The sequence below is a fragment of the Aplidium turbinatum genome, chromosome 4, assembly GCF_918807975.1.
Source record: "Aplidium turbinatum chromosome 4, kaAplTurb1.1, whole genome shotgun sequence".
Lineage (NCBI taxonomy): Eukaryota > Metazoa > Chordata > Ascidiacea > Aplousobranchia > Polyclinidae > Aplidium > Aplidium turbinatum.
In genome coordinates, this window is record NC_137475.1 from 37,602,102 (window position 1) to 37,735,443 (window position 133,342).

Sequence of the window (133,342 nt, forward strand, 5' to 3'; positions counted from 1 at the left end):
ATCGATTTTTTACTGATTTTAGAATCTGGCAACTCTGATGTGAAATTGCACATTGCACTTGCACGGTAACAACTAGAACATCACACGCCCAGGGCGAAAGAGAAAATTGAATTGAGTCCTGTCTTTCAGTTCAGTTCAGTTGTTTTTTTATTTCTGACCATCATATCAAAACAATACACATCAACATAGCAAAGGTCAAGAAAAAGGTAGAAGCGACAAAACGCGAACGTTAAAACGTGCTTGTGATCGAAGTAAGTTATTGAGTTGAAAAAAATTTGGCACGGTCGCAACACCTTCAGAAAAATTTAAGATATAAAGGGAAAATAAAAAATGTTACAAAACAAATAAACATATAGCCTATAGGCTATAACTTTATTAGCCTACATAACTTTAGCTGATATATTGAAGATTTGTATGGACAGTTGCTATGAAGATCGGCCATGGTGCGTTATCAAGAGTGCTGATGGTCGTAAGGGGAACACGTCTTGATGCGTTTAGCTCATAGCAAAGAGCAAGGCAGGCAAAGAAAACCCCACAAAGAAATCCTACCACGGACAAAGCCATTTCAAGCGCAACGCACCAGGCCTTGCACGACTCACAAAATAGATAGGCTATAACTTGACGACATGAAACAATGACAAAAACAAATAAAACAAACTAGCAAAAAAACAACATCATCATCTTGCGGAAATTCAATTATATATATATACCCAGGTAAGTTATGTTTTGGAAGATATCAAGCGTGCTTTGATAAAAGTTGCGTTGATAAAGCGATAATTTTAGACCCCTGTCAGCTAAACTCGCCACTTCCACACCGATCCAACGTTGGCTAACGTTGAATTAATGCAAAAATGACAGTTATCGCCAGCTGGGATGTAGTAGTGGTATGTCCCAGTAATATGATAAATTTGGGTTACCGTATGTTTTACACGTTAAACCATATTAAAGTGACAAAAAATATCCAATTTGGCATATTACGTTAAAAAAAATAGATAAACAATCAGACAATAGCATGACGATCCAGTCCAAGATATTGAAATAAAACAACTGGTTGGAGCACATGGCCACCGCTTCACCGAAAGATGGAGATTGGTCAAAAAGGATGGAAAATCTTCTGCAGACTCTGTAGAACTTCTGTGGACAAAAAACACAAGAACCAGAAGGCCAGTAGGAGTACTTACAATCTTACTATTTTGCTAATAAATCTACACACATTGGCTAATCATTGCTGGGCAATAAAAAAAAAAAAATATATATATATTAGTATGTTTGGTGCATGATGTAATACTTAGATGGGATTATTTCAAGGAAGATTTAGCTTGTTTATTTTTGATTTAAAGCCTTTTACAGTTTTACATTCATTTCTTATAGTAGTTGGAAGCTTGTTCCAAACTGTTGGCCCCATGTACCGTATTGATTGTTTGCAAGTGTTAATTCTGCAATATATCGGAATATAAGGAGAATTACTTCTTGTTGTTAGGCTACTTGATTGTTTACACATAAGTATATCATTGAATGTTGTGGGAAGCAGCTTTTTTGAATATTTAAACATGAAAGTTGCAATCTCTGTAGTTTTCATGTGGTTAATTGACTTTAAATTATTGAGTTCCATTACACCTTTTATGCTTTCTCTGCGGTCAATGTCAAATACAGTACGAAGAAAGTTATTGCATGTACGTTGTAGCTTTTGCAATGTAGTTTTGTTTTCATGACACCACGTTGAGATACAATATAATATCTGACTCTCAACTAGAGAATGGTAAATGGAGAGAAGTGCTTGTTTGTTTAGGAAAGGCTTAATTTTTTTTGTCACGCAGAGTGTTGATCTTAGTTTTTGAAGCAAGATTTCCATATGAGATTTCCATGACAAATGCTCGTTTTATTGAGGCAACTTGTTCTATGTTGCTTTTTCGAATATTCAAGGGTGGGTGGTATGATAGTGTCTTGCTTCCTTGACTTGAAAATAATATATGTTTGGTTTTGGTGACATTTAGAGACAATCGATTTGTTGATAGCCATTGATCTATGCATGCATAGATCAATTCCATTCCATTGATCTATGCATGCTTTGTCATGAGTTACCATGGGGGGGTGGGGGACAGGTTATACCTGGGACTGGTATGAGGCATTCCATTATAATTCAACAAATTTTAGAAAGAAATGTAACCACTAGGTTTCAGAAAATGTTGGTTTTGATATATTTTGTTGTTTTAAAAATTTGAACTTGGGCAAAAAAAAATTTTGAAAATCGGACAAGCGGTTTTTGAGATATCGCGTTTTGAAATTTTGTTGTCACTAGGTGGCGCTGTTGATGTTCCCAGTGTTTTTTGATTTTAGGGCTATATTTAGGGTAGAAAGTTGGTTGAAGTGTCTATTCCACCATTTTTCATGATGCAGAATTCAAAAATGGTCTCAATTTTAGTCTAAAAGCATTAGCTAAAGAGTTATCGGGCATTTTAAAAAATTTGGGGGACCAAATGCCAACCCTCAAATTGTCATGTGGGCAACGAGATATCCCAAAAAAAATTTCTGTTCTTCAAAGTTTCTTGCATATACTTCATGATAGTATAATATTTTTTTATGAGACTTTTGTCCTTTTTGGACAATGCAACCTTATATCAAAGATCTATTAATGCAATATTTGAATGATGCTTGCTTATGATGTCACAATAACAAATTACAGATTTCCCGAAAATTGCCCGGGAAAACAAAATTTGACTGCAATTTTGAAACAAGGGCTGGTTTTTCCGGGCAATTTTCACAACGTTGACTCGAAAAAAGTTTTTTGGGAAAATCTGTAATTTGTTATTGTGACATCATAAGTACGCATCATTCAAATATTGCATTAATAGATCATATAACTTCTCATGCAAGTCTTTGATAAAAGGTTGCATTGTGAAAAAAGGACAAAAGTCTCATAAATAAACAGTATATTATCATGAAGTATACGCAAGAAACTTTAAAGAACAAAAAATTTTTTTGGGATATCTTGTTGCCCACATGGAAATTTGGGGGTTGGCATTTGGTCCCCCAATTTTTTTTAAATGCCACACAACTCCTTAGCTAATTCTTGTAGACTAAAATTGACATCATTTTTGAATTCTACATCATGAAAAATGGTGGAATAGACACTTCAACCAACTAGCTACCTCAAATATAACCCTAAAATCAAAAAACATTGGGCACATCAACAGCGCCACCTAGTGACAGTCACAAAACTTTAGAACGCGATATCTCGAAAACCGCTTGTCCAATTTTCAAAATTTTTTTTTTGCTGAGATGCATTTTTCACATACTTTAACATATGCTTTAGTCATAAAAATTGAAGAGTTAGTGGTTATTTGGATTTGTTGAATTATAATGGAATGCCTCGTATATAAGTCCCCCCACCCCCCTTGGTAACTCATGACAAAGACAGGACTCAATTCAATTTTCTCTTTTGCCCTGGGCGTGTGATGTTCTAGGCTTTTCACTCTTTTCCCACTTGCACAGCGGTGGCCGGTGAGTCGGAATTTGGAAAGTTCACGTTCAGTTCTCTGCCAAATTTGAAAAATCTGATAGTTTTTTATTTTGAATTGCTCGCTGGTCAATTTAATTTGGTTTATATTTCTGACCATTATAACATGCAGCGATATACACCAATTGACAAATATAGCAGATGTCTAGAAAAAGGTAGAAGCAATAAAACGCAGAAGTTATAAGGTGCATGATATGGTAGGCCTACCAAAACAGGACAATCAGTTTAAAATATGGCATGTCGCAACACTTCAGTAGAATAAAGAAAATATAGCCGATCATGTCCTTTTTATTTTGCCTTGATTAGCAGGTGCAGGTAACATAGCGGAGATTTCAAAGCACTGTTAGGAAGTTTTTTTGCAGGCCTAGTATGATTTTGTGACAGCATGATTTTGGAAAAAAAGTTGTAAAAACCATGGCGAAACCAAGCAATGGTTTTTAGCAAGGCTATGCTATTCAAGATGTTTATGAATGGTATGGAGTTTTGATTTTTAAATTTACATATAAATATATGCATACTGTTTACCAAAATAGTCTCCAATCTAAATATATTTGAAGCACTGTTGGCTTTTTAATCCAAAAGGTGTTAAAAAAGGTGAAACCTAATTAGGAGCCTGGACAATTCGTACCCTCACGTTATACCCTGAAACGATCAAGAGAAAAAGTAGCACATAGCCGAAGTCGCTAATCTGGGTTTCCGCAACAATTTTAAAGTTAGAGTTAAGCAGAATCTCCTATATGTGTGCTATTTTGGCTTTCTTCAATTTTTTTCTCGATTTTTTCAGGGTACGAAATGAAAGTAAGAGTTAGGTTGTATCCGTTAGAAACCTAATCATAGCCTCTGAGGTCTCAGGTTGGAATTTGTCACTCGAAGAGTCATGCGCTCAAGCATATCATTGTGAAATGTAAGGTCTTGTATGTTTCATGAACACATGAACTGGACACCAATAAAAGGTGAACTAATGAAGTATACACTGATGTCCCTTAACCTCTCTTTTCCAGTTTCTTGATGATATTGGGAATTAAAAGGTACTTTATTTCAGATGCAACCATGTTTTTTACTAGCACATGAATGGTTTTCTTATTGCTGTAAAATGTTTTCTTGTTGATTCCAAAATTTGCTATATAATTAATATCTCCACAGATATGCAAAGCAACCTTGAAACCAAAATGTTCAAAAATCATTATTAGTCTACTGTCCATGAGAACTTTACTTTTAACTGAGTGGAAATTTAAGGTGTTAAGGAATGTGCAGTCGTGATTTTCACTTTGTACCACAAAAAATCATGTCAACACAACATTATTTTTTTTCTCATTAGGTTTTTTTTATTAATGTGACTTATTTACATCTTTAGGAGGAATTTGTATAATTTCCATTACTGTTTCTTGTACACTATATATGTATGACAATACTAAGTGATTTGTTAACATATACCATTGTCTTTGTGAAGCAAGAATGGCAAGAAAAAGATACAAGAAAAGAATTTCTTCGAAGTCTAAAGAACTTCTCAAGTCATTTGAATGCACTGAACCAGAAAAACCAACACTTCAGCAGAATCCTGGGGAAACTCAAGCCAAATATTTACGAAGGCTAAATGAACATGCAGCATATCTTATTGCACAAAGCAATACACAACCAATGGAAATGAAGACCATCTCAAAAGAGAAGAAAGCTCAAAGAAATAAAGAGATGAAGCTGAAGAAGATAGAAAAAAAGCAGGAAAGGAAAAGGGCTGTACAAGACAAAAAATTCGAAAAAGACATGTGGAAAGATAATGTATTGTTTGGAGAAGTTGTTCTTCGGCCCCCAGACTTAAGAAACATTAAACCTCGATTAAAAAAAGAGACTGAAAGTACTACGATAAAGAAAAATTCTATTTCCCAACTAAACTTCATGAAAAAGTTTAATACCCAAGGAAATCAACTTGTATTTAAAACAACGTAATTTTAAGGGTTTTTATTTTGTTCTGGTTTAGGTAATAGTGACTACGGTATGTTAGTATGAAATCTAGCTTCATTTGTGACGTTTTATTAAGGAAGATTGACTTTAAGGAGGGAGAGCATCTTTCATCTCCTTGAGAAGCTTTTAAGTCATAAGCACATGCTTTCACATAGCAGATGCAGTGTCAAAGTGGTGTCCACGTAAAGTTTTATTTTTGCTTCTTTGCGAGATCTGGTTATTATAAACTTGCGATCAGCTGCTTTTGCATTGCCATTTTATTTGCATTTTTAATAATGATTGAAAGTCAACTTAACCGTAAATTTAAGAGAGGATACGTTTTGGCGATTTTGAAAGTTATCGACATCACTTTCACCTGTCACTACTCACTGTGTGTATGTTTGCAAGAGCTGTCTTTATGAAATTCTGCCTTGTGTAGTATATTCAAATCCACTAAAGCTGCAGCAACCTAGAAAATCTCATGGCGATTTTGAGATCACTTCGTCTCAGCAAACCATGAACTGTTTTTAGTACGGTTAATTCAAGTATCGTATGACCCTATTTTTCTGCGCCTCCTATGACGAATATCATTAACCTATACAACGGTTGTGGCACCCATCTGTGCAGTATCTTTTTGATATATTTGAACAGCCTTGTATCACTAATTGTGTCGTGCTGTATATTTTTGCTGATGACACAACAGTCGAACTCTTCAAGCTTTAGCTCGCGGTTTCTAGAAAGGCTTGACTCGGGGCTGTGTTGCCAAACGATTATTATTGCTGTACCATGGAGGTGCATCGTTATTTTGCATTACAATAATTCTTCTGAATATGAGCATGTCATTTTGGAAACGTCTTTATATGGGTCGTTTGTCTATTGCGGGATTAAAAAGCATTCTAGAATCATTAACAAAAATGAAGGTGAAGTCACAACTGATCAATCTGTTGCAGAAGACACTTTCCTAAAATACAGTTGTGGCAGGGAACTAAACATAAGTGGGATGAGGCTTCATCGTAATTGCAACGTATAACTTATTGTGGAAAGCTTTATTTTCGGACCGAGGAAGCTTTTGAACCACTGACGCAGCCCGGTCACCGAAATTGACCATAAAATGTCCGATTATTGAAGTGATGCCTGTGAACTATTTCGTCCACTAGAAGCGGCTGAATGAAGAACAATCCTTAAAATTCCATGCTTAAGTGCACACCCCGTGAATTTTGTCGTTTGTAAACTCAAGCGCTCCAACTGAGCTATCAGATTGAACCAGAAGGTTGACAGGAAGACTTAATTTGTATAATTTCGACATTCACCAGGCATTCGCAATAATGTTGAAGTTTTAAAATTGATTTTAGCCTTTCCTCTCTTACAATCGTGCTATTGGGAGAAAGCGTGGATAAGCTGCACCTTTTAAACTTCCTTTACTTTTCAAGCACTAATAAAGAAAAAATACATCAACTGATTGTCAAACGAGCACAATGTATTAAAGAAGTCACACAAATGTAGAAAGGCTGTGTACACGGACACGAATATCGCAATACCATAAAAATTATCTACCGACCAAACATGAGTCATGATTTTAGTAATAAGCAATGACATCAATAATAAAACTAATCTTAACCAGTGAAAGGAACAGTATCTACCGCAATAACTACAGAATAAAAAATTGAATATTATTGTACAAGTCGTGCAGAAAAATAGATGTTTTCTTATTCTGAAAACTACAAAACGATTTAGCATCAGCTGCCGACAACAAAATTTAATCCACGGTTAGCTGATTAAAAAGTCAAAATTAAACCCCGCACGTGATGAAAGCTGAGCGACCCGCCCGCCTACCAGTACCATCCAATCATACCTTCCAATTTAAAAACGTAGTAATGTCCAGGTAACCAATTTAGCGAATGGGAAACTTACAGGGTATTGGGTATATCATCATAACAAATACTTTATTTTCACACCGTTTCAATATTAGGCTAACAAGGTGAAGAACCTTTGCCTTTTTTGTTTCGATTTAGTCGTAAAAGATTGGTAGAAAAATGTTCCTAAGAATCGACTATTTAAAGTCAAAACTGCGATAGCAGTTTTCGAAAAATTAAACAGTGTGAGGTGTAATGTTGCAGTCTGATATGATTATAAAAACGACCCTTTTGAACGAATGTGTTTTTCTTATTGATTTAGTTGCTCACTGAAAGGAAACAACGGTTCTGCAGAGTGTGGAGGCACAAAACGTAAAGATGCTACAACAAATTATGGCATTGTTATATGGTGCTTGTACCAAACCATGCAATGTACAAACCACATCAATAATAATAATTTATTCAATTGCACTAGGAAACACATAAACAGTAAGATTGTCAACGTAAGTCACGCTTTAGTGTCCACTTTGTCGTTCCATGTTCATTTGTCGAAGGTTCACACACTTGATGGAGCATTGCTTTGAATGTTGCGGCTTGGTTGAGTTGAACTGCGTCCTTGAACTCTGCCATCACTTCTGCTGTCGTGGCTTCACCCTGTCGAAATTTTGCTTCAAATTAGATATTAACGCATGTTTTATAACGTTTTGAGATCAACCGGTACACACAAACCGGGTCTTAAAAATAGAACAAACCGGTGGGATCAAAACAGCTCACTAAAGGCTATGCAGGGTGAATTTTCTTAACGTCACAAAACCGGCTTGAAAAATGTCAAGATTACTGTTTACAATACGATCATTACCTGCGCTTGGAAAGAAATAAAATCGACCAGTGACTGCAACAGCTTGTCCTCATCTGAAATCAGCTCACCTAAAAATCGTGTTCACATGATAATATACGGAGGAAGGGGGGAGATGAGAGTTGTAGTTTATTGGTGCTGTTGAAGTGATAGACTCATAAAAACTAACAATAAACCTAACAAATCAAAATGATCGTGAACAATGGCGCATTGCCTCCAACCCTCAATACAAGTAAGAAAAACGATGTTAATGTAATCAAATTAAAGATATAACGCGAGAACTAAGAAATTACAGCAGTGAAGATGTTTGAAAGTTTTAATGCAATTTTACCACTCGCTGCTTCGTCGTCGCTGCTTTCTTCTTGCGTTGCAACTTCGATGTGGTTCCGTTTCCGCATTTCCCTCAGCAAGGCCGATGACAATGTGGCTGTTGCAAAGATTGCGTTTAATTCATGTCGCAACAACGTTACTTTTGCACTGAGATCTCTCTGCAACTTTCCAGACAGTAAATTAGTCGCTTTTTATATCGATTCAACGTCCTGCAGACGTTGAATTTTGACAATGTTGTTTAATCAATGTAAAAAAGACTGATTTTTTCTGGGTTGTATCGACAATGTCGATTCGGCATGCATGCCTTACCAGTGTTGTGCTGACCGAATCTAGGCGAGTCGTCACTTTGGTCTTCACTACTTGAGTCATTGTCTTCCTGCAGCTGTTTCTTCGGGATCTTGTAGATTGCCTTGCCAAATCGTTTTCTAAAAGAGATAACCAACCTGTCGTTTGATACCACGGAAGTCGTGCAAAATTTGTTGCGTGAAATTAATTGCAGAGGTATTTAATCCCGGACTGGCGAGACATCAATTCAGACAGTTTGCATAGTTGCAAGAGTTTGAACTTACATTTGCCAGTATTTTATTTCATCCATGTAGCTTCCCTGAACGCAGATCCGCTTTGGAAATCAGTAGCTTAATTGCACATGCCGAGAATTTGCCAACTGTCGTTTAATTTCGAATTGCAAAGTTGGTTATTTACCAGCATTGAAACGCTAACAAAACACGACCTTGAAGACAAACCAATGAATATAAACATTGAACGATTCTTACGGTTTGGCTGAAGGCAGTTGCGGATATCTGTATTGTTGGCGGGACAAACGAACATTTCTCACAGCCTCCCTTGCCACGCGACTGGCTTCCGATTCAACAAGCGTATAATCAGGAGTCGAGCTGTCCATTATTGTGTTGTGCTTCATAGCACTGTGAACACCTGCGAATAGACATTTCTGCTAGAAATGGCCGCGTCAAGTGTGGGGAAAAGTATAAGCGGGCGCATTCTTTTTGAATTTGTTTGGCTGTGTGGCCGATTGTGAAAACGCATGCATGAAGTTGGTAAGGAAGTCGGTTGGAAACGCGACTGTGTCTTGACAAAACACTTAATATTCCAAAATAGGTGACTGGGTTACTGTACAGTAGGGAGGGCCGTCAATGCACTTTTTTTGTCAAATCACTTAGCAACTCGGCTCAGATAGGAGGCTTAGGTCACAAACAAATAATCTGTAAATATTTTTTAGATCGGGGCGCGGGAAGACGCCGCACAAAAAAGTCAATATTACTCAAAAAAGTAAAAAAAACATTTTTTTTCCAAAAAAAAATTAAATAATTACAAAATAGAAAATACGCAAAACGACGAAAACAATCACAGAACGTAATCTTTTTTTGACTCAAAACGTGAACGATGTGAGCGAGCAGCAGTTCGCGTCAGCAAGTTCATGTCTGTTGTCATGGCCGATGGCTTCATCGCTTACTTCGGTGACGAGTTTGATTTCGCGCTCAACTGCTTGTGTGCCGGACGGAAAACTGTCAATCGATGTAGGAACATCGGTCTCGACGAAAAGCTCTGTGAGCTGTTCCGTGCTGAAATCGTGTAGAATTTGTGGCTCAGTGAGTTTCCGCTCGTTCCACCGGAGCAACGAGTTTGTTGTCAAATCTGTGTACTCAAAGTTTAGTTTAGGAATTTTGTAGCGACGTACCCCACCCGTGTACTCGTTCCTTGCTTTCTGGATCCGATTTAGGCTACGCATTGGTTTAGAATCGTCAAGCAGAAGGGCCAACACTACATTCTCCGAATGCGCAGCGAAGGCGTTTGATTGTAGGCCACTGTCAACGACTTTTTTAATTGGCCTGTCAGATAGCGAGTCAGCTAAACTAACCGAAGGAAGGACCGAGCAGCAAAGTGACCTTCTTGGTTTGCTTGATAGTAAACCAGATGGGAGCGTAAACTTTAACGATGTACGTCGTCATTTCTATCAGCGCCTCTGTTGGTTCTGGCTCCGAGATATAAAGTCGGCATATCCTTGAAGCGAGAGTAAGCCATCGTGCATGACCCTGTTTTACTGGATCACGGAATCGAATGCTTTATGGAGGCAGACTTCCCTCGATGACCAACACATCGAGCAGATACTTTTGATCGCCACTAATTCCATCACCTCATCGACTTCTGTCAGATTGGATTTTATCTTCTCTAACTCGACGACTGCAAATTCTCCCATTTTGCACTTATCATTAACGACGACACGGTCGATAAATCCTTTGAAGGTTTGCGGTCCTGATGATTTCCCTTCCAGCTCGCCGAAGAGATGCCGAAGCAGGAGTTCATTGAGGTGAAACTGGCAAATCGATCATTGCACCGTACTTCCAATATGTTGCTCAATGGTGGTGATGGCTCCTGTGTGCATAGGCCTACCTGCATTGAGGGCAGTTCCGTCGCATCCAACGACCCGAATGCCTTTCACGTTAGTCCCTTGACGCAGCCAAGAGCAGCCAACATCGTTTTGGCAATGGTCTTCCCAGTTGAACACCCTTGAATGGAAACGTGGTCGATATATTCAGATCCTGGGTATTTCAGCATCTCGTTGCCTAGTGGGCTTCGATTTATTTTCGACGATAGCTAGTTATGCCATTCAGTTTAAGGGTTTTATCCTTTCTGTCGTCAAAGTAAAGGCTTTCAACTATTGTGTCGAGCGAACTGGAAGCGAAGTGACTCGTCTCAAAACGGAGCAGTTTTCGTGCACAAACGAGCTTGTTTTTGTCGACTATCATCGTCGGATTGAAATCATCTTTTGTGTCCAGTAATGTTGCGGTTGCGAGGGCAGCTGCTGCTCGACTTAGAATTCCATACCTTTCCACCTCACGCGCAACTGTACAAAGATCGAAAGTACATCACTCTTGCTCTTCTTCGAGTTCTTCTCTGCCGATCGAGCACTCTAAAAGGGAAGCGCCTTCTGGGAGTTTCTTCTGTATTGTAGTCATCCGAGTCGTGAGTAGGCCTACATTCTTCGCGTTCTTTCACTCGTTTTCTCGCGAAAGCAGTTGCTCCTTCCCTCGTCCCTCTTCTTTTCATATTTTGCGCCTCCCAATCGACGTTTCTAATGAAACCAATGCGTGTTCCATGTTGGTCGATAACGAAATCAACTTCGGGTGAGTACAGCAATTTGTCGTCAACGACGTCGAAAAGCGTGTGGAGGCAAAGACTGACATTCAATGAAGTTTTCCATTCAGCCTTCATTCTCGCCGTGGGGATTTTTTTCTTCATCTTAACCATGGCCCATTTCTTCAAGATCTTCTTGATCACTCCCTCATACGTAACAATCGCCTCTGTGGCGAAATCGTAGATACTTTTTTAGTCAACACTGCTTCCGCCAATTCGTGCAGCTCCATTTCCTTCTTTTAATCTCCGGTGTCCTCATTCTTCATGATTTTATTTTTTTCACTAGGGCGCTTTTGCGGAGAACGTCACCACTGGTGGGGGGTAATATCCATGAAATGGGGTGATTTACTGATTATTTGGACCGTGTTCTACACAAGCCCGGATTTAAGGGGGGAAGAGGGTGCATTTGCCCTGGACAACCTTTTGAACGGCCTCTCGACGTGGAAAATGTGATTTTGTGTTATTATCATTATTTTCTCTTAGCCTTTGAAGTTTCTGCAAAATGCCTCCTTTTTCAAGGTTAATTTTAGTCACAAGGTGGCGACTGAGCTTGGCGTAAAAGCATTAGCAACCGTGTGGGTGACTTTAAGTTATTTTGTAAAGTTTTTCGCGCCCTAGGCGCAAAATTGTTTTTGCACGGACCCCCCGGTCTAAGGGTGTCCCGAGCCCCTATCAGCTAAACTCGCCCCTGGTTGTGCGCCGTCTTCCTGGCGTTTAATTAAAAAATTGTTTTCGATTTCGCCATTTACTCGACGAACCTCCTAAGAAACTCGAGTTGCTAAGCAATCTGTTTCCGACGGCCCTCCCTACTGTACAGTATACCAGTCTTTGCGTGCTTCCTGTTCTCAGCTGTGTTGTGTATCCACATGGCTCAATGGACGCAAAGAAAAATGATATTATTATGCCTTACCTTTGTTAAATAGTTTTGAAAGGACATAATCGTCTGATTTGTTGAGGTTTTTAGACTTTTTCTCTTTCTTCTTCTTCTTGTACTTTGACTTTTTGACCACGTTTGGTACACATTCACCATCGACGTCTGGAATTAACCAAACATCGAACAGTCTGATATTTTTTATATCATAAACAGACGTAACTCAGCAACAACACTACATTTAACATTATAAAAACAAATAACAAAACAGCTGTGCTGTTACTGAGTTATGTCTGTTTAGTTTATGGTTTAAAAAAGTTACCTCTCTACCCAAATTGCAGTCTGATATTTAAATACTTCTTACCAATTAAACATAATTTCGCTGTTACGAAAACTTGCAGTGGCTTAATGATATTGAAAGAACTTCAGCAAATGCAAAACCATAAAAAAAAATGTGAAACACTGCATGGCTGGCAACACTCACCATTGCGATGCTTTCTATGCTTTTTGGATGCAGTGGTCGCTTCTTTCGACATCCTAAATTTCTGTAACGCGCGCTGGAACGACGATTTTAGCTTCGCTGATTTCAAATCCGATTTAGAGTTACTAGCTTCTAGATTAGAGAAAGAGGTGGTTGTTTTGTCCGATGAAACGTCAGCCACAATTTCCCTTCTGGTTTCAGCGTCATATCCGATTTGTCCCGAGATTGTGCTGGAAGTTGTAGGTTCGGTCGTACTTGTACTATCTGACGTGGCTTTGAAATCGAGAGGTAGAACTAAAGGCGGTATACTTGGGTGATCAGCAGCTTGCTTAGGTAGGTCTTTTGGAATCAGGGATGAAAGAGGTGAAACGTGATTAGTGTCGGTTTGTTTATGGCACATTGATGTAATTGCTGTTGAAGTGGAAAAAAAGCCAGAAGAAGATGTAAGTGTTGTTGAAGTACGTGGACTGGTATTGCACTCATTGTGTGGGGGAGTTGTATTAGTGTTTTTCAATTTGGAATGAAGAGGTTTGGTGCGCGCAAAACTTTTGGGATTTGACTTTTTTGCACGACGATCTGGTTGTTCCGCTATTTCCGTCAATCCGCGATTCTTGCTTCTTCTGTCGCTGACGGATTCGATCTTGACTTCTGATCCTGTTCCAGCAAAAATAGCCGCTGTTTCCGTCTGTTTCTTCTTGGGATCCGATTCCTGATGGCTGAGTGTGAACAGCTCGTGCATGTCATTTGCTTTGAAAAACCTTCGTTGCTTTGGATCCTTCAAGATTCGATTCGACACAAAGTGTTTGAAGATTTGCCTGAAAAATGCGCCAGAACAATTTATTAACAAAACTGTTTCCGTATTGGCAAAATCACGCATAGTTGGGTGATGATAGCGCCTGCACGACGATCGACGCCTGCACGACGCTCGAAAGGGTGTCGGCTTGACGCTCGAAAAGATGTCGGCACGACGCTCGAAAGAATGTCGGCACGACGCTCGAAAGGATGTCGGCTCGACGCTCGAAAGGATGTCGGCACGACGCTCGAAAAGATGTCGGTACGACGCTCGAAAGGATGTCGGCTCGACACCACTCAACAGCACAAAGCAGCTTTGGCGAGATAGTTTAGCTGTTTTTAATTCTAACCATCGCAAGGAAAAAAACAACACACGTCAACATAGCAGAGGTCAAGAAAATGGTAAAAGTGACAAAACGCAAACGTTAAAACGTGCTTGCAACCGACATACAGTAAGTTATCAAGTTAAAAAAATTGACAAGGTCACAAGACAGTTAAAGGTGTAGCAAAGTGAGAGCAGCTCACTACACAAATGTATTATCTTTTGCAGCTTCCACCTGTCTGTTATGTAGTAACATTATATTGTATCTATATAGACAGCACATAAAATGATTCGCAAAAACTAAATTCCAAACGAGGTTGCAATATACATTTTTCACCTGTGATAAATCTTTTCTTCAATAGTTCCGGTAGTGAGCAGCCTGTAGACGGTGACCTGCTTCTTTTGCCCAATCCGCCACGCTCGCTCTTGGGCCTGGGCGTCAGTGCTAGGGTTCCAATCCGGGTCGTAGATGACAACTCTTTGAGAAAAAGATATGTCAAGCGGTTCTTGCTGAGATCACGGCTTGCACAATGATGGCCTAATATCGGGTCTGCTACTATTCGGCTAGTCCGATTTGGCTGGTCCGATTCGGCTGGTCCGATTCGGCTGCAGTCTTTTTCGGCTGGTTTGTTGGATTTACTTAAGGATTTTGTTGGATTACAGAAGGATTATGGTTGGATTTTCAAAAATTTGCCGATTAGGGAACTAGCCGAGAAAGACTGTACCCGAATAGGGAACTAGCCGAATCGGACTAGCCGAAACGGGCCATTTCGCCTAATATCGGTAGCTGTGTTTTGTGAGATCCAATAATCTTTTTTTTACGCAAGACAATGTTTGGGTTGACTTTTTTCTTATGAGAAGTTGTAGTCGTTTTGATTTAAGATATTAATATTGCACAGCAACAGCAGCTCACGTGAAGAAACAGCACTCGCAATACATACAACTGGATACTTGTTGCTGTGTAGCAGCACCGCTAGTGAAAACAGACAAAAAAAAGATTACCGTACGTCGTGTTATAAAATTCAGGCCAACATATCCGCATGCATAACTCTTTCAGCACAGATTTTCTCACCTGTCAGCGCCAATTAAATTGATGCCAAGTCCACCGACTCGTGTCGTCAAAATAAACACAAAAATATCAGGGTCCTGGAAACCAACAAAGCCAGAGTCAATTTCACGAGTAGTATTATGGCCTAAAATGATATTTTATAATGTTTTTTGAAGGTTGCAGACAAAAAGCTTTAAATACGATAAATACAAAAACTTTTTCAAAAACATAACAGATTAAAACACAGCACCTCATTGAATTGCTTCACCATAGGCTGTCGGGAGCTGATAGACGTGCCTCCATGCATGCACAGGTAAGTGTACTTTTGTGATTTTACAAAGTCTTCGAGAACATTTAGCATCTTGAAACACAAATAACAGAAAGTTAAAGTTTAGGAGGAAAGCACCAAGGTCGGCTTGATCAGAGAGGACGCTTTAGACAGATTGATGTGGAGGCAGGGTGTGAAGGCGATTGCGACACTTGGAGATGGATCTATTGAGATTTGACATATGAGGGAATAGGCGAACTTAAAAGTGAACACAATTTCAGTTAACGAAACTACAAGTTGTAAAAAAGTGATCTGATAGAAATGCCACAAAATGAAGACATTGCTTCTACAAATTCGTAATGAATTAAATTTATAATTCTGACATTGCTATCTGAATCCTTAACAGCCTGTTTCACCTTTAACGGATCATCAGAAGGGCTTTTTCAAATAGAATTCTATTTGAATAATATTTGATTTCTATTTGAATAAGACCTATTTGAATGATTCGTAATAAGACCTATATTTCATGATTCTATTTGAATAAGACCCTTCTGATGATCCGTTAAAGGTGAAACAGGCTGTTAAGGATTCAGATAGTAATAACTATATTTGATTTAATTCGCTCTGCTTTGCTTTTTTGCTTAGCACTGAGCACTTTTTGTAGTATTAATAGTTTTTATTGTTTTTAAGTCTGACATTGAATAGAGGAAGGGCTTTAAGATCAGTACCAAGTACCAATTTGCTCTGAGTGAAGAGGAGAACTTTTTTGCCTTGCTTCTTCCAGATTCGCAACAGGGATTCTACTACAATCATCTTTCCTGATCGTCTCCAGAACCCGAATCTTCTTTCATCACCATACTCCGGGTCCTTTTCTCCCACCAGTATCTTGTGGCCACCCGTGTACAGATCGGGATGATTGCAAATCTTTCGAAGTTGGATCAAACCTACAAATACCTGAAAGAAAATGGAATCTGATTAGAGATCTAAAACAAGCATCTTGATTGCGAAACCGCATGCTTGTTCGTTGCTGCCAGTCATTTCCGTTTTATTGGTATTTCGTTTTGTTTGTTTTTGACTCGTATTCCAAAGGTTAATAAAGTCTCCCTCTCTGGAGGTCTGGGTGCGAATAGCGTACAAATTGAAGGAGATTAAAATACAGTATGATGGTGTTCAGCGGATGATGACGATTTTCGGTTCATGACGTACTTTTCACATTAATTCTGCACAACATTTGAACATCAGCAATGAAATCATTACTTTGCGAACAAGAGGAAGAGAAAGGCAGCATTAAATTATACGTTGCAATGCAAATAATTGTTGGTAACATTTTGTATGTGCTATTTTGTGGTGTATTGCTGTGGTAGTTAACATTAAACTTTATAAGTCTCATTTACCTTTAAATTTCGCGAAAGAATGGAGTTGACAGTATCAGAGTTGAGGTAGTTTTGATAGACTTCCACTTGGTGGTCTGTTAACGAACAGAATAGAACTTGGTCGCTCTTTTCTGGAAGTTTTATGTGGGATTGTACATCTTCCTTCATCCTTCGCAACAAATAAGGGGCTATGGTACTGCGTAGCATGCAAGCGCATTTGTACGCGGTTTGCACCTGTAAAAATTTAAGAAATTGAGCAAAAATTACGTCACATTTATTACAGCTATGCTATACTAAGAAAGTCGACAAAAGTTTTAAAGAGATAATTTGAACTAAAACAGACATGACACAAAAACAAGACCTATTCGTTTGGTGCACTACTTTACATGTAATAAATACGATAAGTTATGTCAGCAAAACAACTTGTTTTCAGTACATACCTCTACTTCTGATGCATTGGCGTATCCGCCTTGTATAATGGGAACAGAAAATTGTTCCATAAAAACTGGCAGGGTACCCAACTTTCCAGGGAAAACGAAATCGAACAAGGACCATAACTCACGCAAATGATTCTGTATCGGCGATCCGGAGAGGATGAGCCGGTGGGGTGTCGGAAACTGAAACGAAACGTGATTTCGATTCTGACGTATCTGTGAGCGTTCAATGAAAAGTAAAATCCAAAAAACTATGAATATTACAAGTGAACATGGCCGCTGAGAAGATAATTTGGGCCCGGTACCAACGAGATCCTCGGGCCTCAAATTAAGACACTTCTAAGAAAAACGCAATATATCCAACAAATAAGAGGTGGTTTTTTGAAGTTCTCGGACCCTTAAAATTACCGGGTCCAAAATACCCCCTGGACGCCCCTATCAACACTCCTGCAAGTCAAGGTGGATAACCCATGCAAAGACACTTTGTGCATGAAAGTTAAAGAACATCTTCTTGTGTGTCAGAGTTAGTTGAGCACTCTCTTCTTGTGTGTCTGTAGTTTTTCACCCAGATTGAATAAATAGGATCTTTCAGTGTACAGTACAAGTCTTTTGCAGAAGAACGTGCTAACTCGTGGACTATTGAAAAATTTAGAAGACTGAATAAAAGGTTTTTCCATGATAACAAAAGACAAACAAGAGTTAGGGGAACAGACGAAAAGTGCGGAAGCAGTTTTTCCTGCACTACTTACCATCTTCACTGCGTGCGTCACATCGGCTTCAGGGTTGCGTATTTTATGGCCTTCGTCCAAAATGACGTAATGCCAACCTCTGGCCAGTAACAGATCCAAGGCACGACGTACACGCTCGTATGACGTAATCAACACGCCGTGAGAAAGGACGATGTTGGTTATGAGATCTTTCTAGAATTATAATTTCATTTTAATGCAAGTTCCTTTCACTGGTCCAGTGCTACTCAAACTGTAGTACGCGTACTACTACGCAAAGTTGTAGTTTCAAAATCTGTAGAATAAACCCAGCTGTGTGTAAATGCTGCGCAAAGGTCATAGATTGATGCTACATTGCGTAATCAGATCTCTTGAAAAAAGCAGCAGAATAGTGGTCCATATCTAACCCACCTGCGACCCCGTATGAGAACCGGAACTGTGCAAGACAGCGGCTCGCAACATGGGCGCCCATTCGTGGAATTCCCGTACCCATTGATGCATGACCGTTGCAGGAGTGACTATCAAAACCGGACCAAGTCCATCGTAGCTGGAAAGTAGGCAAAAAATTAAAGCAATTAAAAAACAAAAAATTATAGAGATTATCTTAAAGCAGTTGATTACTCCATTATGTGAAACAACCCACACAACAAATCAACCGCTGTCTGCAGACATTGAGTCAATGTAAAAAACGGTTGATTTTCTGTCTGGGAATTGCATTTATGAGCAGCAAAAATTTGTTCAAATTCGGTGCATATCTCACCTGTACGACGAATCTCGGTCTCGAATTTTTGATTTGCTCAAAGCAGAAAGAAAAGCTATCACTTGTATGGTTTTTCCAAGACCCATTTCATCGCCTAGAATTCCTCCCGTTTGTTGGGTATGAAGCTCCCAGAGCCATTTTACGCCGGTTTGTTGATACCTGTGTAAGTGACACAAATGATAGACGGGACTCTTTTTTACATCTCAGCAGTTCTTTTGGACTTTTTCTTTATTACTTCAAGGATCGAGGGCACTGCTTTTCAGACACAATGTAACACCAAGAAGACGAAACCAAATTCCAAATTTTGGACTAATTTGAACCGCCAGAAATACAAAGTTTAAACCAAAACCGCTCACTTGTACAATCGATCCCATACTCTTCCCGGCACCCGCAAACCACCATCCAACAACTTATCATCAGGCGCCTCATATCCTTCAGCTTTGTCTCTGAGCAGTTTCGCTTTGTACTGATCAACTCTTCGTTTGTAATTCCGGGGATTAGCATCGTCGGCTGCTAAAACGCGTCTGGAAAAATGAACGGGATTTGTTCGATGTTTGGAAAATAACTTTATGAACAGGCCACATGTTGACGTATAATATGAATGGAAAAATTAAAGTTATACTTTTTCTTAAATGACCACTAGGACATCTACCAGATACAATAAAAATCAGTTTTTCATAGAATTGATTAAAATTTTCACTTTCAAAAGGTCAGTACTGAAATGAAAAAACGCCTCATCAATTTATAACTCTATTAAAAATTCTATTCAATGCAATCATCGTAGTAGTTCTTTATACCTTAGCTTCACATGGCTATTTATCTGTGAATCCTGTCTATGACCTACCTTGACGCTTTGGTGTGTGGCTTTAGAGTTTTAGGAGTCACTTCTTCATCTACAGATTAAATTAACACAGTCTTTAACATACTGTTAAACTGTGCTGCTTTAACATCTTTAAAAATAAATACGATGTAAAACTCAACATGTTTTTTATAATATTTAACAGTACACCATACACTATATCTTATTACTGCAAGTCAGCCTACAAAAAAAATACCGTAATGATCTTCCTCTGCAGAGAACAAAGGTACATATTCATCATGATCATCATTTTTTAACTTTTTCTTCCTTTTATCAATAGGATCAATGTCAGGTTTTCGTTTTTGAGTCTTTGTCGAAGAACTTTTGATTGTATTGTTTTCCTCTACATGATTATCAGAAGATTTGGTAACTTGTTCTATTGATGGGCACACCAAGGATTCACCAAAGCCGTTGTCTAACTTTAATGAAGGTGGGTTCTTTGTAAAAGAAAATGGAGTAGCTAAGCCTTGTCTGATCAAATTTTTTCTTTCTTCCAATGTTTTAGCAGTGGAAACTGCAAGTCGATCTACAAAAACAAAAAGTTATTTCCATTGCTGCACAATAAATGTTGAAATGCTACTCCACATATAAGTTCACAATAAGAAAATAAACGATTATATGTTTCATCATAACAAGTTATCAAGAATTTTCAAAATACAAAAAATTTTCCGAGCATTAAAACTAGGCTACTAAAAGTGATAGTGCTTATTCGCAACTTCAATTCATAGATAACTTTACCGTAACTTCCAGAAAAAGATGGAAGATCTTCAGTTTCCTTTGCAGTATCTTTTTCTGAACAAAACAACTTTACATTATTGATTGATGTTTTAGAACTGTAAGATGACACCATAAAATGAAAGGGAATCCAATTTATTTGCAGTTTTTGATATAACTTTATGTTAGATTAACCTAACCAAGACCACCAGCTGAATCAATAACCACATGCTGTCTAAGTAAGTAAATTGAATTGTTAGTTAAGGAATAAATTGCAATTGCAAACCTGCATGACATGTAGCAAGTTTTTGATCACGAACTCGTAGTGAAAACTGCAGTTTAATTAACTTATTTTCGTTGATTTTGAGCTGTTGTTGGTACTTTTCCTTTTGCGCTTTTAAAGACTTAAGCTTGAGCAGCGTGGCTTCTGTGAAACTTTTTTGTGATATTGCTGCATGGGCTTTTTCATTGAGTTCTATACAATCTTTAAGAATACTGAAAAAACAAAAAAAAACAATAGCAAAATTGTTTGATAGAAATTGGATGCTTAACAAAATTAAACACCATAAAAATATTCAAAAAATTGACAGCCTGCCAATTTTAAAATATTTAAAGTAGGCTTTTTTTAACAGTTTTGGTAAAATCAATTAAAAGTTCACAATCTTTTAGACTGGTACAACCAAAGTTGTCCATTAATGATATATTAGAAGCTATTGCACATTTGCACGTTAGACATACATACAAGTTACCAGAAGCAAAACATCTTAATGTCGTATTTACAAACTTTTTCACTCTTTATTCCTGTTACAAACCATATAAACAATGATACAATATAAGTAGTTATTAGGGTGGCTCATTTTCCTTGACGTTCTTTAAAATTTTTGTCAGTTTGGAATAATGTTCCATTTTGCTCACTGATATTTGTAAACTAAAATTTTTTGTTGGGTTATGACCTTTGACCCTGGCTTACCCAAGGAGAACTTCTGAATTTTTCTGAAAAATTAGTAAATTTCGAAGTGGTTTAGCAGTATCTGAAGAGAGGATTTCTCAAAATTTGACCACGTGATTTTGACGTCACTTCCTCTGTTAACTTCCACGTGGAACATCTTCACCCTACTCCAAGTCTGAGAGTCACTAATAGTGCATGCTTTTAGTGTCATTTTAGTTGATTTTACAGCCTTTTTGCAGTCAGTGAATCTATAACATAGACCAGGGTTGTCCAAAGCCTGGCCCGCGGGCCGCATGCCGCCCGCGACCTCCTTCAATGCGGCCCGCCGCCTCTTCTAGAAAACTTTTAAAAATTACCGTATATCCTCGCATATAAGCCGACCCTAGAAAAACAACCTTAAAATGGTAAATTTATAAAAATCCGCATATAAGTGACATAACAACCAAGTATGATACCCTGATTGAAGACTTCAACAAGCGATTTCAAGATTTCCGGCACCTTGAGAAAAAGTTCAATGTATTCAATGCTCCGCTGACTATAACTATATCAGAAGCCGATGACGATTTGCAGCTTGAATTGTGTGACTTGCAAAGTGACCAGGTTTTATTAAGCAAAGCTACACTGCCAATCACTCAATTTTGGCCTCTTCTTTCTGAAGAGCATTATCCTAATTTACGCCGTTTTGGATTGCACTTGCTGTCAATGTTTGGCAGTACCTACCTTTGTGAAGCAGCATTTTCCGCAATGAAGTCGATTAAATCCAAAGAGAGGAATCTACTTAAACAAACATCTCTCGAAGCCTGCCTTCGTTTAGCCTTAACCTCAGTTGACATTGACACAAAGGAGCTGGCTTCCAAAATACAGGCACACCCATCTCACTGAATTTTAAGTGAACTGTACCGTTTTACGTACTTCCTTAAATATTTTTTACGAATAAATTTATGGTTTATTCTTATTCATACTTGTCAGTTATTTTTAAGGTTTCCTGGTCTACTGACGTTGCTTAAAATTTCCAAAACTCTCTTATTCGTAGTATTCACATCTTAGCTTTTTTAATCTATTCCCCAATATGTTTTTATGATAAATATAAAGATTCATTTACACATGTACGTGTTTTACTTTACATCTGGTACGGTGAGACAGTGTATAAGAGGAAAAATGTCAACTGCGGCCCGCGATCTAATTTCCTTGCCGAATGCGTCCCGCGTCCCATAAAGTTTGGACAACCCTGACATAGACCAACAAAAAAATTTTGGCACAAAAGATGAGAGTCATTTTAGAGTATTTCAGTAGTTTTTTCGAATTGGCTCTAGTTTTCGAGATATTCGACAATGAAAATATTTTTGAAATCGTTTCTCAAAAGCTTTCAATTAGCAAATTACTTATTTTCAGCCCTGTTTACCACTATGATGTCATAATTGCACTTGTCTAGTTCAATTGGTTCATATAGCACAAAACGCAAGCAAAGGTTGAAATGAACTGTGTTTAACATAAGGGAGACATAAATACTCAATGAAAACAGTTGTGAATCAGTAGGCCTACATCACAAGAAAAGTATCCCGAAAGTCATGTGTTTATGAATGCAGCTTTATATTGAAAAGGTAGGCCTAATGAAATGGATACTTGTACAAATGAAGTTTTATGCTAAGCCTTTGCTAAGGCCAAGTCTTTGCTGCAAGAAGTTTTTTTCCGGTCTATTGGCTAAATAAATGGCATATAGGCTAATAAAATATGCCTTTGACAAGTAGGATGCTGTACAAACAACCCAGATATATTTTGCTGCATGAGGCAACGCAGAGGACCAACGCATTCTGCGATAGATACAGCGCTATGTAAAAACAAGCATTATTATTATTACTTTGACATGAAGCTGGGTGATCAAGATAAGTCCTGGGTTCCTCCTAAAGTATGCAAACATTGCACTCAAACCCGTTTCTGGGCTCAAGGCTAAGAAGTTCAGAGTGCCATGTCATAAAGAGAGCCGTGGAATCACCATGAAAATTGATACTTCTGCACGGTGAGGATGTTCGAAGGAAGTTGGAACATCATGTTTACATGGAGTGTGCAAGGCAGTCATTGCATGGACGTTGCTATTTCTGTTTTTTGTTTGCCCTCTCTAGTTTCAAGTGATTTGCTTGAAACAATAGGAAAACGGGCATGACTGAGAGTAACCTCAATACCTTCAGTATCAGTAATGTTTTGGAGCAAGGTCAAGTTTTTTTCTCAAAACCATTTCTACCACCTACTGTAATATTTAAAGATTTAGAGTTAGTTATCAAAAGTGGTAGCTGCAATCTTGGCTCCTCATCTTGATCAACATGGCATTCTTGACTCCAAGGCCAAGATTACATTCTTCCGCAGCAAAGATAAAATTCTAAGCAGCTACTTTACTGAAAAACATAACTTTGTATTCTGTAATTATATAAATGGCCTTCGTACCTTGATGGGTGTTGCTCAGTAGGCCAATCATAATAAAGAGTTGCGTTTGTTCATCGATAGCTTTGTTTTGCTTATTTGTCTAGTTTGTTAAGCAAAACAATGTATGCATTTTGTTTGTACTTAGTAGCTTACTTAGTAAGTCTGAGACTGTTGAAATCAACAAATACATTAATGCAAAACGCAAGTTATATATTCTACATCTTGTATCCTCAGGCTTACTTCACATCATATTTTGATTGTTACTAGGCCAGTAAACGTTAAATAGCTGTTTGTTTAGGTTGTAATCAACGTGATTGGTTCCAAATAGCGTTTATACAGCTCAGAAATGTGCCAGGGATGACTTCCAGTTTTGTCTATGTAGTAAACGACACGACGTTAAATCTATAGGGGCTCAAAATTGTGAAAAAAATATTTTTGCTGTAACTCAAAAACTAAAGCCAATTCGAGAAAACTTAGTGCATTTTCAGAATCAGGGGCCTCGAAATACCTTAAAATGACTCTCACATGTTCTGCCTTTATATAAAAAAAAGTATTGTTGGCATGTGAAAATCGATAAACATCGTCAAATAATTCAAGAAACTGAAAGCAGTAGATATTTACTACGTGAAGGGTGCACAAAGAAAATGATGTCTGAAATGTGATAGAATTCGACATTTTGAGAGTAATACATATATCAGTGTTCATGGAGTTGCTAATTAAACCACTTTGCTTGCTACAAGTTTGTGTTACTGCCTCTTATTGTGTCCATTAAGATGCTAGAGTGCATTAGAAGATAGCGGGTGAGCAGTTTCAGGGATAAGCAAAAATTTGATATTTTGAAAAAATTCAAACCAGGTGAACCAGGGTCAAACGTTAATATTTTTTTGTGAAATTTGGTGTAGGAGATACATTTACCAAAAGGAACAATATTCCAAACTGACGAAAAATTAAAAAGAAAATAATTTTTTTTTTGAGATTTTGCGCCAGCCTAGTAGTTATGTTTTCTTTAAAAGTTAAAGAAGTTATGAAGCAGAATTCTTTTTTTAATTTTAGTTGAAAAAATAGCTATTTGCAAAAAACAATGATATGCTAATAACTCAAGCTTAGAAGGGTTCCTGTAAATTTTTTTTCGATTTGATACAAAATCTTTATTTTGATGTATTTTAAATTCTCTTTTTTTGTAAAGCATCTTGTCTTGACTAAATGTAGTTTCAAATAATTATGTGTATAAAAATATCCAGTCACTGCTGCTGCATTAAAACCTATCACACTCTATCCATGCAAACTTACCGGATTTGTTTAAGAATATCATTGACTTTCTTTTTTTCGGCAGCAGCTTCTTTCTTTTTTATATCTTCATTTATCTTTTTGACAACCTCTGTTTAATAAAATGCATAAAGTATGTAAAACACTGGATAAAACACGGTATAAAATTATATATATATACATTTACATCTTTGAAAACATCGCTTTTGTACAAGTTCACCTACAAAACTATGAAAGCAGACATCAAAATCAGGTATATTGTGTCGCTATTCTGATTGGTTCCAAACGTATGAGCCTTGCTTCGGCATGAAACAATGTTTCATCTTGTAGCCTACCGTACATGTTTAAATTCTAAGCTACCGGTAGACTATATAATCAGTTGTGCTGGATGACAGCACACATGTTAATTGGTAGACAGAAGTTGTAGTTATCATAATGTCTTAAGCTGTGGTCACTGTACGTCACTTCAGCATGGCATGTTTGCATGATTCGTCTCAACCTGTGTACAACTGAGAGTTTATGGAATATTGCATGCAGTTGAAGTACAAGGGGCTATAAAAGCCTGATTTTCTGCATTGTTGAAGAATTTTTAAAAGGAGGCTTTATTATGAGGCCATGGGCACCATATATAATATCCACAACCATTGTGTAATTTATAGGCTAGGCCAGGGGTCACCAAACTACGGCCCGCGGGCCGGAACCGGCCCGCAAACTAATTTCATCCGGCCCGCCACGTGCTGCGGAAATAACAGCTGCACTACAACTGTTATGGAAAAAAGTTACCGAACTTTTTGTAAAGAACTGACGTTGCTGTTTATCATTAGGCGGCCACAAATGGGGACAGCCTAGGCCAAATTTGGAAAGATGTAATGTTTTTTCAAGAACACGATGTCCTGTAGTGTATCACAGCAGGGGATAACTTTTCCAGCAACCTTTCGGTTTTCATCACAACTTTGCTATGATTCCACCGCTGACTTTGTTATTTATTGTGCTCAATTCAAGTCAATGGAAATTCTAAATAGTTGTATATCTTTTCGCAATTTGCATTCGGCCCGCAGCTGTTAATATCGCAGCAATCCGGCCCGTAGAGAAAACAGTTTAGTGACCCCTGGGCTAGACTATAAAACATGTGAACTATGTACGGTAGCCTACTTTAGACATATATATATAGCCTAAACAAATAAATACCCAATATTACCATGTTTTAGTTGTGATGAGTCATATACATTTAATCCTTCGATGTTTCTTAAAGCTTCCTCTCTCAAATTTTCTGGAATGTTTTCAATACCATCCATGTTTTTTTGGTATTCACAGTCGTATCATAGTTTAATATCCTACCAAACCTTTTTTAAACTTTTCAAAGCGGTTATGAGTTTTAAAGTGAACTGAATCGGTATGTTGAGTGGAATAATTTCTCATTCACCAGTTATTTCGCCTCAGCAAAATTTCTCTGTAGAATGAAACGAAAATACCCACTGCATATGACACATACTTTTTTAAATGGCTGTGGCTATTCTTACAACATATTGTAAAAATAGCCTCAGAGGCTATTCTTACAAGCACCACTCAAGCATTACGTTTGACATCAATATGCGCTCATGCGTGATCTGGAACTGGTATACAAGTCGCGACCCTGGTTAAAAAGGCGATGACGTCACACAGGAGGAATCCACCATAAAATGGTGGAAAAGTGGGGTGAAATTAGTCAACCATGACAAAAAAAAGCGTGCAAGTGTCCGCTTTTACCTAATAGCTATGTAACACAAGCCCGAAAAACACCACATATCTCCTTAGAAAAGAATTAAACTTGACCAAGTTTAACTATTTATCCGAAGAATAGCCTACTTCTAAAGATACCAGCATTTAATCAATAATATATCTTTGTCGTTTCTGCTTCGATTTTTACAATTGAACCATTGCTGGAAAGCGCAAGCTATCGTTTATCCAAATGAAGGTCAGCCAGACTCTAAAAGTTAAAAATATTTCTTAGGTAAAGAGTTGAACTTGACCGACTTTAACCATTTATCCCAAAAATACTTGTAAAGATACCAGCATTTAATAAACGCTAATCTAAAGAACATATCTCTGTCTATTGACAAGCAAAAGTTGAGGTTGATAGCTTTTTCACAAAGCGAGCAACCGGGCTTCAAACACAAGCAAATAGCGCCCGATGACTCGTTGCATTTCCGAATCGAAGCAAGTATACAAGTCTCCCCGGTCTGCGATCATTATATGTCTTTATTAAATTAGTTGTAAGTTGCTTGTTTCTGCTTCGATTTTAACAATTGAACCATTGCTGGAAAGCACAAGCTATCGTCTATCCAAATTAAGGTCAGCCAGACTCTAAAAGTTAAAAATATTTCTTAGGTAAAGAGTTGAACTTGACCGACTTTAACCATTTATCCCACAAATATTTTTAAAGATAACAGCATTTAATAAACGCTAATCTAAACAACATATCTCTGTCTATTGACAAGCAAAAGTTGAGGTTGATAGCTTTTTCACAAAGCGAGCAACCGGGCTTCAAACACAAGCAAATAGCGCCAGATGACTCGTTGCATTTCCGAAAAGCTAGGCTATTTACAAAAAGTGAATACCGCACATGTTAAACAAAAACTGTACATATTTTGAGCACAGCACAGTAACTGTTAGGCCAGATCATCACCCATGTGTCCCTCCTCTCCTTGCCTAGATGAGACCTGCCATTTGTCCTCGCAACCCTTTTTGTTTCCCGACCAAACTGAGAAGTTTAGAGTTTCGTTATTTGTTGGATGCAAATAGACGCATGCTTACATTTTTGACCACCTTAAAACACTAAACCAGTTTCTGCTCGACATAGCCTACAGTGTTCAATTTTTGTCCCAGGAATCAACTCTTCAAGCAATACTTTCCCTACTTTGTGTGCACTAACATCCTAATTTATATGCCATTGTTAACAATTGCGATATTCGTGAATTCATTTGAGGCTTTGGGTACCGGAATTAATATACTTATTTGAACTAGCAAATTCAATCCACAACACTTTCCACTAGGCTGTTACTTAACACTAAGCACGCATATGCGCTGCGATTTGTGGCCGTGTTAGCAACTGAAAAAAAGCCTTGGTGTGAAGATCACTGAATTGTTCAAAATGTGAGCTCAGTAGCCTATTACTGTGCTTGCAACTGCATGGTGCTATCAACGTGCAAAACAACTCGGCTCCAGGTCCCCTGCGGTCACAGACACGCATATTATCCCTGAATAGGGGGGTATCGCGTTTGCCATTCGCTCATTGTCGCCTGGTTTGATTGCAAACAAGTCTGTTCTATGTAGTTGCTTTCCTCATTGCGTCTAGTATGTCAGCACAATTGCTTTATCATCGCGAACGCCATTGTCACTTTTCCTCATCCACCTTTCCCAGGCTTGTTCGCGATGAAAGGCACAGAGTAACACGTAGCAATCTGCGGAACAAGAAGTCGTGGGCACTGAGTGGTAAAGTACAGTAGCAACTTAACAGTGACGACACAAATGCATGAGCAATGGAGACAGCACACAAGCAACGAAAATGTTAATGCAATTCACTAACTTGAAAAAACGCTTTCGATGGCCTTGATTTCCGCCTCACATTTATCGGTCATGAAAAACGAAGGGTTCCAGTTTTCTGACCACCCTTTTACAACAGAAAGTGCTTCTGCTATGTCCGAAGCTTGTTCATTTTGGATAATAAACGTAGCAACAACCTGGTAACCAACATTCGTTCTGACGCAAAGAAAAAATAGAGGAAGGGAATACTTGGACGTCTTGTAAGTTGCATCCAAGAGGCAAATGCCTTGGCCGCAACGATGCAACAATCGTATTATCTTCATCTACGATGAGTTACAATCAACTAAATTTTCATCTTATGATAGTAGCCTACAGAAATAATATACGGTACTGTACGTAACATTGAAAACCACCAAGCCTACTACGTGAATATGGTAAAAAATAAATTGTCTCAAAAAGATTGGTTGTGACCCAAACCCTGCCTTTGGTTACCGCTGGACATGTCACTTGGTCCAATCAATAACACCACATAGGCGTATGGATTTGGCACACTAGATGGAAAAAATACAAAAGAGGTCAGTGAAGTAGGCTAGGCTACTTTGAATCAACAAAGCTTTTACACCTGAAAACTGAGTGTCTTTAAGAAACGAGATGAAAAGTTGATGAAACAGAACACATTTACATATGTTTATAGCATTTTTTGCAGTTAGTAAACCGTTTCCTCTTTTATGATGCCTAACCTCCACTTTGGTGAAAACACTGTGCTTTGCAGAAACCTTTTCAGAATCTTTGTCAACAAAGAAAAGGCTTATTATTGTAGTATGAATATCAACACTTAGTACACTAGTGAATTACAATGACAGGATGTTAAAAATCAACATTAACATGGCACCGTATGCTCGTTTCTGAACAACAACAAGCTTCGTTCCTGCTTTTGCTTCGTACTCTTCAATGGATCTCATGGCATCTTCAACTGAAGCCAACCACTTTCAACAATAAACAATTGATTTTTTACTGTTATAAACTTATGGATCTTCATCACCCATTTTTTGCCATAAGAAATCAAAGCATTTATGCCATAGCCTAAGATTACAGTGAAGAAATGTAAATACTACACACATGCAACAAATCTGGATTTAGCGAGTATAAGGTAGCTGATAGTTTGAAGCTCCAGTTTTTCTTCTTTCCTTCTACTATAAGTACTTCACCACATTTAGGTTTGTTTTATTCTGATGACAGCTCCTGATGAGTCAGTCAAAAAAAAAACTGCAGCTTCGAGCTACCTTTTACTTGCTATTTTCAAGTTCTGTACCACCATTTGCTATGAAAGAGTTCAACATACGTATACTAATTGTGTTAAGTTGGAAACAGTAAAATAGTTGAATATTAATGAACTGTTGAAGGTCTTGTTGGACCGTAGTATATTGCAGCAACTACATTACAAACCTGTACTAGTCCATGACTTTCAGCCAGCTCTCCCAAAGAATGTTAAATGTCCTAAATGCATCAGAACTTTTAATGCCAGGATTGGACTCATTAGTCATTCAAGAACACATCGTTAGCGTTTTATGTGAGGACCATTGAAGAAACGATTTTTATCAAATGTTACAAGTTTCAAGCATAACGCGTCAAGGCCAATAAGTCTTTTCGTAGTTCACGGTTTACATAACCTTGGTTTAATTGACAAAGCGAGATTGCAGTATCACCTGAACATTCAATGTCACTTCTCCATAAGGTTGCATTTCCTGCAGAACCAAGACTTCGTTTTTGGCGGCATTGTTCTACCAAGACATCTCAGATGGTGCCAATCCAGACACGAGTCGCACATGATGCTGTCGCCTGCATCAAGATCTAAATAACAGGAGATGCACAACCAGCGGCCTTTATTTCGCAAAGTGGTCAGTAGGTTCTCCATCAACGTCCAACCGTCAAAAGAAAAATGTCTTCGCACAGAAGCAATGGCAATGTTTTCATCTAAACACTTCATTGGAATTCTTTCGGGCAACGTTTCAATTTCATTTTCTTCGATCAGTCGATCGCTGAATGGACGCAAGACCTCTTCTACTACCTCAGAATCGACAAACCAACTGAGTATTGCTGAAAAATATGACCATGGGTGACTTTGTTTGATGTAGCCTACGTACGCTTTGACGTAGCCTATCGGCTAGGCAGACCCACAGAAGTCAAAGTGTAGTTTTTTAAACTAACGTAGGCTATAACAAAAATGAAGTCACACAAACATAAATGCAACAAACCTGCTTCTTTCTGAAAAGACGACTTCAGTCTGAATGGAATTGGTCCGCTCTTTTTTTGTCTCTTGCGTGGTAACCCAATGACTGTCAATCCAGCTCCTTTTGGCCTGCCACGTTTCATCATCTTCGGTGGAAATTTAATTGATCCTGCATCATCTGTTAATAAACACAACGAGAATCGAATATAGGCTACAACGTAGAAAACATCACTATTTCAACGTTTTTATTAAAAAATTAATAAACATAATGCATTATGCAATGCAAGAAAAAACAACTAATCAGAAATGAATGTTTCAGAAACAGCACATACTTGTAAAAGACTGAATAGAACTGGACGGTGTCTGCATTAGAGATGCAGCGAACCCAAAATTTTTATCCGCACACCGCACCGCAACTGACTCATCTATCCGCGCACCGCACCGCACACCGCAATTTATCTGGAACTTTGACACTGCACCGCACACCGCAAATTACAAAATTAAAAAAAAATATTTTAACGAGTTATTGTTTAGAAAGTCAATTGTAGGAAAAAGCATCCATGGCATATAACTGGTAACCTAGTACCAATACAGTTGTGCACTAATTGGCCAGGCTAACCAGATCATATTCTCTTATCAGCAATGCATCTAAGTTCTAAGACATAATACAAACTAAGACAAATAGAATGTTCCTGGATCCAGTATCAGGACTTTTGAACACTTTTTGTAAGCAATAATGCAATTATAATGCCAGTGGCTATATGAACTACACACACAAGAGTAAAACTTATAGCCTGAACTCACTGGGCTAACTGATATAGTAAATAATGCGGTAGTTGCGCTAGGCCTATAGCCTGGTAACTGAGCTTATCAGCTAGGCTACTAACCAAAAACATTCGTACAGCTTCCCTGACAAGCAAGCCCTAAAACCCTGTCAACTGCAAGCCATTTGCAATTTGCATTTGCATAGCTTTCCATCTTAGGGTTTCCGAAGGGAAAAATAACTGATCCGTGTTTCCAATTTAAATTTGAAGTTTCATAGCTGATTCTTGAAAAGTTGAAAGTTTACGTTTACGAAAGTTTAATTTCTTGAAAGTTTACGTTTACGAAAAATTAATTTCTTGAAAGTTTACGCGGCAAGCGGCGCGGCGCGGCTTTGTCATTTCAACCTTCCACGCGGCGCGGCGCGCGGCGAAAAAGTCAAAAGCGGCCGCGTACGCGGCGCGGCTTGCATCACTAGTCTGCATCATAATCGCACTGGTATCAACGGTCGACAAGACGTCACCGGGTGTGTGCTGTGAACTACTACTTGAGACTGTAGGAAGTGCAATTCCAGGATCATTGCTGGAAGATGTTGCAGCAGCACTTCCAGTATCAGTGCCTGAAAAGGATCACCTCTGAGCAATGAAGAAACAATAGAAGCGTCGCACGAGTCTTTACTGGACAATTATTGGATGTGTTGCACTGTTGCAATGGGGGCCAAACTGACGAGGTTACGGTCCTGGGCGGAACATAATGTCGTATAATCGTAAATACGTGCACTGGCAGTAGATATTGTGATATACCGTATTTTGAGTTGGAAGCGAGCACTTGAGGTGTCAACAAATCTACATTAACCTTTTGAAAACAAGATTTTGTTGCAGCCAAAACATGCTTCTGGCGTGGTTACCGAATGCCAACCAATCCAGTATCTATCAAAATCTGCTAGGTGTTTCTCGATGATTATTTGCACAATGCTGCATCACCTGCCAATAAACTCATTACTTATCAAATAATGCAGACCGTGCTATAATCTTAAGAAACATGAAACGTAGTGTAAGCGCAGCATGCAATGCAAGAAAAAAAAAACAACTAATCAGAAATGAAGCTTTCAGAAACAGCATACTTCTAAAAGACTGAACAGAACTGGACGGAGTCTGCATCATAATCGCGCTGGTATCAACGGTCGACAAGACGTCACAGGGTGTGTGCTGTAAAGTACTGTTTGAGACCGTAGGAAATACAATTCCAGGATCATTGCTGGAAGATGTTGCAGCAGCACTTCCAGTATCAGTGCCTGAAAAGGATCATGCAGTTGTTCACAAAAGCAGAATTACTGAGCATCTGCAACCTTGTATAATCGTAAATTAGTGCGCAACTGCGCATGCAGTACATATTAGCCCACATATTGGATAGCTCAACGCCATAAAAATCATTGCTCAAAAAAAAATTGACTGCAAAATCACGACGCAAGTTGCAGTAACTAACCCATATCTCTTCAGATATTTGAAAAAGTAGGCTAGTTTTTCTGATTTAGTAAATAGTGCTAGCATATAGGCCTACCTTTCTGAGTTTGACCCAAAAAGTTCACAACTTGGAATTTCTTTCCTTCCTGCAAGAACTCTGCAATTTGTCGTAAATTATCCAGGTTGTATTGGAATTCATCCATTCCTTGTTCAGATATCATTAACGCAATCTTCTGGGAAATATCTTGAACACGGCGATACTTTTGCTGTTCTGATAAAACACATCTTCTTTGAGGCTTGTTAAGAATCTCAACAGCTGGTAATGTGGATGCAGGACCGTTGTCCAGTGAGTTTCTTGTCAGGCGATGGGATTTAAGAAAATATTGCATTGTCCACCGTTCTGAACAAAGATTGGGATTGTACTCTGACATATGGAGCTGCCTTCTAACTGCCAAGACATGCCTACAAGGTAGCAGCATTGATGATGTGAATCCACAAGGACATGCTGTTGTTGTGACTGCCAATTCCCCATGGACACGAGATTTTACTATGGCAGAATCATTCAAAATCTCTGACATGACAACCTTTTCCGCTAACTTGAATTGTTGTTGCACATGAATATATGCAAATGGTGTCAGTAGCTGTTGGTATTGTCTCTCCGCCACACTTGAAATCGCATCAATTGGAACCTTAAGGAAAGCATTTGACGCTTTGTGGTCACGTTCGGTGGAAAGAGATTGGATACATGCCATCAGATCTTTAAAAAACATGGTCATTCCTGAGTATCTTGTTATGACACTTTTCAACTTTCCATTGATGGATTCCAGTCGATTATTAGTTCTGTTCAAAAAATTAGCTTTCAAGTTGCTCAGTTCATCCACCCATTGATGTCGAATAGCATGCCAGTTATCGTTATAATATGTTGTGACAGCAATTGGGACTGTGTCAACGAATTGGTTATACAGTAAATTATAAGCTGACTCATTTTTGGCATTTGCCAGTTTTCCTAAAATTTCCAGTGATACCTGCCTTTGGGCTGAAGAAATGCCTAATTTTTCCATGGAAACTTCTCTACGAAAAGTGCGAAGGGTATGAAAATAGCAAATTAAAATTTCTGCAGTAGGCAGCATTTTCATCATGGCATCCCGCTCTGTCATGTCTTTGTCAGCCATTACAACCTCCACTTTATCCCAAGCTGGATTGTGGAGTTTAAACTGAGTTAACAGCTTGCTGATGGTCAGTTTGTCTTCAGTGGCTACAAGCCACAGACACACAATTTCACTCTGACCTAAGCCATCAACATTCAGCATCACATATAATGGCATTCTCAAGTCATTAAGTTTGTAGGTTGCATCAATCAGCAGCATTTCGGGATATGCCGCAAAGGTTTCCCGCATGTCTTTCGTTTGAAAGTATATCGCCTGCAATTGTTTGTCATCATCTGCAAACACATCTACTGCAGCACCTAAAATGAAAATAAACTGAGGATTAGTATACCCTACAAAGCAAGAATCTTGACAATCCTGGGCCAGACTAAAATAGCGCAAAACAATTAGGCCTATTAGGCACTCCATCAGATTTAAAAGCAAAAACATCAACTTTTAGTGAAATTTGTTTTCTATTCTATGTTATTTTAATTATTGGCCAGAGGAAGGATGTTTAGGCCTTTGGTAATATTTACATCATATAATCAATGTTCCAACTGAGCGGTTGTATACCACTCTCACCCCATTCTCTAAAAGATGCCACATTGCAATGCTTAGGGTCCGTTAAAAGGATCCATTAGGAGTAAACTTTTACGTAGATTTCAAATTTAGCAATGTTTTCTATTTCTATCCACTCAAAGTAGAATTGTTTCAAGATATTGAAGACCTTTGATTGAATTCCTTGATCCCGCTTTCAATCTTACAATCCCCATAGCGCCTTATGTTGCAACAAAAATCTTTGGAGCATGAGTTTGGGAAAGTAGAATGAATTCTTATGAAGAAAATGAAGCAAAAAATACTCTCAATTGACCCTTTATAGCTCAATGTTGCAAATTTTCCACACGTTGTAGGGTACTGCTAATATTCTGTGTTGGTTATACTAGACAAACGTTTTCTGAATAGAAAAACGTCTGAAAATTAGATATTTTTCTTGTGTAGCCTACTATGATGTGCGTACTGGTAATCCGCAGTTTGCTGCAGTAGACAGAGTCTATTGACCGGTAAACCAGGCGGTCAACACTTTAAATTGAACTGGCAATGGTGAGATTGAACCCACGTCATCGAAATAATTCATCTGCAGTCTAAACCATTACGGCAAGAGGTCAATCGCGAATTGCTTAATTGACATTATATCTGAAATGGTTCAAGAAGAATGCTCACAATATCATGTGACACTCAATCTGCAGCAGCGACCTGTAGATTGCAAATACGCCTACGGTGTTGACCAATGTTACAGGCAACCTGGTAGCCTATTCTTGCATTGCTGCAGTACTACAATGATGCAAAAAATTAGATTTTTCCAAGGTCATGACCCTGACCACAGCTTGCACACACACATCCGGCTCTAGGCCGGAGTCACATCACCTCCAGTACGGAGCCAGAATTTGACCGGAACCGGAGCTCATTCTATCTCTACTTATCATACTGCACATAGAAATTAGAAAGTCATCTCTACTATTTAGCATGAACATATCTTGTACTGTATAACAGACAAAAAAGTTTTGTCTGTCGACTAACCTTTTTCTTTGTTCATTTCATTAATAAGTTCATCATAGGTGTTTTCATACAAAGGTCTCTGTTTTGCGGCAATATTATGCAGATCTTTAAGAATAACTGTTTTTCCTGTAGAAGCTGCAATGTGCTTTTGTACCAACTTTTTATTTGCTTTGGTGGCAAGCATTTCTCCGATCACACTGCTTTCTGTTTCATTTAATCTTCGTTGTTTAGGCATCAAATTAAATGCATTCTGAAAAATAATTTATATGCACATAGTCAAGAAAATGACATATCTTTTGACAGGTGTCCAACCCACAGAGATGGGCAAGATCACCAGGTTTGGTGAATCGGCGGCTTGAATATGACCAGTTTCGCACAAACTGGTCATATTCAGCATGTGCGTAGTCATGCGCGCAAAGTGAAATGACCACTTTACCGTGTCTTACGATGAAGTCAAGATCAGAAAAACTGTCTTGCAACATTCTTAACGTGTTTTAGTACAGTAGCAAACAATATTTGAACTTCAAGTGTCATAATCAAAATGCAATTATACACGAAAAGTAATTTTTTGGATAAAGGGGGTTTTGGACGGAAATTTCAATTTTTTTTACTAGTGGTCTTAGAATGTACTGTTGTATCCTAAAACCTGGGTTAAAATTGAATTTGAAAAAAAAGCCGATTAACCCCCCCCCCTAATGTTATTGCTCTTTTTTATCCTTCACATAATTTCTGATGAAAGCCTCCTTATCATATACAGGGCTAGTGTGACCATAGCTCAAAGGCTATGACTACTACAAAGGGTTATTTCCACTTACTTCATTGAAATCATGATTATGATCATTGACATTACTAATCTCAGTGATGCATAGCGCTTTTCCATCTGACGTTGCATTTACTTTGATTCCAAATGGACAACCTTTGATAAAAGTACTGAAAAACAACAAAGATGAGGTGACATAGGCCGTGTTGAATCACCCATAAGTACACCTAAATTAGCCATAACTCACGTTAAAGTAGCCTACCTGCAAGTCATGTCAAATTGCCCATAAGTTGCATCCAATTACCTATAAGCCCACCTGAATTACCCATAAAGTCACGTTGAATTACCACAAGTTCAGCCGAGCATTCTCATAAATCTAGTCGATTTACCCATAAGTGACGTCAAATTGCCAAAAAGCTGCGTTGAAGTACCCATAAGGCATGTCTTTATGGATAATTTCATGAGACTTACGGGTAATTCGACGAATTGTGCTGATGAGCAATTCGACGTAACATATGGGTAAATTGACAAAACTAATGGGTAATTCAATGCAACTTAGGAATAATTCTGGGCATGACAATTCAATGGAAATTACAATAGACAGCATGCGGGAATGGTTCAGCAGAATATATGCATTTTGCTAAGTTCTAAGCATTCATAAGGAATGTAGGCAATTTGCACTTATGCAAAACTCAATCTATTAGCAAAACTTATTACAATAGACAGCATGCGGGAATGGTTCAGCAGAATATATGCATTTTGCTAAGTTCTTAGCATTCATAAGGAATGTAGGCAATTTGCACTTATGCAAAACTCAATCTATTAGCAAAACTTATGCATATAGGCTACATGAGTAGCTCAACCTATGGGCACCAAGGACAAAACCATCATTACTTACCTTTGATTTGGTCTTTTTCCTTGACTACATGATTTGGGTGTTCTTCCTCCATGCACACAAGCATACTGTATTGTACGATACTTCAACTGTTCATTCCAGGTTTTTGTGGATGTAAGTGCTAGTAATAGCCGAAGAAAGTGTCTCAAAACTGTAATATAATGCTCCCTTCGTAATCATGATGACGATGGATTCATTGACGTGTAGTTTCGATCAGCAAAATCAGCAACTACCGCGGTTCACTCTACGATCAAGTGTGCAGCACAAGCCAATACGCATGCGCGCGAAATTACGTATGAGCGTCATCGGATGAAACGCCTGAGCGCATTAAGGTCTTGCTCGAGTAAACAACGTCTTGCTTGAGTGGTGCTTGTAAGAATAGCTTCAGAGGCTAGTTTTACAATATGTTGTAAGAATAGCCACTTCGTTTTTAAATACCATTACAGACAGGGTTGCCAACCTTTGAAAATGTTTCCAGCCTAAAATGATCACTGAACCAGCCTAAAACCAGCCCAATTTCCAATATGCATCAAACTTTTAAAATATTTTTGACAGACTCAATTCAATCATACATACTGATGTCTAACATATCTAAATCTTATAATTTAACGCTGAATTTAGCATGTACCTGTAAAAAAAGAACAATCAATGTGTAAAAATTGAGATAAGTACATTGCAACTAAAATAACAAATATGTAACTTTACTAAATACAGGTCTGCACAACAGGCACAGTATGTCCAATTTTGACCAATTACACATTACCTACACGTTTATGATCATACATATTCACGTCAACCTTATCTAACAATTTCAGAGATGGCCATATTTTGCCCACTTTCCCATGGTAAACAATGACTTGTTATGAACACAGCACCGTTAGGTAAAGCTTTGCAGGCCTACTGAACTTTTATGTAAACTTTCTTAAGGAAAATAGAAAAATAATAAAACATTAATTTATGCGTCTCACAAGCACAAAATAAACTTGCCTTCTTTATGAGATCAATCTAATGGTTGACATGACAGCACTATAGCAGCAACTTACAACTTACTTTCTATACAACCTAACTACAGTACATTTAAATCTCGAATAAATCCTCTCCTTTTTAACAAGTTTTAGCGATGTCATGTTGTTTTGAGACACATTACTCAAACCAGCCCAAAAAACCGCAACCTTCAAGAAAATCCCGCAACTGAAAACAAAAACCAGCCCAAGTGGGCGTGAAAACCGTAAGGTTGGCAACCCTGATTACAGCCTACAGTATTTCATTCTGAGTTGCAATCATGCAATCTTTATGGCCAAAGTTGCCAGGTGCTGCAGACAATATACGAAATTATGAATAAAGTGAAAGAGTTTAAACTCTTTCGATTGGAACAAATGCTGTTTATAAGAAGGTAGTAGACTAATTTAGAACAGAAAACTTTTAAAATTGCAAAATAATACAAAAATCAATGTCTGTTCCAAAGTTTTTTGTATAGCTAAACTATGCTCATAGGCTCACAAGCAGGGGACAGTTTCCACATCTTGTAAATTGTTAAGCTCAGTGTTCCAGCCAATTGTTCACCAAATCAAACGTCATATAAAACCGTTCAGGTCTACTGAATCTTAGCGTATTACGTCATGGAATTTTTCCTAAAAAATGAGCCAATATTGCACCATCGTTCGTAAGACCTGATGAAACATTGCATCATCACCTTTGAACACCTGTTTGAATTGCTTCACAATCCCTTTCATTATTGAGTCGCATAACTGCTTACGTGCGTTTGAGATATTGCCATGTATTCTGATCATTCGTAAAATTGTTGCTTGAAAGTTAGTCGCAAATTTAACTGTTTCGCTTAGTGCTGCTAGCTGGACAAAATTTCCGTCTTTTAACTAAGTAGTTTGGATTGCAGTGACTTAGTGGTGTACCGCGTTGCACCCTATTTTCGATAGCCGCGGGCTAATTTTACAGAAATACAATTCTCGAATAGACGTTTCAGAAGAGTGTTTCTCTTTCGGTCATTACATACAGACGAACGGATCCGGGAATTTTATGTTACAATTTTCCCACGAAGAGATTATGGTTTACCGCTGTGACCATAAATAATAAAAGACGAAGTTGTTGGTTGGTAGGCTACAGAAGCAAAGAAATAATAAAAGAAGATCTTGTTGGTTGGTAGTCTACAGAAGCAAAAGAAAATTAAAGACATTTCTTCTCAGTTGGTACTGAAGAATTTCAAGCTAAAAATTAAAGTCGTTTCTTTGTTGGTTTTGAAGAAAAAAGTATATTGACATTCATTGGCAAGATAAAAGATTAAAGACAATCGATCTGTGCTTGAAGATTCAAGTGGACAAATCCAAGCAAGTTTTGTGGAACTTTAGGACTTCATATACCCGTACAACTACGGTATTGTGCATTTAAATTCTTTTTGTATTTTTTATGGTCTTTGCAGTTAAGTTTTTTATAACTTAATATTTTGTGTGTTGGTGTAGCTTAATTTTCTTTAATTGGTTTGGTTTGGTTTGGTTTTGAATCTTTATCCTCGGACTGACAAAGCCTTGATAGGTTATTCCTGGTACTTGTTTGCATACTTGTAGAGGCTCTTGACGCAGGGCCGGTTACCGAGATTGGCAGAGTGAAGTTTTTCCGATTGTTGAAGTGTTGTTGCCGAGAAATTGTTAAATTTAGCCCCAACATTTAATATGTCTACACTCGGTGGCGACGAGGACTCGGCCGCCGTCAACTCGACTGAGTTTAAGCCCGATGATGTTCTTTGCGGTCGGGCAGGTCATTCTGGGGAGGGACCCAGTAACGATGAGGCTAAGTCAGTTCGAGAAGCCCGGCATCTTAGAAGGGATATTTTGACTCAAATTGAGAAACTTTCTGTAGCCCTAGGTTCTTTGGATGATAAGCAAGAATTGTTAATTTTTAGATCTAATTTTTCTACTTTAGAAGAGGAATTAAGGAATTTCCATGCTCTTTTGAGTAAAATTTTTAACTCTGCAATTTTGGCAGAACTTCGTGATAGGGTAGATCCCGAATTTAACTCGTTAAAAAATAACTTTGAACAAAAAGAAAGTGAGTTCTCAGATATGTTGGATGCTGACATACATCCTGAGGATAGCGCCTCAAATGTAAGCACTAGGATGTCTAGGACTTCGTCTCGGATAGTGGCACAAATTAACCTGCAGCTAAGACGAGAGGAGCTCCAGATACAAGCTGAGGCCGAAGCGAGAGCTGCTGAGGCTGCCGCGAGAGCTGAGGTCAAAGCGAGAGCTGCTGAGGCCTCCGCGAGAGCTGAGGCCATACGAACTGAGGCTGCCGCGAGAGCTGAGGCCATTCGAGCTGAGGCTGCCGCAAGAGCTGAGGCCGAAGCGAGAGCTGCTGAGGCCACCGCGAGAGCTGAAGCGAGAGCTGCTGAGTTCGCACTCAAAGACGCTCAGTTAAGGGCTGAACAACGTAAAGAGGTAGTTTTGGCTGAATATCGATCAGAGTTGGGCTCACGGCGTAGTTCTAAGAAGGGCTCTTCAAGCCATTCCAGAAGTGTACATCAATCGCGGTTAAATTTAGATAACCTTTCCCAGACGCCTGTTCAATCCGTAAGTGGACCTGTGCAATCCACACGTTTTCCAGCTGTTTCAGGAGGTCTCGGGGCCGCGGCTAAGGATCTTCCGAAGGCTCTAGAGCCGAGGCCTGCGAATTATAAGCGATCTTCTCCCCCAGAGCGTACAGGTCACGGGGCCGCCATTAGCAGTAATGCTTTGCCCTCTTCACAGTTTTCTGCGCCGCTAGGTTTTGATCGCCCAGCTACACGTAATTTGAGTGGTTGTGAGAGGCGTATCGTGTCTCATGATTTTAACGTGTTTGAGGATCGTGATCAGGCTGTGCATGTGACTGAGCCCACTCAGCCCCTTAAGGGATATAGCTTGTCTTCTCCCGCTAAATCGAGTTCTCAACAGCAGGATTGCTTTTTTGAATACCAAAATAGTAGGACGTTCTTCGATAAGGCGGCCTTGATTGGTTACGATGGTAATAATATGCCATTAATCTTCTTTAAAAATCGTGTTACGGCCTTAATGGCAGCTTCGCCCTTTAAAGGAACTCGTTTGACTTTGTTACAAGCAGCTTGTGTTAGGACAGCTGCGCAAACGATTGCTAATTTGGTTTCTGACACTCCTGGCTTGTCAGAGGAAGACAGGATAGAAATGTCGTTATCTCGCTTGTCCCAACGTTTTGGAGTTTGTGGAGGTCTTTTCGCAGAACCAGAAATTAGAAAGTATCGCTATGGTAGCAAATTAACTTCGATCTCTTCCAGTGATTTGAAAGAGTTTAAAGATGAATTGTTGCATTGTCTGCTTTACGCGCAAGCTTATGGTCAGCGTGACAAATTGGAAGGACGTTTTGTTTTGGATTTGGCTAAGCGACTCCCGTTTGACGCTAAGCAACGTTATCTTGACTTTTTAGGTGATCAGTGTGGTGGCACTGATGAGCCTACTTTTCAGAGTTTGTTTGAATTTGTTGTACGGGAGGAAACGCGTAAGTCGACTGATTTTAGCATTATGCTAATGGGCGATTCTGGTGAGTCGTAGCATTTTAAAAAGTCTGGCAAAGGAAAATTGCCTTCTTGTCCAGTTAGGCAGACGTCGGTAAAACCTTATGATAATGTGATTTCAGGGACTTCGCAGTACTCGACTGCTGTTGGCGCACCGCGCGGTGGTGTGGCCAGACGTAGAGACATGCCGGCATGTTTTTATTGTTCGTCACGTGGTCAAGTTGAATATCATTTTTTGTCTAATTGTAAAGATTTTTTGCACTTGACACCTAAAGATCATAGAGATGTTATTGTGAAAGCTGGAAAATGTTTGAATTGTTTGCGCCAGCATATGGTTAGTGACTGTAATCATGCAAACAACTGTCGTCAATGTGGGCCTAACAACGATAGGAAACACTATTTTCTTCTGCATGATTTTTATGTGACGTCACGTGATTCTCTGGATTCGGTCGGTAAAGATGATGCTGGAGCCAGAGTTCCTGTGCGTAATGTTAAGATTGGAAATGTTAAAGCAGCCTTTAACCGCATTACTGCTGCTCGTGTTTTGAATCCAATGACTGGCAAATCGAAATTAGTGTATTGTCAGCATGATCCTGATTCGCAGTTGACGTTTGTTTCGAGTGATTTGGTGTGCGAACTTGGCCTTAAACGGTAACCGTACGACAAAGCGTCGTTTAAGATGGATACCCTGGTTGGTCAGAAAGCTACTTGTGCTAACCTTGTTAAACTCAACATCCAGTTGTTAGAGACGGATGAACTGTTTTGTGATATAACTTCGGTGGTTAACCCAGCTTGGGCTGACGATGTTAAAACTTTACCGCATAAGCAGGATTTAAGTGGTTTCCGTCATTTTTATGACGTGAATATGTTTCATTTGAATGATTGTAGTACTGTGGATGTACTGATTGGCAACGACAACGCTTATTTGATGTGGGCTAAAGAAGAGCGTGTTGGTGAGAATCGTAGTGAATCGCATGCTTTATTCACTCCTCTCGGCTGGTTGGCTTGTGGTGGTAAGTCACCCTTAGATGAAAGCGTTGCTAACGTGTGCAGAGTGCAGACGTCTTCAGAGTCGGATGTCATCTCTGGCTTTCAGCGTAAAATTGAGTCTCGTGACATGGAAATAGCAGACTTGAATAAAGTCATTCAGGAGTTGACCTTGCAAAATGAAACCTGTGAACTGTCTCGCAATGACATTTTGGCTAGAGAACTTGTTGAACCGAATATTGAGTTGAAAGATGGTCGATTTAAGATACCTGTAGGCTACCGTTGAAGGAAGATATTGATTTAATTAACAATTTTGTGTTGGCGTCAGATGGAGCTGCTGCTTTAAGAAAGAATTAGGCTTTAAAACAACCCAAACTTCGTGATTTCCTTACTGACACCATGAAGGATCTTAAATCTAATGGCTATATTGAGCGTGCTGGTGAAGCAGAAAATGTAAAGGGATTTGAGTGGTATTTACCATACTTTGTGACGTCACAATTAAAAAAGTGCATTGTTTACGATGGCAAGTCTGAATTTCGAAGAACTTGTGTTACCGTTATTTGGGGTGAATAGGGACAATTGTAAAGGTTTTTGCTACACAGGCTTTTCCATGAACATAGTGTCGCTATTTTTAGTAGTTCCACTTATGTCCATATGTTAGACCTATGTTTATGTAATTTTGTATTTTTTATAAATCCTAAGAATTTTGAGATATTTAAAAAAAACTGACGTTTTATTTTTTCTAATTTTAAACCTTTTCGGTCTGTGCATGAGGTGAATAGGAACACCGTATCTGAAAGTTTGGCACTTGATGCTTTGAAGTAACGCAAAGGTTCGAACCTGTTGGTGCTTGGCATATGGCAAAAAGCTTTTTTATTAGAATAAAATGTCAAAAAATTAAATTTTTATTTAACAACATTTTTTTCCTCCCAGGATCATCATTGAGGTTAGTCTCAGGGGCACCGGAACGATTTTTAACTGGGGAGGCAAAATTACAAAAAAAAGGCACTTTTGTTTACTAAAAGGCCAATTTTTTGTCAAGTTTTAAGATAAGATATAGCGATAATGCTAATCTATCAGCTCACTATGTATTGAGTAATGATAGCCTACAAGTGTCCGGAAGCCTATACAAAGAAGGGCATCATGCTATGTTATATAATGATGTAACCTACTGTCAAGCCTTAAAGCAGCCTGCGGCCATGGCCGCTACGTAGTGCTTGAATGACCGCCGGTGCTACCTCCTCAATCGGCCAAGTTTGGCCGCCGGTCTCTTCTATCCAATTATTTAATTTCGCAATAGAATGATCGTGGATCAACTGTCGAAAATATGTAGTATCAAAGAGTGACGCAAAATTAGGTCAGCGCGTCATAATCGCCGCTGTTGCATTGTGCGGGAATATTTGTTATTGATGGAATATATCCATCTGCGATCACCAGCGCTGTAAGTCTTGTTTGTAATTCCCGACGTTTATTTTAACAAAGTCTTAATCCGAAGTGCCAGTTTACATCGGCTGGCAATATTGTCGTTTTTATGTCGATTCGATGTTGTTGGACATTGAATCGTTGTTAAAAAGGAGAACTAGGTTAGTTGACATCTGAGGGAAAAACATTTTTTGATCATATTTTGCAAATATTATGCTTCTTTTTGTAATGTCCTTCACATCATTGAAATAGTCATTTTATTACCTTGCCTTCATCGTCAACGCATGTCGAACATTGCTTTTCGTTGCTAAAAAGAATTCTAGGGGAGTGGCGAACTTCTTTAAAATCAGCCACATTGGTTGGAGACACTCGTGTGAGTGTCGTTAGATGGTCTCGCAGTACTGGATTACAATCCCGATAAAGCAGTTATTGTGTGGTGCAGCGATTCTATTGTAAGACGTCGTCCAGTCGCAGACTTCAACAACGCTAAGTGCTCATTTTAGCATTGCTGCAAGTTTAATTCTATTTACTTGTGCTATCGATATTTTTATTTTAGCCTCCAAGCACGCAGATTTGGCCGCCAAGAAGGAGCTCCCGGTAGGCCACGATGGCTGCCGAAAAAACAGCGAGTTTTAATGCCTGTATTGTGTTGCAAAATTTTGTGCCTTAAATATTATTTTGAGGCAAAAATGAAAGATTATAAATAGGCTAAAAGCGAATAGCAGAAGCTGTTATAGGCCTACTGCAAAATGTGCAGTAGCTTACATGACTTTAAAAGGGCACCATTGCCCCCCCTGCCTCTCCATCTGCAGAAAAATTGAGGGCAGGGGCATCCGCCCCCCCGCTTCCGGCGCCCCTGAGGTCACTATTGTTGCCTGTATTGCGATGCGTCTAACATTTAAATGTTTACTGAAACTGTTAATTGCAAGATATCTTTTGTGAAGCGAAGTGACAACACCACTCTTGCTTGGCGATGAATATTCTGATGAAACCGCTCGCCTCGCTATAAGTGCGCAAAACAAGTGGCCTCGTTTATTAAACATTCTTAAATCAGTCAAAAGTGTTCTAAAAGGAGCTTGGCCTGGCACTCTGGCAGTAGCGTTGTTCGATTAATTTTGTTGCTGCGGTATTCTAACATAAATATAAACAACATGTAACGCTGGATACTGGGTACGAAATGCGTTCTTTTCTAGCATAAGAGTCAACCCACCTAACATTTTATTAGTGCGGCCCGCCACAGCTCTCCTTAGTGCTAAAGTGGCCGGCAATGTAAAAAAGGTTGGTGACCCCTGGCCTAATCCATTTGAAGGGGCCTGTGACTGCGAGGCTTTACAAAAATTGAACTGAAACAAAACGTGGTGAAATTTATAACCTTTTATATTTTGGTAATGAACCAATCAGGGCCGGATTTAGCTGATGGGGGGCGCGGGGCACTTTTAGATCGGGGGCCCCCGCGCAAAAACCACCTCTACGTCTACAGTGGCATTAATCCAGCACTGCACTGCATTTTGCAGAAACTTCAAAGGCTGAAACAAACAAATAATAATAACATAAAATCACATTTTTTTTACGTAAAGGGGCCCAGGGCACCTGCACCCTCTGCCCCCCCCTAAATCAGGGCCTGGAACCAATCACGATTTTATACGAATGTCAAATGACAGAGAAGTTTGGAAGACAATGATCGCCAATGCCTGTATCAAATTAAGTGCTCAATCATCATTATCAATGCAGCGTAGGTTGGCTTATATTTTGTGCATAACTAGCAAGTAGGATAATAGGGTTGGTACATTTGAAATTAAAAAAATATCGGCTACGGTATGCCAAACATAAACAGCTAAAAGCAAGAAATGGGCTACAAGCTCCTCATTGTTACAGTAGTCCCGGAAGGACTAAATTTGATCAGAGAAGTATAGGCTGCTATTCTATTCTCGCAGTACAAAAATCTGCTTTAAAAGCCCAGGCTAGTTTGCTTTATAGGCCTAGTTTGAAGGTTTCAGTTTTAGATGGTTTTGATTTTCATAGGGTCTAGAAGTAGGCTACGAGATGTTCAACTACTTACCAAAAAGAGGGTGTGTTTTTAACGCATCCTTTTCTTGGCAGTTAATGTAGCCTTGTTAGAAATCCCATTCTTCTAAATCCCTGGATTTTCCATCTATTAAAAAGCCAATTCAACAAAATCTAAAACTGAAAAGGAAATGTAGAAACAAACGATTTTCTTCAATGAAATATTTATGTTTTTGCCATTGCAGTAGTTTTCTAAAGCCAATTTAATTCTCTTTGGACAGTTATTGAATTTAAGCGCTATAGATCGAGTACCGTAGTTCAAATTTAAATATGTATTTAGACTTTTAAACAACATACAGTTCATTGTTTAAGACAATGCTCGGCGCCCTGACTATGTCCGAACAAAAGTAAGCTTAAGCCTTGACAGGTTATTCCTGGTATAGTCCAGCCGCTGAACTTAAAAAAATGGTCAATTCCGGAAAAAAATAATACCAAGCTGAAACTTTGCCAGGTGGTTCGTTTGGTGATGTGGAGTCACAAAAAAAAAGCCCCATGATTTCCCCTTGGGAATAGTGAGTTTTGGCCATTTTTCCATAATGGCCACAGCTCCCATAGGCCAAAAATTTGAAATCGTCTAAAATTGAAGTTTTATACCTCATTCGAAAGATAATTTTATGCTGAATCACTTTTACAAAAGAACTGTGGTCCAAAAGTGCCCACTTTTGATGTTATGATTCATTGAAGTGTCATAAGTTAAGATTTTAATTTCTAATGAAAACGCATGACATGATAGTGTGCGCCACTTATGGGTTTGAGCCACAGTTCCATTGTGCACCATTCAATGCTGATGCTTTCCGCACTAGATGTAAAGTCAAGTGAACAGCACATAGATATGGGCAACTCCAGACGCAAGCGCGACTATGATGATTATGTAATGTTTAGAGATTGGCTTGAACAACGCAATCCGTTTACTTTTGCTGATGAGCATCTACATTCCTTGACATCCGGCTGGGTCTCTATATCTGGAGAAGATTTTGTTAATTGTGAGAGATCAGAGAAGATAGGAGCAATCATTCAAAAAGCATTGGATGGTCAAAATTTAGCAATTGCAACTATTCAACGCAAAACTTGGATTAAACCACTTGAGGTACTTGGAAATTTTGTAAAGATAGACAAGAAACACGTAAATGTCAATCCAATCATTCTTTTTTCAAGACTGACCGCTATTGCAGAACGTGAAGACCATGTTGAGAAGTACTTTTCATTCGAAATGACACCATATCCTCCTTCACTGTTCAAGGATAGACTCATGAGGAAAGCTGATAAAGCTGCTTTGAGAACAGCACTAATGAATGATACAGAAGCTGTTGATAAGGACCAGATTGATAAAAATTCATTGTATGTTGTTGATGGAGGTGCCCTACTTCACAGAGTCAGATGGTTGAAAGACTCAACATTCGCTGAATTGACTCAACTCTATGTATCTTATGTTAGAAGACACTAATGGTTCTGCTCATGTTATCTTTGATGGATATAAATACGCTTCTACAAAGTCAAATGAGCATATTCGACGAACTGCTAGTAAAAAGTGTCCAAATGTTGAAGTGGCGTCTATCAATTCTGTACCAGCTACACAAGATCGTTTTTCTTTCGAAGGAACACGACAAAGCTCAATTTATTGATCTGATTTCTGAGAATTTGAAGAAAGATGGACAGCAAGTAACTAACTGTGATGGTGATGCTGACACTGAAATTTTGGAAACAGCAATCAATCTTTCTGCAAGCAGACGAAATCCTATTGTTGTTGTAGCCGACGACACAGACATCATTGTTATGTTACTTTATCATTGAAGGGAATATTTTCAAGATGTTGTATTTTTTCAAGAAAGGGCTTAGAAGGGATGGAGCATGAAAATTGTTTCACCACCACTGGAAACAATCAGAGAACATCTTCTGTTTATTCATGCATGGTCCGGCTGTGATAGGCCTACTGTTTCAGCTCCATTTGAAAAAGGAAAAGTAAGCTTTTTCAAGCTTGTGAAAAAATCTCATAAACTGAAAGATTTATCCATAAAAATGAGCGATGTTTGGGTAGACCAAGCTAAAATTGCAATGTTAGCAGAACCAATCTTTGTAGCAATGTAGCCTATGGTGGAAAGAAATTTGAAACCTTAACGAAACTCAGGTTAGTTTTAAAAGTATTGGCTAAGTCAGTTATTGTATATACTATAGTGTATACATGTGTATTTCTCACTGAAGATCACTTTATATTAGGCCTACCCTAGTACAGAAAATTAACGAACCACATAACAAATCAGCATTTTAGCACGAATCTCAAAAGCATTGCATCTGTGAGTAAGAGTGTAACATTTTAACTAAATTAACGCAGAAGAGAGGCAATTTAAAATAATTTCCTTGATTTTTTAAACATCCCTGTAATAAGTTATTATTTCAAATACCTTCCATTATTAATTTTACTTTAGACATAGAAAGTATATGGAGATGGCAACCCAGGGTCAGTGATGTAAGCGCATACAAAAAATATTGACGCCATCAGCGTTAACGCAAACGTTCGAAAAACCATACGCCGTATGCGTCAACGCAACTTGTAAAAAAAGTTGGCGGCGTCAGCGCATACACTAGCGTAAACTAATTTTGTTTGCTAGGTGCCAAACATTCACACGGTATAAACCACTCGAAACAAACAAGTTTTATTTTGAATTTCCACAAAGAAACACAAGCATCTGAAAGTGTTCATCTGACATTTTGCTGTGTTTTGGTTCCAGTATGTCTTTGCCCATTGAAAACATTCTTTCAACTGCAGCGCTGGAAGGTATTGGCGTGTTGTAGTGAAAAAAATACATTAAAAAGTATGCGTTGACGCTATGCGTTAAAAAACCGCGAAAATTTTACGGCGTAGCCTCAAGCGCAAACTATCCAAAAAAATGTGGCCGCAAGCGTTAGCGTAAACAAAAAGTCTACGCCGCAAGTATGCGGCGTATACGTACATCTCTGCCCAGGGTGTGTTGGAATCAGAAAAAATGCCACCAACAAGCAGAGCAGCTTATTACCATGCTCTTCGTGCACATTATCAAGTAACCATATGGAAATTGTTGAGCAATAGGGAAATAGAGTCAAAGGAAGAGGAGTGGGGCTGGAAACTTGAAGACAACAATTATTTTCCAATAATGACGAACAATAAAGTTGCTCCAGAGTGTGTCCTGCAGGTTATAAGATGCAAATGCCAATCAACGAAGAATCAATGTGCTACAAAGAGATGTTCATGTAAGAAGCATGGCCTCAGTTGTGTAACAGCATGCAGTGATTTTCATGGTGAAGGATGTGAAAATAAAGAGGTAAACAGTTCTTCAGTTCAATGTTTTCTAATTTCTTGGACAATCAAGCTTTTAGTTAATTATGATGAAAATAAGTATAAAACGCCATAATTCATTACAACAGAAGCAAGTCATGTGACCATCATTTTAGTTGTATGGAGTGACTTTAACTATTTATATGTCAGGTGACATGCAGTCAGACCGGGTATTTCATATTTGAAGATCAATGCTATTAATTTTAGATGCCGTACTCGAAGTTTACGAATCAAGTGATGATGATAGCGACAATGACGATGGACGGAATATTTTTGATTTATTCTAATATAAAATATGGAAATGCCAGTACTTGGGCATTTTGGTTAAAGGTAAAGGGGGGTCCCATACTTGATTCAAGTGTCGGGTATGAGAAGATAAGGTTCTCATTGTACTAAGCCTTCGGCACTAAGGAGAGTAGGGTGGCCAGTTCCTTTCTCTCGGCCGCCTTTACTTCAGCAACTACGCCCACCCAATTTATTACACCCTGGGTAGAGGTGAGCGGTGTTTTCAACAACCAGCTGAAGCCGGGAGTCGAACCAGGTTTGCGTAATTGGAAAGCCAACGCCTTATCCGTTGCGCCATCCCACCGCACAGGTAAAGGGGGGTCCCATACTTGATTCAAGTGTCGGGTATGAGAAGATAAGGTTCTCATTGTACTAAGCATTCGGCACTAAGGAGAGTAGGGTGGCCAGTTCCTTTCTCTCGGCCGCCTTTACTTCAGCAACTACGCCCACCCAATTTATTACACCCTGGGTAGAGGTGAGCGGTGTTTTCAACAAGACAAGACTGGTTACAAGACTTAAAAAAATTTATGAACTGAAATTTGTTATAAGTGAAAAGTGATCCTTTACTATTTAGGTCCGTGTTTTTTTTTGTAGTGTCCAAAATTGAAAAATCTTGTATTTCACATTTTTTGACATAATTTCTACAATTTTTCTATTTACCGGTCAACATTTGTTCAGTGTGGTGTATTTTAATGTCAAAAATATGTCAAAATTGAAAAATCTTGAATTTCACATTTTTTGACATAATTTCTACAATTTTTCTATTTACCGGTCAACATTTGTTCAGTGTGGTGTATTTTAATGTCAAAAATATGTCAATATTGGTTTGGGAGTAATTCAGGATAAAATATTCCAAAAATTGTATTCAGCAACTTTTGAATTTCTACACTGTATACAATTGGTTTTAATTTTCCACTTTTATGGAGACTTGTTGTTTATCTATTGAGTTTTCCAAAATCAGTTTGAGGAGTAACTTCGGATGGGAAATTGTACACTTTTTCGTAAGCTCTGGTTTAACCACGGAGTAATTCATTGCTTGTCACTCCTCACAAAAATCCACCAGGCTAAAGCCTCATGGTGGATTCTGCCTTATAGTCCGCATTTAATGGCTAATAACTTCAAATGTGTGTATTTTTTGTCCATAGTTCTTTTGTGAAAGTGATTCAGTATGAAATTATCTTTCGAATGAGGTATAAAACATCAATTTTAGACGATTTCGAATTTTTGGCCTATGGGGGCTGCGGCCATTATGGAAAAATAGCCAAAACTCACTATTCCCAAGGGGAAATCATGGGGCTTTTTTTTTGGTGACTCCACATCACCAAACGAACCTCCTGACAAAGTTTCAGCTTGGTATTATTTTTTCCGGGTCAAATGATTCAGCGACTGGACTAGTAGTTTTCGCACACTTGTAGAAGCTTTTGACGCAGGGCCGGTTACCGAGATTGGCAGAGAGCATTTTTCCATTGTTTAAGTCATGGGCGGCTCGCTAGTACGTGCTGTGGTGCTGCAGCACTCCCACAAATTTTTCACGAAAAGTTTCTCAAATCTCTTAGCGTTTCTTCTTCTTCCTAAAATGTATTTTATGTTCTCTATTCGTAAATTGCTTACTGTTATAAGTGTAAATTATATTTGGAAACCCTGCGTGTGCAAGGAAATATTTTGCACAAAGTTATAATAAAAAGAAACACTCGATTGTGACGCCCAAGAGTCGCAAGTTTTCTTGCATTGCCAATACTAACGAATAGCAAAAGGTTGCTATCCCAAGTGAAACGCGAGTGTTAGCCTACATTGTAAAATTTAAGTGTTACAAAATAAACATATAGTCTTAGTGACAGAAGAACGCATATGGGGAATTACAAGAAAAACTGATACTTTTTAGAATAAGTCTACTTCCCATCCTTGAAAAAAACTGCTTGAATTTAATATGTCATGCAATAAATAACGAATCTACAATTACATCCAAAATGTGCAGTGACATAGGCCACGAAAGAATTTTGTTGAGTAGGTAATGAAGAAAAACAAGCGTTTTCTCTTTTACCATTTAGAACGTGTTATTCACATTTGTTTGTTGATCGTCCCTTTCAAAATATTACACATTCGCTAAAATCTTAAAAAAGCCAAGTTTTATATCAAATTTTATCACAATTTAGAGCTGAAAATACGCTCAGAATGCACCAAATCAAATGTAACTTTTTAAAATTTTCCCCGACTCCCGCTGTTGTATTCGCCTTTAACAAAGATCCAGCACCCCCATTTTTAGAACTCACCAGCCACCACTGGTTGAAGTTGTTGTTGAAGAGTTAAAACCAACCAAGAATAGATCGTTAATATGAATATTGTGAAGCAATCAACAATAGTTTCTATTAAGTTAAATATAAAGAAAACTCAACGAATGCCAGCGATAATTTTGTTTGACGACTCAACTCAATACATATCACAAAGCTTAGTCAAATGTGTCATATGCCGCACTGGGGTGGGGCTGAAACTTTGTTTATAGGTTGACGACATACGTCGCATGACAAGAGAAGTAAAAAATGCAAGAAAATGTCATATCTTACTTTGGAACCCAAAGTAATCGTTAGTCACTCTTTGGCGATATCAAACAAAACCTTTGAAAAAATACGACTATTTAGCAATAACAAAACTCGTGCAAATCAACTAAGGTCCATTGACAACGTGTATTAACAAAAATAACAAAGTGGAGACCAGAGGATCGTTGACCGTGAAGGAACGTCAAAGTCTATCACATGAAGACACTTGCCACGAACTGCTAATGTTGCAACGTCAGAGATTCACTGTTTCAAGAAAAAAAAATCACTTTTTCTTTTTGGAGCTTCTGGTTGCTTTTTTGTTCTTGGGCTTGCAGTATTTTGCCTCTAAATCGTGTAAAAAAGAATCCATTTGCTTCTGCCGCTTTTCTTGGCGTTGTAAAATTAACTGATTGAAATCGTCTTCTGTGGAGATATGATCTGTTGAAGTAATTGAAAGATTTTATGCTTGTGGGTAAAAAAACAAACATATAGTAAAATAGCCTACTAACTTTAACAATCACTGAATTATTTTTTTTATCCGTTTAACATCAGTGCTTTGCCTTTAGCTACCCTGGAAGAAAGTTAGAGCAGAAATTAAAAAAACGTTTTTGTTAATACTCATAATAAAACCCAATGCACGTCCATCCTAGTCTAATGCCAAGGTTTTCCATTTTTTACTGTTGTTTACGTTTTGCCAATTCTCTTAAGACAAATCTCCACTAATAATGTTTAAATCCGCTCTGTGCATGTCCAACTCTTTAATAACAATGTTACTTATAGTAAATCTACCCCAGTTGAAAACTCTCTAACCCCTTACAAAAGTATTTTTCAGCAGTTGGGTGCCATTGTAAGAGAGTGATCAATTAAGAGTTGAAAGAGAACAGTAAGATAACAAAACCAAAAGAACATAATGCATAGAACTAGACATATCAAAATTTAACAAGTTTATAGAAAAGGCATATGGATAAACACTGATAGTGCACTATTTTTACTACCCTGTGTCAGACTCAGATTTAAGTTAAAAATTATTAGAAAAGAATTTTCTACCTAAACCATGTTTTTTCCTTGCTTTTTCGGCTTCTTTAGCTTCGCCCTGGTATAGCTTGAGTCTTTTCTTACGTTTTGCTTTTGGTTCTTTTGAGAATATTTTAAAATCTTCAATTTCACCTTCATCAATAGCATGTTGCAAAATTTTTCTAAATGTTTATGATTTAATTATTATCATTAATCATCGTTATACAATTCAAAATAACTATATATTAAAAATCTAAAAACAATGAAGTGTTAAATGTGCAATACAAAAACAAACACATTTTTAATTACTATAAAAGCTTACAAAGCGTGTAGTTTTAAGCCACTGTATATATAATTTATATTTAGCATACATGGCACAGCAAAGAAGGCACTCGCTTTCTAATCATACAATCCTAGTTTGACTCCCGGCTTATGCTGGTTGTTGATAAACACCGCTCACCTCTACCCAGGGTGTAATAAATTGGGTGGGCATAGTTGCTGAAGTAAAGGCGGCTGAGACAAAAGAACTGGCCACCCTACTCTTGTTCGTGCCGAATGCTTGGTATAATCAGAACCTTATCTTCTCATACCCCGATGCTTGTATCAAGTGTGAGATTCACCTTTACTTTAATGTTTTTATATTTAGAATAAAACATTTACCTGTATCGGTCCTCATCTTCAATATATGAGCACAACTGTCTTTCAAATATCAAATCCATGTCACCTTTACATTCTTTGTATATTTCTTTTAGATCATCACTTTCTGCACTAGAAAAGCGATATGTTTCTTCAAATTTTTTCATGTCTTCAATATTGATCTAAAAAAGATAAATAATATAAAATTTGAAATACAAATTAAAAAAATAAGTTTTGTATTGGCATTGAATCAAGCGTATTCATAAGTTCTGTCAAATTTTTCCCTTCTGAGAAATATTGAGTATGGTCGTTATTAGTTAATAATAATAACATATGAGATGTTGTAAAGCAAAGTGCTTATTCATCTTTCAATTACATACAGTAAACAAACTAATGAAGACTATAACTATAATGAAGTTAACAGTTGGTATCCACAGTGATACACAGTACACACGCAAAAGTAAACAGCCAGGTAATATCAGTAAGGGTAAGTAAAAAGACACATAAAAACAAGACCAAAAATTATGTTATTGGATTAAAGAAATATTGGCAGGCCTATGCATCAAACAGGCAGTGATTGCTGGACGCTGGTATGGGCAATGGTAACAGTGTAATTGAACCCAAGTGTTGGTAGGCTACAGTAACAATACCAGTGGGTTACACAATAACAACAATAAATAGCACACTGTTAGTCAATGGCAACAACAAACAGTTTAAGTCACATGATTGGCGTGTGCACTTTGATGGACAGAAAAAAAATATACATACAATAGTTCAAAGCATGCAGCATTGTTAACTTTAAAATTTTTTAATGCACAACCAAAATAAGAAAAAAACTTTAAAGAGTGTATGTGTGATTGTGCGTTGGCTAGGCTACAGAATGAATGTTTTGATCACAGTGACACCCAATAATAAATAGCATTGAAAAATCAAAAACATTTACATTGAACAACGTCTTCCAATATTGAGACCAATCTTTAATGTCTTTTTCTCCACTGGCATCATCATCATCGACTTCACCTTCTGCGTCATAGATTGATCTTAAATCTTCATCAAGTAAGATGCGGCAAACTTTTGATAAAACCTTGTTATAAAGACATATTGAAATAAAAAAAAGAAATATCAAACAATTAAAAATAAAAGCATCTAACTTAATGACTGTAATAGTCTTTTGCTACTTCCGGCTTCCGCGTTGTGTAATCTAGTCTAAATATTGCTATAACATTAGAACAACAAACTATTCATACCATGTTGTAAGAGGTAATTTAAGAAGCACTGATTTTGAGACCTGCCAGATAGGAAGTTCATAAATAGCTTTCTTAGCAAATTGTATCAAAGCAGACTTATGGTAAGTATGGTACGGTAGTTAGCCATCTTTACTCGTCAACCGGGGTGACTTTGTTCACCAGGGTGACTTTGATCAGACTTTGTTTTAGCTTTGTAATCGCCAATTTGAGTAATTGCACTTCGCTCAAGTACTTCAGACCACATCCTTGGAATTTTAGCGAAGTCCAGTTACTCAAATTGGCGATTATAAAGCTAAAACAATGTCTGATCAAAGTCACCCTGGTGAACAAAGTCACCCCGGTTGACGGTAAAGCTTTAGATTATGTTACACTGAACCTGAAATTGTTTTGTAGCATTTTCTTTATTTTCTGTGGATGCCCGATCTGGATGCACCTTCAATGACATTCTCCTGTATGCTTGCTTTATGGAAGATTGTGTGGCATCTTTTTGCAAACACAGCAACTCATACAAATCAGACGTCCCGAACAAAGTTTGACATTCATGCAGCAACCCCATTGTAAAGTATGGTGGACTGTAGCTATATATAACAACTCACACTTAAGCCTAATTCAAAAAATGAAACATATCATAAGTACAGTGGCCAACATGTTTGACACAAACAAATTTGAAACTAGATTAAGAGTGAATCATAAAGTGCACATTGTGCTCATTTAATTTAAAAGCTTTGCAGCAAACTACTAAGCTCATGTAGTAACATAAAGCATTGAGAGGACACCGTGACTTAGATAACCGCATGGTCTGATGGTGAGTGGAGCAGAAGGAACAGTTGTTGAGAGCAAAGTAGATCCCTGTGGAATATGTGGCAAGAGAGTGATGAGAAATTCAATGCAATGCAAGGATTGTGGAAAGTGGGTACATGCAAGATATGCTAATGTCAAGAGAGCTGCAACAAGATTGGCAAAGTGTCTTGTTTGTGGGAAATGCAGTAAAGGAAGGAATGAAGTGGAAAGCCATGATGATGAGTTCTGCCATGGCATCAAAACAGTGACAGACTTCTGTTATCTGGGTGATCGGATAAATGGAAGTGGTGGATGTGAAGCAGCGGTGACAACAAGGGCAAGATTGGGCTGGGCAAAGTTCAGGGAATGTGGGGAAATGTTGTATGGCAGAAAATTTTCAATAAGGATGAAAGGGAAAGTATATCGGAGCTGTGTGCGGCCTGCAATGCTATATGGTAGCGAGACATGGATATTGAGAGAGAGTGAACTGGCAATCCTGAGAAGAACGGAAAGGTCAATGGTGAGAGCAATGTGTGGGGTGAAAACGAGAAGGGAAAAAAGGACTGAAGAATTGTTGGATACGCTAGAGATGAGAGAGACCATAGACCAACTGGCAAGGGCAAATGGAGTAAGATGGTATGGACATGTGATAAGGAGGGAGGAAGGAAGTTTTCTTAGAAAGGCACTAGATCTAAAGGTGGATGGGAAGAGGAAACGCGGTCGTCCAAGAAGAACGTGGAAACAACAAGTGAAGGATGAATTTAAAAAAGTCGGACTGAAGGAGGAAGATGCAAGGGACAGAGTGAAATGGAGAAAAGGGATTAAAACAATTGCTGCGCGGAAACAATCGGCCACCCCCACTAGTGGGGAACAAACCGACGATGGATTATGATGATGATGGTCTTTTAGTGCCTCTATATGGTATGATAGTTTTACATCAATAAAATTAAATAAATAATACATTATATTTTTCTGCTATTTGTACATTGAAATGAATCTGGAGCGATGCCAAAATAAACTTGATGGATTTATTAGCCTAAGTTCGCTTTGATTGTCAAATTCAACGTTTTGGTTAAAAGTTAAATTTGTAAATCAAGACAAAATGGAGCAGAGAAGTGCAACTCCCATGCTCGAGTCTAGCCTTGGCCCATAGACAAAGCAAGAAAACCAAACTGGGAATCTGAATTTTAAGAGCAGTGTTGTCACTTTTGTCAAATCTTTCCCTCACAACTGCTTCGCAAATTTACCTATTTTACTTGCAACTTTTGAGAAGTTCAAAATGATATACAGAAAACAGTACCGTATTTTTATTAAAATAAGGATTTTTCTTTCTGAGGCTATTGGGCTTCTTCTACAAGACTGGGTTCTCTCTACAACTTCTCACAGCCTTCAGATTTTCTCAATTTGAAACTTTTGCCAGAAAACCTTGAACACTTAAAATTTGAAAGCAAATGTTATTGATGTGGCAACACTGGCTAAAAAGAATTTAAATTTCCCACTTCCAAAGCAAGACCCAGCCTACAGCCAGTGTTGGGCGCGATAACTCATTTTTCAGTTAAGCGATAACGATAATAATCGATAAACGAAAAATGCCTAAAGCAATAACGATAAACAATAAATCAAAAAAAAGTTAAGCGATAACGATAAAATTATCGCCGATAATGTTCGATAACAATAGTTTTTTTTTTCTTGATTGGCGCTGCCCCATCCCATGCAGCACGAACTGTTTTCATCAACATGACGAAAAATCGAACATAAAATACTGTAAAGGGACAAAACTTTTTGTAAGTTGTGCATGAATAGAATTGCAACAGCGGCTGTGGCCTGTGGGTATCGAACCTTCAACCTCTTGATCCAGAATCAAACCACTGAGGTAACCGCCGTGCTTATAATTATACCTTCAGATACCAGTTGGATGCTTTTATCAATTGAGTTAGAGGGTTACATTGCCGCTTACGTGCAGTAGGCAAAATAATTAAATCAAATGAAAATACCATAAAAAATTCCAAACTTTGTGTTTTGCTTTCCGCTAGGGCTCTTTACAGCAAAGTCACCTGTGCGCTTTGTTCCAGACAATGGTTCACCTAATCAAACGTCATATAAAAACCGTTCAAGTCTACTGAATATTACGTCATGCAAGTTGCTAGAAAATGTGCCAAAATTGCACCATCGTTTATAAGATTTGTGTCAAACCTGTTTGGGCCTGTTTGGGCTTGTTTAAACAGGAAATATTACATCAGCTTTAAACACCTGTTGGAATGACTTCATAATTGTCTTTCATTATTGCGTCACAGTACTGCATACGTGAATTTGAGATATTGCTATCTATTCTGGTCATTCGTAAAATGATTGTTTGAAAGTTGGCCGCACATTTAACTGTTGGCTTAGTGCTTGCTAGCTGGACAAAAGTTCCGTCTTTTATCCAAGTAATCTGTTCTGTAGTGACAGTTTAAGTGGTGTACGGCGTTGCACCCCCTCGTTTTCGGTAGCCGCGGGCTAATTTTACAGAAATACACTGTTTGAAAAGAAGTTCAAGTGTGTGTTTCTTCGGTCATTATATACAGACGAACGGATTCGGGAACTTTATGTTACAATTTTCCCACGAAGAGATTATGGTTTACCGCTGTGACCACGCTTACATTTTAATTGTAAAATTCACTCGCGATTGCCGATTGCAGCAAAACAACAAGAGAATTGTTGCATGCATTTCATTGCATTGCAATTTGCAACTCTAAAAATTATTGTGTTGTCAGGGCCGTCGCTGCAGGGGGGCGTCTCCCTCCTCTGACAACGACCTGTGCACACACACTTCAGGTACTGAAGAAGAACTGGTTTCAATTTTAGTTTCGTTAACTAGGTGGCTAGTAAAAATATTACTTTTCATGGTCTTTCCACTTGTGTTATGATCCGAAAAAAATTTTATATCGGCGATAATCAAATATTGCCTTTGGCGATAACGATAAACGATAACTGAAAAAATAATTGAGCGATAACGATAGCCAATAAAAATTTATCGCCGATAAGTAATTATCGCCGATAATGCCCATTACTGCCTACAGCAGAATATTCCCAGACAATTTTTTCCGTTCAGTTGGTTTAATTCCCATGTTCATATCCTCATAAATGCAAAAGCTGAACATAAATGTGTAGCGCCTGTGACTTTTCTTATGTTATCTTGCGTCTCATTGGCATTGTGAAACTTGTGTTTGTTAGGAGTTTGAAACGCTGGATGGAATTTAGGCGTTTCTGTAAAAATTTATAGACCGTTTAGTAGGGTTTGATACACCTATACCGTACCAGGCTATACTTAGTTTAAGGTCGCTTTAGCGTTGTGCATCTGCCACATTGCTTGGAGCACTGAGCTTCCCTTAAATCAATGGTCTAGCGTGGAACAAAATCAGTACCTACTGGAGGCCAGAGATGTACGTATACGCCGCAAATTCTACGCCGCATAGGCTACTTGCGGCGTAGAATTTTTGTTTATGCTAACGCTTGCGGCCACATTTTTTGGATAGTTTGCGCTTGAGGCTACGCCGTAAAGTTTTCGCGGTTTTTTAGCGCATAGCGTCAACGCATACTTTTTAATGTCTTTTTTTCACTACAACACGCCAATACCTTCCAGCGCTGCAGTTGAAAGAATGTTTGCAATGGGTAAAGACATATTAGAACCAAAACACAGCAAAATGTCAGATGAACACTTTCAGATGCTTGTGTTTCTTTGTGGAAATTCAAAATAAAACTTGTTTGTTTCGAGTGATTTATACCGTGTTCCAGACAATTGTTCACCTAATCAAACGTCATATAAAAACCGTTCAAGTCTACTGAATATTACGTCATGGAAATTCCTAAAACATGAGCCAAAATTGCGCCATCGTTCGTAAGACTGTGTCAAACCGGTTTAAACCTGTTTCAGTTTGAAACCTGTTTGGACATGAAATGTTGCGTCGCGCTACTGCTGGCGTGCCTTTGAGTTATCACAAATTTTTCTGATTCATTCTTGAAGTTGTTTGTTGGAAGTCGGTCGCACATTTAACTGGTTTATTTGGTGCTTGCTAGCTGGACAAACTCTCCGTCTTTTATCCAAGTAATCTGTATCGTAGTGACAGTTTTAGAGGTGTACGGCTTTGCATCTCGATTTCGATAGCCGCGGGCTAATTTTACAGGAATACACTTATTGAATAGACGTTTCAAGGAGTGTTTCCTTTTCGGTCACTACATGCAGACAAACGGATTCGGGAACTTTATGTTACAATTTTCCCACGAAGAGATTATGGTTTACCGCTGTGACCATAAAAAATAAAAGACGAGTTCTTGTCAGTTGGTAGGTCAAGAAGAAATTAAAGCAAGAAAAATAAAAAACGAATTTGTTAGCTGGTAGGCCAAAAAGCACTTGAAGGCATAAAAATAAACGACGTGTTTGTTGTCAGCTAGTGCAGAAGAACTACTTAGAAGTACAAGAAATAATAAAAGAAGATTTGTTGGTTGGTAGTCTACACTCTTACAGAAGCAAAGAAAAGTAAAGACAATTCTTCTCAGTTTGGTACAGAAGAAAAATAACTTTGACATTCATTGGCAAGAAAGAAGATTAAAAGACAATCCATCTGTGCTTGTAGATTCAAGTGGAAGAATCCAAGCAAGTTTTGTGGACTTTAGGACTTCATACCCGTACAGCTACGGTATCGTGCATTTAAATTCTTTTTTGTATTTTTACGGTCTTTGCAGTTAAGTTTTTTATAACTACTGTAGCCTAATAATTTTGTGTGTTTGTGTAAATTAATTTTTTTAATTGTTAATTTAGCCCCAACATTTAATATGTCTACACTCGGTGGCGACGAGGACTCGACCGCCGTAGACTCGACTGAGTTTAAGCCTGATGATGTTCTTTGCGGTCGGGCAGGCCATTCTGGGGAGGGACCCATTAACGATGAGGCTAAGTCAGTTCGAGAAGCCCGGCATCTTAGACGGGATATTTTGACTCAAATTGGGAAACTTTCTGTAGCCCTAGGTTCTTTGAGTGATAAGCAGGAACTGTTAATTTTTCGATCTAAGTTATCTACTTTAGAAGAGGAATTACGGCATTTCCATGCTCTTTTGACTAAAATCTTTAACTCTGCAATCTTGGCAGAACTTCGTGATAGGGTAGATCCCGAATTTAACTCGTTAAAAAATAACTTTGAACAAAAAGAAAGTGAGTTCTCAGATATGTTGGATGCTGACATACATCCTGAGGATAGCGCCTCAAATGTAAGCACTAGGATGTCTAGGACTTCGTCTCGGATAGTGGCACAAATTAACCTGCAGCTAAGACGAGAGGAGCTCCAGATACAAGCTGAGGCCGAAGCGAGAGCTGCTGAGGCTGCCGCGAGAGCTGAGGCCATTCGAGCTGATGCTGCCGCGAGAGCTGAGGCCGAAGCGAGAGCTGCTGAGGCCGCCGCGAGAGCCGAAGCGAGAGCTGCTGAGTTCGCACTCAAAGACGCTCAGTTGAGGGCTGAACAACGTAAAGAGGTAGTTTTAGCTGAATATCGATCAGAGGTGGGCTCTCGGCGTAGCTCTAAGAAGGGCTCTTCTAGGCATTCCAGAAATGAACATCAATCGCAGTTTAATTTACATAACCTTTTCCAAACGCCCGTTCAACCTGTGAGTGGACCAGGGCAATCCACACGTTTGCCAGCTGTTTCAGGAGGTCTCGGGGCCGCGGCTAAGGGTCTTCCGAATGCTGTAGAGCCAAGGTCTGCGAATTACAACCGAACTCCTCCCCCAGAGCGTACAGGTCACGGGGCCGCCATTAGTAGTAATGCTTTGCCCTCTTCACAGTTTTCTGCGCCGCTAGGTTTTGATCGCCCAGCTACACGTAATTTGAGTGGTTGTGAGAGGCGTATCGCGTCTCCTGATTTTAACGTGTGTGAGGATCGTGATCGGGCTGTGCACGTGACTGAGCCCACTCAGCCCCTTAAGGGATATAGCTTGTCTTCTCCCGCTAAATCGAGTTCTCAACAGCAGGATTGCTTTTTTGAATACCAAAATAGTAGGACGTTTTTCGATAAGGCGGCCTTGATTGGTTACGATGGTAATAATATGCCATTTATCTTCTTTAAAAATCGTGTTACGGCCTTAATGGCAGCTTCGCCCTTTAAGGGGACTTGTTTGACTTTGCTACAAGCAGCTTGTGTTAGAACAGCTGCGCAAACGATTGCTAATTTGGTTTCTGACACCCCTGGCTTGTCAGAGGAAGACAGGATAGAAATGTTGTTAGCTCGCTTGTCCCAGCGTTTTGGGGTTCGTGGAGGTCTTTTCGCAGAACCAGAAATTAGAAAGTATCGCTATGGTAGCAAATTGACTTCTATCTCTTCCAGTGATCTGAAAGAGTTTAAAGATGAATTATCACAGCATTTGCTTTACGCGCAAGCTTATGGTCAGCGTGACAAATTGGAAGGACGTTTTGTCTTGGATTTGGCTAAGCGACTCCCGTTTGACGCTAAGCAGCGTTATCTTGACTTTTTAGGTGATCAGTATGGTAGTGGCACTAATGAGCCTACTTTTCAGAGTTTGTTTGATTTTGTTGTACGAGAGGAAACGCGTAAGTCGACTGATTTTAGCATTATGCTAATGGGCGATTCTGGTGAGTCGCAGCATTTTAAAAAGTTTGGCAAAGGAAAATTGCCTTCATGTCCGGTTAGGCAGACGTCCGTAAAACCCCACGATGATGTCAGGGAGTTCGCAGTACTCGACTGTTGTTGGCGCACCGCACGGTGGTGAAGCCAGACGTAAAAACCTACCGGCATGCATTTGTTGTTCGTCACGTGGTCAAGTTGAATATCATTTTTTGTCTAATTGTAAAGAATTTTTGCGCTTGACACCTAAAGATCGGAGAGATGTCATTGTGAAAGCTGGCAAATACTTGAATTGTTTGCGCCAGCATATGGTTAGGGATTGCGTTCATGCAAATAACTGTCGTAAGTGTGGGCCTAACAACGATAGGAAACACTATTTTCTTCTGCATGATTTTTATGTGACGTCACGTGATTCTCTGGCTTCGGTTGGGAAAGATGATGCTCGTGCCAGAGTTCCTGTGCGTAATGTTAAGATTGGAAATGTTAAAGCAGCCTTTAACCGCGTTACTGCTGCTCGTGTTTTGAATCCAATGACAGGCAAATCGAAGTTGGTGTATTGTCAGCATGATCCTGGTTCGCAGTTGACGTTTGTTTCGAGTGATTTGGTGTGTGAACTTGATCTTAAACCGTACGATAAAGCGTCGTTTAAAATGGATACCTCGGCTGGTCAGAAAGCTACTTGTGCTGACCTTGTCAAACTCAACATCCAGTCGTTAGAGACAGATGAACTGTTTCGTGATATAACTTCGGTGGTTAACCCAGCTTGGGCTGACGATGTTAAAACTTTACCGCATAAACAAGATTTAAATGGTTTCCGTCATTTTCATGACGTGAATATGTTTCATTTGAATGATTGTAGTACTGTAGATGTACTGATTGGCAACGACAACGCTTATTTGATGTGTGCAAAAAAAGAGCGTGTTGGTGAAAATCGTAGTGAACCACATGCTTTGCTCACTCCTCTCGGCTGGTTGGCTTGTGGTGGTAAGTCACCCTTAGATGAAAGCGTTGCTAAAGTGTGCAGAGTGCAGACGTCTTCAGAGTCGGATGTCATCTCTGGCTTTCAGCGTAAAATTGAGTCTCGTGATATGGAAATAGCAGACTTGAATAAAGTCATTCAGGATTTGACGTTGCAAAATGAAACCTGTGAATTGTCTCGCAATGATAAGTTGGCTAGAGAACTTGTTGAACCGAATATTGAGTTGAAAGATGGTCGATTTGAGATACCTGTTCCGTTGAAGGAAGATATTGATCTACCTAACAATTTTGTGTTGGCGTCAGATAGAGTTGCTGCTTTAAGAAAGAAGGCTTTAAAACAACCTGAACTTCGTGATTTCCTTACTGACACCATGAAAGATCTTAAATCAAATGGCTATATTGAGCGTACTGGTGAAGCAGGAAATGTCAAGGGATTTGAATGGTATTTACCATACTTTGTTACGTCACAATTAAAAAAGCGCATTGTTTACGATGGCAAGTCTGAATTTCGAGGAACTTGTGTTAATGATGTAATGTTTTCGGGTCCTGACTTGTTAAACCCTCTGGTAGATGTCTTGGCTAGATTTCGGCTTGGTAGATTTGGTCTCATGGCTGATGTGACTAAATGCTTCTTTCAAATAAAGTTACCTGAGTCGCAAAGGGATTTGTTTCGTATATTGTGGTTTGAAGATGATGACCTTGAAAATGGTAGGATGGTACCATTTCGTTTTTGTGTACACCCTTGGGGAATAAAGAGTAGCCCGTATATCGCTTGCTTGGCTATAAAGAAAATGATCGAGCAGAATCCCAGCAGTGCTGGTGAATTGACTCTCTGTAATATTGCAAATAATATGTACAATTGTACATGGATGATTTTATATTTTCGGCTAATAGCTTAGAGGAAGCTCAGCAAATCACTGATGAATCAATTGCTTTGTTTGATAGCCGTGGGTTTAAACTTGGTAAGTGGAGTGCTAACAAGGAGGCTATGATTGTCTTGTCAAATTTGGATAATGAGATGCTTTCACCTTTGATTCGTGACATTGACTTTCAGACTGAAAATATGACTTTGCCATCAGCGAAGACATTGGGTTGTGTGTGGCAAACCGAGTCTGACGAGATGCGTATCGCATGTTCCTTAAAGCCCTTAGCTAAACACACGCGCCGAAGTATGCTCAGTCAGCTTGGACAAAATTTTGATCCGCTAGGCTTTGGAGCGCCATTTTTTCTAAAAGCACGCCTTATACTTCAGCAATTGGCGATAGACAAGTTTGATTGGGACACCGAGGTCCCTGATAGCTTTGTTAAAAAGTGGGAGTCGTGGCTTCGCTCTTTGGACCTGCTTAAGGATTTTTCGTTACCGAGATGGTATTTTGCAAACTCTGGTGTGTGCAGTCCTGATGATATTGTTTCATATCAATTGCATGGGTTTAGTGATGCTTCGAATCAAGCTTTCTCTTCTGTTGTTTACTTACGTAGACTGGTTAACGGAGTACCGAGTGTGTCTTTCGTTCTGGGTAAATCTACCATTGTTGTAAAAAATCAGTTTTCTTGGCCGATAGCTAGGAAAGAGCTTGTTGCCGCTTTGAATACAGCAAGACTCGTGAAGCAGGCCTACGAGGCATTGAAGATGCCCGACTGCCTTAAGTATTTTTGGTGTGATTCTCGTACTGTGTTGCAGTGGGTTAAAAACCCTGATTTACGTTTGAATAAGTTTATTACGCGTCGAGTTGAGCATATTTTATTGTTGTCTGGAGCCCAGGATTGGCGTTTTTGCCCTACCGATATGAACCCAGCTGATGTTGGCACAAGGCCAAATCTTATTACAAAGAAAGAATTTCGAGAGTTGTGGTTAAATGGTTCTAGTCTTCTCTACCAGTGTGAGGAAATTCCATCTGTAGAAAATGCCACTCCAGTACCTGTCCATAGCCTATATCTTCGTGACGAAGAGGAGTCGTTTGACGTTGGACAGGGTGGTCTTCACAGATTGATCGAGGCCGCACCTTCTTTGTATGTTATGAAAAAGAGAATCGCTTATTTGGTTGCTTTTGTTGAATTTTTGTGCTGTAAAACGAGAAAGCGCAGCTTTGTGAAGCCAAAACTGGATGCATCTTATCTTAACAGTGCTTCAGAGTTGGCTGTGAAGTTTGTTCAGAAGAGCGTGTATGGCGATGTGGTACATTTAATGACCAAACGATCGCCGGATGCCCTTGAGGAAGTGATAAAGCGAGGTGTTCCCGACAATTTTCACCAAATCAAACGTCATATAAAAACCGTTCAAGTCTACTGAATATTACGTCATGGAAATTCCTAAAGCATGTGCCAAAATTGCACCAGCGTTCATAAGAATTGTGTCAAACCTGTTTGGGCCTGTTTGGGCCTGTTTAAACAGGAAATATTACATCAGCTTTAAACACCTGTTGGAATGACTTCATAATTGTCTTTCATTATTGCGTCACAGTACTGCATACGTGAATTTGAGATATTGCTATCTATTCTGGTCATTCGTAAAATGATTGTTTGAAAGTTGGCCGCACATTTAACTGTTGGCTTAGTGCTTGCTAGCTGGACAAAGGTTCCGTCTTTTATCCAAGTAATCTGTTCTGTAGTGACAGTTTTCAGTGGTGTACGCGTTGCACCCCCTCGTTTTCGGTAGCCGTGGGCTAATTTTTACAGAAATACACTTTTTGAAAAGAAGTTCAAGTGTGTGTTTCTTCGGTCATTATATGCAGACGAAAGGATCCGGGAACTTTAAGTTACAATTTTCCCACGAAGAAATTATGGTTTACCGCTGTGACCATAAAAAATAAAAGACGAAGTTAGTTAGTTGGTAGGCCAAGAAGCACTTAGAAGCAAAGAAATAATAAAAGAAGATCTTATTGGTTGGTAGTCTAAAGAAGTAAAGAAAAGTAAAGACATTTCTTCTCAGTTTGGTACAGAAGAAAAATAACTTTGACATTTATTGGCAAGAAAGAAGATTAAAGGCAATCCATCTGTGCTTGAAGATTCAAGTGGAAGAATCCAAGCAAGTTTTGTGGACGTTTGGACTTCACATACTCGTACAGCTACGGTATCGTGCATTTAAATTCTTTTTTGTATTTTTACGGTCTTTGCAGTTAAGTTTTTTATAACTACTGTAATTTGTGTGTTTGTGTAACTTAATTTTTTAATTGTTAAATTTAGCCCTAACATTTAATATGTCTACACTCGGTGGTGACAGGGACTCGACCGCCGTCGACTCGACTGAGTTTAAGCCTGATGATGTTCTTTGCGGTCGGGCAGGCCATTCTGGGGAGGGACCCATTAACGATGAGGCTAAGTCAGTTCGAGAGGCCCGGCATCTTAGACGGGATATTTTGACTCAAATTGGGAAACTTTCTGTGGCCCTAGGTTCTTTGAGTGATAAGCAGGAACTGTTAATTTTTCGATCTAACTTATCTACTTTAGAAGAGGAATTACGGCATTTCCATGCTCTTTTGAGTAAAATTGTTAACTCTGCAATCTTGGCAGAACTTCGTGATAGGGTAGATCCCGAATTTAACTCGTTAAAAAATAACTTCGAACAAAAAGAAAGTGAGTTGTCAGATAGCCAGGATGCTGACATACATCCTGAGGATAGCGCCTCAAATGTAAGCACTAGGATGTCTGAGAGCTCGTCACGGATAGTTGCACAAATTAACCTACAGTTAAGACGAGAGGAGCTCCAGATCCAAGCTGAGGCCGAAGCGAGAGCTGCTGAGGCCGCCGCGAGAGCTGAGGCCGAAGCAAGAGCTGCTGAGGCCGCCGCGAGAGCTGAGGCCATACGAGCTGAGGCCATACGAGCTGAGGCCATCGCGAGAGCTGAGGCCGAAGCGAGAGCTGCTAAGTTCGCACTCAAAGACGCTCAGTTGAGGGCTGAACAACGTAAAGAGGTAGTTTTAGCTGAATATCGTTCTGAGTTGGGCTCCCGGCGTAGCTCTAGGAAGGGCTCTTCTAGGCATTCCAGAAGTGAACATCAATCACAGTTTAATTTACCTAACCTTTTCCACACGCCTGTTCAATCCGTAAGTGGACCTGTACAATCCACATGTTTTCCAGCTGTTTCAGGAGGTCTCGGGGCCACGGCTAAGGGTCTTCCGAAGGCTGTAGAGCCAAGGTCTGCAAATTACAACCGAACTCCTCCCCCAGAGCGTACAGGTCACGGGGCCGCCATTAGCAGTAATGCTTTGCCCCCTTCACAGTTTTCAGCGCCGCTAGTTTTTGATCGCCCAGCTACACGTAATTTGGGTGGTTGTGAGAGGCGTATCGCGTCTCCTGATTTTAACGTGTGTGAGGATCGTGATCGGGCTGTGCATGTGACTGAGCCCACTCAGCCCCTTAAGGGATATAGCTTGTCTTCTCCCGCTAAATCGAGTTCTCAACAGCAGGATTGCTTTTTTGAATACCAAAATAGTAGGACGTTCTTCGATAAGGCGGCCTTGATTGGTTACGATGGTAATAATATGCCATTTGTCTTCTTTAAAAATCGTGTTATGGCCTTGATGGCAGCTTCGCCCTTTAAGGGAACTCGTTTGACTTTGTTGCAAGCAGCTTGTGTTAGAACAGCTGCACAAACGATTGCTAATTTGGTTTCCGACACTCCTGGCTTGTCAGAGGAAGACAGGATAGAAATGTCATTAGCTCGCTTGTCCCAACGTTTTGGAGTTCGTGGAGGTCTTTTCGCAGAACCAGAAATTAGAAAGTATCGCTATGGTAGCAAATTGACTTCTATCTCTTCCAGTGATTTGAAAGAGTTTAAAGATGAATTGTCGCAGTGTTTGCTTTACGCGAAAGCTTATGTTCAGCGTGATAAATTAGAAGGACGTTTTGTTTTGGATTTGGCTAAGCGACTCCCGTTTGACGCTAAGCAGCGTTATCTTGACTTTTTAGGTGATCAGTATGGTAGCACTGAGGAACCTACCTTTCAGAGTTTGTTTGAATTTGTAGTACGAGAGGAAACGCGCAAGTCGACTGATTTTAGCATTATGCTAATGGGCGATTCTGGTGAGTCGCAGCAATTTAAAAAGTTTGGCAAAGGAAAATTGCCTTCATGTCCGGTTAGGCAGACGTCGGTAAAACCCCATGATAATGTGATTTCAGGGAGTTCGCAGTACTCGACTGCTGTTGGCGCACCGCGCGGTGGTGTGGCCAGACGTAGTGACATACCGGCATGTTTTTGTTGTTCATCACGTGGTCAAGTTGAATATCATTTTTTGTCTAATTGTAAAGAATTTTTGCGCTTGACACCTAAAGGTCGGAGAGATGTCATTGTGAAAGCTGGAAAATGCTTGAACTGTTTGCGCCAGCATATGGTTAAGGACTGTAATCATGCAAACAACTGTCGTCAGTGTGGGCCTAACAACGATAGGAAACACTATTTTCTTCTGCATGATTTTTATGTGACGTCACGTGATTCTCTGGATTCGGTCGGTAAAGATGATGCTGATGCCAGAGTTCCTGTGCGTAATGTTAAGATTGGAAATGTTAAAGCAGCCTTTAACCGCGTTACTGCTGCTCGTGTTTTGAATCCAATGACTGGCAAATCGAAGTTGGTGTATTGTCAGCATGATCCTGGTTCGCAGTTGACCTTTGTTTCGAGTGACTTGGTGTGCGAACTTGGTCTTAAACCGTATGATAAAGCGTCGTTTAAAATGGATACTCTGGCTGGTCAGAAACCTACTTGTGCTGAACTTGTTAAACTCAACATTCAGTCGTTAGAGACGAATGAACTGTTTTGTGATATAACTTCGGTGGTTAACCCAGCTTGGGCTGACGATGTTAAGACTTTACCACATAAGCAGGATTTAAGTAGTTTCCGTCATTTTCATGACGTGAATATGTTTCATTTGAATGATTGTAGTACTGTAGATGTACTGATTGGAAACGACAACGCTTATTTGATGTGGGCAAAAGAAGAACGTGTTGGTGAAAATCGCAGTGAACCGCATGCTTTACTCACTCCTCTCGGTTGGTTGGCTTGTGGTGGTAAGTCACCCTTAGTTGAAAGCGTTGCTAAAGTGTGCAGAGTGCAGACGTCTTCAGAGTCGGATGTCATCTCTGGCTTTCAGCGTAAAATTGAGTCTTGTAATATGGAAATAGCAGACCTGAATAAAGTCATTCAGGATTTGACTTTGCAAAATGAAACCTGTGAATTGTCTCGCAATGATATTTTGGCTAGAGAACTTGTCGAACCGAATATTGAGTTGAAAGATGGTCGATTTGAGATACCTGTTCCGTTGAAGGAAGATATTGATCTACCTAACAATTTTGTGTTGGCGTCAGATAGAGCTGCTGCTTTAAGAAAGAAGGCTTTAAAACAACCTGAACTTCGTGATTTCCTTACTGACACCATGAAAGATCTTAAATCTAATGGCTATATTGAGCGTGCTGGTGAAGCAGGAAATGTCAAGGGATTTGAATGGTATTTACCATACTTTGTGACGTCACAATTAAAAAAGCGCATTGTTTACGATGGCAAGTCTGAATTTCGAGGAACTTGTGTTAATGATGTAATGTTTTCGGGTCCTGACTTGTTAAACCCTCTGGTAGATGTCTTGGCTAGATTTCGGCTTGGTAGATTTGGTCTCATGGCTGATGTGACTAAATGCTTCTTTCAAATAATGTTACCTGAGTCGCAAAGGGATTTGTTTCGTATATTGTGGTTTGAAGATGATGACCTTGAAAGTGGAAAGATTGTACCATTTCGTTTTTGTGTACACCCTTGGGGAATAAAGAGTAGCCCATATATCGCTTGCTTGGCTATAAAGAAAATGGTCGAGCAGAACCCCAGCGGTGCTGGTGAACTAACTCTCTGCAATATTGCAGATAATATGTACATGGATGATTTTATATTTTCGGCTGATAGCTTAGAGGAAGCTCAGCAAATCACTCATGAATCAATTGCTTTGTTTGATAGCCGTGGGTTTAAACTTGTTAAGTGGAGTGCTAACAAGGAGGCTATGATTGTCTTGTCAAATTTGGATAATGAGATGCTTTCACCTTTGATTCGTGACATTGACTTTCAGACTGAAAATATGACTTTGCCATCAGCGAAGACATTGGGTTGTGTGTGGCAAACCGAGTCTGACGAGATGCGTATCGCATGTTCCTTAAAGCCCTTAGCTAAACACACGCGCCGAAGTATGCTCAGTCAGCTTGGACAAAATTTTGATCCGCTAGGCTTTGGAGCGCCATTTTTTCTAAAAGCACGCCTTATACTTCAGCAATTGGCGATAGACAAGTTTGATTGGGACACCGAGGTCCCTGATAGCTTTGTTAAAGGGTGGGAGTCGTGGCTTCGCTCTTTGGACCTGCTTAAGGATTTTTCGTTACCGAGATGGTATTTTGCAAACTCTGGTGTGTGCAGTCCTGATGATATTGTTTCATATCAATTGCATGGGTTTAGTGATGCTTCGAATCAAGCTTTCTCTTCTGTTGTTTACTTACGTAGACTGGTTAACGGAGTTCCGAGTGTGTCTTTCGTTCTGGGTAAATCTACCATTGTTGTAAAAAATCAGTTTTCTTGGCCGATAGCTAGGAAAGAGCTTGTTGCCGCTTTAAATACAGCAAGACTCGTGAAGCAGGCCTACGAGGCATTGAAGCTGCCCGACTGCAGTAAGTATTTTTGGTGTGATTCTCGGACTGTGTTGCAGTGGGTAAAAAACCCTGATTTACGTTTGAATAAGTTTATTACGCGTCGAGTTGAGCATATTTTGTTGTTGTCTGGAGCCCAGGATTGGCGTTTTTGCCCTACCGATATGAACCCAGCTGATGTTGGCACAAGGCCAAATCTTATTACAAAGAAAGAGTTTCGAGAGTTGTGGTTAAATGGTTCTAGTCTTCTCTATCAGTGTGAAGAAATTCCATCTGTAGAAAACCCCACTCCAGTACCTGTCCATAGCCTATATCTTCGTGACGAAGAGGGGTCGCTTGACGTTGGACAGGGTGGCCTTCACAGATTGATCGAGGCCGCACCTTCTTTGTATGTTATGAAAAAGAGAATCGCTTATTTGGTTGCTTTTGTTGAATTTTTGTGCTGTAAAACGAAAAAGCGTAGCTTTATGAAGCCAAAATTGGACGCCTCTTATCTTAATAGAGCCTTAGACTTAACTGTGAAGTTTGTTCAGAAAAGCGTGTATGGCGATGTGTTACATTTAATGACTAAACGATCGCCGGATGCACTTGAGGAAGTGATAAAGCGGGGTAGTGTTGGCGCTTCGCAACGTGAGAAGGAACGCTTGAAAGGATTGCGTTCACTTAAAAAGTACAGACCTTGTGTAGATGATGCTGGTGTAATCCGCATTGAAGGGCGCTTAAGTAATTCTCCCGAGATTTCTCTAGAAGCAAAGCATCCGATTGTTTTGCCTTCGAAACACCCCTTCACTAGGCTTGTTGTACTGTCGCATCATAATCGAAATGCGCACTGTGGAGTACAGCACACTTTGTTGTCTACGCGACAGAAGTTTTGGATCGCTAATGGTAATGCTTCCGTGAAGAGGTATCTTAATGATTGTGGTGTATGTGCGATTGAGAAAGCTCGGCCTATAAGGCAGCTCATGTCTGATTTACCTTTGTCTCGCACAACTGCCCATAGGAAACCCTTTTTTGATTGCGGCTTGGACTATCTTGGACCACTGACCTTTGTTGAAGGTAGGAGTCACAAAAAAGCTTGGGGACTCTTATTCACATGTATGGCATCTCGCGCTATTCATGTTGAGCTGGTTACGTCATTGTCGCTGAGTGAATTTTTACTTGCCTTTACAAGGTTTACAGATTTACGTGGGCAGGTTAATGCTATCTATTCCGATAATGGAAGTACCTTTCAGGCAGCATCTAAGAAGTTACCCGAGTTGATAGAATCAGCTGAATTTCACAACGCCCTGAGACAGAGAGAGATAAACTGGGTATTTATACCTCCATATGCTCCGGCGCAAGGTGGCGCCTAGGAAGCAATGGTAAAACAATTTAAAATTGCATTTTTTCACATTTTGGACTCTTCAATACGTAAGCCCAGTTTTATTGAACTGCTTACGTACACCAGTAGTGCCGTTCGGATCGTGAACGAACGCCCTTTGGTACCTTTGAGTGACGACCCTAGGGATTTTACTGTCATCACCCCTGCCTCACTTTTGACCCCATACTTAGACCCATACTGTGCTGTTGGGCAACCACATGATCGTGACCAATTAAGAAGGGATTATCGGTTCAATTTGTCACTTTCTCAGCAGTTTTGGAGTAAATGGATCGATTTTTACTTGCCAGGTCTTCAGGGCCGGAAAAAATGGCTAAAAATGGCCGAGAATTTGGAGCCTGGTCAACTTGTAGTGGTAGGTTCTCTCCAAGACATTGGTAAACGTGGGAAGTATCAACTTGGGAGGGTGCATGAGGTAGTTCCACAAATTAGGAAAGGGAAGCCTGTGGTTCGTAGAGCCAAAGTTGCCGTCTGCAACTATGATGAGAGTACGGGGAAAGTGAAAGTAGCCTACGTGTTGAGGGATATTTCGTGCCTCGCCCCCGTAAAGAACACCTAAGTGTTATGGTTTGAGCCTGGTTTTGTCTGCGGTGGCCGACCCTTGTCTGAGCCCAGAACAGTCGGTTATTATCGCAACCATGGTATATAGCGTCATTTTTTGCGTGTACCTAATACCTATGGTACCAATTTCATGTATCATCGTGTTTATTCCGTATTGTTGTTCATTCTTTGCATGCCCTTTGTATTTACGTATTAACTTAAACGTGAGTGATTCAAACAATTTGTGTATCATGTGTTTTTATTCATTGGCTCACAATTGTCGTCAATTCTTTTTTAGTTATGCCATGTCAGACTGTCATAACTAGGGGCCGCTATGTTCCCGACAATTTTCACCAAATCAAAGGTCATATAAAAACCGTTCAAGTCTACTGAATATTACGTCATGGAAATTCCTAAAGCATGTGCCAAAATTGCACCAGCGTTCATAAGAATTGTGTCAAACCTGTTTGGGCCTGTTTGGGCCTGTTTAAACAGGAAATATTACATCAGCTTTAAACACCTGTTGGAATGACTTCATAATTGTCTTTCATTATTGCGTCACAGTACTGCATACGTGAATTTGAGATATTGCTATCTATTCTGGTCATTCGTAAAATGATTGTTTGAAAGTTGGCCGCACATTTAACTGTTGGCTTAGTGCTTGCTAGCTGGACAAAGGTTCCGTCTTTTATCCAAGTAATCTGTTCTGTAGTGACAGTTTTCAGTGGTGTACGCGTTGCACCCCCTCGTTTTCGGTAGCCGTGGGCTAATTTTTACAGAAATACACTTTTTGAAAAGAAGTTCAAGTGTGTGTTTCTTCGGTCATTATATGCAGACGAAAGGATCCGGGAACTTTAAGTTACAATTTTCCCACGAAGAAATTATGGTTTACCGCTGTGACCACGAGGTAGTGTTGGCGCTTCGCAACGTGAGAAGGAACGCTTGAAAGAATTACGTTCACTTAAAAAGTACAGACCTTGTGTAGATGACGCTGGTGTAATCCGCATTGAAGGGCGCTTAAGTAATTCTCCCGAGATCTCTCTTGAAGCAAAGCATCCGATTGTTTTGCCTTCGAAGCACCCCTTCACTAGTAGGGTGACCCAAAAAAAACTAAATTTTGATTTTTAAACTTTTTCTTGTTTAGACCTCTGCATTATGGTCCAAAATGACACCTTGCCAAGTTTTGTTGAGATTGGTCCACATTTGACGCCCTAGCAGTGGGCCGGTACCCGCGCCGGGTCAAAATCGGCCAATCTGGCTGTATCTCAGCAACCGGTAGGCCTAGAATGCTCAAATTTGGCTTTAAAGAAGCAGAATGCATGGTTTCCTATCTAACTTCCAGAGGGTTTTGGGGTCTAAACCATTTAGTTTATGAAAAAAATGCAAAAAACACATTTTTGACCAAATGTGGCCCCCATAAACGTGTAATATTCAACTTTTAGTTTAATATACAACACTAATTGACTAATAACACAAAATTTAAAATACAAGCAACTTTTGTTTAATCATAGACAAGCTTTATTGCTTTTGCACTTTGGTTTACCACTTAACTTTCAACCACTGACCACTGTAATTACCCATTAAATAATTCAAGACAGTTTTTTTTTCATTTATCGTATTAGTTTACCACTTAACATTTCTTAAAAATGATTTTGTGGTTGTGTCCAGCTTTTGGTGGACAATGACTTCTTGGCCATATCTCGAACTTTAAAACGGTAAGCATGAGTGACTTTGATTGCTTTGTCCAACTCTTTCTCACTATTTGGGGCAGAAGCCCTTTCCTTAACATCAGTGACCATGCCCAAAACTCTCTCAACAACATCATTTGTAGCAGGCATGTTCTGTAGCAGAGTTTTGAATGATGAAAACTCTTCCATATGGTGCCAAGATCTGGGACTTTCATGAGTCAGACATTCAAACTTGGGAAAAACTCTAATGAGTTCAAAAGAGTCTGGTGTCATTAAGTCCAGCAAGCAAGTGGAGTTTTGAATAGTATGCATTTGAACTAAGCCCTTTCCAATAACGGCTCTCTCAGAACTTGATCGAAATGTTTGCATCTTTTGCCACATTCGGACCTTGGTGGATATGCTCACACGATCACTTGCAAAAGCAAACACAACGTGGCGCTCAATGAGGTACCACAAGTGCAGGTTGAGTTTCGTGCGTGTAGTAACAGCCATTTCAAGGAAAAGGTCCAGGTAGCCTAAGTTGCTTCTTTTAGGAATGGCATTTGTGAGAGCATTCCACATTTCTTAGTCATTCACTTCAGCATTTATCAAACTTGGGGATGTAAACCAATATTTAACATAAAAAAGCGTTAACATACTGGAAAAAAGAAGCCAGTTCTTGCAGTAGTACTGAAATGTTTAAATAATGAGGCAGAAGTGTTGGTTGATGTGATAAACACGACGGACTCAAGTGGATCAAAGAATGAAACAAGAAACGTGATTGAAGCACTGAATGCTGTCAATTTCGACATAAAAATAGTCTTGGGTCTTGTTTTTAACACAACTGCAGTAAATAGTGGTTAGAAAAGTGGCGTTACCGTTCAATTTCAAAGCCATATGGGACATTATCCTTCAACTAGCCTGCAGGCATCATAGCATGGAGCTTGTTTGTGGTGGAGCAGCTTCAGTGGTCTACGGTGACACAGAATTACCATACGAAGCTGTATTTAAAAGCTTTGCAGGAGTTTGGGTGAACAATATAAATGTTTAAGTTTATGAAACTTTCCGAACGAACAACAGAAAATTGAATAGAATTAAAGAATCAGTTCTAGATTTCTTGTTCAGTTGGCTTCAAAATGGAATAAACATACGAGAAGATTTCAAAAAGTTGGCTAAATTGTCCATTCTTTTTCTTGGTGGTACTTTCCGGTGTGGATACAATATTGTACGGTCAATGTTCCAAGTGTGTTTAGCACATATAATGGCGAAGATCATTTATACCATTCAAGTTGCCTTGTTCAAGCAGCAGTTATCAGAAAATCCAGCTTTTACAAAAGATTGTGGCCTTGGGAATATATATTCACTGGCTGCTTTTTTAACACTTTTTTATGTTAAATATTGGTTCACATCCCCAAGTTTGACAAATGCTGCAGCGTATGACTTAGAAATGTGGAACACTCTCAAAAATGCCATTCAGCTCACCTCTAAAAGAGCAACTTAGGCTACCTGGACCTTTTCCTTGAAATGGCTGTTACTACACGCACGAAACTCAACCTGCACCTGTGGTACCTCATTGAGCGCCACGTTGTGTTTGCTTGTGCAAGTGATCGTGTGAGCATATCCACCAAGGTCCGAATGTGGCAAAAGATGCAAACATTTCGATCAAGTTCTGAGAGAGCCGTTATTGGTAAGGACTTGGTTCAAATGCATTTCTAAACTCCACTTGCTTGCTGGACTTGATCGGACCAGACTCTTCAGAACTCATTAGAGTTTTTCCCAAGTTTGAATGTCTGACTCATGAAAGTCCCAGATCTTGGCATCATATGGAAGAGTTTTCATCATTCAAAACTCTGCTACAGAACATGCCTGCTACAAATGATGTTGTTGAGAGAGTTTTGGGCATGGTCGCTGATGTTAAGGAAAGGGCTTCTGCCCCAAGTAGTGAGAAAGAGTTGGACAAAGCAATCAAAGTCACTCATGCTTACCATTCCCAAGTTCGAGATATGGCCAAGAAGTCATTGTCCACCAAAAAGCTGGACACAACCACAAAATCATTTTTAAGGAATGTTAAGTGGTAAACTAATACGATAAATGAAAAAAAAACTGTCTTGAATTATTTAATGGGTAATTACAGTGGTCAGTGGTTGAAAGTTAAGTGGTAAACCAAAGTGCAAAAGCAATAAAGCTTGTCTATGATTAAACAAAAGTTGCTTGTATTTTAAATTTTGTGTCATTAGTCAATTAGTGTTGTATATTAAACTAAAAGTTGAACATTACACGTTTATGGGGGCCACATTTGGTCAAAAATGTGTTTTTTGCATTTTTTTCATAAACTAAATGGTTTAGACCCCTAAACCCTCTGGAAGTTAGATAGGAAACCATGCATTCTGCTTCTTTAAAGCCAAATTTGAGCATTCTAGGCCTACCGGTTGCTGAGATACAGCCAGATTGGCCGATTTTGACCCGGCGCGGGTACCGGCCCACTGCTAGGGCGTCAAATGTGGACCAATCTCAACAAAACTTGGCAAGGTGTCATTTTGGACCATAATGCAGAGGTCTAAACAAGAAAAAGTTTAAAAATCAAAATTTAGTTTTTTTTGGGTCACCCTATTCACTAGGCTTGTTGTACTGTCGCATCATAATGGAAATGCGCACTGTGGAGTACAGCACACTTTGTTGTCTACGCGACAGAAGTTTTGGATCGCTAATGGTAATGCCTCCGTGAAGAGGTATCTTAATGATTGTGGTGTATGTGCGATTGAGAAAGCACGGCCTATAAGGCAGCTCATGTCTGATTTACCTTTGTCTCGCACAACTGCGCATAGGAAACCCTTTTTTGATTGCGGCTTAGACTATCTTGGACCTTTAACCTTTGTTGAAGGTAGAAGTCACAAAAAAGCTTGGGGACTCTTGTTCACATGTATGGCATCTCGCGCTATTCATGTTGAGCTGGTTACGTCTGTTCCAGACGGTTGTTCGCCTGGTCAAACGTCATGTAGAAACCGTTCGGGTCTACTGAATATTACGTCATGGAAATTCCTAAAACATGAGCCAAAATTGCACCATCGTCCGTAAGACTCGTGTCAAACCTGTTTAAACCTGTTTCAGTTGAGACCTGTTTGGACATGAAATATTGCGTCACGAACTGCTCTCGTGCCTTTGAATTATCACAAATTTTTCTGATTCATTCTCGAAGTTGTTTGTTGGAAGTCGGTCGCACATTTAACTGGTTTATTTGGTGCTTGCTAGCTGGACAAATTCTCCGTCTTTTATCCAAGTAATCTGTATCGTAGTGACAGTTTTTAGAGGTGCAAGGCGTTGCATTTCGATTTCGATAGCCGCGGGCTAATTTTACAGGAATACAATTTTGAAAAGACGTTTCGAAAGAGTGTTTATTTTTCGGTCACCTACATGCAGGCGAACGGATTCGGGAATCTTATGTTACAATTTTCCCACGAAGAGATTATGGTTTACCGCTGTGACCAACGTCATTGTCGCTGAGTGATTTTTTACTTGCCTTTACACGGTTTACAGATTTACGTGGGCAGGTTAATGCTATCTATTCCGACAATGGAAGTACCTTTCAGGCAGCATCTAAGAAGTTACCCGAGTTGATAGAATCAGCTGAATTTCACAACGCTCTGAGACAGAGAGAGATAAACTGGGAATTTATACCTCCGTATGCTCCGGCGCAAGGTGGCGCCTGGGAGGCAATGGTTAAACAATTTAAAATCGCATTTTTTCACATTTTGGACTCTTCAATTCGTAAGCCCAATTTTATTGAACTGCTTACGTACACAGGCAGTGCCGTTCGGATCGTGAACGAACGCCCTTTGGTACCTTTGAGTGACGACCCTAGGGATTTTACTGCCATCACCCCTGCCTCACTTTTGACCCCATACTTAGACCCATACTGTGCTGTTGGGCAACCACATGATCGTGACCAATTAAGAAGGGATTATCGGTTCAATTTGTCACTTTCTCAGCAGTTTTGGAGTAAATGGATCGATTTTTACTTGCCAGGTCTTCAGGGCCGGAAAAAATGGCTAAAAATGGCCGAGAATTTGGAGCCTGGTCAACTTGTAGTGGTAGGTTCTCTCCAGGACATTGGTAAACGTGGGAAGTATCAACTTGGGAGGGTGCATGAGGTAGTTCCACAAATTAGGAAAGGGAAGCCTGTGGTTCGTAGAGCTAAAGTTGCCGTCTGCAACTATGATGAGAGTACGGGGAAAGTGAAAGGAGACTATGTGTTGAGGGATATTTCGTGCCTCGCCCCCGTAAAGAACACCTAAGTGTTAGGGTTTGAGCCTGGTTTTGTCTGCGGTGGCCGACACTTGTCTGAGCCCAGAACAGTCGGTTATTATCGCAACCATTGTATATAGCGTCATTTTTTGCGTGTACCTAATACCTATGGTACCAATTTCATGTATCGTCGTGTTTATTCTTATTGCTGTTCATTCTTAGCATGCCCTTTGTATTTGCGTATTAACTTAAACGTGAGTGATTCAAACAATTTGTGTATCATGTGTTTTTATTCATTGGCTCACAATTGTCGTCAATTCTTTTTTAGTTATGCCATGTCAGACTGTCATAACTAGGGGCCGCTATGTTCCAGACAATTGTTCACCTAATCAAACGTCATATAAAAACCGTTCAAGTCTACTGAATATTACGTCATGGAAATTCCTAAAACATGAGCCAAAATTGCGCCATCGTTCGTAAGACTGTGTCAAACCGGTTTAAACCTGTTTCAGTTTGAAACCTGTTTGGACATGAAATATTGCGTCGCGCTACTGCTGGCGTGCCTTTGAGTTATCACAAATTTTTCTGATTCATTCTTGAAGTTGTTTGTTGGAAGTCGGTCGCACATTTAACTGGTTTATTTGGTGCTTGCTAGCTGGACAAACTCTCCGTCTTTTATCCAAGTAATGTGTATCGTAGTGACAGTTTTAGAGGTGTACGGCTTTGCATCTCGATTTCGATAGCCGCGGGCTAATTTTACAGGAATACACTTATTGAATAGACGTTTCAAGGAGTGTTTCCTTTTCGGTCACTACTTGCAGACAAACGGATCCGGGAACTTTATGTTACAATTTTCCCACGAAGAGATTAAGGTTTACCGCTGTGACCATACCGTGTGAATGTTTGGCACCTAGCAAACAAAATTAGTTTACGCTGGTGTATGCGCTGACGCTGACAACTTTTTTTACAAGTTGCGTTGAAGCATACGGTGTATGGTTTTTCGAACGTTTGCGTTAACGCTGACGGCGTCAATATTTTTTGTATGCGCGTACATCACAGCCGTAAGCCTATGGTTTTTCTCAGTCATTTGGTGCCTGGGTGGTGCGTTAATTTCAGTCAGTTCACCACGGATTCTTTTCTTGAAAGTCACGGTGTGTAGAATTTTGACGCGAATTCTATGTTAAACAATATCTTTCTCACTGGTGCCAAACAGTGGATTGGATTATTATATGCGTCGCTCAGTTAATACGGTTATGCGCCTACAACAGACAGAAAAACAAGCCAAGTAGATTGAATCTGAACGCGGTCTTGAGTTCTGTTAGTTTATTGTGGCAGATAGGTTGCAAGATTACAAGTCAGAAGATCACAAGGTCACAAGATCACAAGTTGCAGCTCGAAGGTCCAGCCACAAGGTTGCAGGTCGCAAGGTCGGCCACAAGGTTGCAGGTCGCAAGGTCATTTAACAAACTTAGTGGGCAGATATAGGCTACTTCAATTCTAGATAGAGCTGGTGATTATAGTTCAGACTCACCGAGACAGCAATCAGGGCTTGAAGTGATAATCCGTACAAATAATAATCCAAATAATAATAGTCGTAACAGTCATAGCCTACAGCAATTGATTCTACTAGTGCATCTTAATCAAATAGAATACAAAATTGGTCACAACGGTAAACCATAATTCTTCGTGGGAAAATTGTAACATAAAGTTCCCGGATCCGTTTGTCTGTACGTAATGACCGAAAAATAAACACACCTTCGAAACGTCTATTCAAAGTGTATTCCAGTAAAATTAGCCCGCGGCTATCGAAATGACTGGTGCAATGCCTTGCACCTCTAAAACTGTCACTACGATACGGATTACTTGGATAAAAGACGGAGAATTTGTCCAGCTAGCAAGCACCAAATAAACCAGTTAAATGTGCGACCGACTTCCAACAAACAACTTCGAGAATGAATCAGAAAAATTTGTGATAACTCAAAGGCACGAGAGCAGTTCGTGACGCAATATTTCATGTCCAAACAGGTCTCAAACTGAAACAGGTTTAAACCGGTCTGACACGAGTCTTACGGACGATGGTGCAATTTTGGCTCATGTTTTAGGAATTTCCATGACGTAATATTCAGTAGACCCGAACGGTTTCTACATGACGTTTGACCAGGCGAACAACCGTCTGTAACAAAAATGTACAATTAGTAAATGATCAAGAAATATTTCACATAAAGTTTCCCAATTTATGCTTAAGAGTTAAGATTTAAACATTTCGTTTTACCAAATGCAGCTAATACAAAACTCAACGGAATTTCTGGTCTATGCTCTCAAACGTTCGCTTTGCTAAGCCTTTTATGCTGATATTGCAAAACACAAAGAAGATGCGTTATATAAAGACAACGATAAGAAAAAATAGCTTCAGTAATATGCCTTGGTTGAAGCAAGCAAGCGGATAACAATCGTTCGCTAACGTTCATACAACATCTTTCAAGATGCGGCGAAAGCTTCGAAGAAATATTGTGCTACACCAAGTATTTACATTCACATACAGACAAACGACATTTAGACGTTGAATTACCGTTGGCCGTGCTATGCCAACGTTTAAATGGATGATGAAAAACAACGATTAATTTTCAGCCCACAAGATGACATAAATTGTTTTTTAGAGCAATAGAAGTTAAAAATAGCATTTTAAAACAACACACTACAGATATTCTGGTGCCGTTTCATGAGCCACAATCCTTGCAAGCTTCAGTTTCTCGTCTAAAAACTGACAGCAATTATTTAACTTGTTTTTCGGGAAGAATAAGGAATTGCTAAAAATGTAAATTGTTTTCGTACAAGTCGATAGATCACCAACTCCGTGGAAAGAGATATATGGATTTAAGTAAACACAAGCTTTATGTCTGTAAAAGTAACGTAATAATTCTATCAGCACGAAGACGCGATTGACGTCTCAGAGGTTTTCTTAAAACAACAAAGAATAGAGTGGCTGCTACTTGACATGTTATTCAAGTCGATTATAAAATTAACACGGTGTTCGGACCGATTTTGCTGTCTGGGACCTCACATCTGTTTTTTACAAGTGTAAATAAAATGACCTGTTTTATCCTGACGCTGTAGGCTCGCTGTGGTGTAACGGTTTGTTACTGAAAGCAAAATTCGATCTGTTACATAGCCTTACTCTAAAATCTGATTGAACAAGAAAGGAAGAAAACTTTTTATAGTCTTTACGTTGAATCAATGTAAAAATGACGGTTTTGGCTGTATGGAGGTGCTGCATTCGTTCAAATTTTAAACGGGTTTGGTTGGTTGATTTTTGAATCTTTATCCTCGAACTGGCAAAGTCTTTGATAGGTTATTCCCGGTAGTTTCGGATGCTTGTTGCTTGTTGGTAACTTTTGACGCAGTGCCGGTTGCCAAGATTGGCAGAGTGAAGTTTCTGATTGTTGAAGTGTTGTTGTTGTTGTCGTCAGGAAATTATTGCATCCACTAGAATCTGGATGCCGCTGAATGGAGAGCAGTCTTGAAATGCGTTGATCAATCGTACGCTACATCCAAAGAGCCGAACCAGCGCTGCGTGGTTTTGAGTAAGGCGCTTAACCATTGAGCTAACTTTGCGGACTGTTTCGGTATCAAGCACGAAGAACGTTCGTGTTTTGTCACATCCACTTTTATCTACACTTCTGCTATATTGAGCCAGGGTATTGAGCATATATTTTTTTCGTTGTGATGGTCAGAAACATAAACAAACTGAACAGCTCAGTTGGTTAGCGCGGGACTTCTGGAACGAAGAATTAAGCTTCAAGATCAAGCGACGTGCGGGTTCGACTCTAGGGGTGTGCGCTTAAGCAACGCACGTTTAGGACTGCTCTCCATTCAACGGCGTCTAATGATATATCCCTATGGCAACATGACTTCAACAATCGGAAACTTCACTCTGTCAACCTCGGTGACCGGGTCGCAAATTTTTTTTCCCACGAGATTTCTGTCTCATTTGCATATTTTGGTAAAAGTTTGTATTAAAACCGTGTGAATGCAACACCGATGCAACAGTTTCTCGTTGGCTCGGTTGGTTCAGTTGTTTCATCCTCTGTCTAGTATCCGTGAGAACGAAGGTTCGACGTCCGTCAAAGTCAAACTTTTTTTTTCTTTAAATTAAATTTTGCGCTGCACAAGAGCTTTTCAAAAAAAGTAAGGTTAGGGAAAGCTTATATTTTATTATCATTGCAGAATTTCATTGGCAAATAGTTATTTTGCAATCTGAATCAACCAATCTCTCAAAACACTTATCCATATTTCGGAAAATCTTACCTTTAGAGGACTAGAATCAATGAGACAGAAAGCTCGTGGGAAAAAAAATTTGCGACCGGGTCTGCATCACTGATTTAAAGCCTCTACAACTACAAGAATGCGAAACTGCCAGGATTAAGCTCTGCAAGAAACTTTCCTAGTCCGGGGATAAATATTCAATTAATCAATCAAACTGTGACTATCATTATTTTTTTTTTCGAGTAAATTCACAGGCATTTGATACGCCGGTTTAAAAAATACCTACAAAATACTAATATTTACATGTACTCTAAAAGGTCGTCGTTTATATTATAATTTTCACGTTTTTCTTAAATTTTTGATGCTTTTGTATCTGCTTTACGCGGATCCCCGATTGACTTTACGTTGATACGGGTTTAAAGTAATCGCCCCCTTTTTTTATATAATTAAAAAATACCTTTTTCATTTTTGTCTGTACTCCACCAGGTGGCGGACAAACCTTTCGGCGTCTGGCTTGTGAATTGCGATTGTGAGAAAAAGTAAAGTTCTGACTTGAAAACTCATAAAAAAGAAAATTTTTAGATATATGAAAGAGATTTTACAAGTGAAATAGACGGTAGACGCTCAAAACAAAATTCATGTCCAATAGTCCACAGACTCAAAACTTTTGGATTTAGTTTCTTAGGCAACTTGAAATTTTTGATTTGCATGATGATATTAATTATTTTTTGTTTCATACCGTATATGCTAAAGTCCAAACAGTTTTTATATAATAATAATAAATATGATATCAATATATATAGTTGGAAATTATATGCGCATAGTTTATGCATGTTGGATAATTTACCCATTGTTTCAAAGGAAAAACATGAAGCTAATTTGGATGCAACCTACCGTAATTCGTACCATGAACCATTTGTACCGTCAATTCGTACCTTGAAAAGATCGAGAGAAAAAAATAAAAAAGCCGAAGTCGCTGATCGCAGTTTCCGCAAACATTTTAAAATTTTCCGCAAACAAAAACTCTTAGGATCATTACCAGAAATTTTAAAATGTTTGCGTAAACTCCGATAAACCCTAACCCCTAACCCTTTTGAAATGTTTGCGGAAACTGCTATCAGCCACTCTGGCAAACCCATAGGATCATTACTGGAAATTTTAAAATGTTTGCGGAAAAACGGAGACTGCAATCAGCGACTTCGGCTTTGTTTTATTTTTTTCTGTCGATCTTTTCAGTTTGTTTGTTTGTGGAAACACCCTAACCCTTTTAAAATGTTTGCGGAAACTCCGATCAACCCTAACTCTTTTAAAATGTTTGCGGAAACTGCGATCAGCGACTTTGGCAAACTCTTAGGATCATTACCAGAAATTTTAAAATGTTTGTGGAAAAACGGAAACTGCGATCAGCGATGCTCTATTTTTTTCTCTCAATCTTTTCATTTTGTTTGCGGATACCGATACCTAACCGATAGTCCAATATGCTAACCCTAACTACCGATACTCCGAGACCCAAACCTTGTGGAAACTGCAATCAGCGACTTTGGCTTTTTTAGTTTTTTCTCTCGATCTTTTCAAGGTACGAACTGACGATACGAATTGTAATGGTACGAATTAGGTTGCACCCAGCTGATTTAGTTTACAAATCCGGGAGCTGGTATACAAGTCCCCCCCCCCCCCCTTGGTAACTCATGACAAAGAGAAATTGACCAAAACAAATGGATTGAAGTGTGTGAACAGTAAAGCAAAGGTAAAGTAGTTTCACCCGGATGCAACCTAGTTCGTACCCTGAACTGTTCGTACCCTGGAAAGATCAAAAAAAAAAATTTAAAAAGTGCCGATCGCAGTTTCCGCAAACAAACAAAAACTCTTAGGATCATTTCGGGAAATTTAAAAAATTTTGCGGAAACTGCGGAAAAACAGTTCTATTTTTTTATCTCGATCTTTTCAGTTTGTTTGTGGAAACTCCGATCAGCGACTTCGGGTTTTTTTAATTTTTTTCTCTTGATTGTTTCCTAACCCTAACCCCTTTTAAAATGTTTGCGGAAACTGCGATCAGCGACTTTGGCAAACTTTCAGGATCATTACCAGAAATTTTAAAATGTACGCGGAAACTGCAGAAAAACGGAAACTGCGATCAGCAACTTCGGCTTTGTTCTATTTTTTTCTCTTGATCTTTTCAGTTTGTTTGTTTGCGGAAACTCTGATCAGCGACTTCGGCTATTTTTAATTTTTTCTTTTCGATCTTTTCCTAACCTAAACCCTAACCCTTTTAAAATGTTTGCTGAAACTGCGATCAGCGACTTCGGCAAACTCTTAGGATCATTACCGGAAATTTTAAAATGTTTGCGGAAAAACGGAAACTGCGATCAGCGACTTCGGCTTTGTTCTATTTTTTTCTCTCAATCTTATCAGTTTGTTTGTTTTCGGAAACTGCGTTTTTCTGTCGATCTTTTCAGGGCGAAAATTTTAAAATGTTTGCGGAAACTGCAATCAGCGACTTTGGCTTTTTTAAATTTTTTCTCTCGATTTTTTCAGGGTACGAACTGAGGGTACGTACTGTTCAGGGTACGAACTAGGTTGCACTCGTTTCACCCCGGGTTTCACCCTATATGTTTTGGTCGAGTCCTGTCTTTGTCATGAGTTACCAAGAGGGAGGGGTGGACTTGTATACCAGCTCCCAATTCTGATAGCCATAATAATGTTTTATTTTTTTTCTTGCATACAGTGTTCATAGTTCTGTCGATAGAGCAATCGCAATCAGCCTCCCTGCTTAATTATATTACTGGATGATTTGATTGCATCAGTTGTGCTCAAGTACATCACTCTGCTATTACTGGAAAGAGAAGGATATATAGCAGAGTAGATGCTGAATAAAGTGGTGTTGATGCTGATCTTAAGCAGTCTTACAGTGTTTGAAAAATATCAAACCAATATCTTCCTTTGCCAAGTTGCAATTTGCAACACATTGTAAAAGTGAAGCAATCATTTTTGGGGTCCACGTCTTTTAGGCGCTGACAGTTAGGCGCTGGTCTAATAGGCGCGCACACTGTGGCGTCTGGATATTTAGGTGCAGAGCACTGTGGCGCCCGGTCATTTAGGTGCTATTCCTAGTAAAGTCTGTAGATTGTATCAGCTTGGCAGGTAGGGGCGTAGGGCAATGCTTTTCACACAAAATATTATATTGAACAGGAAAAAAAATTGTTTTGTTAATGCGTGTGCGTGGTTGGTCAATGGTCATGGCTTCAGTGAGTGAAGTTGCTGAGTAATGCTGAGTGGCAGCGCTGAGTAATAGTGTATTCAGGTAGACTATTTTTCAACATAAATGCTTTTCTTGACTAGGTCAATAGTAAACCAGTGCTTGTTTGTTAAATGACTTTCAAAATGTTTAAAAGAGCACAACTTTGATTAATTAATGCTATAGTGTGTACAAACTTGAGATGTCCAAAGCGGTTAAGCTATAGCCTGAAAAACTGTAGCCTACATTAAAAACTATTAGATAGATTTTCCTATTAGTTTACATGTAATGTTTTAGTTTACATGTAATAAAATTTTAACCACCCGCTTCAATATAGGCCACGGTATGATATTTTTTTTACTGATGTTTAGTGTAGTTATTATTTGACTCTTTCGCAACCACCAAGGTCAAGACGTTTAATCTAAATAGTACCAGACATTTTTCACACAAATCTGTTGTATTTACGCCGTAAAAACATCTCATGTGATCGACATAGACGCACAATCTTGACATCAAATGAAAGCATACATCTTCAGCTATCCGAAGATGCAAAGCTTTGCAATAAAATTTAAAACATTCAATGTACAACTAGCAACTTTCCACACGGTATTTTTTCTAATTTCTAAAAAAATTAAAAATTGGCAGAAAAGTGTAGCCTACTTCATTATAATCCTTACTACCCAAGCATGATACAATAATATGAAAATATATGTAGTTTAATCGAATGCCAAAACAATTCTGCACATGAGAAAATTTTTATCTGCCATCATTTACATTTTTTTTTGGTTGAAATAGGCTACCTTTCAACCTTGGACGTAGGGATACTTGGGGATACTTCCTTGGTCATCATGGCAAAAATCCCAAGACGTGTGTATACGTCTGTGGTCGCGAAAGAGTTAACTAAAAATGAACTCAATAATGTTCGGAAGCTTGAATGATTTATTGATAAAGCTTTCACCAACGCAAACCTGGACTAACAACAAATAAAACAGTAATAAATCAATAAAACAACAATATATTTTTCTGTTCAATATAACATTTTGTGTGAAAAGCATTGCCGGTTTAAGCAGCTTCACTCACTGAAGTCAGGATATAATTTTCTGGCAAGCTGATACAATCTACAGACTTTACTAGAAATAGCACCTAAATGACCGGGCGCCACAGTGCTCCGCACCTAAATATCCAGACGCCACAGTGTGCGCGCCTATTAGACCAGCGTCTAACTGTCAGCGCCTAAAAGACTTGCTCCCCATTTTTGTGTGTTCTCTGATCTGTAGCTTTCTCATTACGGTATTTTTTGGATTTCAACAACTTTACTATCAGTGCTTTATTGTTAATAAGCATTATAATTATTTTTAAGCACTGTGTTTAGTGTGTCGTGTGTAGCAAAAGCAGCAAAAGAATGGGAAAAATAGGTGTACCTACCTTGAACGTAATGTTAACTTTTTCGAGACAGTATGGATTTCTTCAAAAGTATGCAAAATCTGTAAATAACCACTGGCAAAAGGTGCTATCTTTGCATACAGCTGCCTGTGAAAATAAAATGTGGACATCTAAAAGATCAACTTTATATAGTCAGGTTTGTTGTTTTGATTTTAGGAATAGCATAAAATTACGCTTAACTTATACAGTACACCTTCTTGAGTTTTACTTTGATTTGTGATCAGTCGCAACCTGTTTAGAGACAAGTCATTGCTTTTGTTTTGTTGATCAAATCAAAATCAAAATTTTCAATTTCAAAAATTTCAAATCAATTTCAAAATCACTTTCTAAATAGGGAATGCAGAAGTTTTATTTTGTTTAACAATTTTGATAATAGGCTAATAATGAACTTACCGACAAACAGATATGGACATCTTTTACTATGAAAGTACGGTAGTGTTACACACTGCCAATCAATAAAGGTAGCGCGCTACCCTCTGCTTAGGCTAAAGTAGCTTGTGCTACCGCTACTTCTCCTGCTACTTTTGTCTTAAACTAACACAGAAAGACTTTGTTGTGACGTCAAATTAACCTTGAAAACAAATGATATCATTTGCTTGCACTGCCATTTTAACGTTGTAAGAGAAAACACGTTCTTGGTCAAATTTATTGTTATGCATCTTTTAAAAATACAAGCATTCAGAAATGCGAGTTGCTGAATCGTTCTGCTTTGGCTTCAGCATGTTTTTTCAAACAGAGAAAGGTCTTTCCATTGCAGCGCTGGAAGCAATGGAGAGTTTCATTTAATGAAGAGTTGTTTTCAATCGTCACTTGGAAAGCTTAAGAGCTTGCTTCTGTCTGAAAAAAGGCCTCCATAGTTGACTTGTCTTTCCTTACCAACATTTGATGCGATGGCCTCAATACACCAAAAATTCACCCTCAGAGTTGTGATTGGTGTTGGTCTAGGGACGGGCAATTTTAGAATTGTGGGACGTGGGTACGAATCGATTCGAATCCTAAACTATTTGAAGTAAAAAATAGAGTTTGGTATGTAGCGAGCCTCTGAGCTCTCGGGGACCAAAGTTGTTAAATGGCCTCAAAATTACCATGCTAGTGCCGGTAGGCCATTTTTGGCCGCTGGCTTCCACAACATTTCTCAACTTTAGTAGTTATTTCTAACTTTTCTCCCTACTTGCGTTTGTACGTGAAACTTTTTACTCTTAACTCGCATTTGCTACCTTCTGTAACAAACAAGACAAAGTATCCGCCTGCTGGCGAGAAGTATTGTCGATGAAAGTTTAGCAAAAAGTCTGAGCGTTGACCTATAAAAACTCAAAGACAAACTGTAACCTACACCTACTTGGGAAGTCGTGCATTCAAGTAGGCTAGAATGGCAAATATGTTCCATAATAGGCCTTATTTGTGTTGTTCTTACCCTACTGAATGCAAAGACACGATATTAATTAATTGGTTTTTAAAACACGAATTTTTAACTGATTTTAATTTTGGCTGTCATGCACGAGAATTTGGGCAGAAGCTCTGATAGCTTCCCCGCAGAAGTGTGATAATTTTATTTAGGATTTGCCCAGGATTTCGGCATTATGTGACTTGGAATTTCTTTCCTCAGCAATAATTTTGTTGTGTTTAATTGATGAAATTTTGCATTTTTGCTAAGTTTTTATATCAAAATTTTGAGAGTAGCTGACGATACGCTCAAAGAATGAACATTTACATTCTTTACCTTTAGTCCCTTGGAGATTAACATTTCATATATATACAGTAGGGTGGTTCTTAAAATTGAGTTTTTGAATTTTGCTTGGGACACCCTTTCAAATGGTGAGGTTGTCAGAAAAAATAACTCTTGCAAATTTTATTTTAATTTGAAGTTGATTTAGAGGTGGCCCTCCCCCCCTAAAGTTCTGTGCCCTCCCTCGAAATACCAAATCTGCGTATCTCAAAAACCACTTGAGCTAGAGATACAGTTTTTGTGTTAAAAGATGCAGAAAACATGGTTTTCTATCTGCTTTCTGAACATTGAGTGCATCTATCTTGAGTAGAAAAGCAGTTATTTAGAAAAAACGCATTTGACCAAATCTTGATTTTACAACCTTTTTTGTGACCACGAAACCGTCTACAAAATTTCGTTTTTTTGTCTTAATTTTTGCACCTTAGAGGGAACACTGGTAACGATATTCATTTCAAAATGTAATTCTGATCAGTACTGGATGAAGCGATATTATCGACAATATTTTACATATATTGTCTTGCGTATCGTGACAGGTTGTCTGCGACCTACACCATTGGACAATTTGCCTGTCCTTGCAGGCAACCAACCAGCTGAGTTTCGTCGCGAAGAAGCCATCCTGTCTCTTTCTCGCCGCACTACGAACCCCAACCACTTGCTCCATTCAAGTCTCTACGAGTCTGTGAGCGAGCAATCGAGCATCCTCGGCAACTGAAATCGAGACACCCATTTGTATGTGACGCACAACTCCTGATGAAAACCGCTGAAGACCAATCCATCAGCGTGGCTACCTGGGAGGACAACAAATGGAGCTCAGAGTGGAAGAAAAACTCCTCAAGACTCTAAAGTTGTATCTCTGACACCGGCCCCCATCCAACCGGAATGCATAATTTGCCAAGGAAGGCCTAGGTGCGGCTCAACCGCCTGCGTACTGGGCTAGCCTACTGGAGCCAGACTATTCCGCTCCAACATGCACAAATGGGGGATGGCTCCATCCGCAATCTGTGAGTGTGGCAAAGAGGAACAAACCACAGACCACACCATCTGTAACTGCGCCAAGTGGTGTACGTGGTCTGCTTGAACTGGATGATGAATCAATGGACAAATCAAAGGATTGCTGCTCGACACCTGCTCAAGCATCTAAACCGCATCGCCACTGCCCAAGAGTGGTAAAAGACAGAGCCCTTGACCACTGGAGTAACAAAGAAGGTTTAAACGAAGAAGAATCGACAATATTGTTCTTGTTGGAATTTGGAAACAGTTTCATGTGTTCAGTAACAACTTGCAAAAGAAACTGAAGTTGGTACTCATCTTCAGTTAAGATTTTGTTAAAATTCTGGATTAGACTTAGAGCAACTCCTCTCTCTGCTCTGTCATTGACTACTGAATAACTGAAAGTCCCTTAACCATGTGTAAAGCTTGAATAAATGCACCATCTTCAGTCCAATGAGCAGGATCCTTTGAAAGTATAATTATTGCTTCATCTTCACCCAACAGCTGAAGAAGCCATTTTGAATTAGAGGTGCAATACTGTTCTAGACCCTTATTGCTAAGAAACGTATCTACGTTGATGCTTGGTCTCTTTGGTGGACGTTCTCCTGTTTCATGTAACATGGTTGCCACCATTAGCTTTTTACTTTCCACAGACAATCGAGAGTCAAACAAGGCTATTCCAACCATTTCTTCGGACAGATACCATAAATGCAGACCAAGCTTTTTGCATAAATTGCCTTCGCCATCCAACAAGTGCGATGCATAGCACCTGAAGCTTGAAAGCGGATTCCACGCTCAGGAGTTTCTCCAAGGAATATGATAAAAAACGGGCATTTTAGCTATGCATGAATGCATAAAAGTTTAGGAATACTTATTTCGTTATTGCTTTACCAGTTTTACAGGTTAGTTTATGAACTTTGTTTATTGAATAGCTTGGGCCACAATACTTGTTTAGCACTGTTTTGTGCTAGAATACCGAAAACAGGTTTTTTCTAAATAACTGCTTTTCTGCTCAAGATAGACGCAATGACTGTTCAAAAAGCAGATAGGAAATCATGCTTTCTGCATCTTTTGACACAAAAACCGTATCTCCAACTCAAGCATATCTCCAAATCTGCATATCTCCAACTCAAGCAGTTTTTGAGATATGCAGATTTGGTATTTTGGAGGAGGGCGCAAAACTTTAGGGGGGGAGGGCCACCTCTAAATCAATTTCAAATTCAAAAATTTTTTGCAGGAGTTATTTTTTCTGGCAACCTCACCTTTTAAAAGAGTGTCCAACACAAAAATCAAAATTTTTTCATTTTTTGCCAAATAAGAGCCACCCTAATATACAGTATATAAATTGAAACAGTTTTTCTCAAATTAGATTTGAAAAAATTTGCGAAATGTAAAAAACAAATTAAAATTTATTTTTAAACGTATTTTTGAATCTCGGTGACTGAGCCTGCATCAGTGGTTCAAAGCATCTATTCTACAAGTATGCGAAATTTTCAGGATTAACTTCACAAAGACACTGTCTCATTCCGAGGATAACATTCAATCGATAATAATCAGGGGTGGTTTGATGATTTATGCAATAGCCTAATGGAGTGATTTCTGCTTTGATTTTTTTATGCATTGTTGTCATGAAAAATCTTCAAAAAGGAGTCATTTTTTTTTCATTTTGAATTGGAAAGTAGCAGGAATGCAACTGAAAAAAATGTATATAGTGCCTTTCCGTTGCTGCTACATTGAAAAAAAAATAGCGCCGCTACTATAACAAAAATGTAGTGGTACTACCTCTACTTCTACTAAAAAAGTAGTGGCGCTACAAAAGTAGTTCGTTATTGCCAACCTCTGCCGACAAATGCTCTAATATTTAGTAACAATACAAGAGATATAGAGTTTAGCTACAGTAGTTTTTTTACACCTAGATTTCACATTTTGTTAAGTTTTTCGAAAAACTAATATAAAGTGCTATTTTTTCTAATGCAAATATTGGAACTCTTTAATTATTTGATACCATCTTAACTTTTTTTGTGTAGTTTGCACATGTTAATTGTCATTGTACAATACTGTATTTGAACTTCTTTCAATAAAAAACCAACTGATTGTATCATAAACAGTGCATTGCATGTTGTTTTTTTCAGAATTGCTATTTTTTATACCCCATTCAAAACTATGGAACCAATTCCAATACGAAAGGTGACTGCTATTGTTGTTATGTGATTTTATTTGTGTTGCAGTTTTTAAGGATTGACTTCTGCATACTTTCGTAATTGGGTGTTTATATTTATTTTTCTATTTGGTTGATTACGTTGTGTAATGTGTAGGTCACTATATTATCTTACTATTAGTACTGTAATATTTACTACTACTGATCAATGACTATGTTGGTTGCACTTTTTACCATGGATTTTATAACCCTTCAATGCAAAATGAAAGTAAAATTAGTTTTATATTTTATCAGATGTTAGACTTGAATACCGCTCTGGGTTGCCTGTCATAAGTGTTCCTCTTCCATCTCGACAAGAACTTTGTAATTTTACTCTTCGTCCACTTTCTTCTACTGTTGGGAATTTCCTTGCAAGTTTAAAGAAGGAAGATAGAGGAATAGATCTTGCCTACATTCATTCATTAGGTTTGATGGCGATGCTTCTGGCACATTTACTAGTGAATCACTTTTAATAAAACGCTTTTGTTCTGATACATACAACTTTAGTGAGAGCAGTGTTTAATTTCTAAAATGTTTTGTCATTATATATATCTGATCAAAAATGCATACGCAGTATCATATAGAAAAAGATAGTTACTGTTTTATAAGGCTCATAATTCAGATTCATAAAATTGTTTTTGCACAACTTAGAATTTTTGTAAGAGGAATGACTTTTTCGATAACAGTACGGTACTTTGAGTGTGTGAGTGTGACATGTTTAATTCCACTATATATATAATGAATTAGAAGTCTAGGTGTGAAACAAAATATTTTGAATTGGTGGCCTATGCTTTTCCAATGCATTCATATTTGTGAGGTTTGCAGGAAAAATGTTTTTTTTGACACTGGGCAAAACGATTAAAACCACAAAACTGCAGCATTAGGTAGCTATTGTTTACATATTTTTACCCCATCTAATTATTTATTGCATTTCAACAGATGGCAGTCGTATTGCTTCAAGCACCTTGATTGCGCATCTATTAAATGAAAAGTTTGTTCTCACAATCAATACCAACTCATATAAAATCGACCCACCTCACATAGGCGAGTAATAAATAAAATTATGTACTTTTCTTGTTTGTCTGGCAAGCAACTTCAACTTAAGCAGCATCAGCTAAAATGGAATGATCTTGTTTGTATGTCAAAGTTTAAGAAAAACAAATTTAACCATGCGATTATCTTTTATCCAATGTTGCTGTATTACTCGCAAAATACCGACCGTATATTTAACTTTTTTAATATGCCACCAGCAAATCAGTCCGTTTTTACATTGATTCAACATCCGCAAACGTTAAATCAATGTAAAAGCGGACTAATTTACTAGCCTGCGGTTCCTCTCCAGATCAAGTGTCATCAGAGAGTTTAGAGCCAACCAACCAAGTTAAGACATTAATTTCGCACTTGTACAACCAATTGCACATTGACCAGCATCAGTTGCTGAAGGAGCGTGAACTACTAGAACGACTTGAACAATTGAACGTTGAAAAACAGCCGCTTGATGAAGTGAGTGAGAAAGTGTCGTCTTTAAAATAATTACCTTGCTCTTTGATTGCTTAATTTTATGTTGATCTCACATGTAAGCACTTTTCTTTTTTTTTTCATTTGCGGTATGTTTTGTTATTCAACTAAAGTCTATTCATGTCCGTCTGGCAAAATCGTTTTGATGAAGCCAACATACAAGACCTTGTGTAGAACATGAAAGCTACATGTATTTACATTTTGTTAATCGATACTACCGACCGTAACCGCGTTGCTGTAACACAGGTAAGAATTACATTTAAGAACAAATCACAGCTGATTTTAACTTTTTATATTAGTTTTATCTTATCCGGAAATTTCTATCAATAACTGTATGTGAGAGTAATAATTGATAGCGGTCAACGGGTCAACCCCGTTTAATTGGACGGAATGGGCCGTTTCGGTGAGTCCGAGTCGGTGAGTCCGATCCCTATTTGGTGATTTTTTCAATTTTTTTTTTTAAATTATCGGGTACCGTAGCCTAATTATCATTGCCGTTTTAGGGTTAGGGGTTAGGGTTAGAGGTTAGGAACTCACCGAATCGGACTCACCGAATAGTAGCAGACCCTAATTGGAAGCTTCTAATTCAAGCATCATCGTTGTATTAAACGCGATTCACTTACATATTCAATTCATCCTACCTACTGCCCTGTCCTTACTTCACGTCGCGTTGTCTTTCAGGTGAAGTCGAAAGTAGCAGAAACGGCATCGAAACGGACCCGAACATTGATGTGGATCGGAATGGCCGGAATGGCGACGCAGTTCGGTTTGCTTGCCCGGTTGACCTGGTGGGAATATTCGTGGGATATCATGGAACCTGTAACCTACTTTGTCACTTACGGAACCGCCATCTTGATGTATGGGTACTTTGTTCTCACTCAGCAGGTAATTATCAGAAGAGTTTTGTTCCAGAGTAAAAGTTTGTGAAGACATCAAGCCAAATTTACGCTCCAGTTTTGTAGATCACTGTATCAGCCAAAGCCAACTTGCTTAAGTTAATAGTTTTTTGCTTTTGGGCCTACGACTACGTCATATGTCCTGTGTGTAACTGTATGTCAAGAATCAAGATACAACAATGTGGTAAAGAAGTCACATAAGATAAATTTTATTTATCCTGGAAGAGTTAAATAAAAATTCTCCGCAAAGCTTATTTAAATTTTTTTTTTTGTTGAAAACGGTTCAGACGAATAATTATATTCCAAAATAAAACTTCGCTACTGGACTTTTCATTAAAATCTCTCTTTGAATAATTATTTAAAATTATATCAAATGGTATTTTGGTTTAATTTCAATTGCTATTAAATGATCCATTTTGATTGGCGATGTCTGATATCATATTATTCTCCAAGCTCACTTTCAAGTCGATGTCTATTCCCAAACGTAAAATCGTTCATGGCGAAAAAGTTATAACTATTCCACAATTTGCCTGTCTTCGACATTTTTGTGGTTATTTTATGTCTATTACAAACGCAGATGATTGAGTGCACCCTGGTTGGTTCAGCAACAATATTTATGAACATGTGTTGGAAATGGTCGTAGTATGTATCGATTTGTTGATGAAAGACCGGTTTATTTATCTTCAGTGGTGCGCCGTTGAATGATGTGATATTAATGCTGGCATCTCCAACATGTTTGGACGGAAAGGATCAATTTTTTACTCACTTTACTTCATTGACTCTTCAAACGAAAAAATCGAAGTTTGCCGTAAATGTTGTTAGTTAATTTCAGTCGGCATTTCGTGGGCGTTTTAAATAATTCTCAAGGGCCCAATTGCTGCTGAAAGCTCTATTAACTGCTTGGTTGTCCTCGCTTGAACAGCTGCATTTTTAATTAATTTGGTTGGCTCGGCCGGGCTTTTTGTAAAACGATTTAATGACCTTTCTTTTTATTCCTTTTTTAAAACTCCTTTGATTAAATATCGTTTACCATAAATCATTTCTCTCCAATCTGTAGCGAGTGTCCTGGCTTTTTGACTCCTGTTTATACCAGTAAGGAGTGTAAATATAACCCACAGCAAAAATACAAGTAAAATAAAGATTTCTATCGAAAGGAAAACAACTTAAAAAGTAACATATTTTGCACTGCGGTTTTAAGTTAACTACCAGGGCTGTAAAGTCGGAACAGTGCTTTAGGATGTTAAAGTAAGGACATGTCTTTAAGCAAGGAGTGGGCCGGGTATTTTGGCCCGATTTTACAGTTTTTCCAGCTACCACGGAGAAAGTTTACTCATGTGATCTTAACAAAATTAAGAAATGATTTATGTTTCCACCTGCCCCGATCGCTACCATGGACATGGCTGTTAATTGCTTTAACATTTTGAAGCAATGCACAAATCACACAGTGTTTCTGGTTTGGACCGGTGGACCGGAATTCACTCGAATTTTTCTAATGCATTTTGATTTTCACTTTCAATTCAACACGTGCTGTTATTTTTTTTAAATCTTGAGCGCCGATTTCCTGCGCATTTGGACAGAGGTATCAGTGTACCATGTTTTGGTTGAACTGTGACACTCATCCATAATTCAAGACGATGGCCGGATTTTAAATGCATTATGCGTATTTGTAGGAATATTTGTATCCGGACGCCAGGGACCGCCAGTACTTGAGATTTTTTCACCGAGCCGCTGACAAGACATCCTTTGATGTAAACAGGTAGGCATCTGATTTTTGGCAAATTATGAAACTCTTCATCAGGGCAACATTAAAAAAATGTCACAGCAATGCTATTTCTTAGTCTTCATGTATGTTTAAAGTAGTATTTTAATACTTGATGTAAATTTGTGGCTTACCAGACAACAAATTTTGTCAATTTTACGTTGACTCAACGTCTGGAGACGTTGAATCAATGTGAAAATGACGGATTTCTCTGTCTGGGTTCTTATCGATTTTTTGTCACCGTTTGTGGTGAGTGAACGTGTACAGTTCGTTTATGTAACAAACATGCATTTTTGCGGAAAATCGACAGCTAATTACTTCGAAGTGATGTAAAATCCTGAATTTTCTTCCGTCAAAACTCAAATTTTATGCGTTCAAAAATATGTTGCCATATTCCATTTAGATTCAAACGTGGACAGAATAATATTGCAAACTTTAGAACATGGAACGGAAATATAGTCACTCAAAAAATAGCAAACAGGCAAACTGGCAGCAGCGCAAAGAGCATGGAAAGAGATATTAAGTATCGACAGAAAAGACAAGATTAGAAATGAAACCATCACAACAAGTAAAGCAGGCAGGGTTTGCAACAAGGATGACGGGCTACATATGGGCCAAAATAACTACAGAATAAATACTAAGGGATGCGAAGAGAAATGGAACGAAACCAAAAAGAAGATGACCAGATGATGTTGAAGAAAAAGATTGGTATCGGCTGGATTATAACAGCGAAAGATTAAGTGGTGTGGCAGCATATGTCCAGACTTTCTGCTAGCAGTTCAATATAAAATATTCTCCATTTTAAACTAATTTTATATCATCATCTCATCAGTCGTTATCTCCGCCTGCGGCAGATTGCGCATCAACATGGCTTATTTGCTTCCAAGAGTGGCGATTTTGAGCCAACTCGCCCAGTGTCGTCAAGTGGAGTCCGGTCCATGATTGAATGTTGTCTTGCCATCGTTTTGGTTGTCTGCCACGTTTTCTTTTTCCTTCTACTTTGCCTTCTTTGACATATTATTCCATGTGATTTCACGAGCCGTACTGCTTCCATGCTGGCTCATGGCAGGTTGGAAGAGAGTGGTTTGATTTTGTGACACCATCACTAGGAGATAGTCTTACTGGACTAGAGGGCTCTCCTGCCCTGGTCGAGGGACTACGTTTTGTCTGGCCTCTACCTTTCGACCAACCTGGCATGGGTGACCCTCCCAGGAGCAGATGCTCCTGCCAGTACAGCTCTAGAGGTCATCGAGGCACTGAAACTCTCTCACCGCGTTAAGGTAGTAGTCCAAGCGAGAGTAATTTCATTTTATATCAGAAATAGATTAATTCCATTCGTTGAACACAAAAACGCAAATTTATAACATTGTCCATGTTCACCAATACAACAGCATTACTCCTTTTCATGTTCACATTTTTTTCATCATCGTCATCAATCATCATTATGTTCTTTCCTAGTGTTAAGGGTTGGATACAATGCACCGTTGTTCACGACAATGAGCTGTTCGTACTGCATTTTCATAACTTAATTTTGTCTACTTAGATTTTAGATATATTTGTCATCCACATTATTCTTGGTCTGCCTTTCTTTCTTTGTACTATTTATCTTCTCTTCTACTAATGATCTTTGCAAAGAGTTTTGCCCCTAATTGTGTGTCCAAAATATTTCAATTTTCTGAATTAAGCATTAAGTGTTTTAAGTATTGATTTAACCCAAAGGCAAAGATTTTAATTGAGCAAGATATTTTCTGCCGACAAAATGGTCCTTTTTACACCGATGCAACGTCTGCCGAGATAAAAAAAAAAGGACCAATTTTGCCTGATGTAAAATTACTTGTAAATTTAAACCAAATACTACCCGCTTACGTGAAACTGCCCAGCACTCATCCAATGCGAATTTACTTAATGTGTCTCCGAACTTTTAACACTTTGGATCATCATTTATCTAAGTTGTTTTCTTGGTTTAAATTTGCTGAAGAAACATGTAAGTTTACGATTTTTCAATTTGAAGGTATAACAAGCTATGCGACGAAATAGCCCGCGCCGAACAAGACTTAAAGAGGTTGCGAGATCCACTGCAATTGCAGCTTCCTGCTGAACCAATCAGAATCAAGGAAATGCGTGAAATCAATGAACCTTGAGGAATGAAATGACAATCTTAATTGTGTTTTTCGTTTTATAAATCTTTTTTATTTTCACAACGATTCGGGTGGAAATCAATTCAATCGATGTGAAAATATTAACATAGTTTAATTCGTGTAATTTTAAGCACTTAACGTGAAAAACAGAATTTCATTAATCAGAATGTATCCTTATGCTTTGTATGTGTGTTTGATCTAAGCATTTTTGCTGTTATCTTGGCCCTTACCAGGCGCTGAATGAATGAGAGATGAAATGTTTTTTCAAATTTTTCTGATTGCATTTATTAGAAAAATCTTCATGTCTTTCGTTTATTTTGCTTAGATCAGCGATTTTCTATTTTTTTCAAAAAAAAAAAAAAAAATTAATGGCTTTGATTTGAACTTTCAACCGTATGCTTTTTGCTTCAAATCTACTAATAATACTTTAATCGTTAAATATAGTTGCTTTTTTCGTATGAGAAGTTTTTTTTGCTATCTCACTATTAAAGCTTTGGGTTACTGTATGTTACAGGCAGCCAACAGATGGTATAATTGTACTCAACATAAATCGTGTAGTTTTTTTGTGATTTTTTAAACACGCCTTGTCCGCCAGATGACCACGCATGTGTGAGAATTGTGTGTATGTTTTCCAAAGACGGTGTGCTGTTTGAACAGCCTACGGGTAACGGTGTGAATACCGTCATTATTTAGTTTCTGTTCTGACATTGTTTACTTCTAATGTAGGCCGTAGGCTAACTCCATGATCATTAATCAGGGATAGAAGAACATGAAAAAACTTCGAATTAGTACTATACTTGGTATACTTGTAGTTTTGTAGCCTTTTATAGACGGTATTTTTTCTTGTTTTTTTGCAGACGGCTGTGTTGTCTGAAACGCTTTGAGAGCTTTTGTTACTTTGCCAATCACTCGGGGCATGAATGTAAATCGTACAAAAAAGAAATATGACCTGAACCTCGCCATTTCGCGTTCCCTTCGCCATTTCATAATCTTGGAGTTGTCCAAACATGCTCTTGGGAAGATTTTGTCTTCCTTCGATCGCTTTATATAGCTTAGATTGATAACAAACGCCAAAGAAGTGCAAGAAAATGGCGTTAAATGATGTTTGGACAGTTGCCTGCTACGAAAGTGCCCCACAAGGCTGGTCGCACCTCGTGATCGAGATTCACTCGTGGTTAGATGATCTTCTGTTTCAAGCTGATATATCTTTATCAAAGAATGCTTTGTTGTGTAGAAATACTTTACTTTCATAAGCAGGTGTATTAAAGGTCACACAGATGCTTAGAATGGGGTTATTTCCGATCATAGATTGTGAGCTTTTAGTTTTTTCGTTGACGAAAATAATACTTTCAAAATTTATGTTTCAGTGGGCTTTACTAGGCTAATTTATTATTTCACCTCAATGCTTTTTCTAGATTGTAATTTGATTTTCATATCTCTATACCCACATGTTACCTTGATAATCACGCGTTTTTTGTTCCAATGGTAAATAGGTATCACGACAATTCAAAGCCGATGATTCAACGACGAAATTTTAAGGCAGGGATCTCTGAAGAAAAAATCTCTGTTCTTCAGAGATTTCTGGGTTAAGGTTAGGGTTATTGTCTTTATGGTAAATAAATCATCGGTTTTGAATTGACTGCTTTGAATTTACCACTTTAAATTATCGGCTTTGAATTGACGCATAACCTGGTAAATGTGATCGGTTCAACATCATTGCATGCAGCAGTGCTTTTTTGCGCTGAACTGTCTTAAAATTAAATGTGTGCAGACGTTGAATCAATGTAAAAATGACGGATGTGTAAAACAAGTAATTTTGATATTTAGTAGTGTTTTTTTTTTTCTGTTTGTGCTCTTTCAAATCTTGTATCGTTTACACTTCTGCAACGTTAATTATCACATCATTGACGTGACACCTATTGTTTCATTATTTCATATTTCGGGAATTGTGTTTTATGATTTTAGCCACACCACCTTTTGACCACACTTGGAGTCATTTTTAGCACGGCCTGTTTGCTGTTTGTCTTCGGCAGTGGAGTAAATTATGACGCTACCTGGCATGGCGTTGGACACATGTTTCGATCTTTTGACTGGTCTCATTACTAACACACTAGTTTTATCGTACAAGTAGATTTTATTTTTACCTTTGTAGTTCGAGAATAGTCAAATGTAGTCAAGGATACACATTTTCCTGGGCAAGACCTGTGAGTGCTCACTGCTCATGCTGGTGCTAATTAGGCTACCTGAAAAAAAAACATCTCTGACATGTTTCTGTTACTTTGCATCAAAGCAGCTTTTTAATTGAGCCATGTATTGTATCCCTTACGGAGTTACCGATGTATCACGTGAATAAAAATACGATTTTTTTTCCGAAGCAAACCGTGTTGAATAATGTTTGTTAAGCTTTCATCAGACGTAGTCTACTGTCATCAACACCTGGCCAAAACCTATTATCTTTCCTACTCCTACGCTCAAGTTTTAGCGAGGTTGAAACGGGCTATAGCTAAAAACCTTTGGATAATTGTATCCAAAGTGCCATTCTTGAGCCAATTACGACTGCGTTGCGTATTCATATGACCCTTGTTTTTGCACAATGTGATATCATACCAATTCAACTTGCAGTTGTTTGGACTAATGATGGCAGCTCTTCCAAAATGTGCAGTCGGCATGGTAGCTTATATATTTTGGTACTAGGATGACAGCGAAAGACCACAGAATCAACGAAGTCAGTTGCCACACTCATACAAATAACAAAAAACTACGAAAAGAAGAGGCAATAACAACATTAAAACAGAATTTGAGTGATCAAACATTTAACGCAGCATAGCCTAACTTTTAACTTGTAGTTTGTCCGGGAAGGTTTCGTTAACTACTGTTTTATGATCTTTAGCTTAAGAGAACGAACTTTAAGCCTGTTCAAATGTTATGTTATCATTGTTGTTTGTTTTTACATGCCTCATGACGTTTGTCTTCAAGATAACAAACGGAATTGCGTTTTTAACACCACAGAGGATGTCACACCTGTCGTGCGATATTTGAACGACTCTGTCGACTTAATTTTAATCCTCAAGCTTTGGAATGCGAATTGATTAATTTCTGTATTGCACCTTTGTTGAGCGCCCTACTAATTTACTAAGTTAGGCCAGTTGATAGGCTAACTTAGGAGCGGGGAGCGGTAGTTATTTTTTTGTGCTGAATAACGTAACAAATGATCAGGTTAGCTTAGCCTACCTACATTTGATTTTAAGATGAGCAGTTTTCAGTTACGGCATCTCGCAAGAGTTTTTGCATAGATCACGTACACTTGTTCGTCCCGATGTAGCCTACGAAGAAACCGATAAAAAGGCGCTGGTTCGACTCTCAAGGTGTGCGGCTGAGCAACGCATTTAAGGATTGCTCTCCAGTTAATGAATGGACCAATTCAGAGACAACAACATTTCAAAGATAAGATATTTCAGTCTGTCAACCTTGGTAACCGGGCCTGCGTCAGCGGTTTAAAGCCTTTACAAGTAGGCTGTGCGAAAATACCAAAAATAGGCTACCTATCAGAACTTTTCTCATTCCCAAGATAAAAATGCAAATTAAATCAACTAATTAATTAATATTGGTTGCGCTCTACATCTCAGAGCAGTGATTGTCCACAATATAAAAATACTATTCGTAGTATAGCGGAAAACTTTTGATGTTAATTGTCTCCACAGACTGAACTTAGTATTCAATAAAAATATTGTTTATAGCCTACTGTAGATGTGACTGGTAGCCCACAATGCAGACATGCAGTGGCCCACCTGCCGTGCCAAAATTTTTTTATAAAGCAGTAGCCTACTGAGTGTGGGGTTTGAACCCACGCGGACATTTGTCCATTGGAACTTAAGTCCAACGCTTTAACCACTCGGCCAACTCGGCGAAATTCCATACATTATATTTATTGGATCTGTATATAAGTTAATTCTGGCCTTTTTACAAAAACTCGAGACACTAAGCAACAGAATTTCATTTAGGTCCAAGATAATCGGCCTACCAAAGGAATTACTGTATACTGCCATCGTTTTCGGCTATAGCCTACTTGAAGTTATCTTCGGGCATTCAAAAAAATGATTTTCTAAAATCAAAAATAAGGAATGGTGGAGAAAAATGACGTTACAAAGTAAATCAAGGCACATCACGTGATTATTAGATTTTAATTTGTCAATTTCGGTAACCGGCCCTGCGTCAAAAGCCTCTGCAAGTATGCTACACTACCAGGAATAACCTATCAAGGCTTTGTTAGTCCTAGGATAAAAATTCAAATAATCAAGTAAATGTCTTGAAATTGATAGTGTTTAAAAACAACCTTCCCATCTGCACCAACAACGGTAGGCTTAGGCTACTTGTAATCTGCAAGTCGGTGCAGCAGATGAGGTTTGTTAAGCAATGGGTAGTACCAAATTTAAGTCATAAGTAGAGTAGACAACCGGAAACAGACATTGCCGTCGGCTGCAGCGTGGGTCAGGTGTACGTCGGAAGGCGTACACCGATGTATAGCGCTCAAGTCTGCTTTCCCGCAATGCAGGATAAAGATAAACCAAACAAACAAAGATAAACCAAACAAACAAAAAACAATCAGAATGCAAGATTTAAATCAGTTGCTTTCAGTCATGCGACCCATACACGTTAGGAAGTATATTAATCGAACATATTGCCTTGGCCAAGATGGTTTAAACTTTAGGGCTAGGGAATTAGAGAGTAGTCATTGCAATGGCGTGGATTCGATTCCTCCCACTGCCATCTGGCTACTCTTTTTTCTTCTGTAATCCCAAGCAAAATTCAAAGCAAGAATCAACTCTCTGACTGAGTGATAGAAGGGTCACAATGACTGCAGTCCTGGTTCATAGGGAAAATTGTTCTAAACTTATGTTAAAGTGTATCTCTGTCAAAACACTTTGCTGCAGCGACCTATAGCCTATAGGCTACAGATTACAAATACGCCAACCGTAGCCACTTAAAAAGGGTTAATTCCCAGTAAGATCAATTATAGCAATGACACCGCCAATCAATCAGAAGCTATGCTGTTAGTGACTTTACCAAGGTTGCGTTTCCAGGAAGAACAAAGAAAAACGCAAACATTACTTAAATTAAGTCAACGTTTCATCTTCGGCTGAATGCAGTGTTGGTCATTTTGATGATTCGATGACAGCCACTTTAAACATATTCTGATTAGTTAGCACTGTCATTAATGTAATTCGGATCTTACTGAGAATTGACCTGTCAAAGGGCTACCCAGTACCCACCACAACTTTAGGACAGCTCCAATTATCGTCACCTGGCGGATGGAATAATTCACAGACAAGGACACTTGGGCAATTTAGGTAACCGGGCTTAAGGCTTCTGAAAGGATGCAAAACTGCTAATATAATCCTTATAAAACTTTCTCAGTCTGAAAATATAGATTTAAACCAACCAAAAAAATGTGATCAGCGTAGCGACGCTTCTGTCAATTCAAATTTTTTAAAGAAGTACTGAGTGTGGGGTTCGAACCCACGCGGACTTTTGTCCATTGGATCTTAAGTCCAACGCCTTAACCACTCGGCCAACTCAGTTGTGAAATATTGCACTTTATGGTGTCTAATTATTAGAATGACGAATCTTTAGTAAAGAGTGGACCCTCAACTAGGTCACAACCACAAGACATAAATGTAACTTATTATTTGTAGACCATAAATGAGTGAGGAATAGGGCCATTTTTATTTTGACCTAAAAAAATTTTTTTTTGATTTTATTTTTACCAAATTTTGACTTTATTTATATCTATAAAAATATAAGATTATCTATAAAAATATATACTGTAGCTTAGCCTATCAGGCTTAGCCTACATTGTCAAAAAGCTGATTGTAATATTTTGTTTCTTGGTCGGAACAAACACATTGCCACACATGTGACTGCTTCAAATACTTTGCAGGATTGTAAATATCAACACAGCTTTTGAAAAAAAAAGCTACTGAGTGTGGGGTTCGAACCCACGCGGACATCTGTCCATTGGAACTTAAGTCCAACGCCTTAACCACTCGGCCAACTCAGTGATGAAGTTTGAAATTATGGTGTTTAAACCTCTTTAAATTGCGAGAACTTTAAAAATAGCCTCTCCTTCTTTTTTGTGTTTCTCGGCAGTCAAGTGTATCAAGAATTGACAGCGATAGACACGTGTTTCACCCATGAGGCTGGGCTCATCAGTATCGCACCACAACTCTAGGATAAATTCATTTAGAGACACCTAAAGGATGAAAAAATGGCAAGCAGCAGCACTAGTCTCAACAATCGGAAACTTCACTTCGCTCATCTTGGTCACCGGCCTTGGATCCGTTGCAGTGACGCTTATGTCAACCCAACTTTTTAGAAAAAGTACTGAGTGTTGGATTCGAACCCACGTTGTCTTCTGATGTCATACTTAAGCGATTTTGTGATCAAAAGTGAAATCTACAATCATAACAAACCATAATAAAACGAAAAAGAAGCAGCAACTTTTCTTTTCTTATCATAATTATTAATTTATTGAAAACCTGGAGCAGGTAGATATCGGACTTTTGAAGCAATCAGTGAAATTTGTGTGTCCTGTGATTCATGTTTATTTCAAACGCATTTGATTTCAGTGCAGCTTTATTGTGATTCCAAGATGGCCTAAAATGAATCATAGCTCATAGGCCTAGATATGATGGAAACATAGGCATGTATTTTATGGTATTGGTAAGAATCAAAAGAAGTGCCTGCTAATAAAAGTATATAGGCTACTGTAGCTTAGGCTATATTGTCATAAAGCTGATTGTGATATTTTGTTTCTTGGACGGAACAAAACACATTGCCACACATGTGACTGCTCCAAATACTTTACAAGATTGTAAATATCAACACAGCTTTTAAAAAAGGCTACTGAGTGTGGGGTTCGAACCCACGCGGACATCAATCCATTGGAACTTAAGTCCAACGCCTTAACCACTCGGCCAACTCAGTGATGAAGTTTGCAACTTTGGTGTTTACACCTCTTCAAATTGCGAGTATTTTAAAAATAGCCTCTCCTTCTTTTATCTTTGTTTGTGCTTCTCGGCAGTCGAGTGTAACAAGAATTGACAGCGATAGACACGTGTTTCACCCATGAGGCTGGGCTCATCAGTATCTCACCACAACTCTAGGATAGATTCATTTACAGACACCTAGTGGATGAAATCAATGGCAAGCAGGGCATTAGTTTCAACGATCGGAAACTTCACTTCGCTAATCTCGGTCATCGCGCTTGGATCAGTGATTGAAAGTTTCCGCCAAGCATGCGAAACTGCAAGGTATAATTTATCAGTGGCTTTCTCAATCCAATAATAAAGATTCAAGCCAATAAACAAATATAATTAAGCCAACTTTTTAAAAAAGTACTGAGTGTGGGATTCCAACCACGTTGTCTTCTGATGTCATAATCAAACGTTTTTGTGATTAAAAGTGAAATCTGTAATCATAATACTGTAAAACGAAAAAGAAGCAGCAACACGTAATATATATATATATTTTTTTTAAATCAAATGTAGTTATTACTATCTGAAGCCTTTACAAATTGTTTCACCTAACGGATCATCAGAAGGTCTTATTCAAATAGAATATTTGATATTCTATTTTTAATATATAGAATATTTAATATTCTATTTGAATAAGACCTTCTGATGATCCGTTAGGTGAAACAATTTGTAAAGGCTTCAGATAGTAATAACTACATTTGATTTAATTCGCTCTGCTTTGCCTTTTTGCTTGGCATTGAGCACTTTTTGTAGTATTAATAGTTTTCATTGTTTTTTTTTATATTTTTTTTACATAATTATTAGTTTATTGAAAACCTGAAGCAAGTAGACATCGGACTTTCGAAGCAAGCAATGAAATTTGTGTGTCCTGTGATTCATGTTTATTTCAAACGCATTTAAATTCAGTGCAGCTTTATTGTGATCCCAAGACGGCTTAAATGAATCATAGGCCTATATATGAATGAAACATACAGTAGGCATGTTTTTTATGGTATTTGTAAGAACCAAAAGAGGTGACGGCTAATAAAAATATATACTGTAGCTTACGCTATCAGGCATTAGCCTAAATTGTCATAAAGCTGATTGTAATATTTTGTTTCTTGGACGGAACAAAACACGTTGCCACACACATGTGACTGCTTCAAATACTTTACAGGATTGTAAATATCAACACAACTTATGAAAAAAAGGTTGCTACTGAGTGTGGGGTTCGAACCCACGCGGACATCTGTCCATTGGAACTTAAGTCCAACGCCTTAACCACTCGGCCAACTCAGTGATAAAGTTTGAAACTTTATTGTTTAAATTTCTTCAAATTGCGAGTATTTTAAAAATAGCTAAAAATTTAAAAAAAAAATCTTTTTTTTGTGCTTTTTTGTGCTAGGGATAGACACGTGCTTCACGGATGAGGCTGGGCTCATCAGTATCACACCACAACTCGAGGATAGATTCATTTAGAGACACCTAGAGGATCAAATAAACGGCAAGCAGCAGCACTAGTTTCAACAATCAGAAACTCTACTGAAAACTTTTTCTCTTGATGTTATAATTAAACGTTTTTGTGATCAAAAGTGAAATCTACAATCATAATAAAACGAAAAAGAAGCAGCAACACGTAATATTTTTTTTCTTGTCATAATTATTAATTTATTGAAAACTTGGAGCTAGTAGACATCGGAGATTGTAGGCTACTTTTGAAGCAATCAGTGCAATTTGTCTGTCCTGTGATTCATGGTTATTTTAAACGCATTTGATTTCATTGCAGCTTTATTGTGATTCCAAGACGGCCTAAAATGAATCATAGGCCTATGCATTGCATACTGCACTGAAGGGTTACTCAACTAATCCAAAGGTCCAGTTTGACACGTTGAATATTTTTAGCGGCCTGGTGAATAAGTTAATTCACACGCAACTGCGAAAGTTAAAATATCTGTACCAAACCACCTTTTTTAGGTAAAATGTAACTCAAATTGGATTTCTGAGAAACTGTTGGGGAGTCTGGGAGTCGAAGCTCCCCAGCAACTAGCATAATCACAGTAAAAATTGCTTCCTCCCAGTAGAAATATGTTTAAAGAAGCCCTGAAACGTAGCAATGAGGTTACTCTTCCAAAAGCTCTAGGTCCACCATCACCACCCAGAAGGTCCGGATTTGGACCGCGGTAAGCCAGTTGAGTAGCCCTGCTGTATGGTATTTGAATGAAGCATATGCATGTTTTTCATAGTATTTGTAAGAACCAAAAGAAGAGCTGACTCTTGAAAATATCTAGACGCTTATATTGTTATAGAGCTGATTGTGACATTTGGTTTTTTAAAGGAACAAAATATATTACCACACATGATGTGACAGCATCAAATACTTTAAATCTCTACAATTATCAACACAACGTTTTAAAAAATGGTAGCTACTGAGTGTGGGGCTCGAACCCACGCGGACACTTGTCCATTGGAACTTAAGTCCAACGCCTTAACCACTCGGCCAACTCAGTGATGAATATTAGAAATTTATCTATTTGATGAAATTGTGTAACAAAGTGAAATCTTTCCGGCAAATCTACTGCCGCACTATGATGTCAAGAGGAATCTTAAAAACAGGAAATTATATATCGGATTGTGATTGAAAAACAAACGAATATATGAATGAAACTAGGAATACGATATATGAAAATATATTCAAGATCAGCGATGTTTATGGAGGAAGTAAATGTTGGTTAATTTGGGTGTGAAAATTTCTAATCTCGGATTAAAACAAGTTGTTTTGATAGCTTCAATCCTGACAATTTCCCATGCTTGTATAGGCTTTGAATTGATGACGAACGCCGATCACCGAGATTGATTGAGTGAAGTTTTCGTTTTTTCATTTTTTTTCTGTCAAATATTTTATCCACTATTTGGCACTAAATGGAAAACTGTCCTTGAAGTGCCTTGATCAAGCGCACACCCGGAGAGTTGAACCAGCTCTGCACGATCTTGTGATTTCTTTGTGCACAAAGTCGAGCGCTCAACCAAATGAGTTATCGGGGCGAATGTTTACGTTATTAACTATCAACGTAAATATCTTGTGATAGTTTAGCTTAATTTGCACCAGTAGAACGCTTCATGTTATTTAAGTAAATACAAGATATACACCATACAGGATTATAGCCCATACGTTTTTAGAGCAAATTGTGACTCCATTTGATGCAACCCAATGTCAAGCGTTGCGTTGCATTTTGAGAAATGCTTTAGCCCTTTTTGTGACAGACATGGCATATTCGTTTGTGCTTAGCATTTTTGGTGTTTGTCTATTCTGAAACTGAGTGCTTGACTTTAGAGCTCAAGTCTGAGGGCTTGTTAAAAACGATGATTTTTTTGTTGAGAAAATTAGCTTAAAGTTTTAGCAAAGTAACTCACACATTGAAAGATATTGTACTATTGTAGCCTAGATTGTTGTGACAAAATTGATCAATCTGAGCCAAAAAAAACTTTCACATTGCAAAATGATTTAAATAGGCTACTGAATAGCATAATTGTTGTTGCAATATTTCACAATTGTGACAAGAATAACCAAATTTAAATGAGATTTAACAACAAAATTAGAGCATAAAACGCAAACCTGAACTAATATCCAGGAAACATTTCGACCACTTCTACAGGTAGCCTAATATATAATATTTCATCACTTAATTCAACAGCATGGAGAACGGAAGTTGTCGAGAATACAAATAAAGCATAGAATTGGCAGTCCACCAATACTGTATAATCTAATCAATCAATTTCGTGGTAAAGCAAACAAACAATTATTCTAACCAGACCTTCCAAGAAAAAAAGTACTGAGTGTGGGGTTCGAACCCACGCGGACATTTGTCCATTGGAACTTAAGTCCAACGCCTTAACCACTCGGCCAACTCAGTGATGAAGTTTAGTTTTCATAACATTGTTTGAAAAGTTTAGGCTTTCTTGGATTTTTCTCATCCATCAAAAAAAAACCATCTTCGGAATGGTAGGCATAAAAATTTTTGGTAAGACAAATGAATCATTGGACCAATCAGAAGTTATAGGAACAGCGTTTCGACCAATCAGAAAGTTACAGGTAAAACAGAGAAAAACGCAAACATTTCTGATACAAAGGAAAATTCAATGAACGTTACGCTGAGCCAGCGTGCGTTAGTGGGTTAAGGCTAGAGAATACATTTCGATGACATAGTTTCGATTCCCACCCCTATCATAACTATTTTTTCTTCTGTAGTTACAAAACAAAGTTGAAAATAAGATCAACTCTCTGGCTGAATGCTAGAGGGGTCAAATTTCAAAATACGGTATTGTTGAAAATAAACAATTTTTATGTTTTGACTTTTCTACCGGCAGTTACCGTTTTCAAAATACAGCAGCTCAAAATCAAAGCCTTGCTCAAGCTAAATTCTGAAAAATGCATAAAAAAAGCTTGGCAGTTAAAAGGTTAAGACCTCCAGACATTGAATCAGCCAATTTTTGCATTGATTTAACTTCTGCAGACGAAATTCAACGTTTTGCAGACGTTGAATCAATGTAAAAACAATTGATTTGCTGTCTTGGTCGTCATTATTGGCTTTTTCCAGCAGCTTGAGATTGAATTCTAAATCATGCTTTCTAAAAATTAGTTCAGTATAATGTTCTCATGTTTGCATTCTCAAAAACACACCCCAAAGAAAAAATGAAACATTATATCCACAAAAGATATAGGCTACGTTCCAGATACGTAAGCCTGATGCCAAACAAGATGAAATGGAAGCTAATAGATTTGAGTACAATGAAATCGTTAAACAAGCGTAAAGATTACCCCCCTGACTAAGGGAAATCGGTTCTGTTTACTTCCGCCATTAAAGCAAGAAGATTTTATACAAATAATATAAATATATCAATATACCTACTGCCGAGTTGATACGTCATATGAAAACGTAACCACAAAAGAAACACATCAAGCAGATAGACCAAACCATTCTTTGAAAGATGAGTAAAGTTCTGTGGTTTGTCCTAGAAGTGTGCTGTGACAGTTAAAATAATATATTTTCCTATCTGCAGGTGATTATTGACTTGATGTAAATGTTATTTGCAATGTGATCTAGACTAATATAGCAATCATTACTATTATTACCGGAACTCAGAATTTTTTTATTCTGTAATTAGAAAATATTATAAAATACCCTATCATACAAAGCTAGATGTTTCTTATGTCAAGGTTTTCTTTTAAAAAACTTTTTCAAGTCGAGATTCTCTCTCAAGCCGTTCAAACTTATGAAAGAAACAATGCTAAGATATTGTTATGATAGCATGCTCTTAATCGGCTTATGTTTATATGTTCAGTATAACCTATCATTACGATTAGTTTAATTTTTTAAGATGGTATCATTGCAGTAGTGTAGTAAGAATTGATAGCAATAGACTGGCTCTGGGTTCATACGGCGGTGGTCGTGAACTTTTGGGCATGAATTTAGTTGTGCGATACTGATGACAACAGCCTCGGTGTCTAACGCTGTCATTTCTTCCTATACTCGGCTGCCGAGAAATATTTGGTTAACTTGTTACTCTGATAGCTAACGTAGAGACTATACCGCTATTGTTGGCGAAACGCAATTACTCCTGTTCTATAATGAGTTGTCAGTCTTGTGCTGCAGCCAGGAAAGAATTTTACTTCTAACTAGTCTTTATGATTAGTGAAACATGGATTGGGACAGTGTTACCACTTTTTTAATTACAAATGGTATAGCTATATTCACTTCAGTTGTCTTCGTTTTGTATATCATTTACCAATGGAGAAAAAGACCTAAAAACTTTCCACCGGGACCTAATGGACTGCCTGTGCTTGGGGTTATTCATAAATTGGGCTCGCGAGCTGAAATTTCGTTGATGGTAAGAACAATTTTTAAAAGTTTTACAGTCCATTTTTCAACAGCTTTACTTTCATGATATAACTTTGGTAAGCATAGCAAACAATAATTCTATTATGCTACATGTTGATGTTTTCTAACTTTTATAAGCAGTTAGAAAGCATAATTGTTATCATTATTTAAATTGCAGACATGGCCTCCGAGAATAGTTTAACATAACTTATACCTTAATACGAGAATGATTTGTTTTTGATGAGAAATATCTGAAGTAGCATCTACAATGATCGAAAATATACTTAGAACTACGTATTTCATTCAACAAATTGTTTATTTAAGTTGATAAATTTTTAGTTTTGGTGTAAAAATGGGCTCCTTCAAAAGTGAAAAAATTAAAAACGACTTGTTTTGCTAAGAGGGAAGTTGCTCAACTTTCTCCCCCTATGAGCCCTGACTGGCGATTTAATTATGCAAATAACTGGATGAGGCAAATAGGCAATAAAATTTGTTAGCACGCTTTCGCAACAAGTAACTGACGATTTCGATAAGTTGTGTTCATAACCATCAAGAAAAAGTTAAATTTAACTTGCTAAGGGAAAAGAAACAGTGTACCGATTGGCCTCCTATAGCTATTATGCAACAAAAAGTAGCCTATAGTACCGCGAGTGTACTATTGGTATTGGATGGATTAAATTTGGCCTACATGAATCTTGCCTCATTTTTTATTCAACTGTATTTCGAGTGTATAATAACAAGGTCGTTTATTTGACGAATTGATTGTCTGATTGGCGAAACGTTGAAACGAAAGCAGATTATCACCTTTAACATGTTGTGATAGTTTAGCTTAATTTGCACCGAAAGGACGTATTATGTTATTTAAATAAACGCCTGGTGAACAGCCTCATTAAAATTTAAGGTCGTTTAAATGTTGTTCTTAGAAAATGTCGAATCAATACGGACCAATTATGGGTGTGAAGTTGTTGAGGAACTTTACTGTGGTTCTCAGTGACTTAGACTCGATACAACAGGCTTTCGTGAAGCAAGGAAATAGTTTTTCTGGAAGACCAAATTCAGGGATATTTCACGCTTTCACCAAGGGTACAGGTAAAGTATTTAAAGTGTTTTCAGGTTACGTTTTGATATTAGCACACTTATATTGTATGCTGACTTATATTTTAAACAAGTTTTCATTTTGTGGAAACTGAGTTGGCATATTTGTCGTATTTGGCAAAATTAACCAAGATAGAAAAAGTAACCACCCAGACAGAAACTTTGTCTGGTCCAGATCTTTACCAGATCGGGTACGGATCTGACCAGATCCTTACCAGATCTGGCCCAAATTAAGCGGCTGTCTGGGCAGTGCTCTCTCAAGGTGAGCAACTGCGCAGTGCACAAGTGAGCAGTAACACCAGATCATTTGCGCAGTGTGATTTCATTTCTACCCACTTGCAAACTTAAAAGCAGTTTTTGTAAGTTTAACCCCTAGGCCTATACAGTATACACTAACGCATCTGTGATCTAGTCAACTGTAGCCTACTGACATATAATGAAGGAGTGTATTAAACAAAAAGCATAAAAAAGATCAAAATAGACCAATATAAGATAAACATTTGCCAAATTTTTTGATGACCAAGTCCCCACTTTATATTTCCTCATACTTGAACTTTTGTATTATCCATTCTTTCTTGGAATACTATTTTTTGGATCGGTACCCGAATTTTCATTTCTACAGTAGATCTGCTGCTGAATGATGGTCAAATCTGTCTTAGATAAAGCATCAAAAATAATTAAAAGATGACGATAGTGAAATAAAAAGTGTGGGATCAACGAAAAAGCGCGAAAGCAAAACAAAAACTGTTTGAGTTAAGTTTGGAATTTGTTTTGAACAAATACATTGGAATTTGTTTTGAACAAATACATTGGAATTTGTTTTGAAGTTTGGCATTTGATCTTGGATGCTTTGAGGTTAATTCTAACAGTTCGCTAAGTTTGTAGTTCACTCGCATCTTTGCAAACACAGCCTTAAAATATTACTAGAAATTTTTGTTAGAGGGAACACTAAAGGTACCACGGTGAGCAACTTCACAACATAGCCTAAATACAAGTGCAAACAGTTCGATGCTATAAATTCAATTAACGCATTGGTCATTAGACGTTACATTTATTACGGTGACGTAATGAATAGCTTTTCTGTACAAGCCAATGCAAATAATAAGAAAATATGCTTTCTAAGTTGTAGGCTGGTCTATCATCTTGACGAGGGAGGATTGCCACTAGAAAAAATTCAGCTTATTGTAAAATCGATTAAAAGACGAGATGACAAAAATCCGTGTAAGAACCATTAAAATACTCAGTTTTGGTAAAAACAAAACGACAGCACTTGCATTTTGTTCAAGGTGTTCTTGCGATTGATGGGTCTCGGTGGAAAGAAAACAGAAAGTTTGGAACAACTATAATGAGAAAGCTTGGCGCTGGAAAGAAAATAATGGAAGAAAGAATCGTGGTATGAACTGTGTTTGCATTGCAATTTCGTAAAATTGCAGCTATTTTAAGATTAGTAATTTATTTTGCAACAGTTAGTTGTAAAATGGTATCACGTTTAAACAGAGCAATTAGAAAATCCCGAAACTATGCGTATAACGCGAAATGGAGAACATATTCACTTGCAGTTTTTTTGTAATGCTTCCACTGGTGTGCTATTCAATGAAATATTTGAAGGTTATTGAAATTGTTACTTGACATTAAATTTAATCATCAATTACGACGGTTAGTGTTAAGACTTGCTTAGTAAATTGTTTTGTTTTACAAGTTTCAAGTCACTGAAGGAATTTAAATCAGTAATCAGCTTTTGTTTTGGAAAATTTTTAAAATTTTTTTAGTAGTACTTTGTTTTGGATGTAGGCTAATACAAGTAAGTTACAATTTTTCTTACTAGCATTAACTGTACAGTATATTGCAGGACGAAATGATTTGTATGACTTCTGCTCTACAAATGATTAAAGGAAAACCTTTCGACATAGCGGTAAGTTATTTTTTATACGTGGCTAGTCAATTTTTGATTTCAAAAGATTTTGTGAGAAATGCAAGAGATGAGGATGCATGCTATAAGCCAGGGGTTCCGACCTTTTTTACACCGTGGCCCCCTTTGAAAATTTTGAAAAATCAATAGCCCAACTATTTTTATAACCTATTGAAAAAATTAGGAAACGTTATTTTAACTAAAAAACTTAGAAACCTTATATTATTATTTTTGAAACAACCGGGAATTAAAGACCATATCATGAAGATTTGGGCAAAATGTAGCCTACTAGTGTTTTTATTAAATTTTAATTTATTTCTTTTGTTATATAGTGTAGGAATGGACTTAGAGATGATAAATTAAAAAAATTATTATTTTTCAAATTTTTTCATGGCCCCCTTCAAAAAGGCTCATGGCCCCCAGGTTGGGAACTCCTGCTATAAGCCTATCTTATTCTACGCTTTTTAAAAGATATTCGTTCATAGAGTAGGCAATGTCCAAAAATAAAGTGTAATGTGTGTTTTGAAATCATAACTTTGCTTTTATGTTTCCTATAAAAGAGGCTTATTGCCGTATTTTTTTTAGTTAATTTGGTATTTGTCTCCAAGATAGCGTAACATAAACACAAGACGTGCACTTAATATATATTTTAATTTCAGAATCTGGTGATGCACTCAGTAGCCAATGTCGTATGCGGTTTGGCATTTGGAGAAAGATTTGATTACAACGACCTTGAATTTATTGCTGTGGCTCGAACTTTGATTGACTGGTTTGCTGAAAACGGAGATGCCTTTCTTGTGAGTGATTGTTTGAGGAAACCTTTGTACTCGGACTGAGAGAGCTTTTATGAGAGCTTAATCCTGGCAGTTTTGCTTACTTGTAGAGGCTTTGAACCACTGACGCAGGCCCAGTCATCGAGCTTGACAGAGTGAAATTTCCGATTGTTGAAGTATTGTTGTCTGTACTCTGTAAGTTATTCCATTCATTAGGTGCAGCACAATAGAGACCTTGAAATGCCTTGCTCAATCACACACCCCTGAGTGTCAAATCAGCGCTGCTGGATCATGCAGTTTCTTTGTTTGAAAAGTGAAGCGCCTAACCAACTGAGCTGTCTGAAAAAGCTATTGTAGGTGGTCAGACTAGCGATGCCATCAGATTTCGGATTGCGCGACCCAGACTATCCTGCAATTTGTATTTTATGGAAATAAAGATATCTTGGGATTTTTCTGCAAAAGTTTACTAGCTTGAAATTGGTGTATGTATTAGTAAGAGATTGTTATAACATCACAAACGGTTTCTCTTGCTAACAGCTTCTCGTCTTTGCTCCTTATTTGCAACCCATTCCACCTTTTCGTGGTGTAGCCAATTCCCTCAAGGCTGCAACAGATAAAGTAAGCACAATTTTACTAAAATTTAAAGTCAATTTAAATTCTATTTTTTCTGAACTTCTGCTATGTTGCCGTGTATTGTTTTCGCTGTGATAGTCGGAAATAAAAACAACTGAACTGAACTAAAAAAACAATACATACGAGATGCATACGTGTATTAAGATAGTTTTTTTTTATATATATATATATTTTGGCAAAACGTTTTGTTCATGGGACGTCCTTGTATTCATTCGAAGAAGACTGAACGATATTCAATATTACAAAAGTATCAATGAAAAGGTTTGGCAATGCAGGATTATTTTTAATTTGTACAGGCTGAAATTTTATAAAAAGAAAACAGCAACTCATGTACCGATACTATATTAATGCATATACTGTAGCCTATTGTTTTTCTTTATTAGGATACTGTTCATCTGTTCTGGGAGGACGTACAGTATTACAGATGCCTGTAGGCTACTTGTACCTTATATCTACAAGCTGTCAAATGTTTGAAAAAATATAGCGATTTAGTTTTGCAATCTTGATATTATCATGTTCTTGCTTTACAAATTTCTATTCAATGAAATTTTCTTTTGTTTATCATATTGTCAGCAAATGTTCTAACACACATTGTCATTAAAAGCAAGACCAGTAAAAAAGCTATTCCTGCTACCATCCCTATAAAAGACCACTCACTTAGACCGCCATCAGGAAAACTCAAACGATCGCCAACATCCACAAACCACGAAGACTCTCCCTCTATGGAAAGATTTCCATCATCAACACTCTCTTGGTACCCGTCACTTTGCATCTCAGTAGAGTGCTGATGCCAACGAAACAACACATCAAAGAACTAAACAAAATCCTCTTCGACTTCCTCTGGTATCCTTCGCCATTTGAACAGCTCCAGAGAAGCAAGACATTTCCTCCTGTCAAAGATGGAGGCATCAACATGGTGGACATCCAATCACAATTCCAAACTAGTCGCATAGACAGAATTCGGCACCTCTTCCAACTAGAAGACGCCACCGAAATCTGGCACGAATGGGCCATGTTCAATTTGAGCTACAGAATGAGACATGTTTCAACCCTCATCTGTTCTCCAACAGCATTCCGCATGCCCCAATTCCAAACGAAATGTATGCGGACATCTTCAAGTCCTTTTGCAAACTCAAAGGCTTGAAACACGACTGGGGAAATACTTCCTATAAAAACATCTACCTCAATCTGAAAACGCAAAATGAAAAGAAGACTAACAAGATTGATCAAAACGGAAAGAAGATTCCTTGGAACGAAATTCTTCGAAGAAATAAAGAAATCAAATTTCTCCTTCCACCTCACCTATCCTCCATGTCCCTTCGGATTGCACATGGAGGATACAAATGGGGAGTTTTTAATAGATCAATACATTCTGACAGAATAACAAATTGCAAATTCTGCAGAAAACAAGAAGATAATGTGACCCACGCCCTCACCAAGTGCTCCTTTGCGCTAGGAATATGGGAGCGCCTGAAACAACAATATCTTGACCTAACCAACGAAGACATGGAAATAACAAAGGACATGATCCTCTACAACCAAATCCCTGACGGACAGAAGAACAACCCGATTCTTTTGACCATGATGAATGTCGCCAAACACACCATCATCCAAAAGAAGATATCTCTGGACATAGGCGACACATATATACAGGACACAAAACGGTCCACCATTCAAGCCCTGTGGGTCATCATGACAAAAACGAAAAACATAACACAAAAGCATAACATTCCTTTGTCATCTGACATTTCTACTCCTTCTAAACCTCCTCCTACGGTCAGAAGAAAGAAGAACCAGTCGAGATCCACTCTTCAACCGCCCTCTCAGTCGTCCTCGGTGGTAGGGATGACTGATTGCAGCGGTGGATCTCACTAGCACAGTACGGTCGTAGATCATCTTTGAAGAAGCTTAGACAGCCAAGGGAGTAACAACCCACCTTTAACCCGTCCCTCTCACTCATCTACAACGACCTGATGCCGGAAGAGTGATTGCAGCGGGAGATCTTTAACCGTCCCTCTCCGTTGTCCCACTCGCCCTGGGAAGACAGGATTGCAGCGGCCCATTCCAAGATGACTCTGGGGTCAGCGAAAGCTACCCTCCCTCTGGCATCTCCGCCAAATGAGGTGTCAGACTGCAGTGGCCCGTCTCCCACAAGCAGGTGCCCTTCTTCAAGCGGGCAACAAGAAGATACACACACACAAACAATTTCAAATAAAATTAAAATTAACTCTCTACCAAAATGCGCTAGTTCTTGAGCTTGACCCGCCATCTCTTAGACTGCTCCAAGATCAGCAAGAGGAAAGTTGAGACAGGCAGATCAGCTTGAGGCAGCCACTAACCAAACATTTACATCCACAGATTACCATCTACCGCGGTGGGTCCCTTCGGTCGTAGTGAGTCCCACGCCTCCCTGGTAGGTAGGCCTATCTTCCATGTAAGTATGGTGTGCCTGCTGAGTGTTTGGGTGTGTGGACGGCTCCCGGAGCGGACGCACTAATGATGAGACAGGAAACAAATCCATTTCATATGGAAAATTGTAAATCTGCAAGATGTAGTGGTATCCATCTTGAACTCTGAGCGTTGCGCGAAAAAAAAAACACTCACTTTTCTGGACATACTGCAACAAAATAGCAACAAAAGCATTGTTTTTGTTTTTTTTCAGCTCTACTCTTTGTTGCTGCCGATCATCGAAAAGCACAGAGAGACTGTTGACTCGTACGAATACCGCGATTTCATTGACGCTTACTTGTTGGAGATAGAAAAACAGAAGGACAACCCTGATAGCCAATTTACAGGTGTGAGGATACAATAGAACTTTCTGAAATAAAATTATTATTATGCCTAACTTTTCTTATTACTTTATCGAGGAAGTATGCGGTTTTCTAAACAACCCTCTTTAAAACCTAATAAGGGTGTGTTCCCAGCAAACATTGTACCTCGCCCAACGTAGGGTGTCAGTTGGTAAAATAGTGCTCCTCTGTTGACCCAACCTATCTTGCTCCATTTGTCGCAGTTGGGCCAACTTATTTTAAAAACATTGGCAAGAACGACTTTCTAATTCTAAGTTTTTCACAATTGTAAAAGGAATACCATCAAGCAAACTTAAACAATTCTTCGAAGGTATCTTCAATCAAAATATTTTAAAAGTTGGCAAAACTACACTACCCTCAGCCAATCCGAACAACCGTTAGCCAACGTTGGGCCAAGGAAAAATGTTTACTGGGTTGAAGAGGCTTGGCATAGGTTCAGCAAGATTTGCAAAGTGATTGTTGCCGATGTTGACTGTTGTTATCAGAAAAGTAATTCTTAAGCTAGAACATTTGAAACAAAAAGTTAAGTGAAATTGAAAGTCTGCGGCTCAGCCCCGTATTTTTCAATTATTCGATAACTTTAAATTCTTGCAGGAGTTAAAAAAACAACTTTTTCCAAAAAAACTTTTCCTCTTGTTTTTCAAAGTTTGTTCCGATTGAATATAATCCGTAGCGAACATTTCCAGTGGTAAACTTTGGCTGTAGTCACTGTATGTAAAGTGCAAAGCCTAACCGACAATTTATATCGTAGATGAGGACTTGAAAGGGACCGTTCGCGATCTTTTTGTTGCTGGAACCGACACAACAGCGACCGCCATCAAATGGACCATTTTGTTTCTCATCAATCGACCAAGCGTTCAGAAAAAGGTACAAACAGGGTCGTTGAAGATAATTTGGGTCTGGTATCAATGGACTCCTTGTGACCAAAATCAAGGAACTAGAAAAGTATCCAAAGAATACTTTGTAGCTTCGTCAAGTTTCCGGACAGCTTGAAACGTTTCCAGACCCCCAATATTATCCCGGGCTCGGGTCCACAAGTACCCCTGGTTCCCTCCCTGTCAACACTATTGGGTACGAATTAGCAATTTTCACCGGTTCAACATAATTGGACAGATGTGATAAAATAAAAATTTAACGCAGTTGCAATAAACTACGATTGACGTTTGCTTACTTTTTAGTGATGACTAAAAATATGCTTGGAACAGCAATTATATCCTAAATTTTGGAAAATAACATATTTGCTAAAACTTGTATGCTTAGCGTTGTGTGTTAGCTCACTGTGATATTCAGCAAGCATGATACAAAAATTTACTAGCGGGTAAACAAGATAGCCATCTCAGAAGCTCAGTTTTTTTTTATAGCTGAACACCCATATCTAATATTGTTCATACACTTTTCAGGTCGCAGCTCAATTCTTTAAAGCTTACACTGATTTAGCGTTTGAAAACGTTAAATCAATGTAAAAATGACTGGTTTGCAGGCTGGGTTACTATCGCTTTCCTTCTAGAATGAAAGTTGTTCTGAAAATGGAGATATTCTTGCAGTTTGTTGATCTCATATTTTTTTTTTTTGTAGATTCAAAAGGAAATTGATCGAGTGATAGGCCCCGATGCAAGACCAAAAATGTCTCATCTTGATGAGATGCACTTCACCAAAGTAAATAGGCTACTGCCAGTTTAAGTTTGACATAGTTGAGCATTTATTTTTGCTATAACATTTTTAGTTAACTTGGATAACCTTGACTAGATTGCTATCAAAAAGTCTTTAACTGGGAGTGGGTTTTAGCAAAGCGTCTTTAGTGGAATTACCAATAAGATTTAGTTGGAAAATATTTCAAGTTATTTAAAATTTATTTCAAATTATTTCTATAACTCATTTCAAGTAACTTTTCTTACTATTTCGTTCAGTCATTCATCCATGAAATGCTACGGTATCGAACCCCTGGTCCTCTCGGATTAGTTCACAGAACAGTCGAAGATACGGTGCTAAAGGGATACAATGTTCCAAAGGTGAAAAAAGTATCGAAAAGAAATAAACCATGAAATCGCAACTTTGAAAAACAATTTATCTTGCATTTCACAGACATAAAAAACAAGTAGGCCTAGCATCACTTTGGTTTACTTTTTTATACCTCACCAAACTTACTTCAATGTTTTCTTGTACCATGGAGTATGAGAACAAATTCACCCTTTACTCAGAACTGGACAATCAAAAACAAACTTTACATAGAAACTACTGTATCTCATGTTGCATGTTATTTCTGTTGACCAGAATACGCAAGTGATGGCAAACTTTTGGGCTGTACACTTTGATCCCAAACTATGGGATAAACCAGAAGAGTTTCGTCCGGATCGATTTCTAGATGAAAACGGAAAATTCAAAAAATCTTCATATCTCCTGTCATTTTCGCTTGGTAGGCGATAGACCTAGTATTTTATATCTAGAAATTTACAAGCTTTGTTGAGAAACTTATAAAGATATGAATGTTGGCCATGAACTACAGACCAATCCTTTAAAAAAGCAAATTAAAAGATAGCCTCACAGCAATAATTAAAAGAAAAACACAAACTTGCAAGAAGGACCTGCAAAAAAATAGAAGAAAATATACTACGCGTGAGAGAGAATTTTGCCCACTACGTAACCTACAGTGCAATGAAATAAAGGATAAACTTTTTGGTTTTATTACTTTCACCAAAACACTCAAGTTTAACTACACTTCAGATTTTCTTTGCAAAACACATAAAATCGTCTTTTTCAGGATTGATTGGATGTTTTGGACTTAATTTAGCTAACCTGAACAAAAACGCCTTATAGGCGAGTAAGAAGTGACATTGGACCCGGACATTTTTGATAACAACCATTTTTTGGTTGCAGGAGGCATGTCTGGTAGTCAGACCGACAATTCCAAAATTCGGCAAAAATCGGACTTGGGGAACTGCCCCAAAACCGAATATTAAATTTTCATAGCGCGCCATCTAGCGGTTGGAAATATTTCCTCTAAGTAAAATGCAACTGATTAAGCATATACACGTAATTAACACTCACAAAAACATAAGTGTAATAATATTTTAAAAAAAGGTTGTGATCATGGGTGTCGGCAGGGAAGGGGCACTTACCCCCCTCCCCAAGATTATGATTTACATGTAATTTGCTCGAGAGTGCAATTTTCAAAAATTGTATTCGCCTTCCACGCAAACACTTTCTCATCAGGTTTTCAACCAATTCTACTTCAGTTTTTTGATTTCTCTGAATAGTTTTGCGCCGTAGGCGCAACAACCATTTACATCATACGTTAATAGTAATTTTTTTCGCAATTTTTGCACCTAACTACTCAAATGTTACTTTAAATTTAGAACTTTTCTTTCCTATGTTGCAGCTTACAAGATGGATTTGGCTTCAAAAATTGTGCCTTCCCAACCCCCGCTTCTCCCCCACCCCTGCATTTTTTCTGCCGATGCCCATATTTGTGACGTATTTGGCCATTTATTACAGTTTAATTATTTTCACACAATTATAATTGCCTACGTTAAAGTGTAATTCAATGTAGGCTTGATGACACTTCAACAACATTAGCAACTGAAACAAGTGGTGATACAACGTTGGCAGATGTATAATCAACGTATATTAGAAAGATAAACGTCAGCGATTTGAGCAATTAATGCTTATCTGGAGACCATTTAATGTCGTTTATTCAGTATTATTGCTTTGCTTCAACAAAAAAGGCAGCGTACATTTAATATATGCGTTCACTTTCATTTACTAATCATTCATTGCAAAAATATTTTACTTCCAAAACTACCACAGTAACAATTTGAGGCCCCGTTCTAGGGATGCAACTATTTTTATTAAAGTAAATATATACTTCTACACTCACAGCTATTGGGTATCTAACACTCTAAAAGTGATGAATTTTCACACTGAGCTTCACAAGCACAGTGAATATTGCATTTAAAGGCTTTCTTGGAGCAACCACAAAATGTGCATAAACGCTTAGCGCTCCTGCAATTGCACCTAATTTCTTTCAAAAAGGTTTTGAGTGCACATTCATTATCTGTCATTATTGGGACCCGACCAGAAGCTGTTTCCTTGTATCCATAGAAAGTAAGATTCAGCACAGTTTTCAAATGACGACATGTTGACACTTGATGATGCGCACGAAGGCTGTAAAAGTAGCATGCTCTACTTGTTGCAGGTATTCTTTCAACTGATATATATTGTGAGGATACAGCGTAATGGTAGCGCAATAAATTCAAAGTATTCATGGAAAACACTTGCTTATACAAAATTTGGGAGAATTCTTCTCCAATTCTGGAAATGTATTTTCTTTTAAAACTTCCTTGTTTCCGAAGGTGGCACATTTACGTTGCACTTTGTCCAGACCTTTCAAGATTTTAAAAACTTTTACTTTTCCCGTTTCGTAAAAGCAGGATGTTGTATCGCATCCAGAGAACGCGTGGCAAAATAGCAAAGATCGGCACATATTTTCTCCGAGAGCAAGCTGAGCTCGACGAATGGAAATTTTCGCGTTAGACATTTTCATGTAAATGCAGTTTCCGCATGGTGCGTGATAAAGCAAAAGGATGAGTACATCAGTATCGTCAGCCATCACAGTTAGCCTGTACTTGACCATAGGTTTCATGTTCTTCCAGAACCTTACGGACCATAGCAACATCAGCGTCTCTTTCTCCTTTGGCCTTGTCCACAATAAAGTCATTACTACTAAGATTATCCTAAAGTAAGTTTATAAATTGTTACGTTTATTTGATAAAAATGCGGGTTTATTTGCCGGAATGGGTATGTCTAAGCGAATTGCTACGTTGGGACAAGATGTGGTCAGCTTTTGCTCTGCTCCTTTGGTTGTTTGAATATCACAATTGTCAAAAACAACTCTGATATTGGTATTTTCCCGCGTAGGCTACAAGATATTGAATGAACATTTCAAGTAATTTTTTCATATTCCAGGAAAGTCAGTGAATGAAAGCACAGCCATCAAATACAATCGAAATACAAGATAATCGAGAATTAGTGCACAAAATATTCTCATTTTGCAAGATTATGTATTTGAACAATGCAGATGTCTGAGACTTTCGTATACTTCCGTTATCTGAGAAAAGTGATGGTGGAACATTGGCAAGTTCATACGAAAATTTGTCCGGTTCCAATGACCCCGGCAAACAGTCTATAGACAGAAATTTGTGAAAGATTTCGGTGAATGACATGTGTATTGTGTATCTCTTTATCTTCATATTTTAAGGCTTTTCGCATAACGGCAAATGTACTTGCTTGGTCAGATCTTTTCAGCGAAATCTCTTTCAGTTTCTTTCCACATATTATGCGAATAATATTGTTACCAATAATTAAGACGTTATCCATATTTACACGAGTATCAGCAATAATGCCCTGTTGAAACGTTGTAGCCTACAAATCTTCTCCATCGTTTTTGGCAAAGATTTCGTTGCATACACAGTTTTCCATAAATCATCTAAACCACTTCTTTCCATCAGTTTGCATCCTGCTCCGAGAAAGGACATCAGTTGATGAAAACCACCAAGTTGCAAGTGAACATTTTTGAAAATACCAAAATTGTCCTGTTTAAGTGTTTAATTTTGAATGCTCTGAAGTAGAGGGGTTGGTCAAACGTTAGCGGTGTACAACGTATGTTCATTTTTCTCGCTTGGTCTTGAACGAATATCATTGTATTGTAAACAGCTTCATCTGTTGCGGGATTAAGCGGTATCATAGGATTAAATGATACTGACGAAACCTGAAACTCACCTTGAACTACATTAGCCATGAACCCTTGCCATTGTACTGGCTTAGAATTGAATATGTTTGAACACAGCCATAGAGTGTCAAGCAATCCATGGTGCGTAAATAACACGCAAGAGACGTTCAGCTGCTTGATTCGTATGTCTTTCCAAGTACCTGTCTTTGCACCAGTATACGACTTGACTAAATTGCCAAAATTGCCTGATTCTAGTAGTTTAGTTGCACTGACGTGTTGTTCTTTTTCAATAACTAGTGGTCGAGTTGCCATTCTTGGTGTTTGACAATTTATAATGCCCATCACATGAATTGTATCATGAGTTCATGACCTGTCAGACTATCTTCGTTAAAATCGAAGTTATCTGCTACCCACTGACAGAAAAAGCCGGGATGACTTGTACAGTCCATTACCTCATCCGTATTATCACCATTCGCTTGGCTTACAGTAGCTGATCGTTTAAACGCTATTACTTGATCATAACTTGCACAAAGACCAAGGGATGGTCCCAGCCAACAAAATCCGTCATTTTTACATTGATTCAACGTCTAAAGACGTTGAATCAATGTAAAAATGACAGATTTTGCTGTCTGGGGTAGTACATCCAAGAGAATACTCGATCTTGTGACCTGATGTATAAAAATGCCAATTGACTATAAAAGTCTCGCGACATTGCATCGACGTAAGAATGGCTACCTATGTAACGACCTATTTCTTCAGGTAAGTATTTTTGTGCAGCTTTAGCGATGATGCAATGGATTTAATGACTTGGCTGGTATGATGTTATAGTTGTTATCCAACTCCTTAATTATGCTTTTTCTGAAATCTTTTCTTTGTGAAAGTTCAAGATATAACTCATTACCTACTGTAATTTTATGTGTCCGTAATTTTCATGTTCGTCAGATTCGTTGTAACAGACGAAATTACATTTTCCGAAATCTATCTTAGTTAATTAGCACTTTCTAGAATTTTACAACCACTTCACTGTGGGATGGCACAACGGGTAAGGCGTTGGCTTTCCAATTATGCAAACCTGGTTCGACTCCCGGCTTCAGCTGGTTGTTGAAAACATCGCTCATCTCTACCTAGGGTGTAATAAATTGGGTGGGCATAACTGCTGCAGGAAAGGCGACCGAGAGAAAGGAACTGGCCACCCTACTTTCCTTAGTGCCACAGGCTTAGTACAATGAGGACCTTATCTTCTCATACCCAACACTTGAATCAAGTATGGGACCACCTTTTTACATTATCACTGGAGCCTAAATTCTGTTACATGACGCACTCAGCAAACAAAATATGTTATTTTGCGTCGATTCAACGTTGCCAGACGTTGAGTCAACGTAAAATAGCAAATTTTGCTGAAGGGTAATTCTAGACACTATGTTAATCATCCTTGTTTCACTTGAAATTCGGGAATTAGCACGACAGAAAATACATAAATTTTTCTTCCGCTAGATGGCGCGCCGATCAATAATTGCCCCAGTGAAAAAGGTCTTTCCCCATGTCCGAATTTTGCCGAATTTTAAATTTGGGGTGTCAAACAGGTAACCCATCTTTTTATGAAGAAAAATGGTTGTTATCAAAAATGTCCGGGTCCGGCTATTTTTATGTCAATTCTTACTCGCCTATTAGATATCAATGAATAGTTAATCAAGTCGGATGCATCTTTAATAACTTTAAAAAAAAACGTTAACTTTTGCATACATATAAGCATTTTGACGCAGGCTATTGTACGCATTACTACTTTTTTGATGTTTTTAAAATTAGGAACAAGATATTGCATGGGCGAAGGCATTGCAAGAATGGAATACTTCCTTTTTCTTGTCGTTACTCTTCAAAGGTTTCATTTGGAGCCTGCCTCGACAGATGCTCCACCGCTTTCAGAGGAATGTGAAAAGTATGTTACTTTCAAACATAAAAATAATATACAATGCTCTGCTTTAAGTTCTGTGCTGAGATTGTGGCAAAATTTTCAATAAACTACGGTACTTTACAATTAAAAAAAAAAAAAAAATGTTTTAGCAAAGTAGCCTAGGCTAAAGAAAAACTTTTATAGTTTAAAATGTTGTTGTATTCATTGTGTTCAAAGGTCTGGCCAGTTCCTAACGGTACCAAGTTTCAAAATGAAGGTGAAAGAAAGGTTTTGCAGAGCCAAGTCAATCAAGGAATATCAAGACTCAATGTGGGACGATTAAACTTCGAAGATGGAAAATCTTTAGAAATAATCAAAGCAGTTATGAACTGAAATAAATAAGCTAATGTCAATTAACAAACAATGAGAACATTTTAGCAATAAAAACTTCAAAGTAAATTTTGTCTTAAAGCTACAATTGATGAACCTGATAAGAAAAACAACGAGTTTTTTTTATAGACCAGCGTCATTGTAACTTATACGTTTGATGGTGTAACTGTAGTAAGACTTAAGAATTTTTCAACTTTAGTGGACAAACGGCTGGCCTCGAATGGCACCGGCAAACGAATGGCACAAAACTTCATTTTTTTAGCACTGAGCACTACATCAATTGGTTTCGGATAATAATGCACTCAGCTTCACTGAAACTGTCTGTCGTGTGAAGCTTTAAAAGCAACGCATATCTGCGAGGGATACGCGATATGCAAAATCTCAAACTGTCATTACTGGCGTTGTTGTAACAATTTGGAAACTTTTTTAGTTGCAATCAAACTGCACAAATGCACATATACTACGACTGCGCTGGATATCTTACTTCGGCAGAATTTACCTTTACAAGTCAAGACGACGCACGCTGTCTTTGTAGCTCGATGTCAACCCGTCCTACACAAACGGTAAACGAAATCAGCACAATTTCTTTTGTTAAGCTTGGGTTTCGTAACGTTTTCAAGGGGCTCGGGAGTTTGAAGAAACCACCACGTATTCCTTGGATTTGTGGTCCGAGGATTTTATTGCTACCGGGCCCAAATTATTCTTTCAACGGCCTTGTTAGCTTGTCTGCTTTCTTTTGACTTATTGGTCTTGCAGGTTAAAAAAGGGACTTTGTTCGGTATGGGCGACAAAGTTTTAGAATTCATGCCGTGTCAACTACAAAAACTTAAAAAAGCTTGGATAGTCTGTCAGCACCTGCTACTGCATGTTTTCTTTATCATAAGCGATTTAAGTAAGCTGCATATTTTTATTGTTCCTACGAGCCGCATGCCACCCGCACTTTGGGCACCCCTGTAGTGGACTGTCATCACCACAGTTTAAAAAAGCCAATGGACAAACTCGTCCATTTTCAAACCGGTCAAGTACACATCTAAAAAATCCTTAGGAACTCGTGATGATTCAACAACAATAGCTGCAATTATAGTGATGGTCAAGGGCATGGCATCAAGAAACAAAAAATACTGTACATCTTCACAAAAACGTATCTACTTTGTTCGCTTGCACTGTACAAATTGAATGCTTGCCGCGTATTACTTAGTAAAGATGAGGTTTTGATGATTGCTTTTATTGGTCAATAAGAATGCAATAGTATTTCAGTGTATTCAAATACGAACAATTTGTGAATTCATTTGAATATAAATAATCTTCAATTCTTTATTTTTAATCAAACACAAATATTACATTTGAATATCTATTAATTTGTAGGCTACTACTGTTTTGTCTAAAGTGGCTGCTAAACTTAAATGCTTTGAACTTTAATGGTTACTTTGCAGCTTGCCCTTATTGCTTACCTTTCTACAGTGCAGTATTAATCTTATATTGTAAATTGTAAATGTATATTTTGTTCTTTTTGCAATGCATTATAAAGCAGGTTATGTTTTCGCCAACACAAATAAATTACTGTAATAGTTAAGACTAGCAATTACCAATTCGACAAACACTGGACACAAACGTGCAAAGACAGACAAAATTATAAAGATATGAGGAAGGCGTTCATCCGGCAGTGGAACAACAGTGGCTGACAATGATGATGATGGTGACTAGGCTACTGTATGTGAAAATGCAGTGCATTTTCCATTTTCAAAATAAAATCTTTTAAAATAAAACAAAACTACAAACAAGGACAAATTGCTAAATCAAGCAGACAAATTAAGTCACTAAACAAAAAGCCTATGCCCTCACAGACAATTTTTTGTAGTTAATTTCATAACACCAACAAGCAGACAGCACTCCTTGGTATAATTTGCACTACAATTTATAGGCAACTTGACATTAGACTTTTCATAGTAACATACAAAGTACTTTTACTACAAAGCACATAGTAAGTTACATGTACAAGATCGTACAAAATCATTGAATGGACGTAATCGATAAAAATACAGTATATCCACAGTAAAAATCTTTCGTGTTGAATGTATTTTTGTTACTCAAAAAAGCTTAACTGAGTTTATAATTTGAAAGATAATTGCTAGAAGAATGTCTATAATGTTTTGACCTCAAAAATGCTTATCCAGTGAATTTTTGATAGAAATAGTTTAGGCTAAATTTCTACATTATCTGTTTTGAACATGCTCACAAGTTTCAGTTTACAAAAAATGTTAAACTTTGAAAGTTGCAAAGAGAAGGATTTTCAAAATTAAAATAATCTGAGACAAGGATGAGGATGAGTTAGAAATAGCTGAGTTGATGTATCGGCGGGTTGAATGAAATTAAAAAAAAAATAGTGTGTAAGAGATCTTAAACATCTCGTTGTAGCTTAGCCAAAAATCCAAGATAAAAAACACATTTTGATATTGACTAGCTTAAAAATAAGTTGCAGTTTATGTTTATAAACAAGCCTGGACAACTGTTAGATTAGACTGACACAAAATTTTAAAGCAATATTTAAAAAATTATTAATGTAGCCTATACAGGTAAACAAGTAGGTTATCATTGCAAAAAGTTTGGACAAAATTCTTCAAAAAACGTATTACTAAAAACGCAACTTTGTCAAAAGTTGGCCATAATAGTCACAACGAAATTGCAGAATCATCAAAGCGTCGAAAAGAAATAATAAAAAAGAGTTTTTGTCACTTCTTCAAGTCAATATTTAATAAACTTATGACTTCGGACTGATGCGATTTTCGTAAAAAAGTAATTTTCTTAAACCATAGACAAATATAACGTAAAGATAAACTATAAATTACGAAAACCCAAAACGGTTATATCCGAAGAGGTTTTTAATTTATAGTTTATCTTCCCTTTAGTCCGTTAGCTCAATGGTTAGGCTACGCGCCCGGCTCAAGATCACACAGTGCTGGTTCGACTCTCGGGGTGTGCGCTTGAACAAAGCATTTCAGAACTGCTCTCCATTCAGATGGAATAATTCCCCGGCAACAAGACTTCAACAATCGAAAAACTTCACTCGGTCAATTTCGGTAACCGGCCCTGCGTCAAGAGCCTCTGCAAGCAGGGGCGGATCCAGGTATTAACGTTAGGGGGGGCGATGTCATGGACATTCAGGAAAGTGATCAGCCCGGCACAAACAACGACGGGGGTCTCCCCTGAAAAAGTTAGGTTGAATTTGGTGCGTTCTGAGAGCATTTCGAACACAAATTATGAGAAATTCTATAACTTAAAAAACCCTCAACAATGCTGTTGTTTAACAAAGGGAGAGATGAAGAGCTGATGTGCCCTTGCCATGTCAAGTTGAAGCCTGAACAACCTAGGTTTTACTCTTGATTGTTTCACAGCAGTTTAAATATTGACCACGGCAAAATAATAATAGATTATTCTGTCTTTGCAATGTCACATTGTCACAGCATAATATTGAGGTTGTTGTAGACTTACTGTATTACTTCGAGATTTTATTCCTCTGACAAGTTTTGAATTGTTATAAAGAACAATGAGGAAAGGTTATGCATACATTCAACATAATGATGAGAAACAAAAGTGGGGGCCAGGTCAAAACACTGGGTCATGTTCCACCCCCCGTAGAATCGCCACCATAGGATAGGTATCGATTGTAAATTTTTATTTTGGACCAGCGAAACACTACAATTTGTGCAATAGAATGTAGTGTTGGGCGATATTGAAAAAATCAAAACGATACGATATTTGAAAAAATACTCGATATTTCGATACTTTTCGATATTTTTGTTCTAATTAAAGGCATACTTAATGAAAATTTCAAACGGGAATTAAGCATTAAAATGAGTAAACTGAACATTCAAGAATACATTTCAAAAAAAATTACCGAAAAAAAAAAATTTGTTTTTAATGGCGCTGGTAAGGCCCAAAGTCCAATGTTTCATTTATTTTCATTTTTTTCAAAATGACCAAAAAGTGCAAACACTGCTCGAGAATACGTCACTAAAGACAGCAATAACAAAAGCCACGTTACCACATCTGATGTTTTGAGCAAACTGTCTGATGTTTTGATGTTGAAATGTGTTGTTTTGATGTACATACATACATACATACTAATAGCCTACAGTCAAATCGCCCGCAGTAACAATTATTGCGAGATTAGCTGATTGCTATAGTCTTTAGTGACGTAACTGTACAGTCGCACGCTTTGCTGCTCAGGCCAATTTCGTTTTGAAAGCTCTGACAAAAGCACGCACGCAATGGTGGTCAGACCGCAATGGGGCAAAATTTTATTGAAAATCGTTTTATGGTAGCATGTTAAACACAAAGAACGTGGAAAATCGCAAAGTCAGGTTTTTCCTTTAGTATCCCTTTAAGAAAAGAGTTTCTCAGTCTTCGAAATTAGTGTCGGGTTGCTGCTCAAGGTGATTGCCGACGCAGATGCATGAATGGCGCATTAGCGTCGGCATTAAAAATGCCGAGGCCACACGAGCGCTTGTAAGGTTAGGATTAGACAATTAGACATTCCTCCTAGTCGTTATGCCACAACCATAGATTTGCTCCTTAGTCAACACCCTGATGGAGCTCTGCGAAAGAAGCGTGTGGATGGGTATCAAAGCACGAAAGCGGCAAAACGTGGACGACGCTTCATTGTGAACGGCGAAGACAGTGTAGATTTACAGCCAAGTGATGAGCCTCCTGATTTGTCCGATTCCAGTGATGACACGACAACCTCATCCTCCGATACAGCATCTGATGATTCCGATTCTGACATCTAGTTCTTCATCAAACAGACTTTGTGTTGCTCGCAGTAGCCTATCCCAATTGTGCCGAAATTATATTAGTGCATACGTAAATCGAGACAATCTTCTCGCAGGGAGCTATTAATTTGTTACCGGTACTTGGTTGAGCAATTAACGTTATTTTATGATAATTCAACGTCGCTAGATGTCGAATTAATGTAAAACAAACGTAAAATTCTTATTGGGCATTGTTGTTACGCAATATAAGCCGCCGGGAAAATTAAATCGATTTGTGCCGACTCGAACGTTGAATCAACCCAAAATTAACTTTCTTTTCCTCCCCGTGAGTTATTCAACGTGAATTACCGTAACAGCGAGCGTATCGCGCTGTTTAGTTTATCGCTACTTTTGGTATTATTACATCACAACAAATCAAACAGTGCGGTCGTGATAGACTACTCCAGTATATTTTTCGCTTCTCATTTTACATGTCTTGGTACAATTTTTTTCGTAATAAACGTTCACAGCAATTGCCGAGGCAATTTCAACTTTTTCCGTTTGGCCTCGGCAACGTTTTTGTAAGGGTTTGCAGTTACGAGTTAGGGCTGTAATAGTTAAAATATCGAACGATATTGAAATAAATATCGATATTGAAAAGATATCGTATCGTATCGAAAATTCGATATATCGCCCAACACTAATAGAATGGCAGTTAAACATAGCTAAATGACGACCAAAAGGATATAACCTTCCTTAAAACGTGTCATGCACAGTCGCTGCACCAGACAAAGAAAGAAACTAACAATAACAGAAACAACTATTTCTGGACTTCACAAATAAAACGAAAATAAAAAAGCTACTTTGCCGGTATACGGGTGATACTAACAGGCGTCGTACCTTTGACTACAACACAAAGTCAAGTTTGCGGTTTCTACTATTGGCAAATCGATGTATCACGGAGTGTGTCAATTAAACTGTCCCGATGCTTAGTAAGGCTAATCTATTCAATCTTTCCTCGCCGATATTGTTTCTCAGCCAGATTTTCAACGACCGAAGAGATGAAAAGCTTCTTTCGGCTGATACTACGCTGACTGGCAAGGTTAACAGTATTTTTATAAGAGAGTGTACGATTATGTACATATCTTCATCGCACTGTTGTAAAGCTTCTTGTGCAGTCATCGGTAAGACTGCAACAGTCGCCGGAACAGTC

The 133,342-nt window shown here is 38.4% G+C and overlaps 6 protein-coding genes and 7 non-coding genes across 17 annotated transcripts; 3 read left to right on the top strand and 10 right to left on the bottom strand.

Annotated features, from left to right (window-relative positions):
* The first annotated feature begins 4,972 nt into the window (after positions 1-4,972).
* On the top strand, positions 4,973-5,461 carry LOC145769133 (coiled-coil domain-containing protein 137-like). The gene has a single exon (XM_082580726.1). It carries the CDS (start codon positions 4,973-4,975, stop codon positions 5,459-5,461), a length of 489 nt encoding a protein of 162 aa, XP_082436852.1.
* A 1,456-nt stretch (positions 5,462-6,917) lies between these two features.
* Positions 6,918-26,338, bottom strand: LOC145768405 (DNA excision repair protein ERCC-6-like). 3 transcript variants are annotated; one of them, XM_082579888.1, is made up of 23 exons: positions 26,126-26,338; positions 24,952-25,039; positions 20,581-20,789; positions 20,319-20,372; positions 19,777-20,106; positions 19,566-19,614; positions 19,078-19,245; positions 18,722-18,880; positions 18,373-18,508; positions 17,986-18,156; positions 17,243-17,419; positions 16,824-17,036; positions 16,165-16,383; positions 15,412-15,522; positions 15,186-15,259; positions 14,451-14,591; positions 13,003-13,814; positions 12,558-12,683; positions 9,268-9,427; positions 8,804-8,919; positions 8,496-8,591; positions 8,168-8,235; positions 6,918-7,962 (listed from the first exon to the last, which is right to left on the bottom strand). In XM_082579888.1, exons 1-23 carry the CDS (start codon positions 26,220-26,222, stop codon positions 7,807-7,809), a joined length of 3,930 nt encoding a protein of 1,309 aa, XP_082436014.1. In that variant the 5' UTR covers positions 26,223-26,338; the 3' UTR covers positions 6,918-7,806. The 3 variants fall into 3 exon arrangements, with proteins under 3 accessions (XP_082436014.1, XP_082436016.1, XP_082436015.1); XM_082579890.1 differs by lacking the exons at positions 6,918-7,962; positions 8,168-8,235 and having other exon boundaries at positions 8,548-8,652; XM_082579889.1 differs by lacking the exons at positions 6,918-7,962; positions 8,168-8,235 and having other exon boundaries at positions 8,570-8,658.
* A 1,839-nt stretch (positions 26,339-28,177) lies between these two features.
* On the bottom strand, positions 28,178-37,850 carry LOC145769134 (uncharacterized). Its single transcript, XM_082580727.1, has 8 exons — positions 37,838-37,850; positions 37,265-37,382; positions 36,422-36,536; positions 35,628-35,856; positions 33,002-34,369; positions 32,565-32,735; positions 30,705-30,857; positions 28,178-30,546 (listed from the first exon to the last, which is right to left on the bottom strand). Exons 1-8 carry the CDS (start codon positions 37,848-37,850, stop codon positions 30,170-30,172), a joined length of 2,544 nt encoding a protein of 847 aa, XP_082436853.1. The 3' UTR covers positions 28,178-30,169.
* A 10,517-nt stretch (positions 37,851-48,367) lies between these two features.
* Positions 48,368-101,640, top strand: LOC145768458 (calcium uniporter protein, mitochondrial-like). Of its 3 annotated transcripts, XM_082579952.1 has the most exons (9): positions 48,368-48,393; positions 88,056-88,178; positions 92,891-92,945; positions 93,211-93,381; positions 93,895-93,999; positions 94,298-94,458; positions 95,155-95,358; positions 97,040-97,125; positions 99,140-101,640. In XM_082579952.1, exons 2-9 carry the CDS (start codon positions 88,143-88,145, stop codon positions 99,267-99,269), a joined length of 948 nt encoding a protein of 315 aa, XP_082436078.1. In that variant the 5' UTR covers positions 48,368-48,393; positions 88,056-88,142; the 3' UTR covers positions 99,270-101,640. The 3 variants fall into 3 exon arrangements, with proteins under 3 accessions (XP_082436078.1, XP_082436076.1, XP_082436077.1); XM_082579950.1 differs by lacking the exon at positions 48,368-48,393 and having other exon boundaries at positions 87,972-88,178; XM_082579951.1 differs by lacking the exon at positions 48,368-48,393 and having other exon boundaries at positions 87,972-88,178; positions 95,161-95,358.
* LOC145768801 (dnaJ homolog subfamily C member 9-like) lies at positions 51,772-55,893 on the bottom strand. The gene is made up of 5 exons (XM_082580397.1): positions 55,671-55,893; positions 54,991-55,131; positions 54,072-54,229; positions 53,445-53,593; positions 51,772-52,835 (listed from the first exon to the last, which is right to left on the bottom strand). The coding sequence occupies exons 1-5, from the start codon at positions 55,848-55,850 to the stop codon at positions 52,681-52,683; spliced, it is 783 nt and encodes a 260-aa protein (XP_082436523.1). The 5' UTR covers positions 55,851-55,893; the 3' UTR covers positions 51,772-52,680.
* Positions 101,641-103,089: 1,449 nt separating the features above from the next.
* Positions 103,090-103,172, bottom strand: Trnal-uaa (transfer RNA leucine (anticodon UAA)). The gene has a single exon. It is a non-coding gene; the product is annotated as a tRNA-Leu (tRNA).
* A 1,590-nt stretch (positions 103,173-104,762) lies between these two features.
* On the bottom strand, positions 104,763-104,845 carry Trnal-uaa (transfer RNA leucine (anticodon UAA)). Its single transcript has one exon. It is a non-coding gene; the product is annotated as a tRNA-Leu (tRNA).
* A 396-nt stretch (positions 104,846-105,241) lies between these two features.
* Trnal-uaa (transfer RNA leucine (anticodon UAA)) lies at positions 105,242-105,324 on the bottom strand. Its single transcript has one exon. It is a non-coding gene; the product is annotated as a tRNA-Leu (tRNA).
* Positions 105,325-106,167: 843 nt separating this feature from the next.
* Positions 106,168-106,250, bottom strand: Trnal-uaa (transfer RNA leucine (anticodon UAA)). The gene has a single exon. It is a non-coding gene; the product is annotated as a tRNA-Leu (tRNA).
* A 1,245-nt stretch (positions 106,251-107,495) lies between these two features.
* On the bottom strand, positions 107,496-107,578 carry Trnal-uaa (transfer RNA leucine (anticodon UAA)). The gene has a single exon. It is a non-coding gene; the product is annotated as a tRNA-Leu (tRNA).
* Positions 107,579-108,703: 1,125 nt separating this feature from the next.
* Trnal-uaa (transfer RNA leucine (anticodon UAA)) lies at positions 108,704-108,786 on the bottom strand. The gene has a single exon. It is a non-coding gene; the product is annotated as a tRNA-Leu (tRNA).
* Positions 108,787-110,107: 1,321 nt separating this feature from the next.
* Trnal-uaa (transfer RNA leucine (anticodon UAA)) lies at positions 110,108-110,190 on the bottom strand. Its single transcript has one exon. It is a non-coding gene; the product is annotated as a tRNA-Leu (tRNA).
* Positions 110,191-111,976: 1,786 nt separating this feature from the next.
* On the top strand, positions 111,977-128,068 carry LOC145769135 (cytochrome P450 2B1-like). The gene is made up of 13 exons (XM_082580728.1): positions 111,977-112,165; positions 113,079-113,244; positions 114,537-114,643; positions 115,100-115,162; positions 115,819-115,956; positions 116,470-116,550; positions 119,228-119,360; positions 120,127-120,242; positions 120,951-121,031; positions 121,283-121,384; positions 121,647-121,788; positions 126,907-127,036; positions 127,229-128,068. Exons 1-13 carry the CDS (start codon positions 111,977-111,979, stop codon positions 127,332-127,334), a joined length of 1,554 nt encoding a protein of 517 aa, XP_082436854.1. The 3' UTR covers positions 127,335-128,068.
* The last annotated feature ends 5,274 nt before the right edge of the window (positions 128,069-133,342 follow it).

Bases quoted from the DNA above. Each gene is read 5' to 3' on its own strand.
- LOC145769133 (XM_082580726.1), top strand. From the start codon at position 4,973: ATGGCAAGAAAAAGATACAAGAAAAGAATTTCTTCGAAGTCTAAAGAA.
- LOC145768405 (XM_082579888.1), bottom strand. From the start codon at position 26,222: ATGGATGGTATTGAAAACATTCCAGAAAATTTGAGAGAGGAAGCTTTA. The intron at 20,107-20,318 runs GTAAAGTTATCT...TTGTTTTTGTAG, and splicing joins ATCTTTTTCTGGAAGTTACG to ATCGACTTGCAGTTTCCACT. The intron at 14,592-15,185 runs GTGAGAAAATCT...TTTTTCTCAAAG, and splicing joins AATTTAATTGGCGCTGACAG to AGTTGTCATCTACGACCCGG.
- LOC145769134 (XM_082580727.1), bottom strand. The intron at 32,736-33,001 runs GTAGGCCTATAT...GATCCTTTTCAG, and splicing joins TTTGGGTCAAACTCAGAAAG to GCACTGATACTGGAAGTGCT. The intron at 30,547-30,704 runs GTTTGTTGCATT...CATATTTTTCAG, and splicing joins GTCTTTTCAGAAAGAAGCAG to CAATACTCAGTTGGTTTGTC.
- LOC145768801 (XM_082580397.1), bottom strand. From the start codon at position 55,850: ATGGGGTTGCTGCATGAATGTCAAACTTTGTTCGGGACGTCTGATTTG. The intron at 55,132-55,670 runs GTTCAGTGTAAC...CTTTATAACAAG, and splicing joins ATGCTACAAAACAATTTCAG to GTTTTATCAAAAGTTTGCCG. The intron at 52,836-53,444 runs GTAGAAAATTCT...TTACTTCAACAG, and splicing joins AAGGAAAAAACATGGTTTAG to ATCATATCTCCACAGAAGAC.
- LOC145768458 (XM_082579950.1), top strand. From the start codon at position 88,002: ATGGGAAAAATAGGTGTACCTACCTTGAACGTAATGTTAACTTTTTCG. The intron at 92,946-93,210 runs GTGACTGCTATT...ATATTTTATCAG, and splicing joins AACCAATTCCAATACGAAAG to ATGTTAGACTTGAATACCGC. The intron at 97,126-99,139 runs GTAGGCATCTGA...TTCAATTTGAAG, and splicing joins ACATCCTTTGATGTAAACAG to GTATAACAAGCTATGCGACG.
- LOC145769135 (XM_082580728.1), top strand. From the start codon at position 111,977: ATGGATTGGGACAGTGTTACCACTTTTTTAATTACAAATGGTATAGCT. The intron at 113,245-114,536 runs GTAAAGTATTTA...ATTTTGTTCAAG, and splicing joins CGCTTTCACCAAGGGTACAG to GTGTTCTTGCGATTGATGGG. The intron at 121,385-121,646 runs GTGAAAAAAGTA...TCTGTTGACCAG, and splicing joins AGGGATACAATGTTCCAAAG to AATACGCAAGTGATGGCAAA.